The 128,070-nt window shown below is 36.1% G+C and overlaps 9 protein-coding genes across 18 annotated transcripts; 4 read left to right on the forward strand and 5 right to left on the reverse strand.

Annotated features, from left to right (window-relative positions):
• Positions 1-13,848: 13,848 nt before the first annotated feature.
• On the reverse strand, positions 13,849-27,032 carry LOC128867046 (ADP-ribosylation factor 6). 5 transcript variants are annotated; one of them, XM_054108139.1, is made up of 6 exons: positions 26,924-27,032; positions 26,745-26,866; positions 23,270-23,412; positions 21,139-21,294; positions 20,936-21,082; positions 13,849-14,231 (listed from the first exon to the last, which is right to left on the reverse strand). In XM_054108139.1, exons 3-6 carry the CDS (start codon positions 23,349-23,351, stop codon positions 14,089-14,091), a joined length of 528 nt encoding a protein of 175 aa, XP_053964114.1. In that variant the 5' UTR covers positions 23,352-23,412; positions 26,745-26,866; positions 26,924-27,032; the 3' UTR covers positions 13,849-14,088. The 5 variants fall into 5 exon arrangements, with proteins under 5 accessions (XP_053964114.1, XP_053964113.1, XP_053964112.1 ...); XM_054108138.1 differs by having other exon boundaries at positions 23,270-23,381; positions 26,745-27,032; XM_054108137.1 differs by having other exon boundaries at positions 26,745-27,032.
• Positions 27,033-30,964: 3,932 nt separating this feature from the next.
• Positions 30,965-44,616, forward strand: LOC128868390 (cyclic GMP-AMP synthase-like receptor). The gene is made up of 4 exons (XM_054110418.1): positions 30,965-31,412; positions 37,868-38,574; positions 41,491-41,695; positions 44,175-44,616. Exons 1-4 carry the CDS (start codon positions 31,253-31,255, stop codon positions 44,312-44,314), a joined length of 1,212 nt encoding a protein of 403 aa, XP_053966393.1. The 5' UTR covers positions 30,965-31,252; the 3' UTR covers positions 44,315-44,616.
• A 4,804-nt stretch (positions 44,617-49,420) lies between these two features.
• Positions 49,421-71,326, reverse strand: LOC128868389 (glycerol-3-phosphate dehydrogenase, mitochondrial). The gene is made up of 10 exons (XM_054110417.1): positions 71,114-71,326; positions 60,147-60,265; positions 59,800-60,066; positions 57,104-57,216; positions 54,705-54,868; positions 52,547-53,239; positions 52,072-52,484; positions 50,419-50,607; positions 50,138-50,239; positions 49,421-50,007 (listed from the first exon to the last, which is right to left on the reverse strand). Exons 2-10 carry the CDS (start codon positions 60,249-60,251, stop codon positions 49,873-49,875), a joined length of 2,181 nt encoding a protein of 726 aa, XP_053966392.1. The 5' UTR covers positions 60,252-60,265; positions 71,114-71,326; the 3' UTR covers positions 49,421-49,872.
• A 5,255-nt stretch (positions 71,327-76,581) lies between these two features.
• LOC128865683 (telomere-associated protein RIF1) lies at positions 76,582-83,484 on the reverse strand. The gene is made up of 6 exons (XM_054105949.1): positions 83,304-83,484; positions 80,839-83,250; positions 79,714-79,792; positions 78,116-78,306; positions 77,593-78,053; positions 76,582-77,516 (listed from the first exon to the last, which is right to left on the reverse strand). Exons 1-6 carry the CDS (start codon positions 83,391-83,393, stop codon positions 76,691-76,693), a joined length of 4,059 nt encoding a protein of 1,352 aa, XP_053961924.1. The 5' UTR covers positions 83,394-83,484; the 3' UTR covers positions 76,582-76,690.
• Positions 83,485-84,577: 1,093 nt separating this feature from the next.
• Positions 84,578-85,929, reverse strand: LOC128865684 (60S ribosomal protein L19). Of its 2 annotated transcripts, XM_054105951.1 has the most exons (4): positions 85,854-85,929; positions 85,639-85,745; positions 85,049-85,579; positions 84,578-84,978 (listed from the first exon to the last, which is right to left on the reverse strand). In XM_054105951.1, exons 1-3 carry the CDS (start codon positions 85,856-85,858, stop codon positions 85,074-85,076), a joined length of 618 nt encoding a protein of 205 aa, XP_053961926.1. In that variant the 5' UTR covers positions 85,859-85,929; the 3' UTR covers positions 84,578-84,978; positions 85,049-85,073. The 2 variants fall into 2 exon arrangements, with proteins under 2 accessions (XP_053961926.1, XP_053961925.1); XM_054105950.1 differs by lacking the exon at positions 84,578-84,978 and having other exon boundaries at positions 85,021-85,579.
• A 1,253-nt stretch (positions 85,930-87,182) lies between these two features.
• Positions 87,183-100,287, forward strand: LOC128867664 (m-AAA protease-interacting protein 1, mitochondrial). The gene is made up of 4 exons (XM_054109086.1): positions 87,183-87,319; positions 87,375-87,626; positions 98,978-99,273; positions 100,020-100,287. The coding sequence occupies exons 1-4, from the start codon at positions 87,266-87,268 to the stop codon at positions 100,156-100,158; spliced, it is 741 nt and encodes a 246-aa protein (XP_053965061.1). The 5' UTR covers positions 87,183-87,265; the 3' UTR covers positions 100,159-100,287.
• A 430-nt stretch (positions 100,288-100,717) lies between these two features.
• On the forward strand, positions 100,718-101,327 carry LOC128868236 (uncharacterized). The gene is made up of 2 exons (XM_054110081.1): positions 100,718-100,968; positions 101,029-101,327. Exons 1-2 carry the CDS (start codon positions 100,850-100,852, stop codon positions 101,312-101,314), a joined length of 405 nt encoding a protein of 134 aa, XP_053966056.1. The 5' UTR covers positions 100,718-100,849; the 3' UTR covers positions 101,315-101,327.
• Positions 101,328-102,203: 876 nt separating this feature from the next.
• Positions 102,204-107,352, reverse strand: LOC128868049 (ejaculatory bulb-specific protein 3). Of its 5 annotated transcripts, none has more exons than XM_054109773.1 (3): positions 107,059-107,250; positions 102,706-102,898; positions 102,204-102,642 (listed from the first exon to the last, which is right to left on the reverse strand). In XM_054109773.1, the coding sequence occupies exons 2-3, from the start codon at positions 102,890-102,892 to the stop codon at positions 102,467-102,469; spliced, it is 363 nt and encodes a 120-aa protein (XP_053965748.1). In that variant the 5' UTR covers positions 102,893-102,898; positions 107,059-107,250; the 3' UTR covers positions 102,204-102,466. The 5 variants fall into 5 exon arrangements, with proteins under 5 accessions (XP_053965748.1, XP_053965751.1, XP_053965749.1 ...); XM_054109776.1 differs by lacking the exon at positions 107,059-107,250 and adding an exon at positions 106,972-106,990; XM_054109774.1 differs by lacking the exon at positions 107,059-107,250 and adding an exon at positions 106,808-106,902.
• A 7,989-nt stretch (positions 107,353-115,341) lies between these two features.
• On the forward strand, positions 115,342-120,793 carry LOC128868048 (scavenger receptor class B member 1). The gene is made up of 5 exons (XM_054109770.1): positions 115,342-115,457; positions 115,520-116,115; positions 116,187-116,598; positions 118,340-118,590; positions 120,588-120,793. Exons 1-5 carry the CDS (start codon positions 115,433-115,435, stop codon positions 120,783-120,785), a joined length of 1,482 nt encoding a protein of 493 aa, XP_053965745.1. The 5' UTR covers positions 115,342-115,432; the 3' UTR covers positions 120,786-120,793.
• The last annotated feature ends 7,277 nt before the right edge of the window (positions 120,794-128,070 follow it).

Consider the following 128,070-nt stretch of genomic DNA (forward strand, 5'->3'; position numbering starts at 1 on the left):
TTATTTAGTCGCGCAATGCCTGCATAATACAAAAACGCATGCTAAAACTATAAACAATTCGAAGTAGTGCAGATTTTTAGTTATAACCCGTTATATGCTAAACAACAAATATTAGGAATCCTTAGGTCTGTTCATGAAGCAAATAGTTTGTAACAATTGTTGGTGTTCATGTACCAAAAAAACTTGCAAAGTAGGGGAAAGTGAGAGAGCGAAATGACATTTCATTTTGAGGAGAAGTTCCAAGTTATTACTGAATAAATTTTTACTTGTAAGAATTTGCAAGTGAGAAAAAGAGCTGATCGCAACGTAAAAATAAACACGAATTAAAATTTACAACTTTCAATTGCTAATGTAATGTTCTTCATCTGACAGCGATGATGAAATGAAACAAATTATTGAGGACAAAATGAAAACATATAATTCCGAAGCTCGTTATTTTGCATTTCATTTGCTACATTTTTTTTTAATTTAATACGACATTTTATGATTTTTCCTGCCAACAATTTAATCAGCTGTTCGTGGAACTTGCAAACTGTTACCGGTTTTGCGTTCATGTATTTTTTTTGATATTTTTCTCTTTGAGAGCGTGTTCTCGAAAGTTAAGACTGGCAAATTACTGAATAATTTGTACATCAACAGACTTCTTGGCTAGGGCAGCTTCAACGTAAACCAAGAAACGGAAGTGTACAAAATATAACTAAATCACAACAACATTCATACTTGCCTATGAACATTTGCAAAAGCATAGGGAGATATTAATACGTATTATATTTTTTAAATACCTCATCGAGCGTAATGAACTTTAAACAAAACTTTGTTCAACCAATCATCAATTGACGAAGCACCAAAATCAACATTTCATAATCACAGGCAAAACATGTCAAATGCACCACCAACAATGTGTTTGCCGTTGAGTTTAGCATGCACGGCTGAGTGAATTGAAGAAGTGCGGAGTAGCGAAACAAATGCACAATAGGCACAATACAATATAAACCCATACACACACAGGCGTACATTTGTATGTTAGGAGATAGGTACGGGATGAATTCATAGTCGAATGCATGCAGCTTCATGTCAGTGTTACCAAAGCTTTTGATTTGTTTTCACAACAGGTAACACAACGACACGTGTCTCACATTAAACCATGTTGGCCGCATACATACGTATGTGTGTATGTATAACAAGTCTTACATAAAAAGCCTTACATAATTCGGTTACAATTAAATATATGCATAAGGGTATACATATGTGCATACCTATGAACATACTTATGTAAGTATGTTTGTGTGTAGATTAACAACTCTTGTTAACCCATAAGTGGAGATGTGGTCCGTGGGGCACGCAAAAAAAGTTAAAGGCAAATATTTCTTTCTCTTTACACCAAAACCAAATCTTCAGTTCCATAGTCGTACGTGATCAGTCATTACGTGCGCAAGTGCTTGTCGCAGTACCAGGTAGTTATTGCATTGCATTGTATTTTGTAGTCAGCTAGACCAACGGTCCTATGTATGTGAACCAAATTACACATTTCAGTTTCTAAGAATTCACAAAGACACAATTTTTTTACTAAGTTTATCAAAAAATTATGTCAGCTTTAAGAAAAAAAGTTTCGTTTTTTTATTATTGTTATTTTAGGAAGCTATTGTACTGAATCTCAAATGTAGCTAAAGAAAGAGGTTTATAATTCATTTGAAATTTTTGGTGAGTATACAACTAAATTTTACTATGATCCCCTACACTTGGCTGCAGAATAATAATGTAGAATAATTTCTTATGAGTGCAATAATTTTGGAAAATGAATGCCTACGAAAACAAAATGAGCGTGCGACTATGGGCTTTACAAGGTTGAGCCATCCGAAGCAAAATTGTGAGAGTAATTCTGTGCCAATTTCACACGTATTTGTACACTCTTCCAATGAGTCGTAGTTCAGACGGCAACGAAGTCATAGGTAACATAAGTAGATGTGAAACTCTTTTCCTTGTGAGAGCGCTTTCAAAACGTGCATTTTTTATAACATTCGTCAATAACGCCACATGGGAAAAAACATTAATTGGGCATTTTTAAAACAAAAATTGGGAATTATCAGTTTCAAACTGAGGTTAGTATGAGTGCTCGGTTCCCCATAAGCACAATCTGTATAAAATGCATAAATAAACAAAAGACTAAAAATTAAGATTTAAATGAAATTATCCAAAATCGAAATTAATAGGTGGATAGGAAGGTGAAATGGTTGAAGTACCACTCTGGCACTCCTCAAGTGGAATGAAAGCGCCATTTTGATACCATTATGAGATCTCCAACAGTCAGATATCTACAACCAGCCAGAGCTGTTGATGTAATGGACAAGATTGCTCGGATTTAGATTGGCCTACTGCCCAAGGCTGTCGTAGAAAGTAACACCCAGTGACCTTAATGGTCTGGCTGCCAAACCCGATGTACAAAATGTATTCAAATTCAAATATCTTGGTGTCAAAATCGACAATAAAAATAGCAAACGACTGATATTGATGAAAGAATACTTGCCGTGAACCGATGCTAACAATTTATCAGACTCTTTTCGTACCAGTATTTATATGTTTATGCTAGTGAAACATGCGTAAAATCCTACGAAAAATATTTCGTGCTGTTTGCGAAAACGGCATTTGGAAAATACGATTTAATCACGAGCGTCAAAGACTGTATAACGACTTGGATATTGTGACGGCAATAAAGCTTAGCAGTCTACGATGGGCTAGTCGCAATATAAGGGCAGTCGAAGCATACCCACCGAACAAAATCCTACTGGGTATGTGCAGAAGGATTAGAGGCAAAGGAAGACCAAAACTCCGTAGTTGGATGGCCTACATCGGGACGCTGAGTGAATCGGTATACATTGCTGGAGAACTCACGCGAGGGATAAATCGAACTGGAGACAAATGTTACAGCTGGTTGTTGGGCTGGCAATGATGATAATTCCGCAAAGTGTGATTGAATTTGGCAGTGCTGTCATAAAAATCATACTTTAATGCATATATGTACACAACATGAATTAAAAGTGCAAGTCGCAAAGAAAATAAGAGACTGCGGGTAAATTCTAAAAACAAACTTTAATTTAAATTATTATTTTTCAATTGAATTTATTTTTAAACCAATAATTATAAATTTGTAAATCGCGACACTTTTCCATTAGAGTAAAAACGAACTATTTTCTTCAGTTATTTTTGGTGCCTTATTTCTGATAGCCCGCCACTTCGTTTATTAGTTGTTCATCAGCTCAAAGATTGGCAGTGTGAGTTCTTCGGTGTGTCCGCAGAAGAGAAAGTTTCGCATCTTATTGTCTATGACGAAGAGGCTACGTAATTTTTTTTTTTATTTCACTAACACAGTCTTAGTTTTTATCGACCTCTGTTGTAAACAAACCGCTGTCACATTCCATGTTACGTCAGCAAATCAGCTGATTCCTTCAAAGTCGCTGAGAGCTAGCTAACGGTCTGATGTTGACCACACCTTGTGAATTCTCTCCACCGTGCTTAAAAGTAATAAAGATACATATGTCTCGAAATATTTTAGTGGAACTTAGGTTTTTATTTTATTTTAAAAGTGCACACTTACTTATGTATACAAGTATACTATACTATTAATGAAAATCACAAGTACTTTAATTTTTCTTCCAGAGACAAACGTGCCCACTAATGTAACTTTTTGGAGGAACGCTACCTAAGGGTTAACACATAAATACATAGGTTGCACACTTCAAATTACCCGTAAATATGTATGTACTGCATAAATCGTTTTGCTATATGGCGTAAAAGAATTAAATACAAAATTGCATATACGCATAAATATCTCTGCTTTTGTGACGTCACCGTAGATCTTATGTTACGCTCCGATTGGTTAAAAGTAATTCAGGAAAAGTTAATTTGTATTTTATTTCTCATCTCCTATCATATCTCATCTCCGCATATCGGATAAATGGGTATTTCGCGAAATTGGCCAAGAGGTGAGCGAAAAGAAAATACATTTTTTTTAATTTCAATTCTTTTAAGAAATTGGAATTGTTCGGACCAAGACATTTCCCAAAGTAAAAAAAAAAAACTTAAAAAGTTACTAACTCAAAAAGTTACTTACTTCATTCATCTCTTTGTTTTAAATACATTCTGAGTAACTTATTAAGTTCGCAAATTCTCTAACGGTCTACCGGAATACTCACATGAAATGAAACAATTTTGAAAATTTAAAGTGATGAGTTTTTTATATATCTACATTTTTGAGTTTGTATTCAAAAAATCGATTTTTTGTTTTTTCGATATTTCGAAAGTATAGTATCTTGAGAATATACTGTGAAATTTTCATGCGGAAATTTCCAATATTATAGCTTTTACAGCCCATTAGCTAGGTAGAGAGCGATCCGCGCGCTCCCCTACCTCAAACTTTAAACTCGTTTATCTCGAAACGACTTTTTTCGGTCTGGTGTTGTCAAAAACTATTCAACCGAATTGGGCTATCCCCTGTACTAGAATCATATTATTATTTCGTTTTTTTTTTTATTAAAAAACTTAAAAAACCGATTTTAGAGTGTCAAATTCAAAACCACACCATTTTGAAATTTTTTTATTCTATTTAGTAGGGCGATATAGCTACAGTCATACTGATTAATAATTTTTTTGGTTTTTGTGTTTCAGATAAATAGAAGAGCCAAAATGTATGTAAAAGTAGTTAAATAAAAAGCCTAAAATTTAAATATCGTTTTTCATATTTATTTTGTAAAAAAAATTCCTGAAAACACCCTAAATTTTCGAGCTCTAGACCACCGGAACCCCTTAAAGAGGTTTTTCATAAATATAATACCCAACAACGACTTCTGCAGCCATAGTTATTTTCTTTAACAGAAATCTGGATGCTGTTTGTAGAAAAAACTTCAGCACCATAAACTTTGAGCGAATACTTAAATTTTTTTTAATAATATATGTAAAGAAGTTACAAAATATTTTCATTTTTTTAGATTTTACCATAAATTAATGCAATTATGCTCAAAATTAATCACCTAATCGGAAGATGCTATACTTTGTACAAAAAGGTGTCGTACCTGAATTATATTTGACACTTGTGAACTCGACAGCTGCAGTAAACAAACAGACAAGCAATGGAGCGTTATACTCCGTAAGAGCGTGGAATTGTGTAAATCTTTTTTAACCAATGATCCGTCGTGTTGGCGCAGTGTGAATATCGACGGCGATTTCTCAATCGTGTCGCGCCAACTGGGCAAATATTCCGACGCGTAGCTGCTCGACTCGAACAGACTGGAAGCACACGAAACCTTGCAGGGCATCACCGGCACAAGTATATCGCGGCAGTGGCTGCCGATGTCGCTGAGAACGAAGAAATATCAACCAGACGAGGTGCCACCGAATTGCACACCACCAGACAGATACTACAGCGATTTTGAAAGTCTTACAAATGTTCCCGCACAAATTGCAAACAGAGTATGAGTTAATGCCTGCTGACCCTCAGTCGCATGTGAATTATTATCAAGACATCCGCAATCTCAGCATCGAAAAAGACGATTTTTTTGTCCGAAAACCATCATGAGCGGCGAGGTTTAGTTGGGTTAAAGTCCCACACCACGTCTGCGGCCATAGTCTTTTGATGCTTCCCCTCCTCCACAAAAAAACAAAAAAAAAACATTTCTCACGTCGCGATAAACCATTTCTTACTGGCGGAATTGGATGAACGCGGCTTGATCAACGTATGGTTTCAACAAGACGCTGCAACCGCAAATACGGCTCGGGCCACAATGGAAATTGGGAAGGAAGAGTTTCCTGGTCGCGTAATCTCTCGTTTTGACAATTTGGCATGGCCAGAAACCATTCCAGACTTCTTTCTTTGGAGTTACTTGAAGTCGCGGGTTTATGCCAACAAGCAGACATTCGCAGGAGAATATTAAGGAGAATATTCACAGGGATGCCAACATATGCTATGGAAAACGTAAAAAAGTTATCCAAAACAAATTGATCATTAATTTTTTGTAGAATACTCAATAAATCGGAAATGAAGTTAAAATGATACTAATAAAATAGTAAAATTTAGTAATCCACCGGCTTCGCTCCATAAAAGAGTGTTGCTTTTTAAAATTAAAATGCATCAATACGAAATAAATCCATTTTTCACTAATTTGATCTTTGTTTTTCAAAGCAACACCAACGCCTAACACAGATTGATCTCTATGTGGAAAATTGTGCTGCAAACTCAGCTGTAAGGCTACAAACAACCGATCAGCTGGTCTCTAGAACCTTCGCGCATAGCTCTATTATTGAGAATACCACGGTCAAGTCCGACTATTTGGTTCCAGTTACGAGTTTTTCAAAATCGCTATAGACCGTTATCGAAGACGATGGATGGCGCAACGGCTTAGTTCCGAGAAGTCGCACCACCAATATATTTGCCGGTGGATCAAAAATGGAAGAGAGCGTTGGCGCTGCCATATAATGTGCGAAACTAAGCATCAAAAAGTATTTTAAACTCCCTAACTAACAACTTGAGATCTTTGCTGTAAAGAAAGCGCAGAGCTTGTAAGTAAAAAAGTAACTATTAACTGCTCAATAAACTTCTACGTGGATAGCCTAGGCGATCCTAGACGACTAAGCGATCAAATGATACCGCCAGGAAGCAATTAACAAACTCGCTCGTAATGTATATTAGGTTCAGGGGCATAAAGAAAGAGATAGTGGACAAAATAGCTAAAGAAGGCGCGAGACTTGCAGGGGATCGAAGAAATCAGGTACTTAAACCCCTGGGCAAAATTCAAAAAGAACGAGGAGCGCATGTTGAGAAAGGCGAAAAGCAGATGGCTTAGGAGTAATGCTAAAATAGGACTCTGATCTGGTATCGCTATGAACCAAAATGATCGCTGCGTGGCTTCGGGCAGCCAGTATAACCTAACCCTACCTTTTATTATAATTAAACTTTTCAAAACTATAGAAATATTTTTGCGTTTTCCCAAAAAAAAATATATATTTTGGAATACTTCTGTATATTATTAAACATGCGATGTCCATATGTATATACTTATATATTGAAGTTTTTTCATTTATTTTTATTTTATTTTTGCGCGTTCTGTCGTTTGCTGAAATTCGTATATTATATTATTCTATATAAGTTAGGTTTCCTTGCGCGGAAAACCTTAATAAAAAATAAAAACACGGTAATTTACTAGGTGCGGTGCGTGCGCCTTTATTAGCTGTCCGAATTAAACTCAAATTCTTTACAAAATTTACTTAACTCTACACCTACGAATAACTTAATTCTACCGGAAGACGTTGCTCAAGCCAGACGCTACGTAAGCATTATTTATTTTCTCAAGTTTGAATTGGTAAGAATTTTATTGCAAAAAGAATTGACAACGATATTGTGAAACGGTAAACGCTTCCGCTTAAGGGTTTGCGCTACCGCTGAGTGAGTTAATTGTAAAAAGGTGATTGTACGATTGTACGGTAGGCAAAATATATTGTGTGTTAACTTATATGTACTTTTTAAAACGTGTAGTCCTTACTACATAGTATTAGAGTTACTCTTGATTTAGTTGAAATTTTCTTCACCACTACTGGAAGCTGTAGTTAAAAATTGTATCACTACCAACTATAGAGGATGAAGAATGATAAAAAATAATGGAAAAAATGTTTACTACCACTACATTCAATTTGCGATAGCGGAATAGAATTCAAGTGTAATGGAGTGCTCGAAAGTTTCACTACTATAAAATTAGTAGAGCTTAAAATTTAGTGCACTACCTCCATCTTTGCGAACTTTTCCTTTAAAGAGAGCCATTAACCTGGACTTTAATTTCAGATAGCGATAAATCAAGTATGTTTGAACGAATATGTATCACTGCGGTGCCCCTGGGTAGCGTACGGAATTAGGGTCATGCAAAAACAGGGGAAGCTTTAATATTAGTTCTGCTCGATGCGTCTATTCCCAAGTAGATTGGCTTGCGATCGAGCATCTGTTATGTGGATCCCTGCATATGGCTTTCAATAAGTAAAAATAAACCTACCAATAAAAAAGTTAAGCCTTGAAAGAGATCATAGTTTGTTTACGTCTATCACCACAAATATTTAAAGACCTATGATTTCAGAGTATGCATCTAGAATGCCTGGCATGCTGATTGATGTTCTCGAAAAGCTAAAGGCTTATGTCGTCAGTAAAGGAGCTCAAATTCGATATCAGATTTGCGGCAGGAGAGACTTTCTAGCCAAATTTCGCCACAGTCAGCGTTAAAGCTAAACTCATTTAAAATCTTGCTCCTTAGCCATCTTGTATCGCCACAATTAGTTTATTCAGCAAATGTACGAGGGTGTGTTGATAAGTGACAATTGTGATGCCCCCCAAAAGGACATGATTTGTCGAGACCTTTCATGGATCCTGGCTTCATTCTACCCAGATCTCTTACCGCCGTGCCATTTTTCATATTTGGAAACATAGAATAATCGCAGGGGGCTAAATTTGAAGAATATGCTGAAAGAGGTCGCCCTTCATAACCTACGGTCGATTAAAATTTCTTTTCTTAAAATTTTTCTAGGTAATCGATATACGACATCGAGCGCTTTCCAAGAGTTGACAGACTCTTATTGGGCCGCAGACCTACCTTTTCTTTGATATCTGGTATGTTGTGATGAATTCATGTTTCGTCAAGGAAAACGGCCTCATTTGGGAAAGAAACGAGGGATACAGTACCCGCTCGTTTATATAGACGCCCGATTTTATGAATTAAACATTCAATGGAGTAAACAGAAAAAATATTTTTGTAATTGTGATATGGTAAGTGATTCAAACGTTTTGTGAAAAAGGCCGTTATGCAAGAAATGCATCTCGATGAGACACATTTTCACCTAAACGAATATGTTGACAGGCAAAACATTCACATTTGGAGTACTTTTCTTCGTTCACATACATATGCCTCGATAAATGGTTGAAGGGTAATTTTATAGTTATTTTTTCAGGCATCCAAGCGATAACCAAATAGCTTGTCAAATCGAACTTTACGTCCTAGCTTGTTAAAGAGTCTTGTGATAACCTTCAGCATTTGGCAACTAAAAACACCATAACTTTGTGTTGAGTACCTGCCCACTACGATATTAAAGACAAAGAAGTCATCGAGGAGTGGGCAAAGGAGGATCGGCAAATGCTATCTTGGGACCGGAACTATTCTGGGGCCTTATCTGACTATCTTCCAAATTTATTTATTAATTTGATAAACTCAGTATAAATACTGGAGGACATAAAGGAACATGGAAAGAAACAGGCAAGCGCGGCTTTTCGGTTACCCGTTCGGCAAGAATGGCATTAAGATGGCTACCTAACCTGCCATAATCGCCTGTGTTTTCACATGCACCGTTTAAATCTGTCTATTGAGACAAATTGCAGGCTCTGTCTTGAGTTCTTGTCTTAACCTTCGGTAGACACAGTGGGGTGTGAATCACGCTGCATAATTTGTGCTCGATCTGGACGATGAAAATATTGATTTTGATGACGCTGATAGTGTCCCAGATTGAGATTTTCTCGAAACGCATACCGATTCTGAAAGAGTCGCCCACAACTTCAAAGACACTGGCTGGATTGAAAGGTAAAAATGGATACCAATAGAGTTCTATATTACCTCAAAAGTGTGTAGACGCGAAATGCAAAATATAGTGGTACAATGATCCGGCCCAGGAGCCGCTAGAGCTGCTAGATAGATTAGATGAACGCTCTTTTTCTCAAGACATTTTAAAAACGATTGTGCATTTTAAGAACGTGAAGATCAAAATTCAAGCCGCTGCATTGGTGGAAAAGCATTTATGTCACTCGCATATACATTTGATTGAGTTTAGGGCTCTTGTTAGATTATTATATTTGAACTTGATGAAGTAAGTAAAGGTCTGTAAAGTTTGGCACGGCTCTCTTCAGAGTGACAATGGCGTTAAATCGGTTACAATTTTTATTGTCCATTTTGCGTTTTGATGATTAGTTAACAAGGTCGCAAAGGAAAGAAAATAACAAATTCACACCGATCCGGGTTTATGGGAGAAATTCTTAACAAATTGCAAAAATTCCAGTATGCTATTCGAATAAACCACGATCGACAACCAGATTTCGAGGATTTGATGGGATTTCGGGATTTCGCATCTATCTTCCATCTAAACAAGACAAGTATGGTATTAAATTCTCTGAGTTTTGTGAGTATTTTGACAAAAAAAAAACGAAATACGTCCAAGCCCTTTGTTAGAAGCAGAGCTATGATTCTTACCAATGCAGGGAATAAGATTAAATAAATTTTATAGTAAGTGCGCAACTAAGTTCCCGTTGTTTGTCAATAGATGGCGCCAGCAGTGTGTGCTAGTCAATTCTAACATAACCCGAACGTCATAAACCAAGCTTAGATATATGGTAAACAAACTGCTTCGGCACATTAGAGATACTTTTGGTTTAGTGAAAATGTCTGATTTTGTGCCGAATAATCGTCATTTGCGGGAAGTGTTGATTTTCCTCTTTCATTCGAAAATAAACGGCGGCTGAAGCGCATCAATAAATAGCTGCAAAAAGTTCATGGAGATACTGCTTTAAGTGAAACAACGTGCCGAGATTGGACCCGTGGCTTCAAAGACGGTGATTTTAATGTAGACGACTGTCCGCGTGAAGGAAGGCCAAAAACCCTCGAAGACGCTGAATTGGAGGTATTGCTCAATGAGGATCCATGCCAAACGCAAGAAGAGCTTACTTCTGTATTAGGAGTTACCCACCAATCCATTTCCAAACGATTCCATGCTTTGGGAATGATTCAGAAACCGGGGGCATGGGTTCCTTGTGATTTAAAACCAAGGGATGTTGAACGTCGTTTTTTGCCTGTGAACAACTTCTCCAGCGGCAAAAAAGGATAGGTTTTCTTCATCGCATCGTGGCGGGTGATGAAAAATGAATTCATTACAGCAATCCAAGGAAAAGAAAGTTACGGGGACTGCCCGGTCATGCTTCTACGTCGTCGCCTCGGCCGAATATTTACTCTGCGAAGGTTATGCTATGTATTTGGTGGGACCAAGTTGGTGTTATTTATTACGAACTGTTAAAACCAAGCGAAACCATCACTGGGGATCGGTATCAACTTCAATTGATGCGATTGAGCCGAGCACTGCGCGAGAAGCGGCCGCAAAACGCGGAGAGGCACGAAAAAGTGATTTTACAGCATGACAACGCTCGGCCTCACATTGCCAAACCCGTTAAAACCTGGGAACACTGAAACAGGAAATCCTACCCCACCCGCCATATTCTCCAGATATTGCGCCGTCCGATTAGCACCTGTTTCGATCGATGGCACATGGTCTAGCTGACCAGCAGTTCAATTCATATGAAGGCATCAAAAAATGGCTTGATCCGTGGATAGCTTCAAAAGATGAACAGTTTTACCGCGACGGTATACGAGATCTACCAGAAAGATGGGAAAAAGTAGTAGCCAGCGATGATTCACTTGTAACCATTTTTTTCAGAATAAAGTTTTATTTTCATAAAAAAACAGCGAGAACTTAGTTGCGCACCTAATAACTTCAAATTTTCTTACTTACTTACGTTCTCTGACTAATATTTATGAATTTTGCTCTTTTTCGTATTCTCACAACTTTATTTTTAGTTTATATAGTTCTTAAGTCCAAGATAGTTTTATGATATAACTTTTTTTGGAACGCAAAGCCTATTACTAATGACAAGTTTCTTTATGTAAATAAAATCCAAGGATGCTATTATATTATCTGATATCTTTGAATAAATTAAATTAAACAATTCATTTTAAATTTATTTCTTCTAAGTACTCACAAAAGAAAATATAAATAAAAACTTTAACTCTGGTTGTTGAAAAAGTTTATGAAGTGGAGTGAAACTTACCTCAGTGTGTCGTTTGCGCCAAAAAAAAAAGGTGTGTCGAACTTTAAACGTTAGAAATTCTGCTGTCAAAGAATTCTTAGCGTTAATTAGGGTGCTTGAGGATATCATAGCCAACAAGAGTTCCATTGTGAGCATGAAACAACAGTTGATAGAAAGTTTTCTAATAGCGGTCACACCACGCATGCAGTGGCTGGACTCCTCGGGTATTTTGGCCATGAAGAAAAGTTTAGTTTTAAAATTTATTCAATGGATTCAACTAAAGAGCTGTTATTTAATCATTAAAATTTTAGATGTTTATGGCTGATTTTCTAAACGATTCTGGTTTATTTTAACATTTCATTCACAATAGATATCAACTGTAATTTTTCGGCAAATTATGAGAATTAAAAGTACGTTCACATATGCAATATTTACTAATAAATCTACAAAATTAATCTGCCCGTTCACATGAGGCAGATCACCTGCAAAATTGACCAGCTGTCAATACTGTTGTGAAAGATTTTCCCTCATAGAAATTATTTTGGTGTTTTTGGTTCGTTTAATTATTTTTAACGATATGAAGAAAATGCAAGGATAAGATATAGCTAATTTAAATGCGCAATCGGCTGTTGATAATAAACAGTTGGAGGAAATCCGTAAACGACGTTTACCGAGGTTTCAAAAAATTATGGCAGCAATACGCATGCGAAAGTCGATATTTCTTTTTATAATAAGTAATGAGAGGACACACGTTTGTGAACACACCCTTTTTTCTGTTATATGAATGCATAATTAATAATATTTAACAAAAATTTTATTAGAATTATGTCTACAAACCTATTTTCTTCATCGGCATACATTTTATTTAGGTTTTACTTTGCCGTTTTTCTTTACACTCGTAAAAATAATGATCTATTCCACAGAAAACACAGGGTTGTATGTCAAAAAGTATGGTTATTATCTAGGATTATTTTATAATCTCAGATTTTGGGAGAGAAATTTTGTATGGGAAATCTCGCTTTTTAATTACGGATTGAGAGTTAAGCACGAAAAAGTAGAACATCTACTTATATGTGTACGTATTATAAGTCTAGTTGTCAATCCGCATGAGTTGCATTTAATTTCTGAGATAATTCCGAATCAAGTCGTTAATCCCGATTAGCCTCACCTTCTGTCTAGGCTATAAACCAAGGCGCATCCATACTAGGTGATAGCAGTATAACAGCTGATTACCAATTTGGTGGTTTCAATGTCAAAGTGATTTGCTTTTCTGTTGTTTCACTTGAATGTTTACATTTTGATTGAAATTTTGACACTCAAAAAGAGCTTTGTACTACTGTTATCTCTTTGTATGGATTTGTCTTGAATAATACGAAACGACCAACTGCTGAATACACAAATAAAACAAATCAAAATGTCGCAACTGTAAGTAAATGTAAAATATAACCAACTTCTGGTTTTCTTTTTGCGGCTCGAATGCAGCAAATGTATGTATTGAAAAAATCCCTGAACCGCATATTTTTATTTCTATTAAAATAAAATATTATTGCCTTACCTGGTGGTCGCCGCTTTACAAGCTACTAATTTCTTATTCCTTTCAGGTTATAAGATAATTGAGATAAGATAATCGAATAAAAGCAACAGATATAATCAGCATTTCCCGCTCAAAGTAAAAATATCCCAAAAATAGTTTTCGCCGTTTGGATTACATGACTGAATTTGTAGATATGAAAATTCAAACTTTCTGTAGTTAAAACGTTTGTGAACAGTTTTCAGCACTTAAATTCTCTATACAGTTATATAAAAAGTTTCATTGAGCAACAAGAGTATTTATTTAAGTTAAATTTATGCGAAAGCGCAATAAGTATTTATAATACATTTTAATGCAGCTACGGTTGTATATGAAATGAGGTTGGTTTTAAAACTAAACATTTTCAAACCTATTTCACTGAAACAATGATCAAAAAATATATGAAGGCTCGTTTACAACTTTTTCATTCATTTGTATTTTTCATATTTAAATTTATTTAAACATATATTTACAAATTATATGATTTATGTAACTTATCTCTTTAACGTATATATAATCAAACAAACTCCTTCTAATTTTTCTTTATTATAATTTACAAATTTCTCTTAATTACTACTGTTGTTCGTTTGCTAAAAAGCATGGTAAGCATGTGTATCTTATATTGAATTCTCTAATTTGTTTTTAATATTTTTCATAACTTATGATTGGAAGTTAGCCATGTTAAACCTTCATAAAGGCCATCTCCTGTGGTTGCACATGATGGTTGAACATACCAGTTACGATCTCTTATTCTAGTTAAACCTAGTTTCTCCTGAATTTCGTGTGGTTTCATTGCTGTAAAAGAAATAATTCACCAAGTATTAGCATAAACATGATTTAATGGCAAATATAATATTATATGAACTATGTAATTATATCTAACTTTGAATGTACGACACGTCGTATGAGACTAAATAAGTTTTTAAAATTTTTCTGTTGACGGTGGTATACATTTTCTCTATAAGGAGTGCTTGAAATTTTTTCGCATGGGGAAAGTTCCACCAACAAAAAAATTGTCAATAATCGACGCGACTTTGGAGCCAAGTTAAACTTGCACATTATTATACCAAAATATAAATATAAAAATTTGTGCTCGAAATGTTTTTAAAATTCTGATTAAAAAGGCTGATAATTTGATGAAAATTTGTTGAATTTTTTCATTTTATGCAGAGTTTAAAACTTTAAGTTACATGGTTTCTGTTGTAATATAAACTCTTTTCCTAAAAAATAAATATATAGTCAAAATTTGATGTACGAGTATATACAACTGTGAACCCTTAAAAAATTATTTTGATGTCTTTTAATGTTTTCCTATAAATCATAGAAAAAAAAAATTCCATACCAAATATCTACGATTTAAAGAATAAGAGATTTCAGGTGTATAGAGTTTATCTGAATGAATCTGGTAACGGGAGCTTGTCATTATTCTGTATTACAAAATTCTGGGTGACAAAATTCTGTAAATTGCAAAAAAATTCTGCTTTTTAAAATTCTGCTTTTTCAAAATTCTGCATGTTTAAGGCGAAAAATTCTGCTTTATTCAAATTTTGTGATTTTCGTCATACAAGAAGTAACAAATTAAACATTTATTCCATAAATATACATATGTATATGTTTAAGCGATAACAATATTTTAGTTTAGCCAATTACAATATTTTTTGGAATTCTTTTTAAATATGTAGTGTGACTTAATTCATTTCTTTTCTTAATAATTCTTCGCAGCTGTTCGTTTTTTTTAGAAGAGTTCTATGCAAAAATACTGTGGATTGCGTAGCCGGAGTTGGACTGATGAGGGTTATTTTTTTGAAGCGCGGCCGGAGGCCGGCCACGCGAAAAGAAGTTCTACGCAAAAATACTGTGGATTCTATCGAAACTGAAGAAAAAATTATTATTATTATTATTTTTTTTTATTTAATATCTCGAATAATAATAAAAAATAATAATAATAATAAATTAAATAATTACATTACCTCTTTAACATTGTTAACATTATATTTTAATACAGAATTTTGAAAGCAGAATTTTAGAAAGCAGAATTTTAAAAAAGCAGAATTTTGTTTTTAGAATTTGGTACATACAGAATTTCGACACCAACCCTCTGGCAACTACGCAAATAACGGTTATTTATTGGCATAGTTATGTTTTTAAGTGCAACATTGAAATAGCAATGCCTTCATATTTTTATGTTATATAAGGAATATTGATAAAATTTTGCAAAGATTTAGACGAAAATACATTTTTTATTATTTATTTATATATGTACAATATATATTTTTTTTAATTTTAGTACGACATTCTGAAATTGAGAGCAAATGGCAGATTTGACAGTCATACAAAATATTTTTTATGTTCAGCAAAAATGATTTCAAATGCAATCAAATCTATGAAAAAGCCGGAAAAAGAAGAGGAAAACGAAAAACTTTCCTGCAAGTCCATTGCAGAATTGTAAGATGCTCCAAAGAGAATCCCATGAAGTCAGCCATATAAATTAAAAAAAGAGGTGAACTTCAATTTTTCAGACATGCCTGTACGTAGATGAGTATGGGAAGCTGGATTAGTAGCACGAAGCCGCTCCAGATACAAAAGCATAAGGCAAAACGTTTGGAAATATGAACTGACGAGTCTTAAATAGTTTTGTAAGCCGCAATACACCCTAAAAACCATTAAACATAAGGGCTCAAAAATAATGGCAAAGAGATGTTTTTCATATTATGGCCCAGGCCCCATACACAAAATGGACAGGGGCATAATGAACACCAATATTTATATAGAAATAATGCCGAATGTTATGTTACCATATTGCAGAGAGGAAGTGCCAATAAAGGTGTCTACCAGCAGGATAATGACCCTAAACACACGAGCCGGAAAGCCAAGGATTGGTTTCGCGCAAACAAAATTTAGGTTATGGAATGGCCAGCTCAATCTGCCGACTTTAATCTTATAGAAAATCTGTGGGCGAACTTAAAAAAGCTGTACATAGGTAATACCAAACCGAGTAACAATCAACAACTTTGGGAAATTGTTAAAGATGCGTGGCTGAAGATTCCGAAGCAGCGATGTGAAGAATTGGTGGGCACAATGAATAAAATAAATTTTTTGTAAACTTGGGTACAATGCGTTACTTAAGGGGTTAGGGGTAGTCAAAAATTTCAAAAAAAAATGTTTTTTTGTTGCATTTTCTTAAAGTATAATTAACAAAGGGCGTTGCGGAGCTCGATAGCAAAACTTTAAGTCCCTCAGTCTCAAAACTATGGTTTTGAACTGGTGATCACTGTAACTTAAAAACCGCTTGGTAGATTTCAGTAAAATTCATACTGCTTTTGAAAAACATAAAAAACTCGTGCCTGATCGAAGGATTTTTTTTCCAAAATTTCCTTTTTTTAACAATTACCTGTCGGTTTTTTCTTGAAAATCTGAAAAATATTTCCTGAGGTCCTGATTATCAATTAAAATTTTGAAAAAAAAGCTTAGATCAGGGACAAGATTATCTATTAATAAAACTAATTTCTCTTCTCCGATGGGTTTTAGATGAATCTCCAAGGATTTGTGATGATCACCGCAAGGGACTTCTGGAGAAACGGGCTTCACACAAACAGCGGTAACTTTTACATTACATTATTAATTTTTGTTTTTTCTTTTTGAAATTTTGCTTAAGTCAAGTCGAAACATGATGTACCTATTAATGCTATGTTTTTATTTTCGTAAAATAAAGCAACTGACTAGCAAAAAAAAATTTTTTGAAAATCACAATTTTTTCGTGCCTCAGACTACCCCTAACCCCTTTAATGGCCACTCCTTTTTTAATGTTAACCCTGTATTTCTATATTTTATTATAAAAGGTTGTGGTTTTCGTTATATGTAGAAGTGATTTAAATATACTGGGCACATAAAAAATAGAATATATCAAAATGATAAAAAAAACTTTCAATCACATCATAGATTTGTTTTTTTACTCGTAATCTAATTTTTTTTTTGGTACTGCTATTTTCGTGTAAGCAACTGTATTTATATCTTCCCGACACATATGTATGTGCCTTCTATCATGTTACAAATGCCTTCTATCATGCCACAATATTATAATGTTACACACAGGTACAATTCCTTAGATAAAAATATATGCTTATGAACACCGTGTTGTAGGATGTAGCAGAAAGTGACAGCTTATTAAGCTCTGTTTAGGCCTACTAAACAGCTGAAGCTAAACCAGAGGAATGAGGGTGCCAGACGAGCATGTGAAGAGGTGCTGAGTGCGAGGTTTTAAATGCGAATGTCGGTCTGCATTCATTCGGATCCAGCGGTTGCTTTATTTAAATCTGAACCTCATCAGTAGTCTGAAATTTCTGAAGTGCCTAATAAGTGGCACTAGCCCATCAGCTGCTAGTAAGACTAGTTTGACCTCCTTCGCACATGTGGTAAATAGGGTAACCATGGATTTCGTAGAGCAGAGTGCAGTGAGAAATGCGTGAAAAATTGGAAAAATAACTGTTTACTTCCGGCTCCTGAACACAAGCCATATTATGATGATGGACCGATTGTTGAAATTTTGAGAAAACTATATCTATTTGAGACATTTTGAAATCCAAAACGATTTCGAAAAGTTTTCGAATTGCGCTAGCTATAGCATTGAATATAAAATGCGAGTTTTTTTTTTAATTTAATAACTCCCAAATTGTCGGACATATTTTAATACAAAATTCAGACAACACATTTTAATACTCATGTGAAATATGGCCGATAACCTTTGTTGCTACCAGCCTTAATTAGGTAATAGAGTCACGTATAATTATATTTCATATAAATAAATGGTTATATAATATGGTGTGCTAGCGTCATTTTGAAAAATTTTCAAAATCTTTTGCATTTCAAAGTGCGCCATATAATTTCTATTTCACTGCATTTCGTTTATATTTTGACGGGTATAATAAAAACAAGATTGCGCCCATCAGAGAGTACATGACGTCACACTAGCTTCATTGGCAGTGTTGCCAACCCTTTGCTCTTCATAATAAATTTAGTGTTTTTTATACCGAAAATGCGAAAATTTTTGAGTTTTTCAATTTGCAGCTACCAAAATTGTAAGTTAAAGAAGAAAATTTGTTTAATTAAAAAAACTGAGAAGATTTTATTGCTATTGAAAATTGTTTGATTCTTATGTATAAAATTTGATGCTTATAGGTGCTATAGAAGTGTAACTATATTAGAAAAACACACACAAAAAATACCATATAATACTGAAGAAACTATAACGAACTTTTTTTAAAAAGGAGTCTTGTTAAAAAAACCCACTCATTTAATACAATTCATCACGCATACAAAGTCCTTCAAGTAATTCAATAAAAATTTTGTATTTTCTTTTCTTAGAATTGGCATTTTAGTTACTTTTTATATCCGAAATTAGGCAACACTGCAGTTCCGGGAAAGATATTTTCCAGCTTCCAGCATGTGAAAGCAGCCCGCACGACACTAACCACCTTTTCAATGCCCTATTAAACCCCCTCATCTAACGACCCTCCCCTCTGGACCCAACCCGTCGAAACAGCTAGTTTCCTAGACCTACCGTTAGATGAGCTAGACGAAGACGACCGGTGATTACGCTAAACTGGCAGGGCAAAGGTACTGCTACAACAACAACAACATTTCCCTGCTCGAAGGAGAAGAAGAACAAACTTGGAAAACAAATTTAAATAAAGCGAAAACATTTCACACACAAATAACGCACGAATTACAACCAACACCAGCAATAATCTCGATCGCCGACAATGTGACCAGAAGATAAATAAAAAGTAAAGCTAAATAGAAATGAAAGAATTATTGAACTAACTTTTCAAAAATTATATTTCAAATAATTAAAAACATCAGATTTTAATTAAAGGATGCTAGAAAAATGTCAGAACGAAAAAACTAAAACTCTGAGGCTAGAGAAAAAAAGCTAAATCAAGTTACGAAAATAGTCGCACCAATTGCACAAGGGTGACGTCACTGAAATCAGCTGATATTGTCAAATTCGCTGCGAACAAAATAACGGTATAACGATAGGCGCCACCTCATTGTTCTCCCCAACGTAGTACATATAAAAAATGTTTCCAGCTCGTCACCGCCTCACTAGGTAGCTATGACTTAACTTTTTATCCCTGATGACAACAATGCGATCGATGCCTGCATCGATAAAGCGATATTACACGAAGGCTGTGCTATCGATACTTACTGTTGGGGTAATATACCTGCAAGATTTAAGCTTAATATTGCCCTAAGTGATTGCTGATTACATTTTGGCTGTGAGCCACTGTATAGTTTAAATCGACGTTTTTGTGTAAAGTACAACAAAATGCAACAACGCACAAGAAGCGGCATAACATGTCAGCATGGAAACAAGGTTCCATTCCGAACATTGAACATTTTTACAGGTAGTAAAATATCAGAGAATGTTAATGACCTACATGCACATGTTCAGAAGTCTTTTATATGGAAGAAACTACTCAACATTGTATTAAAAAAAAATATGGTCAAAAATCAACGCGATTTTTTTACTGCCTTAGAACTAAAACTTTATTGTTCTCAAATTGAATGGCGTATAAAACTGTATACCCAGAAGTTTTCGAAAGGTTTTGATTAAAAAAGTGAAAATTCAAATCACTTTTGAAGGAGTACGGCCGCCAAACCAGTCCTGAATTGGCGGAAAAAATTAACTGCGATCATACAACGAAGGAAAAAATTGGGATCCTGTGTGTCTCACGAATTCAACGAAAAAAACAAAGAAAGTCGCCTCCAAATTGCTTCTTAGCATATCGCCCGCCATCGAGCAACACGCGGTCTCAAACAGCGCTTTTTGTACCGAATCGTCACGGGAGATGAGAAATGGTGCCTATACATCAATATGAAGCAAAGAAAAAAGTGGGTAGCTCCAGGAAATACATCAGCCGTACATTGCCCAACTACACCGTGTGAATGAGGCTATTCGGCTGAAAAGACCTGATCGACACGGTCAAACCATACTTCTACACGACAACGCCAGGTCCCAAGTTGCACATGTCGTCAAAGCCGCACTCCAATAGCGTATTCTCCGGACATTGCACCGACCGATTACCATCTTTTTCGCTCCCTCTCAAACTATATGAAGGGCGTTACCTTCGATAACAAAGAGGTCCTTAAAAACTAACTCAACAACTTCTTTGACACCAGACCGGCATCAACATATTGGTCGAGAGGTAGGAAGAGGTTGTAAACAGCAACAGCGAATATATAATTAAATCAATGGTAAAAAAAGTATCGTGAAGAAGCATGCGCGAAAGTGCATGATTAAAAAACAAAACTGTGCGAGCGTGCGGGAACATGAGTCAAACTGACTTCACGCGCATCTCTAATTGATACCTCCCTAGGTGTTAGACACTATATCTGTCATAAAATTCCGATGCCAAACGACATGATTTAATTAATCTATAAGCTCTGTCTTCATTAACAGTTTTAATGAGAAAGAGAAGAAAGTAAGCAAGAAATCTTACCATCTGCAAGGTCCTGCTTGTTAGCAAATATCAGAATAATGGCGTCTCTCATTTCTCTATCATTAATTATTCTATGAAGTTCCGTTCGCGCTTCATCTATCCGGTCGCGATCAGCGCAATCAACTACAAATATTAGGCCTTGCGTACCTACAAGCAAATACGTTGATTATTTGTGTAAAACAAAGTGTAGGATTATAACATACCTGTGTAGTAATGCCGCCATAGGGGTCGAATTTTATCTTGGCCGCCAACATCCCACACGTTGAATTTTACATTTTTGTAGGTTACAGTCTCGACGTTAAACCCTACCGTTGGAATTGTCGTAACAGACTGTCCCAATTTAAGCTTATACAGAATTGCTTTATGTACAATAATTATTAAGGAAAACGTCGAAAATTTAGGTTTTGAATGGAATTTTTACTATAATCACAACCTTCGCAATTAAGGAATTTAAAAAAAAAAAATGTTTCTCTGGTACATTTTGTACCCCACTAATGAATTCAACTTGTAAGGTAAACTCGATATCGTAGATACATCAATATTTTCCAACCAAGTTCTTAGTTTTTGCTGTGTTATCATAGCTCTAAAAATGTTCTGATTTCTTTCGGCTTCTGAAGATTTTCACAGATGGGAATTTGGTATATTAAATTTTTACCCTTAATTGCACAGTGCAGTAAAATAAAAAATTATTTCTGGGGTTTCATAGTATTTGTCCGATAGGTGATGTTCGACCGCCATAGCCGAATGGGTTGGTGCGTGACTACCATTCGGAATTCAGAGAGAACATAGATTCGAATCTCGGTAAAAGACCAAAATGAAGAAAAAGTTTTTTCTAATAGCGGTCGCCCCTCGGCAGGCAATGGCAAACCTCCGCGTACATTTTTGCCATGAAAAAAATATCTGCCGTTCGAAGTCGACTTGAAACTGTAGGTCCCTCCATTTGCAAACACCCAGAAAGGGTATACGCGCCAATTATATATATAATCATATAAAGAGTCCGCCATCTATTGTTACGGAGTTGAACTAGGTATTATTTGAAGAATGGTAACACTTAGTTGTCATCTGATTTGACAGAAAATTAGTTTTATTCTTCCGCTGCACGAAAATGGTTGTGTATACGCTCAAAGAACGCTGGGAAATATTGCGACATTACTTTGAAAATCATGGTAATGTTGCAGAATGTGTACGAAAATTACGTACGGCAATGGGAAGAAGAAAAGCACCGAATGAAGCGTATGTGCGTTACTTTGCGAAAAAAGTAAGAGAAACTGGGTTGCTATTGACAAACCAATGCGTGACCGACCAAAAACCGCAACCAGCCAAACCAGCAACAATTGATGCACTGAAAACCAACATACTCGATGTCATAGCTGAAATACAGCCGCATACAATCGAAAATGTGTTGAAAGATTGGACCGATCGTATGGGATGGTGCATGGCTAGCCGAGGCAGCCATATGAATGAAGTTGTGTTCCATCATTAACCGGAAGGATTGTGCTTCAAAATAAAAAAACACTTTGGAAAAATATTGAGTATTTTCTTTTTTATAGCATTTTTAATTCCGTAAAGTTATAAGAAGACACGTATTTTACCAAATATTTGTAACAGTATTTTATTCTTTCATTTTCTGCCACCTCAAAGTTAAGTTCTCATAAATAAAAGTCGGAAAAAGTGCGGAAAGTTAGTCAATAGCGAGCAGAGAAGTGGCAAATAGAAGAGGCCTAATATAATCAAATTTCGTCTTAATGTTGGACCATTTTTGAAGAATTAAAAACTTGCACAGTTTTTTCATAGAACAATCGGAATTTGGAACTTGAAATCTTGACTTAAAGTCAGTATCAAATTTCCGCGGAACGTAATGGATCGTTTTAAGCTTGAACAGTGCGAAATTTATATGACTTGTTTCTAAAGTCAATGTTATGAACCCCAAAGAGTGCGTTTATTGAAAATAAGTCAAAATCATATTTTCTGACGAAGCGGATTTTCATACCGACTGCTATGTTAACAAGCAAAACTGACGCCAGACAATGGTGGGTGCTACATAGGTATGATAAACGGTTCTTTCCTGCCGGAAATTGAGTTTCGCGAGTTTATATTTTATGCGCGAGGTTCGATAATCGAGTTGTCAGCCGTCGAGGGTGATGTTAATTGACCACGTCGAAGCTGCGATCTGACACCGTTAAACTTTTTTGTGGGCTGTACAATACATTCTAACTCAAAATATGCTTACCTAGGAAGTATACTATCTATATTTTAATGTTTTAGGTACTTCCATACAATTATTTGTAATTTCAACCAATATGGGTTGAATAGAAATTTATGCAAAAAGGATACTTGTTTTGCCTGCGGCATCTAGACCAAGCATTAAAATCCGCATTTCCTTGTTGCCAAATATTTTAGAAAGTAGTTTCCCCATTGTGGAGCGTCATCAACTGCTGCAATATATCTGCGAATAAATATGGAGAAAAAAACATCCCCTGTGTGAAAAAATATATTATTATTACTGCAGAAGCTGAAATTAAGCCTAATTGACATTATGAAATTAGTTGCATAAAATTAATTTCATGGGTGAAAGTAAACATTTCAAAGCAAGCTGATGCCAAAACAGTTTTATGTCGGGCGCTATTCCGTAATAGAACAAATGCACGCAACTAATTCCACGGTGCAAAATGCGTTGAAACTAGTGTCGCGAAAGCGCGTGCGCGGAGTGGGCAAATGGTTATCACAGTGCAGTGGTTATCTTACGGTCTTATACTTAAAAAACGAAAAAAAAATACAAATCAGCTGATTTACCGACACCACCTTTAATAGATTCGCCTTGATAGAACAGCTGATATGACTTTTATATTTGTCTTGTATTCGGGGTTGTCAAATTGAGATGTTGATTTACATTTTATTCCTTTAAATTTTAATTTGATTTACATTTAATTATTCCTTTAGCTTTGAATTATGTTGGCATATTTTTATGAAAATTAATTTTAAAAACTTGTATTAAAAAATATCGTTTTGATATGGGAATGAACCATTTTTCCTAGTTCTGTTGGTCCAGCATATATTAAATTATAACGGAAGAAACGCCTGTCAACAATTTTGTGAATAGTTTATGAACCAGCCATACAAATTACTCGTTTATTTGGTAATGTATCCCTGTACCTCATCCAATTCCTCAGTCGTTTACAAATAACCGCGGCATGCTTAATGGGTTGCGTCATATCTTCCAGTATTTATAAAAAATTTTATTTGCATTTTTGAATCCAATCATCAGTAATCAAGGCGCGTTCATTGAAGGTGGTGGCACTAGACCAACAACAATGTTCTGTACTTTTGATTGTCAAAGCAAAGTATTGAGAAACTAGAAAACAAATAATGAATTCGCCAAAAAAAAACAACTCAGCTGATTTACCAACACCACCTTTAATAGATTCGCCTTGTCAGCTTTGCTATGAAAATAAATCAATTCTGCCGAAACGAATTCATCCGCCTTAGACATAATCAGCTTGCTTTGACAATCTGAATACCAAAAGCAAAAACAAAATACATGTAAATTTTGGTAGTTGGTAAATTTTGTTTTGGTACTACTGTTATCACCTTGAATATATTCGGCTTGCTTTCTTGATACTTATTTGTATTCAATCGTAAAACTATTAATACCGTAGAAATATCTTTATACACTTTCTGCCAAGATTTGCAGAGGAAGATAGTAGTCAGATGTGACTAAAAAAAGAACACTATATGGACCATCCTGTATGTAATTTATTCCTGTTATTGTGGTAGCATAAACATTCCCCATACATATACGGGAAATGCTGCTGAAGTGACAGTCCTTGGTCGGATATAAATCCGGAACGTTGCTTTTGTTGTTGTTGAATCAGTTTTGAAAAGCTCTCTAATCCTACGGAGTATCACTATTCCTCGGGAATGGGCGCTGCATTATTTAAAATGAACCAAACGGTTGCCCAAACGGTTGTTTTATCTTTGTGCCAGAGCTACTGGCTAGCGACTTGCGGACCTTCTTGCAGCCGGAATTGGCATGTCGGCGACTTTCCCTTCCAGTCAGTGTTTGACCTTGTTCTTCCAGGTCGTAAATAAGTTTCCCATGGATTTATTGAGAAAATTTTTACGATACTCTCTTTTAAAAAAAAAGTGAGAAAGATTGGAGATAGCTGGTTTCTTTTGATCACAAGTAAATCAATATCATTGCCGAACGCCAATGTCAAGCAACCATTAGCGTATGGGATCAAGCAAATTCAGTTCAGTCATTGAAGGAGCTTCGAGATGTATAAGTTGAAAAACAATGGATTAAGGACGGCACCTCTTGATTTATTTTTCTGTGTTTGGAAATTTGATTTCGAAATATTACAGACGAGTGATGACCACAAGAAGACTTTGGAGATATAATCTTTCGCGGTGGAACTTAGGTTTTCAAATTGATTACCTAATTAGCTCTCTTAAACTTCATCGCTGGTGAAAGCAAGAATTGCACTGTAATTTGACAAATAGTGCAGTTTTCAGGTGGCACAACACTTTCTCCTTCCCACCTACACAATCACCGAATGGGTTTGGTAATGGTAAGCGGCCTGATGCCAGGGATAGGAACTTGTTAGGTCAAATGAAAGCTGCGATTAACAAAACTCTCCTAAACGCATTGAAGTCATTGACAATTGTCGTCGTCTATCGCATCAATGGTAGACCCAAGAAATGAAAGCGTGGGGCCAGAGGGAAGAGCCTCAGATGAGCAGGTATAAGTGGGCATGCGAAGAGGTGGTTAATGTTATGCTGTGTGCATTAAAACCTGAAGTGGTCTTAAAATACCTTTGGTTGCATCTAACCGAAGTTTGGATTCACTTCGCATTTCCCGGACGCGCGATTTAAAATTTTGTTTTAACAGATTTAGTAACAGTCCGTGAAATTGGAACTGTTAGAGCGGCCTTAATGAAAATTAGTAAACTACTGACACGCCCAAAAAGGGTGCACCCGCCAATTATACATATATATGTAGAAACCTTCGAAATGGCTGACAAAGTATCAAATGGCATAGTTGTAAATAGGCTGAAAACCTCAGGAGCCACGATAACGGTAACTAAATTACCTTGCAGGTGATACGGTATTTTACAACTGCTGATAACATAACAAAAAGGACGAACACGTATTGACAAGGAAAACTTGGTTTGACAACAACAAAGAGTGGGCAGATACAGCGGAACTCAAATTAAATTATATCATTAATTACATGACTTGGCAACCGTACGGCCAAGATCAATTTAAGAGCTGGCTCTAATCGAAAAAACCGATTCTAACTCGCCTATGACTTATACGCTACTCACTTATACGCTACCTTCGCTGTGATTAAGCGTCTCTGTTTTAGGCTTATATTTGGTGTTCTTTTTAAAGTTGTTAAAAGGGGCAGTTACGGCCTACTTTTGTATCAAAGTGTGGATATCTTTTAACAAAGCAAAAACATATTCAGAAATATGCGAATATGTTTTTTTACATGGCAATTTCGCTTTGTATATCTAACACATATTTGCAAATTGAAGATATGTAACAAATACACAACCAAGTAAAGATAAATCCGTTTTTCATATATTAATTGAACTTCCGGAAGCGCGCTCAGTTTTATCATTGAGCTCTTACATATATACAATTGTGAATTATTGCATGATTTGCTTATACTTCTTGGAAATGAGTTTTAATAATGATTTACATGAAACCTTCACAAATTATATGGAGTAAAAGACATTTCATGTCTTGCGTCAGCATGACTCTATATACATATTCGCGTTGTTTTTAGTAAATATCTACCACACACCTGATAAACAATTTTCAACCTTAATACTCCAATATAATGTTTAATGCCACCGATGCCTTTACACGTCACTTCAAATTCCAAAAAGTGATCGCCAACTTTAACAATATCTGCTCTGGCCCATACTTTTAAGGTAATAAATACATTAAAACTTTAATTTCTTTCATTAAATATTAATTTACATTTTCAATACTATCAGATCTCTTTTTTTTCTATTAACATTCACTCATTTTCGACACACGCCTTTATTAAACTTCATAAAATACCACATTAATGAAATCGAGAACTGCACAGTGAACGAAATTGGAAATGGAATGAAACGGGTGAAGCTATAAACCCAAATAAATACGCTATCACAAATCCTAATAAGAGGTTCACACACAGCGCCTATGCCAATCAGTGGAAAAGTTCTGTGGTGAATAAAACTTTTTACTTTGATGAGAAAATTCAACATTTTTGCTACACCATTTCCAAACGTTTCACTGTTGGATATTACTGACAGCTGCTTTGTTTCCAAAGAGCAGTAGCGAGTTAAACGATTCAAAAATGAAGAAATAAATGAATAAAATGAAGAAAATATGTATTTGACTTTGCTGATTTTAATTCTTCTGCCTTCTTCGTGATTATGCTTAAACTCAAATTTTTCACTAAAGGAGTTGCTTAGCTGAAGGAAGTAAAAACTTCCAATCTTACAGAGTACTTTTCTTATCAATTGGAATAGGCCCAGGCATGAAATATGTAGGGTATTCGTTTAAATGGCTTGTATGTTGAGTATACGTCCAGAGAGGTAGACGAGGAAAGGGTAGGAGCATTAAGTTGCTCATGTAACTCGCTTTATGTTTGTATTCATCTCAATGTTGTTCTTGGCTGTAGACTGAAAACTAAAGCAATTATAAGCAACGGAGTTTCCCTATATGAACGACACGGACAACATCAAAAGAGAATTCGCAAAATTAAAGCAACAAAAATTTCTCTGCATAAATATGATCTTAGCAAAATTTAAATATGTGAATGTAGTGTTTCGGCCTGGTCTGATGTAAACAGCCAATCACCCACACTATTGTCAAATTGCTTTGCTTTGAGCATATAGTCCACGTATACAAATGTATGTTTAAATATATCTTTAGGCGCCTTCGCTTCGCTACTTCTCTGCTCGCTCCTATTGTTTGACGAAATATTTGCACGTGAAAACAACAAGAAAATTACCGAGCAAGATACGCGCTAGCGAGTATGGTTATGCCTCATAAAACTGGTATAGCTAACTATTTTCAATGTGGCTAACTCTGTTTTCTGATATTAGGCAAGTTTCATAAGAACTTTGCAAACTCTCTTTTAGTTCAGGTTCACACACGGCAACTCCTTTGCTTGCAATTCTTCAGTTTTTGTTCAGTCAAAAACAACAACCACATTGAGAAGAACAAGAACACAAAGGGTGTTGACAAAGCACGAACATCGCATATAACGAGTTGAAGCAACAAATGCATAGATAATAAGATGGGAAACTTTTTCATTTTGAGAGAGAGTGCGCCCATGAGGACGTTTCAAAACTTGGCAGCACTCACACATTATGGGATTTTGAACAGCTGATAGGCGAAATAGCAGGCTGCCAGAAGATACGCGCCAAAAATAACTGTCGAAAACAGTTCGTTTTTGCTTAATGGAGAAATAACGTGTTGAAATACTTATAATTATTTGTCTTAAAACTAATTCAATTGAAATGTAATATAATAATTTGAATTGAAGTGAGTTTGTAGAATCCAAAGCTCGGTGTATCCTTTTCGACTTCTACTTTTAATTAGTCTTATGTACATAATGTAATTTTATTGAAAACTGTGTGTTGGTTTATGTAAATTTGTATATACGTAAATATTCTATGGTTGAAAAACGTAGGTAAGGGAATTGAATTTGTGTTTGAGATATTTCACAAAAATTAAAGGTAATCTGTTTTAACTTATTCTGTTCGTTGTTTGAGAGTTTTTTTGTTTTGTTACCCACTTTCTGTGTTATATTAAAAAATCGCAATAAGTCATGTTTTTAATTATAACTTATGTTTTTCGGGTTCATAACTTTATTATTGTTAAATTACTTATGTATATCAGTTTTGAATAATTTCATGTACATATACATTTTTTAAATTTTTTGCTTATTTATGTACATATATCATACGGATTGTGCTTATTTTTAATATGTGTAGGTGTTTACGAGTGATATAAGGCTATTGGGCAACCCCACACTAAATACTAACCTCAATGGTGTTGTGGAAATTAAAATTCCCAATTTTTGTTTAAAAAATACCCAATTCATGCCTTTCATACCCAAGCACATTTTTCAGCGCTCTCACGAGAAAAAGAGTTTCCCATCTAGTCATCTATGACAAATGTATGCCTGTATGAACGCGCTTCTACTAATACTCATTGGGTGCTTCCAAACAAATGTAATTTATGGCCGCTCTTTTCCAGTGCATACTTATTTATATAAGTTTGAAGCAATACTACTATTCAACATTTGCCACTTGCTAATAGTGTCGACGCTCACCGACCTATACGTATGCCGTGTCTGCTTGGCGTGAGATACACAAAATTGAGGACAACTTATGCTCGTATGGCTACGTAAATAACAGCTGATTTCGTTTGCTTACATATTAATAAACTACATCGGAGTTTGCTTGTATTGACACAATTTTGCTGCATTCATATATTTTACGTGTGTGGCATTATCAATTACAATCTTTCATTCATTTCAACAGTACTGGATGGTGAGAGAGCACTCAGCTGATATGGCTATTGTACAGATCCATAAGTAAAAACATTCTCAGTTGGTTGTCAAAAAATATCCAGAGCTGAGATCACCTGATTCCAAAACGCGATTTTTTGTAACATGGTTGCATAATTCAATTTCATAGAAAATCGTATCAAAAAGCCTTAAAAATTACGTAAAAATGCATAGATTTCTCAATAAAATACATTATTATAGTATAACTAAAAAATATATTAAAAATATTTATAATTGTAAATTTTCCAAGCCAAAGATAATATTTTAGTTTTTTTTGTCGATATTCTATAGTTTTTAATGTTTAAAAATTCTAATTTGACCTAGTAACCCCGCCAATACGCTCAGCAAACTTAGGCCTGTCAAAAAAATAGGAAGCAGAAGAGCGCGTTTACTTGTACTTTTGTACAATGGTCATGGCTTCACAGTAAAAATCAAAATTTCTCGGATTTCATATGTACTTCATATAAATTTCAATCACATACATGTAAATGAAAATCGCTCGTTATCTTAACATTTTATAAATATTGATATTTTTCATATTGTAAGGGTGTCAAATGCCTACATCAATTTCAAAAGTTTAGGTACGCGTGCGCCTTTAAGCTTCACAAAACGCACGGTGGGCTTGAACGAGAGATGCATAGGTTTGACAAAAATGCCATACAAAACGGCCAGCGAGGATTTTTTTACTGGCTACTAATATACATATGTGAAATCAGATAAATTTGAAATTAAATTTGGGTAAATTACAGCTCCCGATAATACATAATATTGTAAATTCGAAATAAGGGATATGATACAAATCGGTACATTCACTTATTTACTATACTCGTCATAATATACCACTGAAAACTCACAGTAAGTTTGGTCACTTTATTTTTATTTAAGAAATTAAAACTTAAAGGATAACATGAATTATGTAACAATAATTTTTAATCATAAAAAATAAATGATTTAATCAATAAGAAACGAAAACATTTGAATGCCTTTTTTTCAGAAGTTCTCAATAAAAAAAATGTATGCAATAACAATTGACTCAATAAATAATACAATATACTATATATTACCTAACAAACATTGAAAATAGTCAAGCACTATAATAAAATAATTATTGATAAGCCACATTATTATTATTTTCAAATTCTGTCAATATAAACTATTTTTAATTTTCGGCTTTTCGACAAAAATTTAGACATTTTGAGTTTAGATGCGCGTAGAATTTCAAACTAAACTGATTTCACATACATATTGTATGTATATGACTAGCCGGTAACGAATTCCCGTTGACCGTTTTGTATGACTATCTCATTCTCAACGGGAGCAATTATCTATTTTGTGTTCTTGTATTTTTTAATGTAGAAAAAGATGTTCTCTTTTGCAAATATTGAGTATGTATTAGTTTCCATTCAATTCTTGCAGAGACGTGACAAAACACTTGCATATGGAAATCGATCTTATTTGTATTGTCTCTTCTTTTGCACATGAATGTAGGTATATTAGAAATTTAAGAAAACTAATCAAACATTCGAATTTCTCTATATTTTTCCTCCAACCGCCGCCACTGTGATTTGTTTTGAATTCATGTGTCAATTTCTACTTACGACTACTTGATTTTGCCTTTCTTTATCTGATACATCCGCACTGTAATGTTTGTTGATACTACCAATATATACATACATTAACTTTCCAGCAGGCAATTCAGTGTAATAGTGCATCAAAGCAACAAGTTTATTTATAAGAAAATGCACGAAATATTTGCTAACATAAATTCATATTCAATAAACATCAAGGAGTACAAGAAAGAGTACATGTGCCATTTAGAGCATTTACGTGATAACATTTTTAAAAGCTTAAAGAAAGATGCAGTTTTTTCAAGACTATATAATGGCGTGTATCTGAAAGGTAATATTCTCATCGGTAGAAATTTCCACGTATGTATGTACTTATATAATGTCTGATAGAATGTGAAGCAAGTTCATTGCCTTTGGTCAGGCATTTGAAGATTCTAAACAATGGCCGGCATTTCATAACACAAATGTACATATAATACAAGGTGGAGCAAAATTAATCATCAATTTGGTTTTTGATCATTTTTTTTACTAAATAAAGAAAATATTTTTGGTAATCTTTATTTTGATCTTCGCGCACTCCATTGCTTGTATATTTGTATATAGCAGCTGTGTAGTTCAAAAGTGTCAAATATGATTGACGTACGACGCCATTTACAGAAATTATAAATCGTCCGATGTCCGAAATTATAAATCGTCCGAATCAGAATCAAATCGCTGAGCGAATTTTGTTGGGCGGAGCGATGACGTCGAGTGATATTCGCCGCAGCATTTCGCCCAGTTGAACAGAACCAAAGCGAAATTCGTATCAAAAACAAGAAGATTAACCCCAAAATTCTTAATTAATATTCAATAAAATATATTAATTCAAATTATCAAAGACCTTAAGGGGTATTCTGGTCTAGATGCCTTAATTTTAGGTATTTTTAAAACTAAGGTACAAAATGGAAAACATTTTTACTATCCATTTTTTTATGGTTTTTATTAATATTGGAAAAGTATAAAAAAAATTTATAAAAAAAAAGAGGTTGTCTGTAAAGTCGGTTTACTGACGATAGTTTAACGTGACAACGTCATAAGAAAATATTGATGGAATGGTTGCAATTTTCAAAACAAAATTTTAATTTTATTTGTTTGATAGATATTTTGTATGGATATAGAGGAGGAGGTAAATGGAATTGCAATGGAATAGGTCAAGAGACATTTACACAAACGTGAAAAATGACGAAACATTTATCAAATTCATGAAAGATATCTTCAATTTCGATTGTGCATCAGACGTTAATAAGTCAACAACACTTAGAGGCATCATCATCGATTTGACTTTCTCAAGACACATTACACTCTAAACACTCCCTCTCATTTCCTATTTTTGCTATCATCGTTTATTCTCAGCAGAGAATTGGTTCATTACCATGCACACAGGAAGAAGGCATATGTGAATTTATATACAAATGCGCATATACATACATATATATGCTCACTCAAGTAGGACAGAGCCAGATGTCGAACGTTGCCGAACGCGGGGACCGATTGTGCTCTTTGTCGTTCGTTCCGCGCTCTCGCTTGCAGTTCAAGCACATTAGCTTACATTTGCTTGCGTACGGAATATATTCGTATATTTGATATGTCCATATGATTTGTATCTTTACATATAGATTTATTCTTTTTGAAAATTGCGCGAAATTGTATATGTATATGCATGTTTATATACATATATTAGTATACAACATATCTTATAAGGTATGTGGTAAATATTACCATACATTTTTTCCTTCATATATAATAAAAAAATTAATAATAATAACATTAAAACAACAGGTATTATTAACAAACTTGGTTTTATTTTAAATTCTTCAAGTAAATCAAATTTATAATAATCAATAAGAAGGCATATGCAAATACAAATACGTGAATTTATATATGTACATTTGCGCATATACATACATATATACGCTCACTTAAATAGGAGAGAGCAAGATGTCGAACGTTGCCTTTCGTTTGCTTTGTCGTTCATTCCGCGCTTTCGCTTGCAGTTCATTCAAGGTAACGACAATAAGGAAGGTAACGACAAATGAGCAAGGTAACGGCAATGAGCAAGGTAACGACAAATGAGCAAGGTAACGACAAATGAGCAAGGTAACGATAAATAAGCAAGGTAACACTAATGAGCAAGTTAACGACACATTTTTTCGTGCGTGCAGCCTGTTAAATCGAATTATAAGACGTTATCACGTCAAAAATAAAAACAATGTTCAATTGTAGGCCGGCGGAGTGGGGGGATACATAAAAAACAGTGCTCCATGGTTGACATGATTCCAACAAAATTCTAAAAGAAACAAATTAAAAACATTCTTCATTAGTTAGGATGTTACTATCGGATTACGCCAAATCAAAGAAAAAAAATCACAAAATGGCGTCAACCTGAAAAAAAAATTTTTTTGGCCTTATTTTTTACCTTTTCAATTTTTTTAAAAATACTTCAAACTTAAATTTTTCAGAATCCGAGGCAGGCGCGATAGACAGATGTATAATAAAAAAAATCTTATCAAACTTTAAAGCGATCGGTCAAGTAGAACTTGAGATATCATGACGACTATCTCAAAAAAATAGTTTTCGGAAAATCGCGTTTGAAGTTTGAGCAACAATTCCAATAAAATAACTTAGATCATAATATTTACTACTCACGATATATTTCCAGGTATATATTATAGAAGTATAAAGTATATATTATATATAGTAGTACCTCGATTCTGGCACATAATGAGATCAGGGCTCGGGGCAAGAATTGAGGTTGTCGCGCGAGTATTTTTTTTTTGTATGAAATAAAAGGCAATTTTTTGAAAGAATTTTGTTGGAAAATAAGTTTATTATTTTCAATACGTATTTTAATTCAATACGCTTAAGTTTAATTCGTTCATATACATAAATATAGAAAGACTCACATACTTTATGGTGAACTAAAAAAATTTGAAATTTTTCTTTGTTTTGTGCAAGCTCGGTTGTTCAGTACTACGCTGCTTCTAAGTCTCTGGAGCGTCATAATATCGTCTAAAGAGGCATTATTTTGATCAGCCCATTCTAAGCAAATATTGTATGCTGATATAGTCTCCTCCTGTGTAACTTTCTTCGTATTTACTACCACGTTGTTTGTTTCTTCACCATCAGTAAGGTCACAATTGATACAGGGATCTTCGTTTTGTTCAAAAGACTCCAAAATAGGTTCAGCAATCCATTGCTCAATTCCAGAATCGGATATTTGCTGCAATGGTTCTATTTCTTGAAGCAAATTTGAAATTGCTTGAATATTGGATGTATCTTCAACAAGCTGTGAGCGTGACTCTGAAAGAGGGATGACATCTTCACTATCGCATTCGGATGTTACCTCAAACAGTTTTTGAAATGATGACTGAATGGAGGTCACATTAACAGCATTCCAGGCATTAGCTAAAAAGCATATTGCGTGTTTTAAGTTGATGTTTCGCAGAGATTCGTCTATTGTTTTTCCACGGCGAACGATGTCACTTAAAAGGCTTGTTTTGTAGTTCAATTTCGTAAGTCTTATAACATTCTGGTCCATGGGCTGTATAAGTGCAGTACAGTTTGGAGGAAGACACATTACAGATATTTGACCATCTCTACTCATTAACTCGGCGTCTTTGGGATGGCATGGAGCATTATCAATAAGCAATAGAGCCTTTTCGGGAAGATTTTCGGCACGAAGGTACCCTTTTACCTGCAATTTTAGGAAATTTAAATTAATAAACGAAATTTTTTACAAACAAAGAGGACCAGATGTACCTCTGGAACAAATGTTTTGTGAAACCATTCCTCAAACAAAGCCAAGGCCATCAAAGCACTTTTATTTCCTTTGTAGACAACTGGAATATCCGTAAAATTGTTAAGTGATCGTGGGTTTAATGATTTCCCAATAACCATTAGTTTTACCCTGTGATTTCCAGATGCATTCGTGCAAGCCAGAAAAGTTATTCTTTCCTTACTGATTTTATGTCCTGGAGCGGAAGTTTCTTTTGACCGCACAAGAGTTCTATCAGGCAAAAGCTTCCAAAAGAGACCAGATTCATCGGCATTGTATATCTAGTCCTTGGTCAAACCTAAATCAGCAATTTTTTTGTTCAGTTTTTGTAAAAATGGATTAGCTGAATGAGTCTTATTCGAAAGTTTTTCTCCACATATTTTGAGTCTTCTTACTCCATATCTTTTTTTAAAGTTTGTAATCCAACTATTGCTAGCATGGAAGTCCCCCGATTTTTCCTGAATTTTGGCATGGAGAAACTTGGCCTTTTGTTTAAGCATATCAGAAGTGATTGGTAAATTCTTGTCTCGTTGATTTGCAAACCATTTCATCAATGTTCTTTCCATTTTAGGAAGCTCTGCAGGTTTAAACGTTTTTCTCTTCCCAGGACCAGATTCAGCATGCGCCAGGAACTTCCTTATGGTGTTCTTCTTATTCTTAATGCGGCTTATTGTTGACCTGTGCACGTGAAAACTTTTGGCTAAGGCATCAATAGAAAATCCTTCACTTAGCTTCCTTAAAATTTCAGCTTTTTGCTTTATTGTAAGCAACGTACATTTTTTCCTTGCCATTGTGAGACCGCACTCAATGAAAGGTCCGTTAAAACTGATTCAAATGTCCCAAAATACACGTGCGTAAGAGAATTAGCCAATCACAGTAATTCATTTCCGAAATAAATCGGGACTTCCCCGAATTTTATTGAATCTAAGGAACCGTTACCAAAAGCAACAAGACAATGTCGCAAGTATCGAGTTCAAATTTTTTGGATGTCGCAAGTACTGAGTACGTAATGGAAAAAGTTTTTATGTTGCAAGAATCGAGGTCTCGGTACTTGCACACCAAATTTTTTGGATGTCGCAAGTACTGAGTAGGTAATGGAGACCTCGATTCTTGCAACATAAAAAATTTTTCCATTACGTACTCAGTACTTGCGACATCCAAAAAATTTGAACTCGATACTTGCGACATTGCCTTGTTGGTTGGTTATGGTTAACTAATTTTTTGTCAAAATGGACTTACACCACTTTCAAAGAAAACGGTTCATATATACCCGCTTCACATGAACGAATCAACATCCTACATAAAACGAAATGACGGAAAGTTGTTGTTGTGTTGTGAATGTGCGACAAACTAATTTTATTTAATTGTCATAAATTCTCTTCTTGTATGCTCTTTCCCTTGACAGTTCTAATTAGAAAATGTTGTTGCTCGAATGCCACCACTTTGAATAGATTCACCTTGGCAGCACTGCTTTTTATTTCGAATGCAAAGATGCCAGTGAGAAATTGTTTATGATTCAAAATGCTTTTGGTGACGATTTAAAGTCTCTAGCAAGTAGAAGATTCATGAAATACTCTCTGTTACGGGGCATTTACTTTTATTTTACCTAAAATTACTTAATGCTTCTGCTCCTATTACCTGCACACTTAAAGAATTTAATGAGATCTCGATTTTAATTCGCTTGATTTTTCGATGTCAGAGAAGAATTTCATGAATTTTTGAACTTTGTTTTTTAATTTATTTAATTATTTTTATTAATATAAGCTCATATTAGCGTTAAGAGATCTGTAAAAATTAGTATTATGCTTTAGACTTAAATTAAATGAGAATAATTTCTTTTTGTAATAAGAGAAAGTAGCCAGGAAATTGCCATAGGCAAGACGTTTCAATGCAATTTTGGAAACTTTTTCATTCACTTGTGTATTATTAAAATATTTATCATGAATATGCATTTCCACTAATACCTTCTAAGCTATCATATTTTCATCTACATCACCTCTATAAGAATGCACTCTTCCATTCGGTGAAGAAACCTCTATGTTTTCAAAATTTACTTTCTTTTGTTTCCCAAAATCAGTTGTTTTCTTGTGCAGCCATGAAACTTGCTGCAGATATTGAAATAGTTTAGTTAAGTGCGGGAAAGTGTAAGTTAGTGATTACTCAAAAAAAAATACTGTTCAGCATATTTTAGTACAAAACAAAGTTTAGCACTTTCTTTTTCTTTGGATAGTTTCCTTTTCCTCCATTTGAGTACAACTATGGCAGTACATATTGTATGGGATACCCATTTTGGCTGCCTACTCTCCCATAAATCAGAAGCCATGACGGCTTTTTCATCTCTTTCAATGTTCCGATGTCCCGAGACCCAGATTTGAATGATCCCACTATTCGTATTAGGATACAGTCCTAATGCTATTACCACCACATCATCAGCATACGTCACCGCTTTTACCCCACCTCTACTAAGTTCAATCAAGATTTTGCTTACCCCACATAACAAAAGAAGTGGAGATATTACCCCTCGTTGTGAAGTTCCTCTATTTATCCTCTTAGTTATGTTGATATTTCCCATATTAGCTTTGATAATCTTGGTTTCTAGCATAGAGATTACCCAACTACTAATGCAGTTTTCCACCCTAAATATAGCCTTAGTTTAAACACGTTTTGAAAATTTCCACTAGCCGTGAGAGAAAACAGTCCAGGGTTTCTTGGAAGTATCCCATCAAGGTCCGGAGGTTTAAAAGATGAAAGAGAATGCTCTTACAAAGTATTAAACAGTTTCGAATATCATTACTAGTTTTAGAAAATATTCGTTTGTCTTTTTCTATAGCCGACGTGTTTTAGTACTACTAACCGAGTTGAACTTATGTATAAAAGTTATTAAAACGATTTTTACTTTTGAGGAAATTTGTTTATCTTTATTTTTTATATGAAGTGTGCCATATGTATTTGATTAATTTTGTATATTCTAGGAAGTTACGGCGACAACTTGAAAGTAAAGTACCCTGACGAGTACGATCTGGTTTTCCGCCTTAAGCTACCAGAAAGTCATCGAATTATTGTTGTAAAGGATCGAAACGTACCAGGAAATGTTATACTAGATTTGACAGAAGTGTTTCGAACTATTGCAAACCAAAAGCAACATGCTGATATCTTGAAATATTTGAAAAAATGGGTAACGGACAACAATCTACTTTCAATAAAACTACTTCAAAGTTGGCTAGAGCGCTGTTTTACAAAAGCCTTAGACGATCTAAACAAGCAAATTATCTACAAAAATATCGTATCAACTATAATCTATAGAAAGCAAGGTCCAGCACATACGATCTTTATCTATACCCCCTACAAATATTCTGTAGATTTCGTGCCAGCGATTGTTTTGAACTCTTCGCAAGCTGTGTTAAAGAATATCCCGGGCAATTGGGACGCTGTGCCCAAACCGCTAAAGGATACACTAAGCATAACGTCATTTCGAGCTTCGTATGACTCGCTCGAGAATGAAATTATAAAAGATAAAAAAAATTTAAAAAATGCGCTGAGGATTATGAAAAAATTTCGCGATAGACATCAAAATATGAGCAACTTAAAGAGTTACTATATAAAAACGATATTTCTATGGAGAGCATCAACAGAGTCTACTTGTTTTTGGAATAAGTCCATAAATTTCGTTATAATGGAAGTAAGTATAAACATGTAATGCATACTCCTGTATTTGAACATATCACTCATTTATTTTGCAGAAATAACTATTAACTTTTGTTTTATCTTGTACCAAAATTGTATTATATTTTCTCTTCATCCTCATTTTATTTCGCTTATCCTACAAGGATATTTTTAAACCAATTTATACTCGCATGCACGCACATGTAAATCCCGACTGATAGTTTACAAGATTTGACCCTCCGAAGCGAAATTGTGAGAGTAACTTTAGCAGCTACGTCATAGGGGACTTGACAGCAGGATTATCTGCTTATTTCACAAGGATTCTTACGAACTTCCAATAACTCGTTGTTCAGAACATAGACCACAATCAGACGGCAACGAAGTAACATGACTAGTAGCTACGTTAATTTTGCCGTTCTCAGTGTTTGAGGATCTCTGTTGTAAATAAGTAGCTGCCCTCTCCCTTATTACGTCAGCAAATTAGCTGATTCGTTCAAATTCGCTGAGACCCGATTAACGGTTTGATATTGTCCACACCTTCTGTACGTCGTAGGTCGGTAATTCTGCTTCGTACTGTAAGCCCGCTTAGTTTATGCAACGGCTAAAGTTTGGTCGTGAAAAGGTTCACCGGTAATGTTAATCCCGTGATCCCTAAAATATGTGAAATTTCGAATTGACAGAAGTATAAACTTATTTAGTACAACATTTGATTGCAATAAAAGCGTTTCACTATCCAAGAAGCTTGTTTTAATTTACTTAGTGAAGCTTTATGCACAAAGATTTGAATTTATACAAACATTATATGTTTACGATTAACTATATTTGTTTTATGGAATAAACACCCTTTTTGGGTGTTTGGCCGAGCTCCTCTTCTATTTGTGGTGTGCGTCTTGATGTTGTTCCACAAATGGAGGGACCTACAGTTTCAAGCCGACTCCGAACGGCAGATATTTTTATGAGGAGCTGAGCGCCGATTTTGCCGCCAGTAGTTTGCTGTGGGCCTCAATCGGTAATAGATTCAATATGAAATTCATCGCTGCCGTGGGCGTAGTCTTTAGTGTCCTGCCTATGCAGAGACTCGCACCGCTTTACATACTTTCCATACGTTTATCACAGTCTTTTTCTCAAGTGCCGACCACCAGACCAAGGCACCGTTTGTCCTTTTTTGTAACGTATTAAATCACATGGTTTTTATAGTAAGTAGCATTTGAAATATGCAATACATTACGATTTGTAAATATGTGAATTTAAGATCAGTTTATCTTAAACTTCAAATGGTTTATTTCATAGTACGGTTAAATGCTTTCAGTTATTGCATTTTTACCCGTATTTAAAAACTTATGTCCCAATGTGAATCCCAGAATGAATACCGGGATAGTCCGAAATCCCGGAATCAAAATTTCTCTTCCCTTCTTAATTGGCGCGATAACCGCTTACGCGATTTTGGCCGAGTTTCACATAGTGCGCCAGTCGTTTCTTTCTCATGCTAATCGGCGCCAATTGGGCACACCAAGTGAATCCAAGTCCTTCTCCACCTGATCTTTGCAATGCAGAAGGGGCCTTCTTCTTTCTCTGCTACCACCAGCTGGTACCGCATCGAATACTTTCAGAGCCAGAGCGTTTGTATCCATTCGGTCGACATGACCCAGCCAGCGTAGCCGCTGGATCTTTATTCGCTGCGCTATGTCTATGTCGTCCTAAGGCTCATGCAGCTCATCGTTCCATCGCCTGCGATATTCGCCTTTGCCAAACGAATAAAGGTCCAAAAATCTTGCGCAGAATCTTCTCTCAAACACTCAAAGCGTCGCTTCATCGGATGTTGTCATTGTCCACGCTTCTGCGCCATACGTTAGGACGGGCATGATGAGAGTCTTGTAGAATGTTAGTTTTGTTCGTCGAGAGAGTACTTTACTGCTCAATTGCCTACTTAGTCCAAAGTAGCACTTGTTGGCAAGATTTTACGTTGGATTTCAAGGCTGACATTGTTATCGGTGTTAAGGCTGGTTCCTAAATATACGAAGTCTTTTACAACCTCGATCTTAGCTGTCAACCAATGGTACCATCAGTCACACATATCCCGTTGAAACGACTTCAATCTCTAATTTCAATCAATAAATCCCAAGTGCAGGCAACATAAATTTATGAGCTGGACGTACAAAACCCGTGTTTCTTTTGTTTCCAATTGTACGTTGCCTGCTCACGTATGGATGAATCATCAACTCTCATCATATTGGCAAAAGATGGAGTAACCTAAAACACTGTTCACCAAATTACACTTCATTAAATAAAAATTTGATACTGCAACTCAAAATAACAATATAATTTAGACTTTAAAATCAACCTCTAATTAAGGAATTTAATTTTAATAATTACACCTGAATATTATTAGAATAAATTAAAATGTATTAAATATTAAAACATTTTTCTTTGTATTGCAATCATACGGTAACCTCCCACACTCTTCCGCAACTTTAAGGAATTCTCAAATGTTTCCCTGACTCCACATTGAGGAATCGCGGTTGATTCTCTACATATTCAACTGTACCTTCACGGTAAAGCGCCTTCAACAGAAATGTGATCAATTGGACACCATCCAATGTTACCCATTTAACCGAAACTAGAAATAGTTGTTTTCTATCGTAACGAACAATAAGCACAATCTTTTGTAAAATTCTACAATATATAAAATGAAACATCACAAGGATATCTCCAATACATGTGACCTGTCTATGTATTGTACCCGACTAAAACGAGATATGGTAAAAGGTGATCAACATACAAAATATGCAATCTACCATATACAGAAGGTGGCGTGCAGCAGGACAACGTTTGCCCAGCCTACTAGTACATACATATACTCGTATAATAAATATAAATACTTATATCTACTAAGGTGTAAACAAATTAAATGTTTCCGGTTCGTTTATTGCAGATGTTTAACGACTTAAAAACGAGCCTTGTGAAATGTAAGCTTCCTTACTTCTGGGATGCTGGCTTAAACTTGTACGACAAAATTGGTGCGCCCGGATTATTAGAGATGAGAAAATGTGTGGAGAGTAAAGTAGTTACTCTCGAAAGGTATCAAAGATTGCAAGTGAAAACAGAGAATGATGCTTACAAGGTGTATGAAATATTCCGTAAGTAAATCTGAATTATTAATACTTAAAATTAAACTTCTTCTTAAGCGAAAATTGTTTAATATAAATGTTTTATGTGATTAGCTATAAATATTAATGGTATACAGTATGGTGTACAACTTAATTTGATTATTTTCTGAACCAAAGGCTTGCTTTTATCTTTGTTTTAATTAATACCATATATTTGTATTGTTTTTTCACCAACAATATTGAGAGAGGTTTTGCAAATTTACTAAACCTTAAATATTAAAAAATGATTGCGCAAAAGGTATGTATGACTTGTTGCTGCTTTAGTGTGAGATCATGCGCCTTTTAGATCTTGTTAGGCTTAACTTTGAGATCATTTTTCAGTATGCGGCGGATGCTACGTTCAGATATTTTCAGTTCTTTCGTCATTTGATTGACGCTTCGTCGGGGATTTCGCTCAAGTCGCTTCTTCACTTTTTGAACCATTTCACGTGACGTTGCAGTCTTTTGATGACCACCTCCATGACGTTTCGCGATGCTACCAGTATCATTGTAATGAGTAATGATGTGGTAAACCAAAAATTTATTTACTTTAAGGAACTCGAACTCACAAGCAATCTCTGGTAGTGATTTTCCAACCAAATATAATGCAATCACACTATTACGTTGGAAATCCATCACTGATTTTCTTGTTTTGCGTTTACTCTCGGCAAAATCCTTCCGCGCGCTTGTAAACAATAGTCTGGACTGTCATTTAGCCAACTAGCCCGTGCATCAGCTGCGCGAGCGGTCTGAAGTTGGTTACACTTCGTCCGGCACTTGAATTCCATTAATTCCATTTAATACTCATCTAAGTCATATTCAGTGCTTCCTCGCTTCCTACATCCCAATTCTTTTCTCCTGATTACTCCTTTAGGCAGCATAGGGCCTCTGCATGCTTCTCCAACAGACGCCGTTAGATGCTATCGTCTTAGCATTGTCCCAGCTTGTGGGCTGCTTCTGCTTCCCTAAGGATTCCAATTTAGGGCCATTATTGTGATGCCGTTGGACGGTTTTCTAAGAGCGTAGCTCATCGAACTCTATTTTCTGCGTGTTAGCTGGCGTAAGATGGACTCCTCGTTCGTTTGTCTCCAGAGTTCTTCATTATATATTATTTTGGGCTAGAATATTCTGCATATTATACTCAAGCATTTGTTGGTGAATCATTGAAGTTTCTGCGTGATCGTTTTCGAAACAAGCCACGTTTCACTTCGATACAGCAGCATCGACTTGTCATATGCGTTGAATATCCTCAGTTTGGTGTTTCGGGAAATTTGCGAGTTTGCTCAAATTTTCAAATTTTCCACAAGCGCCCGGATGTAGCCTTCGTCTTGCTCAATCTGGTGTTGACATCTTCCTCTACTCCGCCGTCCGCTACTATAGTGCAGTCCAGGTAGCAGAAGCTATCAACAAACTCCATTTCTTTGCCATCTATCATTGGTTATTGTTAGTGTAGTTGATTCTCATTCCCATTGTGCAGTACTGCCAGTTCAGAACCCTCATACAGCGTTTTGATCAGGCGAATTATTTATAGATTCCTATACTCTTGAGCTATTATTTACATATGTCGCTCGTATGCTCCAAGCTGGAATATGCTTTTTTATCTTGAGACCTTATCACGAATGTCGAGCATCTTAATCGAGCAAGTTTGAAAAAAGTTCGTTCTGCACTTCGCTCATTAAATTTTTTCATTCCAATTTCCTGAATATCCCCCCTGGAACCATAGGAAATAATAATAAACTACCTCATGCATACTAGATGCACTAATTAACTTTAAATCTCTGCAAAGCAGAAAAACTGTTTTCTCGCTCACTTTTATTTTTGGTATTATTAAGGGTGAATAACACCAATTCACAGAAGATATGGTGCATTTGTTGCTCTTTAATAGGGATATTTTTTGAACAGAGTGTGTCCGAACTCTCTATGCCTCTAACGCTCTTATTTCTAGAGCCTTGAATGAGTTTAATATTCTCTGAGATTGTTTAGCCATAGATTTTTCTTTGCCTAAGTCAGAAATGAAATGTTGTTGAGTGTAAGTTTATAATGTGTAACTCCTTTCGCTAAGTAGTCTGTAAAAGTATGTTCACATAAGCAGCGATTAGCAATAAATCCCACGGTGGTGATATCAGTTATCCTTTCTTCATTTGAGGCTATTTGATGGATCGGCCTGTTCGACATCAATTGCAATTGCATGCATCAGAACTTGTTCGAGTTTGCTTCCCTAAAACAATTTGTTTGTAATTTGGCATTGTCTGTATTCTATTCTATGTCTATTAAATGTTTTATTTTCTCGGTCGCGAAGAGCTACTCGATAACATTCGCATATACCCAATGGAATTTGGGAATTTGTAGTACAACAATTTTATTGATAAACTTACAAAGAGTTTCTTTCACGAGTAACTTTAGTATGAATCTTTTCTAAATACTAAAATTATATTTATTAAATGTGTTTTATTTTATTTTTATTTTGCAGTGACCGAAACGGAACGAAGGAAAATGGGTATACAAAAAATCAAATCACCAACTGTAGAAGACACAAGAAACGATTCCACACAACCTAACGAAATAAAAAGCCAAAATGACTCAATTCTGTCTAAATGCACAATAAGTTAAAATGTAATCGTACTTTAAAAATCATGTATCCTTCATTTGGACCGGACCGAACTTTATATACACGCGCACATCATGGTAAAATTTTATTTCGGCTGGCTGTTCATTTTTGGAATCGAACAAACTCAAAAACAATAAGAGTTATAGCTCGTAACATCAGATGGATGGACGCAAATTTAGTCTTAACCTATAAAAAGTGGGATTGGTTTCTATTCGGTATCAATGCAATTCATGACGCATATAAATGAGGAGGGAATCAAAACATGTACCAAATTTAACCGAGTTTTATCAAGTCGTTATCGAGATACATGCATTTATCCAAAAGTGGTGTCTAGGACACTTCATTTGAGTAGTTTCACTTCAGTTAACTATAGCAATAAGACAGTTCCGTAAGAGAATAGAAAAAATATTTACCTAAAATAAAATATTTAAAGGCTAAGCAGTTCCTATGTACTTTTCCTATTTATCTGCGACCATAGTAGCCTAGCTGTTTCGCATAATAATAATAATTTTCGACCTGAAAGATATTTTGTGTTCTGTTACATATTTGAGGCGTTGTTATTACTTATATTATTGGCTAGAACTACTACCATAAAATGTGTTACATCAGGTTCTACTTAATCTACTTATAGATGTGCCCTGCCTCAAACTTTTGACCCATACTATTGTCTCCTTATATATTTTACATTCCTTTTTTTAACATCCCGTACTGGAGATTATATCGTCCTAAATCGAGAAATTCGTCTGTACCTAAGCACATTGAGCAGCTAGTAGGAGTAGAGCAAAAACAACAAGACCAATGTGTTTTGTTTTTGCTTTTGGTCTGTAGGAAGTCCAAATATATAAACAAAGATTGACAGTTTAGAGTAATTTAAAAGGAATTTTGTAATGCTCTACTGTTATTATCTTTTCAATGTGCCTTGGCTTGTACTGATTACTGACATGCATATATAGCTTTTATTTTTATTTTCAATATTGCTATTAAATGGCAAATGGAGATGACTATTGACCAATTTCACTTATTTTTGCGTAAGTGACTTTATTTGCTCTTAGCCAAGAGTAATACTCGTATATTCTTTGTACTTTCTGTGCGTGTTGTTTGTATAGTCCTAGAAAGCTATGCACTTGTAAAGAGTGATCAATTTAGAGGTATCGGATTAAAATTGTTGGACAATCTTTATTATTTTTGTGTGGAACCATTCATGACATTTATTTTTTAAAGATAATCCCTTTCAAAAGATGGCTGCAATTGCACCGTAATTCGGCCATCCACAAACAGCGATTTCGAATGACTCGCTGGAGGACTTCGGTCGGTATCTCGTGAATAAGTTTAGTAATCTTGGCTTCCAATGCCTCATTCCAAGTTGGTTGATCCACAAAGCATTTCGACTTTATATATCCCCACAAATAAAAGTCCAAAGGTGTCATATTACACGATCTCGGTGGCCAATCCACCGGTCCGATAGGAGAGATAAATTGCTCACCGAAATGACGCCGCAGTAAATCCATTGTTTCATGGACTGTACGGCAAGTAGCGCAGTCTTGTTAGAACCAACCCCTTCCGTGTTTTGGAGATCACTGGTGTCAATTTCCGGCATCAAAATGTCATTTATCACGGCGCGATAGCGTTCGCCATTCACTGTTACATTAGCGCCAACCTCGTCTTTGAAGAAATATGGCCCAATGATTCCTCCAGCCCATAGGTCGCACCAAACGGTTGTTTTCAATGGATGTAATGGCTATTCTTGAATGGCTCGGGTTGCTTTTTAGCTCAAATATGGCAATTTTGCTCATTGACGTAGCCATTAAAGCAAAAATGGGCTTTAAAGCTGAACGAAATTCGGGTCCCAAAATGCAGATCTTCGACGAGCTTTTCAAGAACCCAATGACTGAAATTATGACGCTTTGGAAGATCGGCCGGCTTCAAATTTTGACTAGCTGTACTTTATACGCTTTCAAACCAAGATCTTTGCGAGTAATCGCCATAAGATGGGTCAAATTGTTGAGATCGGCTTCGAATCGATTCTTCCGGGTCTTCGGCAAAACTCTCATAGTGCATAACCGAATAGTGCGTTCGATAGAACGGCTATGTACACCATTAGTTGGCCAATTGGTCGATTTGTAAACGTTGTTAAGACGTAAATCTTTCCATGATGAAATGCCAATGAATGAAAAAGTACCTCCAATCTGATCTATATTTCTATCGTTCAAACCCTCCCTCTTACAAAATTTAAGCAATTTTGAAAATTACCGTTATATGGTCATGACATAATTATTTGCCTTAGTCTAAGTATAACTTTGGTATTACTAAACTTGGTGGGTAGCTCAATTTTAAGCTTGGTTGGCACGCAGACGGACAGCAGATAATAATACATTTGGTGGCCAGTTGTAAGAGCCTAGTGGGTATAAATATAAGAATAATATTGCCAAATACATATATTTGTAATAGTATTAAGTTGTTTCGCAAAAGTTTATTGGGAGCTTTTGAAATCTGAAAAAAAATATTTTGTGATGAGGCTAATTAACTCCCCTACCCACACATGCAAATGCGAATCCGTGCCAAAATATGAGGGCGTTGGTAAAAAATTGCACCTATTTGCACTTGCAAAGCTACTGACCACGATATTATATATATAATATATATATATACCCACTATAGGTATATACAAATGGCACACACAAGAAAATATTGTTTACTTTATCAAAAGATAGCCGAGTGCACTTATGTTAGAAGATAAATCTAAAGGCCTCTTCTATTCGCCATTTCCCCCCTCGCTATCTTTATGCTCGATTAACATAACGAAAAATTTGTTTGTAAAAGCAAAAACAAAGTTATCGAGCAAGATTCGCCGCTAGCAAGTATGGCTATAGCTCATTAGACTGGTATAACTCACTGTCGTACAAACAAATGTAATTTAAGGGAGCTCAATGACCGCGTTACTTCATCTATTTGCACTTGCTAACTCTTGGCGGAAAGAAGAGGCCTTAAGACTAAAACTTAAAGACAATTACAACGAAGTTTTTTCTTATAATTAAAGCTTACTTAATTATAATGAATTTTTTACTGAAAATTAGATCTCATTTAAGTTACCCGTGTAATGGCACCCAATTTCAGTAGAAAATACATGTGGATGGCGCAAAATTAATCACCCTGCCGGAAGATTTACTATAGATTTGCAACTAGCGTCATACGTCAATTATTTATTTATTAGCATGAAATTTCTCTATAAATAATTACATTACATGAATAAGGCAACTGGAACTATCGGCCTTACGTCAAACATGTTTGACATTTGTGAACTGACAGATGCAGTATACACAGTAGAGACAAGCAATGGAGTGCGTAAAGTGAAAATAAAGGTTTCCTTCACTAAAAATCATTTTTTTATATAGTAAAAAAGTTATTCCAAAACAAAATTGGATGATTAATTTTGCGCCACCTTATTATTTAACTTACAAACTTTGTGATGTATTTCGGCGACCTTTCTGCCGATTTGTGTTGTGTGCCTTAACCTTGTTCCACAAATAGAGGAACAGTTTTGTACAGCGCCACACAGATTACAAGATCTTCACGCCATTTGGAGCTGCCAAAAGCCCGAGATCATGCTCGATTATTAATGTAATAAAAATATATGTAAAATAAAGTAAATTTCAGGGATACAACAATTTATGTATTTACATTTTATTTTCAATCAAGTTTCTCCACCTTAAAAAAACACGTTCTGCAAAATATCAACAGGCTTGGATGTGTTAGCAATTTTAGTGAGTACTTTTCTTTGCCGTTTTTTGCTTCAGTCTTAACCATAGATACTTCCAGAACTCTGTGAATATTTTCATTACAAATATTCCACGATACTCCTGTCAGTGTTTTAAGCATTTTGGAATAAAACATTTGTATTAAATCAATTTTTGTTAGCACATGCCATACCCCTGAGCTTAGTGGCATACATCCAGATTGTCTTTGTGAAGATATAGCAGTTTCGCAAACAACAACGAACCAGAAGGCATCGAATACATAAATAAAATTAGTTTTTGAATCGCGAGGCGCATTTATACAAGGTGATTGCGATTTAGTATTTTTAATATCAAAATCATCTGTGTCCTTAGCTGTTACTTTGCTTGCTTTTTTGCAAAAACAAAAGGGCAAGTTGTTGTTGTTGCTTTAGCGCCAACACCTGGTTTGAAGTCGCCTTGTTTTATATGTTATCAATGAGTTAGAAACGGAGCATCGTTTAAGAATATAAAAAAGTAGCTTAAATTTTGACAACGAGAGGCCTTTACCACCTTCGTGAACTCTCATTCCGCGAATGTCGTTTTCTGTATTCATCGCATATGAAGAGCTTCAGTTCCCCAGTGAGATCTGCCGTGTGAACAATTACGTTATGGATATTGTGGTAGGGTAATACATACATACCTAACATATATCCGACATGTGAAGATGCTCCGTATGGCACTAACCACCTCATCACAAACTCACTCATCTAACACACAACTCACCCTTGTCGAAACTAAATAAGATAGACCACGAGCGATGACCTTATCGCGCTGGGCAGAGTTTAGTGAATTGCTGCAACAACAAGGACATGTCATGCTATTTCAATTCTTACCCCAAGCACTTCAGGTCAATGTAGCTGCCTGCACTGAGTTTTTACAAATACTTGTTTAGCGTACGTTATGAGAGGTCATGCGTGTTCCAACCAAGCTTCTAAATAGTTGGGAATATTACGTGTGGAGCTTTATTGAAAGGAATACTAAAAAACATCGATACAATACAATAACATCATTAACTGCAACTACAACCTCACAAATGATAAACATGGACGAATACAGCTTCATTTAGGGAACCCATACGTTTTCGGCTAAGAATTGGAGAAGAAGATGGTGATTTTATTGAATACATCTTTAATTTACAAATTACGTTATTAACCAAAAATTTTCGGCCCTTCACTTTTTTGATGACCTGTTGCTGATACTCTGCTGACATGCCACCGCATGATTGCATAAGTTATTTCACCCCAAAAACATGTTGTTTGAAAATATGTAAACTTGGACCAATAACTGCGTTTCATTTGAACTTAATTTTACGCTAAACCCAATACATAAACAATATTAAACTTGAAAGTAGTATTTATTAAATAAAAACTAACTTTTCCTCTTCCATTTCAACTCCGCAGTTTCACTAGGTTCTTCTCCAGAACAATTCAAGTGCTCAGCGTGGAAACTAAACCATGTGAAATGTCAAAAACTTTTATTTCTGACAATTTTTAAAAGGTGCAACTCATTTTTCCTTTTTTACATATGTATGTACATTCAGCCCATTACGACACAATCCAATTTTCTTGACAGTTCAGTTTTGAGATTTTTTGGTTGTAGACTACAAAAATACCAATTAGTAGAAACTTCACCCTAAGTTATAACGAGTTTGATTAAGTATTATCGTCTTTTCTTTAAGAAACATATACATACATATGTATATTTACAAGTAAATATTTCTTTCGATTAACAATTAAATAATAAATATATGTAATTTTTCAAAAAAGTTCAACCAAAGTAAATATCGCTTATAATCCACCTCCTGAGCGATCAACACTGATTTTATGCTTAAGTTGAGCAGCCTCATGTTTTTGTTCTTCCAATTCCGCCATTCTAGCAAAGCGAGAGTATGCCACATCTCCAGTCTTTATGGCCGACATCATCTGCAATAAAAATTTATATAAAATTATAATTTATAATTTTTGAATGAAGAACATGGGGGCTTAGCGGAAAGAATACCGCGGGTTGAGGTATTAAACAAAAACGCAATTTTTATTCCAATTATAAATTTACCTGCAAATATTCATCAAGTTCAACTTGTCCATTCATATTAGTATCGATTTCTCTAAGTATCTCGTGAAGTTGTTCTCCAGAAACATCGCCATCTCCGAAAGTCTGGCAAAATAATAAAAAGTACGTATTTATTTATAAAAATAATTATAATAAATATTTTGTACGCCTATTGTGAAAAGTTGTAAATATCTTCAAAACAAATATTTATGTGTGCGAGTATACATATACACATACATATATACATACATAGTTCGAGGTGAATTTTATCACTTAATTCTTACCTTAAGAGCTCGGCGAATATCATTGATTGACACGTAGCCTTTTTTATCTTTATCAATAAGTTGAAATCGTTTAACGTAGGTTTGAATTTCGTCTTTGGATAGTTTTATTGGTATTCTTTCCTTTGATGTTCTATTTACCATCTGACCCATTTCATGAGCTAAGAATTCGTTGGCTTGTTTCAATTGTTTCTAAAATTAGATAAGAGAAATCATGTAAAAATAATATTTTCTTTAAGGCGCAGGTATACTTTTTAATCTTTAAAAATATTAAAACGCAAGATTGCTTCCCTCTATCGGAAGATGAAATACAACAAAAAACAAAAATGAAATAAAACTTTTTTAAGTTGCCTCCAAGGTTCGGGTACATAAACATATACAAGGTGGTGCAAAATTAATCACCAGATCCTAAGACTTCTATAATAATTTTTGAAAATGTTTTTGTACGTCAATTATATTATATATGTATGGCATTTGTAAATTAGACAGCTGCATCATACAAACAGACATGCAACGGAGCGCATAAAGGTCGAAATAAAGATTTCTATGACTCAAAATCATTTGATTTATTTGGTAAAAAAAGTCATTGAAAAACAAAATTGGGTGATTAGTTATGGGCCACCTTGTATTCGAGTACACCTTTCGCTGAGTATTATTGTTGTTGTACAAATGAGAAGATCTATAATTTAATTTTGTCTTCGAAGTGCAGAAGCTTTTTTTATAAAATGCTACCGACTAAGGACCGCTGTTAGAAAATGGCTTTTTCTATAATTTCATTTATTATGTACAGTGGGTTTTTAACCCCGGCCCTGTCGAGTGGTAGTCACACACGTGCCACACTTCTATTTTTTGAATAACCAAAAATTCGGCTTTTAGTTTATCAAAATTACTTATGACAGCTTATATTGGCGATTACATTCTTTTTGAATGTTTGGCCGAGCTCTTTCTCCTAATTGTGGCGTGCGTCCTGACGAGAAAGAAACAACTGGTGCGCTTTGTTAGACTCGGCCAAAATAGCTTAAGCGACTATCGCACCAATCAAAAAGAAGATTTGGAAATATACCAAATAGGCAGCAATTTTGTGGTTTACTATTTTACTATCAATATTCTTTTTATATAAAAACAAAGCATTTACAAATTTCTTCGTTCTCTGTTTGGATCAAACAATACGACCATGGAGAAGGCAAGTACAATCCTATCTTGATCAAGAAACCGACCTTAAAACAAACAACTACATAGTTCAAGTGCCTTTTTTGTTAATGAAGAGTAATTTTTACCACCAAGAGGTGTATGTTTATTATACCAAAGGTCAAGTATTTTATTAAAAGAACAAACAGGACAATATTGACTAATTTTCTTTCTCACCTGTATAATATAATATATTAGTCATACTTTATTCGTTAGTATTTATAATTTTCATAGTTTTATTCTCTAACTTTTTCATATTTTTTGGCAGGAATTTTATTAAAGATTTTGTATTGTGGAAAACAACTTACAAATAAAAATCTTAGCAGTGCCCCCAATCTGCAATTTAGCTACTACTTTCAATGAGAGGGAAAGTAAACTCAATGCACGGCTAGTGAAGTGGCGGGTTTATCAAATAAAATGTATATTTTGAACTATTTCGCTAAATACTGAAATACTAGCTTTACTTACCTCTTTCTCGTCCTTAGACCAATGCAGTTCCTCACCCATTAAGTCAACAATAACCGGCAGGGCTTCTGACGCTGCTTGCACATTTAAAAATGCCAAACGTAGTCGCCGAGCAATCATATCCACTGCCGTGCAAGCGTACTCACGAACGCCATATCGTATTTCAGCATCAATGTAGGGAAACTCTGGATGTACGCGGTTTCCGATGATGGGCCAACGCTTGCCTGTCAGTGACGCCATTTTCGAAACAGCAAACGCCCTGTCACCATACGATTTTGCCAAATGTTGTGCGACTTCACATTCTAGACCAAAATCTTGTACTAAACGAATATACATTGTAGGTGTCCAACCTTGTCCGCCTTCGATTTTCAAGTAAGATGTTACGGCTTCCGGACGTTCAGGCTTTAAGTTGCAAGCTATTAAAAATTATATTAGTTAACTTTAAACATTATGTATATGCACTTGCATTCTTTCTAACCTTTGATCGCCGCATCAATTGTGTGTTCTGCCATAGCTCTATATGTAGTCCACTTTCCACCAGCGATTGTAACCAAATTCGAAGGACTCACATGCACAATGTGATTTCTAGCCAAAGATTGCGTGTCTTCTTTATTTGGGTCCGATACAAGCGGTCTAATACCACTCCAAGCCGACAACACATCACCACGTCGAACCTCAACGTCCGTATTTAAGTAATTTTTAATTTCATTTAAGATAAACTGAATTTCGTCTTCAGTCGGGCTTGGATTGTGAGTAATGTCACAAGGCAGATCTGTGGTACCAGCGATAGTTTGCCTCTGCCAAGGCAAGAAGAAAATGACACGCCCATCTGATGTGGAAGGATCTAGGAGCCCCATTTGATCTGGACTATAATAACCAGGAAGCACAATATGCACACCTGAGCTCGGACAGCAAATAGTCTTTACGTTAGGATCATCCATTTTACGTATAAAATCGGTAAATGGTCCAGTTGCGTTAATAATACATTTAGCTTTTACTGTGAATTCTTTTCCTGAAATGTTATCTTTGACTTTTGCTCCACACAACACTTGTTTTCCATTTTCGTCTTTTTTTAACAATTCTTTAACTTCCACATGATTGCAAACAGTCGCTCCATGTCTTGCTGCAGTAAGAGCCACCGCTAAACACATTCTCGCATCATCTTGCTGGCCTAAAAGTATAGGCAATCAAATTTTCAATAAAATTATAAGACACACAAGACTAATAATCCGTCATTTTAAGTGGCTAGTGACCAGTTTTTAAGTGCAAGTTAACTCTGTTTGATATTTAAACCCATAATACTGTTTTTCAGTTAACCAAGTTTAGTCAGCTGTTCGACTTTGGCTGAGAAATATTCTCTTACATCAAAATATCAAATCAATTTGTTACATCATTTAATTCGCTAATACAATATAATCGTATTCTTTTTAATCAAGTTGTATTTTAGTTTTAGATCGCTTTTTGTCATTCTATTAATATATTGCTTATATTAGTACTTAGGCAGTAGTCAGTAAGAACATTTGCGTTTTGGACTAAATTTAAATCAATAAATAAATGATTCGCGCATCACTGTAAATGTGTCATACAAGCGCAAGACACATAGCCACTATAGGTTGGAATATTACAGTTTTTTACTGCAACTCTGAATCGATAAATATTTCAAAAATTCAAATTTTAGATCGTTGTAAATATCCTTAAAACTTGATCAAATTCGAAAATTATTCGCACATACATACATATAAAAAATAAGAAACACGCATATGCATCTGCATATACATATGTATATGTATTATGTTATTATGAGTATAAATGCATAAGGTGACTTATGGCCAAAGTGATACAGCTAAATTTCTAGACAAAAACACATTTTTTTATGCTTTTGTTTAATTTATCTATGTATGTATGTATGTCCATCTATTTATGCATTTCGGAAAAATAATTCGATTTTGTGTACGTGACCACAACAAGCGCGAAAAATGCACACGTTGGATGCGCAAGCTCTTATGTATCATAGTTATTGTTGGTCGCGACAAAGCGGTGCCAAATTTTTAATGCGCGGCAATTGATTTTAGGCAGAAATCAACGAACGAATTGCCAAAATTGTCCAATTAAGTCCCGCCACTTTTTACGAGTATTGAGGGTCATCTGCGCGAAAACAGAGTGTAAAATAACGCAAACATTGGCATAGCAACATTTCCAATGACTATTTACTGACGGATTGATTATAGATGCGCCACTTCGGCTGCCAGATGCCTTCTTAATTTAGGTTATGATTTTATATATGTACTGTATATTATTTAGTAAATATTCGAAAATATATTTTTTCATGTTTTAAATAAAAACATATTTCACTTCCAAGTGGTATTTTGATTTTCCCAAAATAATATTTTATTTTCCAGTAATCTCAATATTTGATTAAACAAATTATCTACACTCTTTTGGTTATTAGCCACAAGGTGGCGCAAAATTAATCACCCTATCCAAAGATTTAAAATTTTTGCAAATGGCCCCGTACTTCTTGTGACAAACAGACAAGCAATGGAGCGCGTGAAGGCCACGGTAAAGATTTCCATTCAAAAACCAAAAATTGGATGATTAACTTGGTGCCACCTTGTATTAATGTTTTTTGTACGTACCATCATAGTACACTAAAGCGCCGCAAAGTTTATCTTTTTTTAGCATAGGAAATAGTTCCAACGCATCATTCTTTGTGAGATAGTACGAGCTTTTCACATTTCTATCACCAGCAACGACATCATAACACTTGATACCTACCCAATAGTAGGGCACTTGCCACCACCTGAAAAAATGGTATTTTGTTAATTTTAGTAAAAGCCGTAAGGGTAACTAATTTCATTTCAATTCAATAAATTCATTAATTTTGGACAATCAATTCAATAAATTATGTGTAATACAACAAAATCAGTTGTATATTCAAATTAATTAGCCAAACTTCAAGCCATACCAACTTTCATACTTTCAATAAACATAAATGGATTAAATGCAGTGCGGGTTGGTTAAAAGTAGCTTAGCATATTTTCATGATATTACATACATACATAATGTTAAATTGGATGGTCGGGTTATGTTTTATGCTGTGATAGAATTCCAGAATTCCACGTACTTATAAATACATACATATGGAATGAATTGAAAATTAACGTATCTAAGCAAAATGTTGATGATTACTGACTTTTTGTGTACTGAAATGTGTGACAGATATTAATTTGCGCCCAAATTACGGCAAATAGACGTTTTGGAGATTTCCATTTGCCCCCTTATGGGTGCGATTTGACCGTAATACATTGGTTCGTTAACGATCGATATTATGCGAATATCCTAAGAATAATCTAAGCTTGGGATTGGTCATTGCAAAGTCTTAGGCGTGAAAATTTTCATATTACTAATGCAATTTATAAAGACTGAAGTTGATTATTTTCAATTTTTTTAATGGCCTCGTACATTTTTTTCCACAAGAAATTCATTTATATTTTAAAGAAAGTGCATAAGCTGCCAGAAAAAAAATTATTAAAAATCCAATCGATTTTTAGACGCTTCAAACGCTTTGTTCGACAAAAATCCTCTCAATGGAGCGTAAACAGTCCAGATGCATTGGATCACAAAAAGTCCATTTCTTGGACTAAACAAAACGACGAAGTGAGAAAGTAACACAAAATGGGCAGTTTCGGAGCGACTACGGGCGAGCAAAGCAATAGAAGGAATAATACGGAAATATTATACTACAGGCATTAATAATACTACATACAATAACAGCTTTTCTGAGTTTGTTTATTTTTTATCATCTCTTGTTTTTAATAAAGCCTGTTCCAAAGGAATCTGCAAATTTAATAGATAAGTTGCTGCGTGACGGTCAAAAAGGCGAGCCAAGATGCATCGAGAGAATGGTAGCTACTAAAACACTCAAGCTAAACAGGGCATTGTACTCAAAGCTGTGGAAAGTAAAAGGGTAGATAGTCAAGGTAGGAAAGGAGAGAAGTAACAGGTAGAAAGAGAAAGATGGCATAGAGACCAAGTAGTAGATAGCTAGTTCTGTCAGAATTTCAGATTATTTGGCAAAATGTCCTCCAGTTTGAGAGAACAAATGTTACTCATTCTCATGACATCGGAGCCCTTGCCTAGTTTTGCTCTAGCAAAGACAGAACACTCACAGAGAAAATGCTTAGTGCTATCCGGTTGAGCTAAAGATAACCTCAGTAGCAAGCGAGAATGCTTCTCACACCCTGCTTGTATGACAACCAATGGGAACAAAATAGTAAATATTTTTTTAAGAGCGAAATGTATTCTTATTTTATTTTTATCAGTTAAACGGAAACTTGCTGAACATTTCTTTCTTTCCACTTCTTATAAACATTTATGACTGCGATATGATGAGCGAAAATGTATGTATGTCAAAATAACACAAACAATTATTGACTTTTTTATAGCTTCAATATGAACATGAATGAGCACCACTGACCCCTAGTGTGATATAGTCAAATGTAAACACTGCAGGGTCTTCATGCAGAATTCGGTAATAGTACTATTCGATAACTGAGTAGACTTTCTAAACTCGAACACACTCTTTTCTCTGTTTCTCGGTATCCTAACAAATTAGTTGATTTACTATAATTTCTTCAAAGCAAACAAAAACCAACAATTATGTACATACATACATACATATGTTAAAATAAACTAAATGTAATACTTATTATTTTAAAGATCTTGCAGAGGTTCACGGAACAAATAAGTTAATAAAATAAATGTCAAAACAAAACAGCTGATGCAATACCTAGTTGGTTTGCCACTTTATCAGGTTTGCCACCTCGGTAACTCGGTATTAGTTTATCCGATATACGGCACACAAACAAAATACGAACTCGACCTGAATACCCTTAGTGCCTTCCAAACATGCATACGAGAATGAATATGCGAAATTACATTAGTGCACACGCATGTGTATGTAAGTATACTTGCACATGTTTATTTGTTAAAATGATACATAAGTATGGGTAGCATATAACCTAATATTACTTACTGATATACAGGCAACATTATTGGTAAAGGATGAGCAAGATGTGGTGCTGATTCAAGCATAGATGCTCGTTCTTGAAGCGCTTCTTTTACCATTCTATACTGCTCAAAGTCTAGCTAAAAATAAGATATTCAAAAGTTCTAGTTAAATATTTATAAATTTAATGGAGTTTAGTACTAAATAATCACACACATTCGAATGGGAACTAAAATAGCATTTTCAGGCGTTTCCAAAAAAAACGACAATGAATATACAAGATAGCTTATAAAATAAAATACTTTTAAACACTTCGAGCTCTCACTAGCAAAAAATTATACTTGTTTATAGTATGCATATGGAAAAATTATATTTGGAATTTTTAATATTCCCAGAAAATATTTTGGTTGTTTCATATCGGTGATTACATTACCGATATTAGTAAGCCTCGATATAATATAATTTAATTTGCAAATTGTCAAGCTTTATCGTTAATGAATATCCATGAAATCAAAGTGGTAAGAAAAAACACAAGGGTATTGAAATGGAGGGGGAGTGGCTCATTGAAAATAAAGTGGTTGCATTATGAAAAATCTTATAAACGTGATATGATGTTTATTTCAAGTAACATTTTCAAAAATATGCCCAAATACAAAATAAATAATTATACTTTATGAAAATGTGAAAACAACAAATAGCAAATCTTGTTTTTTTAGAGATAAATTTACATATGTCCATATTGTTACGAACCAAGACTATTCGCGAACAGACTAACGACTGGCAACAATAGCGAGTGAATGAAATATCAAAAAACAAAAAATTAATTCGCCGTGATGGCGACAGCAGATGGCGAGTACAACAGGCCAGAAGATACGTGTTGCTACATCTAGAAATTACGGTAATTATTAAGCGGATTAAGTACATGCAGAGGTGCATGCGCAAAGGGCATCCAGTCGTAAGATAAAAGTGTAAGCGAGTAGACAAAATAGGAGGAGGAGCTCGGTCAAACACCCAAAAAGGGTGTACGCGCCAATTATATATATTTATATATAATACATGCAACAAGCTCAATGAAGCATTCCTTTACCTGTGCTTAGTATTATAAAAAATATGTAACGATTTATGCCTCGTAAGATTATGAATCTGGCAGACAATTTGGTGGAAAAAAATATTATTGCCATTGAACAAGCTTGGAACGAGATAATGCTGTACTAATTGACCAAGTTGTATGATTCAGTACCAAGCAGACTATGCACATCTAAGTATTCAAGTATACATAAATTATTGTGTGTCATGCACTAAATATCAAATAAACTAAATAAAAAATGCTTTTATTTGCTTATAATCTTTTTCGAAATTTTTGTTAGTTTCGCTGTTAATAGTTTTTTTTTATTCAAACGAAATATTCATTTCAAACGAAATGAAACGAACTCTCTGTTTTGCCATGGTACACTTATCACTTGCAAAAACCGTTAGAAGAAGACATGCTTAAACATTTTTGTGTTGCCCAAAACAATTACCATAAAAATAGTCTAATACACAAGTTTTTTGTTGATAAATTTTCAATTTTAGCGTTTCTAACTAAATTTTAACTTCAAAATTCACCCCCGGAGAAGGACAACAGAGCACAAAATATGAGTCTTCACAAAAAATGTATTTATTTGTTTGTTTACAAAAGTTTCAATCATATGTTTTTAAATTATATGTTTTCGTTATGGAAAATGTTTGCTGGTTCAAATTTCTTTAGCACAAAATTAGCGTCTCTCTTGCATCGAACTTAACTTGTAACTTTGCTCTCTCAATTTTTGAGTGATGGTTAATTGAAAATAACTATTACAAATTTTATTATTATAGAACGCGACTAATATTGATATTTTGTAGAAAATTACCGAACTTCAGCGGGGTTCAAGTTCAGTTAACATTGGCCGAACATTTCTTAATTTATATTCCTTCAGAAAAACTTCAAAGAATGTATTCCGAATTCATATGATAGCGATCTAGTTTACCGTTATAATGTTGAAAAAAGTATATTTCATTAAATAATGAATTATACATGTACATATCTGGTCCATTGAGTGCGGCTGGTGGTAATTGTTCAGTGATGTAGGTCGACTCTATACCGATCGACAGTACTATGCAATAGTTAATTTAACTCTGAATTAAATTTAAATTTTTATCTGAGCATGTATGTACATACATACATTCTACTTTTAAGCTAGTGTTGTCGAGCATATAAATATATGCACATTTGCATACATATTACCTACCCTACAAGACACTGCTGAGCACTTTAATGACACTGAGGAATTTGTGATGGCAACAATGAGCAGTTATTTAGATTTCTTAATTTTAGATATAAATATATATAATTAGTTGAATTGCCTATTTGGAGAAATGTAGATATATTTTTCGCTTGGATTGCTATATCAGGAATATACTTATACACATGTATATGTACATAATATCACAAAGGGAAAATAAGTACTCAGTTTTTTCCGAGGCTAGAACGAAAATTATTAGTTTGCTAAGTATTTTTGCAATGACTTATAATGATACTCAGCCGTCTTTCATGGTATATTCATTGAAATACGCACATATGAATATATTCAAAAGTTAAATTGATTATACTTGCACTTGTGCTAATATGTACATATGCATTTTTATACAATGAATGTGTTGAAAAGTTTTTCTAATTAATTTTTTTTTCAACAATCGATTCTTACCCCAAGTATAGCCTTTTGCAAATAACGAACACCTCCATGAATAAGTTTCGTAGACCGAGAAGAAGTTCCGCTAGCAAAGTCGTCCGCTTCCACCAGAGCGGTTTTCAAACCTCTGGTAACAGCGTCCAGTGCACAACCAGCCCCTGTTGCACCTCCACCAATAATTAAAACATCGTATTCTTCACCGCTTTGAATACTCTTCATTTGCTCAGAGCGTGGAGGTAGAGTACGCTTTCTCTTCGGCGCCCGTACAGTATCATTATGAACCTTTGATATAGAAACAAATAAAGTATGTAACTTAGTAAAATGTTTTATGTTCTACTCGTATGTTTATTGCATTTTCTTACCACATATGGAGAGTTCTTTCTGTCTGTACAAACCCAAGTGGCAGCAAGTGAGCCCACACAAGCACTCAAGGCAGTCACACCGAATTTATAAAAGCGTGATGTCATTTTTCCGGCAACTCCTGTAAAATAATAAAAACTTGCACTTACTATAGTTAAAAAAGTGTTGTTGGTGTTATGGAATTTATCTAAACATTATATACATATGTATTGCAAAGGCTGCAGACAGAGTCAACTAAACTTAATTTATCTCTAAAAATGTGTGTTCACATTATGTTGATTTTTATCAAGCAACATTGCTCATGCGCATGTAGAAAACTTGGATACACAAACGCCATAAAGCATAAAGCAATTCACTGATAGATGTCTCTAGTTTTGAATGTTGTGTACGCAATCCCACAACGACTTGGCAGCATTGGTGTGCTGCGGAAATTTGAACTTAAAACGTTTAATTCGTAAAACCAATACAAATTTTGATATTTTCAAAGGCGACGCCATAAAGATGACTTCGGTAGAGTAACAAAAATATTTACATATACATATGTATGTCTACTGTTTTTGCAATACCGAAACTTTAATGAGAATGTAAACAAACGAACAAGGCAGTAACAAAGAAGCAGGGGACTTTTGCATTCCAACCAGCAAATCGCAAGGAAATAAATAAATCAATGCCGTTTTCACGACAATCGGTTCTAAGTTACCGGAACGGCCTGGATTTGTAACCGGTCAGGGACTGGCACTCCAGCACCATTCCCCAAACATTTATGGAAAATGTTATAAACATTACAGCGTCATACAATGTCATAAACATATAAACTTTACAACAACAACGCAACAACAAAATAAATAAATAAATCAGTTGATATACCGAAATCACCTTGCGTGGATTTGGCTTTGGTATAATTAGAAGGTGGCATAAGAAGAGCAATACAGACTATTTTACACTGCCTTAGACAAAATGTGTTTCCCTTGTTTGGTTTTGTATAGAGAACGGAGCAGAAGTTCACACAAATGTTTCGCTTTTTAAGTAAGAATAGAATAATTTTAATTTTAATCAAAAATAACATCTTTACGGATAAATTTAATTAATGTGAAACAATTTTAAACTACAATATAGCCTGTTATAGTACATATTTCTCGTTGCGGCTTACTTCAGGCGTGTAAGTTGAATTTTGAGCTTTGATATATTAAGAGACTTATAATAATTGTATGGCAAAAATTGTGAGGTATTTTTTTACCTTTCCCCAAAAAAAGAGGAAAAAAGTTCCATGTGTTGAGGAATTTAATGTAGACAGGCCTTTACTGTTGTAAGTTGCTTACTTACGGCTGTAAGTTATGTTAGCTTAACAAAGCTCTGAAGATGACGATACCTAAAACGTTGGACATATATTTTCAGCTCATATTGTATTCGATAACAATCTGAAAAATTTTGATTTCGTTTTCTCCACTTAAATATTTATTTAAATATTTCACACACGTATTTATTATAAAATAAAAAATTAAATATTTATTTAACAAAAGTCTGTTGTTCAAAAGTAAACATATTCTTAAAATATTAAAATGTACGGTCTGTTTAATGGAAGCGTAACTGCCAAAATTCAAACTTAGAGTTCCGTTATAAAAAAATGTTAATGCTGCTGCATAGGTGTATTCCTTTGCAATAGGCTTTGGACAATTTGTTAGTTTTGTGAGAAATTTAGAAAGAGTACGTTGTTTTTACAAAATTAGTTCCGCGTATGAAAAACGATTTAAAGAAGTGCTCCATGTACACACCCAAAAACGGTTCGAAAATGTCACGTGCATCTGCAGCAAAATATTTGAAGAAGTCGAAAATATTCATAAATAAATTGGTGCTACGATATAGATATTAAAAACGGTGACGACTTCCCCGGACGAGGTCAAAATACGTCTCCAAAGCAAGATCAGAAGATCACTGATTTGTTTGTGACAAACTCATCGAACTCATCGTTGCGTGAAGCTGAAGCAGTTTTAAGGAAAAGTGGTGCTAATGTATCCAAAGACACGATTCGAAGACGTTTACATGCAGAAGACCTCAAATTCCGGAGCACATTGAAAAAACAATGCTCTCATTATAATTGTCACACATTTAAAAAATACTTGCATGGGCTAAAGCAAATTCTGAAGAACTGATTTGGGAAAATGTAATGTTCACGGATGAATCCTCTTTTTGGGCGAATATTTGCATACGTTGGTCTTGGTGTACTGCTGATAATCAGTAGCTGAAACGAACTATTAAGCATCCAGTGAAGGTTCATGCTTGAGGCTGCTTCTCCGAAAAAGGATTTTGTCGTTTATTTAAGTGCACCGCCAATTTGAAAGCAGTTTGATAAATAAAATTTACCAAAAAGCATTAGTACCGTCAGTTGCGAAGATATTTGGAAGAACTAACCAAAATTAGATTTTACAAAAAAACAACGATCTCAAGCATCGAGGTCGAAGGTGTATAGAGTGGAAACAGCAAAATGGGACTGAGATGTTCTAAACAAAAACTCAAAGGAACACAAATATGGGCGCTCAAAAAGTTATCAAGGCGAATTCGACTGATTTGAAGCCGATCACCTCCAAAATTGAAGCCATTATAGCTAAAGGTGGCGGCTATACATTTTATTGAATATATTGTGTATAAATATCATAAGCCCATACAATGCAGTTTGTTATATTTGAATTGATGAAATAGTTTCTAGGTTATGGCGGTCACTCTTTATTAGACAAACTGTAACTGCAAAAAAGGGTGTATTATTGTAGATTTAGTTGAAAAGCAGAAGTTCCATCACGAATCGTATTCAAATATCGGATCGGAAAAATCTACGTTTGTCAAAAACGTAAAATAAGCAATACTTATTATGTAATATTTATTATCATATTATAAAATTTATGTATTATATTAAATCATTAAATCTAACAAAATACAAGATCGCGCAAAATTAGTCATCCAATTTTGTTTTTGAACAACTTTTTTATTAAATAAATAAATTATGTTGAGTGATGGAAATATTTATTTAGACCTTTACTCTCTCCATTGCTTGTCTGTTTGTATATTGAGGCTGTCGAATTCGCAAGTGTTAAATATCAACTTTATATATTTATCACTTTAATAATACCTCTGTGGTAATAAAAATAATTCATTATAGAAACGAATAACGTTTGTTTGATAGTGGAACAGACATCACAACACAGCGAAATGCAGGCATAAAATTTTCCATAATTCCAAAACAAATCGCCGTCTTAACACATATAATAATTATGTTATTAAATATATGGCTTTCAATTCAATTATTTTTGTTTTTTGAGACATGTGAGAAAGTTATTTAAAATCGAAGCCTTTAATGCTGGCCTTGCCGAACTTTCGATTTTCGTTCAGTAATCAGATCTCCCCGCATGCATAAATTTTAGAACGCATGCAACAAAACATTTCTTATGCAAACATTTCTTAAAAAAAAGGTTGTATAATTTAAGTTCACTGTTTTGTAACTGCTAATTATTTAATGCGAAATTGAACAAATGCAGGCAAACACCCAAAAAACACGAATAGATCACGCTTGCAATTTTACCTAAGCAGGTAAATCCAGATACGTACAAAATTATGCATCGCGAAGTGTATAGATCTTAAGATAGACAATTATTAATTAATACATTTCGATAACGGAGGAAAATTACAAAATGTTAGGCACGTGTTAACAGTTGAAATTCACGCATCCGCATGCTATGACTAAGTAAGTTTTATAGAAGATCCGAAATATTACCAAACGATAAGATTATTAAATTGATGCTACCAACGATTCAAACTACAAAACACTCCAATGAAATAAAATTGCGTTCAGTAATTACATATGTGTATTAGGGTGGTCCAAAAAGGCATGGGAAAAAATTTATATTAAAATTTTTATGCTGCCGCCCCCCATAATGGTAAAGAATGAAAAATAAAAAGACCCGTATTTTTTTTTTTTTAATCAGACCATATTTAATGGTGCCGCCGGGGCTTTGAAATATCCCATGTATTTTGCATGGGAAAAAAATACTTTTTCGTAGATTTCATGTAAAAACCTGGAAAATGAATATATTTTAACCGGATAACTCAGTTTCTCTTCATAATTGGTCAGGGAATAACAACCAATCTCACAAAAAAATATCATAAAAGTAATATAAAATATTGTTTTTCGATTTTTTCTTAGATTTTCGTTTTATGGGGGCTTTTAGGGGTTCTATAAAAAATAGTTAATACAAAAAAAATTAATTATTTCATAATTGGTTGTTATTCCCTGACCAATTATGAAGAGAAACTGAGTTATCCGGTTAAAATATATTCATTTTCCAGGTTTTTACATGAAATCTACGAAAAAGTATTTTTTTCCCATGCAAAATACATGGGATATTTCAAAGCCCCGGCGGCACCATTAAATATGGTCTGATTAAAAAAAAAAAAAATACGGGTCTTTTTATTTTTCATTCTTTACCATTATGGGGGGCGGCAGCATACAAATTTTTTTTGGACCACCCTAATGTGTATGTATGTGCATGCTGTCGTTTACGTAAATGCGCTGATTCTTGTGTTTTGCGGCTTCGGAAATGAATTTCATGACCTTGGAAAAAATTCAGTTAGTTATCAATTGAATTGAGCTCGAATTTTTCTGAACCGCTGAATTTCAAGAGCAGGATTCTATCAATGTGAACTGACTAGTTCTACTCTTCATAATTAGGTTAAGTGATGGGTTAATTAATAATATCAATGATAACAATCACCTTAAAGTTTGCTCTAAAAATTCCAATTAAGAAGACAATTGAGCACTAGATGAGTGGAAGTGAATTTCAACAATTCTCAATTCCTTGTTTTCTCGACTCAAAGACAAAACGATAGAACTATTGGATTCCATTATATGAGAGGATAATATAAATTTATTCCCTCAAAAGCTTCAATGACTGGCGGTTGGAATTTTATACATAATGCTAATTCTTCATCAAACTAAGCCCATCTCGGAGAACACATAATCTTTTCCCGTCATTTCAATTTTTTCATTCAAAACGTTTTAACCTTTCTTCTTAATTGGTGGGATAACGCTTACGCGATTTTGGCCGAGTTTAACAAAGCGCGCCATTCGTTTATCTGCCATGCTAACCAGCGCCAGTTGGACACACCAAGTGAAGGCAAGTCCTATAGCAGGCCTTCCTCTATCTCTGCTACCACCAGCTGGTACCGCATCGAATACTTTTAGAGCCGGAGCGTTTGTATCCATTCAGATGACATGACCGAGCCAACGAAGACGCTGAATCTTTATTCGCTGCGCTATGTCTCTGTTGTCGTAAAGCTCATACAGTTCATTGTTCTTCCGCAGAATCTTTCTCTCAAACACCCCAAGGGACGCCTCATCGGATGTTGTCATCGTCCAAGCTTCTGTGCCATACGATAGGACGGGCATGATGAGAGCCTAACTAACACTCTAGAGTCTGAAAACCAATGCTCTATAGCAGGGGTGTTCAAACTTTGAAGCCTTAAGGCCAAGGGTCTTGCAACTTTGAAACCCTAGGACCATAATAATTTTTTCGGAATGTTCCAACGGCCAAAACAGTTTTAATTTTTCTGCATACCTAAGCAAACAGGCATCTAGTGGCAAGTAGTGCTACTATGTACTATACTACGTCATATCTATTTCAGCTATCCAGAACAGATGGCGTATTTAGGAATATTTTTATTGTTTTTTTCTCTTCTTCTTTCTTCTTTTAATATGCTTAGGTACTTCATATTTCCGTTGTAAAGTTTTACCGTGCAAGTAAATAAAATCGAGTAATTATCGTTTTCTTTCATTCTCCTCCACTAAAATTATAACAGCAATAGTAACAATAGTAAAACATTAGCTGTCGTGGGCCATATTGATGACACTAGTCTTAAGCTGTTGCGGGCCGTATGGATGCCACTAGCGGGCCGTAGTTTGGAGACACCTGCTCTATAGTTTTGTTCGTCGAGAAAGGACGATACTGCTCAATTGCCTCGAAATCATAACTGTCAACAGTGACGTAGGTATACAAATAATAAGGATGACGTGCCCCCAACACTTCGACAATTACCATTAAATTCCCAATAGGGAAAATGCCCTTTTCTGTAAATGTGCGATAAAACGTTTACAAATCGATATTATTTAATGGTCGTCTAATGTATTGTACCCTGTGGGTCATTAAAAAAAATTTATGTAAACTGTTTTTATAGAGAAGTTCTTTAATTTCTAAAACTTTTTTTAAGTTTTAGGGGGTTTTGGAAGAAATGCCTCATTAAATTTTTTATTTCCAATCGCAGCCAATCTCATTTTTTATTTCCAATCTCGGCAATGCTTCAGAAGCTCAACAAGTGCCACTTCGTGATATATGTATGTATGTATTTGTACAGATAGTCTTTAAACGGAACACTCCGCTGCTCTGTTATAGTGAATTTGCTGACTGTAGAATTGATCTCCCTATTATAGATAAGCGATTCGTGACAAGTACTATAATTCGTCGACGCAGACAAGTTGAAAATGTATTATTATCATAGATGCATATGACATTAAAGATTAATAAGGTTGCACGTTTCTATGGTCGATATACTTTTGTTGTTGCCCCCGAAAAAGGAAGGACCTGTAGTTTTATTCCACCTACGAGTGGCGAGCCCAAGATTTGCTGCTTCTTGTATTTGTATATGACGGTAAAGTACACTACGGTACCGTGAAAATATTAGAGCAATTCGCAATTAGGTGCCTGGTATCTCGACATTTGTAAATTATGACGGCAAATGTAGGTATGTATATAATATATATATATACATATGTATGTATGTATACATGTATATATAATGGCTCACAGCCAAAACCGATGCAGCAATCACTTATGGCAATATTAAGTTAAAATATTGAAAATTACCTCAACAATTTTTTTTGCTATTTTTATTTAGTTTCATACATTTATGTATTTTGGAAATCAAGCACGAAAAATATACATTTGTACGTTCATTGACACGCAAATGTGTAGTCACAGCCAAAATTATGCACACTCATTTGCTGCCAGTTGTGTCAAAGCGATGACAAATTTTAAACGCGCATGTATCTAAACGCGTGAATTAGTATCTAAGAGCAAACCAAAAGATTGCAGTCGCGTGCGGGAAATTAAAATGTATCGTCAAATATCTGTTGACATGCGTGAAATAGTATTGAATTATAGTAAAGACGACAAAAGCCAACGAAAAATCTCGAAAATGATTAAATTAAGTCCCAACACTGTTCAACACATTATTGCACATTATGTGAACAAAACCGTGCGCAAAATAAGACTTAAACGGCGCATAACAACATTTTCAATGAAAATGATTCTGGATGGATCTTGCGAGAGTGCATGAAAATCCACATGAAAGGGTTCCAACAATTACAAATGAAGGTGGAAAATATTCTTAAAAGCAACACACAGCGTGCCAAACGCGTAATGCCAGGTTGAAGTTTGCAAGAGACATTTAATTAAGAATGAGAACTTCAGGAACACCTTTTCAGATAAGACGGCCAAAGTTGTGTTTAGAGAAAATCAAATGCAGAGCTACAACCACAAAACCTACAGTCAAACATGGTGGAAGCATGTAATGATATGAGGATGCATGTCATCTGAAGAAACCGAACATTCTACTCTTATTCATAGTAATATGGATAGGTGTATATATTTGGGTATCTTAAAGGTAAATTGGCCACAAAGTTCCACAAAATTACACTTTCGGAAAAATGTTCGCTCCCATCAGGATAATGACGCGAAACGATTGTACAGAATTGTCTCTTTTGGAGTTCCCCGCATATCGTCCACATACCAGCGCAATACCCAGATTTCAATGCTATTGATAACCTGAGGTCGGTTCTGTATAAAAAGATTCAAAAATATGAAATTCCAAACGAATTTGAGCTTAAAAAGGTGTTAAAAGAGGAATGTCAAAAAATTTCTTCGAATATACTAAAAAGTAATCGATTTCAGAGGGGATCCAAGCTGTTATTGGCCAAAGGGAATACTCTACAAAATACTAATTTGCTACCATATTAAGGTGTTTATTACTATAATAGTTAGAAGTAATTTTTTTTTTTGGAATGCATCATTTTAGCTGTAGGTTGACTTTTTATTCTGTGTTATGTTTTTGTACTATATATATCGTGAATATTCAAAATAATGATTTTCTTTATATTTTAAATAAAAACATATTTAACCCTTTGCACTCGTATGTCACACTGGAGGTGACAATACTAATTTACTCTACAACTCGTATGTCACACTGGAGGTGACAATACTAATGTATGCCTGTAACCAATAGCACTAAATAACTGTAAAATACATACGGTATTCGAGATCTTACACAGTTATAATTTGTCAAGTTTTGTTAATCGAGTGCAAGTCGTGCACGGAATCAACATCAGATGTAGAGAATCGACTTGATGGAAAACTCCACATTTTAGTACCTCATCCGGGAAAAAAACATAATGATTGTATGGTATGTTCTAACAGAAAAGCTAAGGGCGAAAGGAAGACAACTGTTTATTTCTGCGAAACATGCGAAAGACATCCTTTTCTTCACGTTGGAAATTGTTTTAAAAAGTATCACACTGTAAAAGATTACAAAAAATAAAACATTTTATATTAATAATTAATGAAATAAATATAATACGTTGAATTCTACGACTGTAAATTACTTTAATTCATTTAGCTAAAAATAATAACAAGTTGACACGCAACAACTTTGAAAATAAATCGAGTGCAAAGGGTTAAGTACTAACTGGCATATCAAATTTGTCAAAAATGTGTTTTATTTTTCGTTAATCTTCTTGGGTTTAAAAATTTGCAAAAACTGTATCACTTTGAGGAGAATACTTATGTACATACATATGTCTAGCAGTATTGCACAACAGCATGAAATGCAAAAAAATAGTCAAGAGTACGAGAGTACAAACATTGCACGCTTTACAATAAAAGAATAAAACAAACAACTGACAGAGGATCACATTTGATATACTGCAATTCACAGCGTGAAAATATACATAAGTACATGGGACTCGTTGTACCACACTTTGCAGCTATTGCAAAAATTATATCTTTTAGCATGCTTTGTTGTTGTGTGTTTGTGTGAGACATAATTCGTACAATCGGTGTACAGTTCAAGGGTTTTGTAAGACTGAGAGAACCCTCGAACAAAAAAATCTAATATTTTTGTTGTTATATTTATTTGCAAATGTCATGATGTCTGGCTATTTTGCGCACATTTTTTAAATCTCTCAAGCAATTTGTAAATAAGCGGCATGTGGCTGTGCTGTGTTGTGTGTCATTCTGTGCTGTGTCACTCTGTGTTGCCTTATCAATTTAATTCGATTAATTGTTGTCGGTGGCGTAACAGTTTCACCTGGCTTTAGAAGTACATACCGAATTACAAAAACACAAAACTCGAAGTTATTAGTACAGGAAAACTGTGATGTGAAGAGAAATTTATGTTGAATCACTTTGCAAATTCATGCATATATTTGTATCTAGCGCCATCTATACACGATTCCCGGTTTTATAGATAGTACATTGCCATTTTATTTGCATTTCGGCATTCTAACCACAAGACTCCAACGAACATTTTTGAAACTTTTTAATCCGTTATGGGTTGAAAGTCGGAACATATGCGGCAGTGGAGTTTACTCAGATTAAAATCTTTCTGTTAGGTTTAATTAATTATTCAAATGCAAACCATAATCGGGATGCTATTATTTATTATTTCATCCACACTTTCGGTCACCACTTGACGCAGCCAATTCACATGTAGGTACACACTTACAGTTATATTTACATACTATTAGTTATATTTACCAACAGACCTACCGCAATAGTAGATGTGAGACACTGCACACTGCTTTCAAAATATTTCAAATACACAATATACTCTACATTATATTATATTCGCACTAAGCTTTCTGCTGTGATAAAGCTCACATAATTTCCGGGCAAGTACACTGACGAGCTCACAGAGAGCATACATGTTTCAGTACTATACTACACTTTAAAGATTTGCCATCCTTTGGGAATATCTATTTTTTATCTTGTAACTAAACAAAAAAATTCAACGTAGCTTATAAAACTTTGAGAGCTTTTGCTTAGTAAAGTTTCACACGTTGTGTTTTTTTATCACTGACTTGAAAATTTAATTATTTTTTTTAAATCGAGCGGTAATGAATTTGTTAATTGAAAATACTTACACATGTAATACCACTGCGTTTATTTATGTACATATTTTAATTGTTTTAAATTTATGTTCAACAAATTATTGTCCCATTATTCATTGCAAGTAGCGGGTTTATGAAAGAACTCAAAGTATAATACATTCATGTGTTTTCACGTAATATGTGGTAAGTCTAGTCTGTAAATATGTACATATGTACATACAAATATATAGTATGTGATATATTCTCCGCCAACACATACATATGTATGTATTATAGTAGTTTCTCTCAGAACATTTGCCGACATTTACGCATGATTATTCGCGGCAATCACTTCACGCATGAGAGTAATGTACAATTCACTCCCATATATGTACTTACATATGTACTTATGTATGGCAAATATTTAAATGTGTATGTAGCAAGTCTGAGTTTATAGTAACCTGTGCATACAACTTTCTTATACACTATGGTCATAGATGCATATGTACACAGTGTATGTTTGCTCAACATGAATGATACATGACAATTTTTAACTGTTTATCTGACCTCTAAGGTGTTAAATTCTAACACATTTATTAGAAAATAAAAAATCATTACATAGCTGTTGCTACCAATAGCTTTTTTTATCGAGAATCACAAACCTAAAATTATTACATAAAACCGCGCACAAGTACATTTTATAAAAGTTCAGGTAGCACCGATTACATCAGAGCAAGCTACAGAATCAAAGCGGGGTATTGGAATAAGTATATTTAAGGCACTCACTTTTTAACTGTTATTATGCGATTGACTATACTTTAAAGGCAAACTAATAATTGCCTTAATATAATATATTTCTTGCTTTTGTAGGTACCGTTTCACTTGGTCGGAGAATGCAAGTCGTTGCAATTTGTGCACCTTCTCACTCACTAGCGGTTGTGCAACTAAAAAAGTAGCGAAATGGATTCACCAACAGTGGCTAATATTGCTGTTGTTAGCTTCGTGCGAAGCGAGTTGATACAGAAAAACGCCATTTGAACACAAAAGAGAGCTAATCAAATAACACTTACAATAAACATCATTATCTAAGATCATTCTAACAAATTTATATGCCTTTCATTCACAATTATAAAAGCTTTAGAATTCCGCCTATTTAGCCTATTTGCAAAGCTTTAAAGTAATTATTTATAAGCCATTGAATCAAAACTTACTTTTATTTAAATTTAGAAGATAAAAAGTTATATGACCTTGGCAGAAGGGTCACTCTCACCAATTTCGCTAATATTGAGAGTTATAAGCGTCTGTAGTGAGTTTTTAATTCGAAAAAAGTAGAGTTTTTAATATGACAGCAAAAATCTTAAGTGACTCAAGGTGCAAGGGGGAACGAAGAAATGTACCACATGTTTGTACCAATGTTTCAACTTTACGTGATAACACAATGGGCTAGCCAGTTACAGTACACCTCTATAGATAAAGTATACAACAGTCACCTCAATTAATATATGCGGCCGCCGTAGCCGAATTGTTGATGCGTGACTACCATTCGAGAGTGTGTGGGTGCGAATTTCCGTGTATGAAGCAGCAAAATGATAGAAAAAGATTTTTCTATTAGCGGTCGCCCCTCGGCAGGCAATGGCCAACCTCCGAGTGTATTTCTGCCATGAAAAAGCTCCTCCTAAAAACCGTTTGCCATTAGGAGGAGGAGCTCAGCCAAACACTCAAAAAAAGTGTAAGCGCTAATTATATTTATATAAATATATAATATACCTATGTAACCATTAATGTAGGAAAAAAATTCTCTTTGTGAAAAAAAAAAAAATTCAAAAATCACTACGATCAACACTACAAAATCTTGACGATAATTTTTTGGAATTTGTAAAATTTTTGTGAGTTTTGCACAAAGTTCCCACAATTCCCGAAATTTGGGAATTTTCAAAATTTCTGCGTTGATAATTCAATGCCTCATTGTTGATAACATCGAGATATCGATGTTGAAGGTTGTTCAGCAACACTTTGCGCTACAGCAGCAATATTAATCGATCGATCATTTTCATAATTTCAGAGTTTCAATAATTGTAAGGCGTTGTAAAATTGTACACCTGCCTACTTGACAAATGTCAATGTACGATCGGGGAGTTATTCACTACTGGTATCTAGACGTCACTTTTGAAAGACCCTTTATAAGAGACTGTATAAACCTTAAAGGAGATCTTAATAGTGAACGCTGAATCACCTACATTTGAACACTGACAAACACTATTTGATCACATACAAGAAAAACCATAAACATGTTTTTCCGATTAATATTTAAATAATCTTAAATTAACTTAGGACTTAGGCATAATATACACAATATTGACATTAAACCCGGTTCCATCATATGGTATAAGAAATTGTGAATCACCCATATCTTCGGAACAATTAGTCATCTGACTTTGAAATTTGGTGTGACGTCATATCGATGGGAGATGCGTATAATAAGGCATATAAAGGGTGGCGCAAAATTAACCATTCAACTTTTTACTAAAAAAAAAAAATTATTTTGAATGACGGAAATCTTCATTTTGACCCTTACGTACTCCATTGCTTGTCTGTTTGTATGCTGCACAAGTGTCAAATATGATTGCCGTAGGACGATATTTGCAAATATTATAAATCTTTCCATAATTGATTAATTTTGCGCCACCTGTTATAAATGAGTTTATAAGAGAGGGAGTAGCCAATAGGCGTGAAATTCTTCTAATCAGCATGACAAGGACGCAAGACTTTCCTGCAGTTAGAAAAAAGTAGCAAACTCCACTCATTGTAGCATCTTTTGTTATTGCAGCAACTCTTCTGCCAGGAGGATGAGAAGAGCCCATGCTACATTCAAGCTCCCTTTAAACTACAATAATTACCGACATGCATAATTAGCAAAGGAACAGGCTTTGCAGAAGGGATATAACGATGACGGACTATCATCTGAGATGAATGCACTATGGCTCATAAAGTCATTAGACCGATATCCGAAGAATACTTGCAGCAACAATTTGGTGAAACTTGGCAACAGTGAGCTAGAAATCGACTCTGAAGTCGTACTTGATCTTGACCACTAAGGTCCCCATTGTTGAGAAACTTTGATAATCTTGGAAATTTAAAATAATGCGCACTATCAATGGTTCCCTTAGTAAATGTTCTAGCTCAGAAAAATTTCACGATGAAAAACATCAACTTTTAGGTTCTCTAACAGGGCCATTGTACTGCGCGAATGCACAAATCTATGAATACTATACCAAACCAAGTGGAATGTGTACATTGCCCAGTGGAGTTTTTGAACTCACTCGAGCCCTCAGGATTTTCCCCTCCCATAATTTAAATTTATTAATTGGAACGCCTGCCATTCTTCCGCGTAAACCAGATCCATCTAAACATTGTAATGGAACAAAACTGCTAGTAAACAGTAAATGATGATCAATATAATTGAAACAATAATTATTTCTGGATGCTGCCAGGGAGAAAACATTTTTCTGCTCTGCCAAGAATGAAAATATTTCTCACTGATCTTCCATCTAAATTTAAAAGGCTTCAGATTCCTCTGAAAACTTTGCTTAGCTATGTCGACAACCCAGAGGTAAGGCCAAATGTTTAAGGTTGCCGGCCTTCCGTTGGAATAACCCTGCTTTACCCACGGTCAATTGCATGTCGGATGCACACGAGTAATAGACCGAGTACTATTTATGATTATGCCCCATACAATAAAACTAAAAATATTATTTATAAGGCCTTCAATTAAATAAAAAGAGAAATTTACCTCATTTCTTAATAATTTACCCTATGATCAATAATTGACTGCTTTCTTCGACTGCAAAGGAGTAGTGCACCATGAGTGCCTTCCATCGGGCGAGACAGTCAATAAAGAATATTATTTATCGGTTTCGAAGCGTTTGAAAGAGGCTGTTCGTCGCAAACGGCCGTAAATATGGGCAAACAATTCTTGGATTTTGCATGATGATCACGCGCCATAGCACCGAGCCCAAATTGTGCTGGATTATTTGACCAAACACCAAGAAAATGCCATCGTACAAGCACCGTATTTATCTGATATGGCCCCGTTGGACTTACTTTTGTTTCCCAAGTTGAAGTTACCACTTCGTGGAAAGAAATTGCAGTCTATAGAGGAGATCAAAGAGAATGCGACGAAGGGGCTGAAGGCCATCCTTTCGTCAACCTACATGGAGGTCTGGGTTAAATGTTAGCACATATGTGTTGCTTCAGGCGGGTCATATTTTGAAGGAGATAAAATAAATTTGCCTGAAATTTAACTCTGTTTTGTTTTATTTAAACATTCCCGGTACTTCTTGTGGGTATACCACTTTTTAATTAATGCTAAAGGTAAGGTTTGCATTATTGTCCCCCCGAGCTTTGCTAATATACACACAGTGGAATCGCGATAATTCATAACAAAGTTCGGTAACTCGGATAATTCGTACAAAATTGATGTAATTTGCTCCCCATCGTATTTTTTTCTCAGCCCAACTTCGTTAATTTTTCTCTAATCGCTCTCTATCACTCGCTCTCGTTAGTCGTGTGGGTTATTTCATCGTGTGCACGCAATTGAAGCATATTTAAAGGCCAATGATCGGTGCGCAAGTGCCCGACGTATATTTTATTCACCTTGCAATATTCGACGTTTTACGTGATGCCTCGAGTGAATATTTGATTCGTTCATAGATGGGAAGATTCCGGAAAACAAGATCGGTGGCAAACATCCCATAACCGCGGCCCAGCCGAACATCAAGAACAAAAGAAATTATTGAACTCGGTGCTACGACTTAGTCCCTGTCAGTCCAAGAGGAAGAGAGCCGCTGCCCAGGGACTTCCAAAAACTATAGTGCATTAAATATGGTGAAAGGATCTTAAACTTCACGCCTTCAAAATTCAAATAGGGCAACCGTTTAAGCCTGATTACAATTAGCTTCAAAATTTCTGCAAGACAATCTTGGCGCGATTTCATACGGTAGTACGAGTATGAAGTGGACTTCCTTACTTTTTTCATTTAAAAGCAAATATAAATAAGCAAATTACCGTTATTGGTCACCTAAAGGACAGAACCCACACAGCAATTGCACAGCTCTAAAGTGTTGGTTTGGTGTGCGTTGTCAAGCAGTGGAATAATTGAACCATATTTTTTGTTTTTTGAAAATCATTGAGGCCACGCAATTTCTGTTGACTGTGCATTTTATATCGGCGCATGCTGATGGATTATTTTCTGCCAATAATGAGAGAACATCCTTCCTTCAGTACACTCTGATGGTTTTCGCAAGATGGCACCACCCCGCACACGGCCGGAGGGACCTTGGTGAACCCGCGATTTCTTCCCTAACAAATTGATAAGTCGCTTCGATGACATATTCTGGCCACCCAGATCGGTCGATCTTACCTATATGGATTTTTTTTTTCGGTGAGGGTACCTCAAAAGTAAAAAGTCTATGAAACAAACCATGCGACGATCTCAGCACTAAAAGAAAATATCGTTCGCGAGGTTAATGCCATCCCGACATCACTTCTCCAGCGAGTGGTACCGAGTGTGGAGGCCTGATCCCAAGGGCGTTTCCGCCCAACAACATTTAGAGGAAATAATTTTAAAAAATAAAACCGCACTTGCCTTCTTTGAAATAGTTATTGAAACGAGATTTTATCATTAGTTTTACTTTTTTAATTTAGCTTTAATTCCTAATTCTGCCACTGGATACACTGTATAAAAAAGTAACTCAAAAATTAAGTTTTATTCCACCATGGGAAAAATAATAATTGGATTCCAACTCAATAACTATATTTATAATTAAGATGATCTTCATGCGTACCACTACAGCTCGCTGTGAGCCTTAGCTTCCCCCACAATTTTTCTCCATGCATCTCGGTCCATAGTCGCACCACTCATCGTCCTCAACGTGGCGTTCCCACGACAGTCGGTTCTACGTTACCGGAACGACCCGGATTTATATCCAGCCAAGGACTGTCACTTCAGCAGCATTCTCCATATATGTATGGGAAATGTTTTTGCTGCTACAACATGATGATACTACTGTGTTAAGTGTATAAATAATGTTTCTTTAGTTTTTAGCTTTAGTACATATATTTCCAAAACCAATCGTATTTCATTATTAAAAAATAATCTGAATGAATTAATTAGGACAAGTGTTTTTTAGGTTAGGGAAAATTTTGCTAAATTTATACAACTCATATTACGCTTCCCTGATAACAAAATAAAATAATTTTATTGGCCAAATTAAGAAACTTTATTTTTCTTATATTATATGTACATAGCATGTATGAATATTCTTTCGCCATAGACAAGTTTACATGGTCATTTAAAGCTAGGCATTATAGGTTAGATGAAGAATCTATGGCGGCTTCTGAAACTGTTGCAGAACTTGTTTTATCCATGGATCGCATGCGCAACAAAGTATTAATCACATCCAGAATATCGGCATCTTTTAAGCTGATGCTACTCAATATTGCTTGAACAAACTTTAAGCGCTCCGCGTCTTGTTTGCAATGCTTTAAGATATCCGGAACTTGTAGCAATACATTTGCTCTACAAGTCGTATTAATTTTTGACTTTTCACATACGTATTCAATAACTGAGGGTAAATTCAGCCGATCGCATACCACCGATGCAAGATTTTCTCTTATTGCATGATCTAGAAAATCTTTTGAATGGTTTTCGGAAAGCGCTTCGAGAACGCTACCTTTTATCTTAGAATCGCCACTCATACCTTTCGATATCATTTTCGACATTGTATTATAGCACTTTAATTTTGAATCAGTACCAGAATCTAAGTATTTTTCCAAGAGTTCTTCTAGGGAATACTTTTGTATCGCCATTTCAAGTAAATTATTTGAATTTCCTAAGCCGATGTTATTTTCCCCAGCTATTTGATTATAACTGTTATGTGCAATTTCTCCAGCAGTTTTCTCACTAGGTCTGTTCTCTTCACCCAAAGGATCCAAGCAACAAACATTGTCATCTTCCAACACTTCTGATCGAACACCGGAATTCGTGGGCTGATCTTGTGCTTTGCTAGATTGGTGAAATCCAAACTTTTCAATCTCAATAATGCTGTCCAGTTTACTTCGCCGCTTCAGTGCATATTTATTTTCTGAAATTTTCTCAGCACTCGATTGAACTTTATCCATCATAAGGCATCTATAACGGTTAAACAATCGAATGGACATTTTAATAAATAGTAGACATTTATTTTATAATAGTGGACTAAACTTACCGCTTAGGTTTACTTTTGTTTTCATCATTGAATTTTATATATTCCTTGGTCACTGAAACCGGAGGATCATGAAAACTAACTCTCTTCTTCTTACATGCTGGCGAATCCATAGCTATTTCTTCCAGGCTATCCCTGCGAAGACTTCGTTTCAAAATACTTGTTGACGGGCTGGCAGAAGGCGAAGGAAGTCGTTTAGTGAATGTTAAAATATCTTTGTTGTGCAGCGGGGTTGACGTATGCTCAATCCCTGCCATGTCCGCATCAGACACAATACGCTCCATACTATCATTTCTAGCCAAAGATAATCTGGGCATCGCCGTTTGAGGTGATTGTGCGTCTATTTTCCTATTACGTATCATGTTAATGAGCTGCGCACCTCGTCCGGTGAGGTGTGCTGGTGGCTTCGGTCGTAATTTTGGGCTACTGTTGTTATTTGTTAGTTTGCGATCTGGTGGTGATAGCTATAAGAAAGAAAGATTTCAAATAAGGCAGACGTTCACTATACCACTTAGTTTAATTATACCAAGAGAGAATTCTTTGTTGAAGTCCTTTTAGGTGACATTTCCTTTGGCATTTCTGGCCCATAAGAAGAGCTTGGCAAGTCCGCACCACCGCCATCAATACAATCCAGGTGCCGATCTTGACGAATATCATTGGATTGCCCCCTCGTTACATCATCTAGTGTACATTTGGCCGGTTCGTGAGCTATTGGCGCTAATAAAGAGAAGTAAAGTAATCAATGTATAAACGTACGATAGGAGGTAATTAAAATTATGATAGACCTGTAAAGTCTTAGTGAATTGGTCGTACAGGCCGAATACCACCATAACCCAACCTAAACTTTACTTAAATTTTGTGAATGCAAGAATTAGTATTTTTATTCTCATACGAATCACTTTTATATCTGTAGAAGACTTTTTTCAATTATTGTTTAAATTTTTCTAGATACTTAAGAATGATGCGTTAGCTTGAATACTCTCATTGATTTTTTACGTTTTAGTAGGAGCACTGAATTTTTTTGTGCGAAATATACTTAAGAACGATTCGGTCTTCGTCAAAAATTTTATGAACGGTTTTTTTGTTTTATATTGTAACTGGTAAAAAAAAGTAAAAAATTAAAGGGCAAAATAGCACCCTAGCTCTTCGAAAAGCAATCGTCGAGTTGAAAAAGACAGTATTACGCCACAGTGATTTTTCAACAAAATTAAACGGTGCAAAAGCGATGGTTTTTAATGCTATAAAATAGTTTTCTGAGTATAAAACCGCAGAAAACGTTTCCAGAAAAAATAAAGCACGAAATACTACTACTAGCCAAATTCATAGGATGATCATTAGAATGTTAAAACAGGATCCCAGGAAGAGTGTTGCTGACATTCATCGAGAAATTTTTGTTCACCTGGAAAAGCCAATAATGAAAAGAACACCGCGTTTCGATTGGCAAAAGCAGATCTTCACGGTCGATTAGCATTGGTACCAGCATCGCAACGACCTACCCGAATTGAGTTTGCTCGAGAGCACATATCCTGGTCTCAAAATCAGTGGCGTTATATTTTATGCAGCGATGACACGAAAGCAAATAGAGTTGGTCCAGATGGATGGAACCCCGTTCGTCTCACCAATCATGAAGTACAGGGAGGCTCAATAATGGTATGAAGCTGCTTTTCGTGGAACGGTGTCGAGCCAATTCATCGTATTGAAGGTAATATAGATGCGGTCCATTACGTTCAGATACTTCAAAAAGTAATGCTACCTCATGCGGAAGAGAATTTACCGGTGATGTGGAAATTTCAACAAGGCAATGATCCGAAGCACACTTCTCGTGTGGCAAAACAATTTTTCGAAGACAATTTGACCACTGTTCTGAAACGATCAGCCGACGCTGTGGGTAAATGACCCAAAATTACGAGTAATGATTGGAAACGGTCTGAAAGGACGCCTAAAAGGTTGAAGCCAGTTATCAAAAAGAAAAAGCCGGTCTATGATGTATTAAAAATAAATAAATTTGTGAAGATACACAAAATAACTGGACGAATATTAATTTTTGTTAACTACTTTCTAATGCGTTGGCGGTGAACTAAATATGCACACATACATACGCGCATACATGGTTCAAATACTTACATAATTCACGACTTAATGCCTGCGCGCTTTTTGGATCTGTTATATTTGCTTTTAAGAGTTCATCATCGCATTCGTTAGTCTGGAAAAAATATTGTTTGTTAAAAATGTATTACTGCGTTTGCGTATCAGAGCTAATATTTTTTGCGTTTTCTGCTATGAGTAAAAAATATTTTTTTCCTTCCTGTCATGTATTAATATCGCAATTTTATGTCTGTGATAATAACATCCATTAATTCGATTATCGCAGCTTTATCGTTCTCAAGAAACTATTTTTGGTACTTTTCTGTGGGATATTTGGATTCTTATATCAATATTCAATGTGTTTTACGATAAGATATTTTATGTCGAACACTCAATATGTGTCCCGTTTGAGTAAAGGAAATCAATCTTTGAATCCGCATCTCAGCATTCAACAAAAATGTATATGGAGTGTTTTGCGCTTCGAAATATTACTTTTTGATTTTATCGTTTTGTATTTGTATGGCGGCCGCCGTAGCCGAATGGGTTGGTGCGTGATTACCATTCGGAATTCACAGAGAGGTCGTTGATTCGAATCTCGGTGAAAGCAAAATTAATAAAAACATTTTTCTAATAGCGGTCGCCCCTCGGCAGGCAATGGAAAACCTCCGAGTTTATTTCTGCCATGAAAAAGCTCCTCAGTAGGCTTGAAACTGTAGGTCCCTCTATTTGTGGAACAACATCAAGACGCACACCATAAATAGGAGGAGGAGCTCGGCCAAACACCTAACAGAAGTGTACGCCCCAATTATTTATTTTTTTTTTTTTTTATTTGTATGTCACCAAAGCGACCATATCCGAACCAGAACTGGCTTTATCCGAAAACAACCCCACGCCGCCTATCGGAATCATTATTGTTTTATAACCATACCGCCATCGAAATATGATGAAATAGGATGGGACTAACGCATAGAAAAGTTAATTTAAAATATATTACAAAAGCGACCTAATAAAAACACAACCTCTACACGAAGTGTAACACAACAAATTCATGCGGCATTAGGTCTAGCAGTGCAACGCTAAAAATATATAGTCTATAAATATTTATTGTAATTAAACTATGTTTTTTAAAATATAGATTTAAATAGTTACAAAATAACCACTTACCTGTTTTGAACATTCTGATTGGTTCTTTTCGGGAATTTTTATGTCTTTTAATTTGTCCGTTGTACCGTTAGGCAAGTCTTGCACATTTTCTTTGTTAATAGTCGACGACAACAAAAGGCTTACTTCTATATTCCGTTGACTTGCAGAATTATCCAACTTAGCCTTTGGTATACTGAATGAAGTGCTGCTTTGGAAAGCTTCCATTTTACTCGTATTAGTTTCTTTTTGACGCATATTCGAACCCTCTATAACTATTTCATTTTGATCTTCCTTCGCAATAACTATTTTTTTCGGCGTCCAAGGTTTTATTAGCGAATCCTGCGACTGACTCATGTCGTTATATAGAGCAGGAATATTAGTTTTCTCGGCTAAACGCTCCTTTTGCCTATCGGTTAATTTTTCAGGCTTAAGACTCCACACTGAGGGTATTATAACATACACATCATCTTTGAACAATTCCGTCACCTGACTTATATAATTTTTGTCCATAGAAGCACGAGCTATGTTTAAAATAGAATTTTTCCACTCCCCGAAAAATTTAGGATCCATGCCTTCTTTTGTTGAATTACGTATGGCATGTTTAAGGGTGGATTTAATTATCTCCATCAAAGAGCTACGCTCTGAGGATTTTAAACTATGCAGCACACATCTTAATATTGTGAGTAATTTTTCCTTTTCTTTCTGCTGCACATTTTTTTGTATTACTTCGCTTAGAATTGAAAATAATTGCTCGTACTGTTTTAAGAAGCTACTACAATCGTGTTTTATTACTTCCTCAGCGTAGGCGTTAAAAAGATTAATAAAAATTCCCCACTCGTAACCAGACTTTGAAATTGCATTTAAAACTTCGCCGACTTCTGTCAAATGTTTCGATCTGTGCATGGTATTATCAGTAAGTTGCAACAAGTTATGCCAGAGTGAATAGAAATGCTCATCAAAAATAGAACTGTTACGACGTCCAGTAAATTCCATAATCATACGCAATGGCCACAAGCTCCAAGATATTAAAATATGAGCAAACTCCTCAGCAGATCGACCGAATGTATTACTCCTTATATGATGTACCATTTCAGATGAGATATAGCGCCATATTAAAAATTTTACTTCAAAATGTACAAAACCTTCATCATTTGGCATGCTTAAAAGATAATCAGCTATGACTTCCACAGCGCGATAGCAATTTCCTTTGGCCAAAAAAGCATCCAAATTGAAAATTTGAGTAATGCAACGCTCAATAATACCAAGGTCTACAGCCTCAAACCCTGATGCCAAAAATTTTATTAGACATTGCAATACTTTAGCATAATTATCTAAATCTAGTAATGATCGTGAAAAACGAAGACCTTCAGTTGCAATCACATTGGGGACTATTGTCAGCGGCCGGCAACTCTTTATGGCTATTTGCGTTAAGCCACAAAAAAAATACTCATATAACGGGGCCATATCACTCCTAATCATTAACTGAGTTGCACTTTTTATGAGCACATTTAAAAGCCGATGTTCAAGATCACTCTGCTTTTCACTTTCGACTAGCGAGCTAGTAGCCTCCAACACCGAGTATAATATTGGCTTCCAATGCTTCTCTACAATATTAAAACTTATTATTGGTGAGCGTTGACACGTTTCCAACTCATATTCGCGTATCAATCGTTGTAAAAACTCGTCCTGTTCTGTGGTTACAATTGAAGCTAAACAAGTTAGTGCCATTTCCCTTACGGAAACGTACTGCTGAGCCACGCCAGGTGTACTTTTCGATTCTGATCCAAAGCAAAATATAAGAAATGCCTCAACGACATTTTCAAAATGATCTTCTATGTGTGGACCCAAGCATGTTATCAAATACCACCATATACGTAACTTTACGGCTGCAACATATGGGGTTTTTGACTGCGACGATTTAAGAGGAATGCAAACCAGCTTTAGCCTTTTGGAGGAAGACAACTGATTATGATTAGCAAATATTTGAATTAGAAGATGCCAGCATGTAAAAGCTTCTGCACGCACATTATTATCCGGGCTACGAAATCCAAGCTCAACAATCGACAGAAACAAATTTATTGTGCTGGCGCTTTTCAAAATTTCACGATCCAGCAATCGAATAAGTATACACCAAACTCGATGCCAGTATTGGCTGCGGTCGTCTCTCAAGCGATGTAAACGAGAAGCATATTCTTTCACAATTATGTTCTTAACACTATTCCACTCACTACAGCCTTGAATGTGCCCAATATCTAGTGTCGATAAACCTTGTTCCAAAGCTGATACAGCACATCCCTGTATCGACGGATCTTCGTCGAAAGCTAATGGTAGTACATCTTCTATCCAAAATCGAACCAAATCGTCAGCAGGCATTATCTTAGCAACCACTGCAGCTGGAGTACTCTTACTAGTGTTGGACAAAAGATCCAACATCTGCAAACATATAATTCGGTAATTAAATTCTCTCAAGTCATATGCATACTTACATTACAAAACAAATGCCTTTGTTTATTCTTTAGTATTTCTTTAGAGGAACAATAAACCTCATAAAATCCACGTCCTAAGTTAGAATCCATTTTCAAAGATTATATTATTGGGAATATAGCTTTTTATATGTAAGCTAAATTTAAGCGCGCCAAACACACAGAATGTATGTTTAATAGTTTGACACATGCAAGTGGTGCCAAGAGCAGAAAAACCAGAGCTGCCAAGTTTTGTGCGTTTTCTCAGAAGGAGGAAGAGGGTTTTAAAAATATCTTTATGCGGGAAATTTATTTAAGACCGGATCTTCAAAATTTATGATAGGTTTCTAAATGAGCTCTAAGCGACTCCCAAGTTAAATCCCAGTTACATTTAAAACTAGAGCCATACTGACAAAACGATGGAGTTCAAAATACCACAATTAAGTTAGATCAACTATCAAAACCTTTCCACTCCCCCAAAAAAAAAAAAATTCTTAGTCCGAATGTTATTAACATATAATTTAGTTTTTTTTTTATTGTAGCTATACGATTTAGAATGACATTCACATATGTACAATAATATTATTTTTCTGAAAATTTTATAAATACAATTTGGGTTAAATATTTTAAATTACTTACACTGCTTTAAAATTAAAATAACAGTGTTTGTAGATGCCATCTGGTTGTAACGATGTGGAAATAAGTAAATAAAAGAAGTGCCCGAAAAACTAAAACATTCAATTTTCTAAAAACAACCTCGTTTTGCCAAATGAGCTAAGATAAAAAAACATCTTATATACACACTCGAAGGTGGGAGTCCCAACGGGATCAAGATTTTTAACATAATTCCATAATTTCAGAACAATAAATTCTTATTTTTTAAACTTTTTTTCGCACGGTTTTGTTTATGGCTTCTGTTTTTATTTTACCAATATAATTAGCAGTAGTCCGGGAAATCATGAAAAAATGTGCCGGGTTCTCTTCACAAACTTTCTGCTAGAAAAGGCCCTAATTTAATCAGTGAAACCTTTTGCAATAACTTCGCTTTTTGGTGGCAATTCAAAAAACTGGATGAAGATGACTTTCACAAGTATATTTCATCAACACATACCAATCAGCCCATTGAAATAGAAGAAATAATAAATCTAGAAATCATCTAAAAAGCTAGTTTCGAAACGGATTTTCCATACTTGTTGCACCGAGCACAATTTTTTCTTAAATTCGAGACAATTTTGCATAAAAGCTCTAATATAGCAGGTCTTGAATATTCCTCCCCCAGAGCAAAGAATTTGCTTCAATCGTGTTGTAAACAAGAGTTGGTTATTCTTTATTTTGTTGCAGTTAAATCCCAACATTATAAATCACTACTAGCCACGCAGCAAGAAAAGCTCGTATATAAAAAGTAAGGGTCACAATATGCAAAGTTATAATTTGGAATATATCAGCTTGCCCTACATTTATTTTAATCAACCGTTTAATAAAAATAAATTATAGAAACAAGTTTTTTCCACAACTTCGCTAAAAATTATTCTTTCTTCTTCTATTCGTTCAAAGATTGAATGTCTCTCAAAGCCCCTAATTTAATAAAATTGATGTACTCGAGCAGATGAAATTTTTCTCCATGGCCCCGCCTACACACATTATTTCTATCATCCAACAATATATCCCAATTAAGCTTAACTCCTCAAATTGGAATGCACTATTAAGACAGATTGTTAAATTTAAAAAACAAAAGCAAGCCTTCTATTAATAAAAATATTTAATCTTACACTTCTTCAGCATAATTTATAATTTTTATTTTTTTGGACCTGTTGTCGCCGCTTGTGCAGCTACTTCATCTTCCTTAGCATGTAGTTTGGAGAGTTCCTGCTTTTTGGCAGCAATTCTCTCTTCACGGCGTTTTCTAGCTTCGCGAACTTTGTGTCTTCTGGCCTCCGCTTGGTCAGCAAGCATTTTACTGCGTTGTTTCTCCGCCTTCTTCTTGTGAATGTATTCCATCAACACACGCTTGTTTTTGAAAACATTACCCTTGCACTTCATGTACAAGTCATGGTACAAGTGACGATCAATCTTCTTGTTGTCTCTATACTTCTTAAGTAAGCGCCTCAAAACACGTTGACGTTGCATCCACAAGAACTTTGTAGGCATACGAGCATTTGCAGTACCCTTGCGCTTACCAAATCCGCAATGACGTCCTTTGCGACGAGCCTCTGTGTTCTTGCGTACCCGATAACGGGAGTGCACGACGACAGGTTTCTTGATAATAAGACCATCTTTGATCAACTTGCGGATGTTTTGACCTAAAATTACATTCGAAAATAATAAATCATATTCCTTACAATAATATTCAGTTACTTACGAGAATTCGTGTTGGCGATTTCGTTAATTTCATTAGGATCCAACCAAACCTTTTTCTTACCGCATCGCATAACAGAGGCGGCAAGCCTTTTTTGCAACTTAAGGGAACTGAAAATAATGCATTGCTATAATTCACGCAGGTAATTCAGAAAATGGTACATAAAAATAACACAGAACACAATAAACTACAATATATGAATATTTTTCGAGCCATACCTCATGTCGACTTGCTCTCGATGAATTTCGTAAAGGAAAGAAAGACAGCGAAACGGAAACGATAACCATGCTTGTTGGCGACCATGCAAACACACTTTATATTAGTTTCACTTATTTGCACAACACTCACAAAATTTCCGCGTTCATACAGGGCAACTTTTGTAGCGTCAGTTTGTGACAGGCGAAGTACATCACATAGATGATCTGCGTATCGCAAGTAATTTCACCGCAAAGCGCAGACAGGGGAAAAAGAAGAAATGTCAAAATAAACTTAAACTTTTGACTTTAATACTTTTTTTCGTGCATTTGCTGTCACAATTTAATTGCTCTTTATGTAAGTTATGCACCTTTCAGATATCAGTAGCCAATAATTAGTAGCCAATTCCTAGACGGTACCTCGTTTTTATGTCATTTTTAATATTCGTCAGTAGAGAGTTGTACAATTTTACACGACAGAACAACGCATTAAAATTATTGAAACTTTGAAATTATGAAAATGGTCGATCGTTAGGAAAAAAATATCGCAAAATTTGGGGGAAAATTTGAAGCTTGGTGGAAATAACCATCCGAATAAGTCGAAAATTCAAGGGTGAAAAAATTTCAAGAGCATACATTTCTGTCGGGGATGGAAAAAGGTCTGGCAGACCAAAAACTAGACGTTCTGTTGATAATATTGCTGCTACAGCCGTAGTTTTGCTGAAAAACCTTCAACATCAATATGTCGACGTTCTTAACTAATAGATATTCATGGTGTACATAAAATATAATTCATATGATTCATTTTCAAAATTAAAATAACCATTTATCATTATTCTCGAATGTATCCGTTTTGTGCTGAAGGAATTATACTCATAAAAATTAAACAAGACACCAAAATAACGAACCAATTCTGTTATTGATGTGATTAAGATTTATTATAAAAATTTAAAGTATTAAAACAATAAGAATCAAATTGAAATAAATATGTACGTAAGAATTGTTATCAAAACAACTCAGATTTTTTATACAAATAGAAATACATTATTAAAATAATATTCAATCTTCTTACGTTGTTCCCCCCCTACGTTCGACCATTATATTGCTAAATAAAAATCGCAAACTATTGGCAACATAACGTGTTCGCTTTATTAAATTTCAATGCTTAATAACTTTATTTTACGTTTACACTTCATGACTTAAGGCACATAAAAAAAATTGCAGTGTATGAAAGACACACTGCCTTAGTTTGGTTTGCGCAAACTCGTAATTAGCGTCAAGTTATCTGTAGTGTGCACAAAATGAAATCCTAAATTTTATGAAAAAGGGCTTTGGAACCGCCGCCGAAGTAAATAGTTTCCGGCGTAAATTTGGCAGTGTTTATGAAATATACATAAGACATATTGATAAGTGTAAAGAGTTTATTTAAGTCAATTATGTTGCGTTTGGTACATTTTCGCCAAACTTTAATTACTGCCAGCAAATTAAAGGTTCTGTAAAGAAAAATTATTTAATATTTCATATAAAAGCAATTTATATTTTTAGACCTCGAATCAATGCAATAGTTTGGTGGCTAGTACTCGACTCTATTCTCAAACACCTAATCCGGATCATGGTGATTTTCATATGGATGGATCACGGAGTCTACCTCGACTAATGGATTTCCCAGAAATATTATGGCCATCTACAATTAACACTTTAAAAAATTGGATCTTAATACAATTTATAATACGGCCTTACTTCGACAGAGATTTCACCATTAGAGATTTTGTATTTGGTGCTAAACATGCTCTTCAGGTGATCTAGATGGTACTTCTGAGATAAATAGTTATAACTTGAATTTTTTCCAAATATTCCGATTTACGTACTTGGCACCAGGAGATCTATCGAAAATGTGTTTATTTAGGAAAAGCTTGTTTGCATTATTGTTGATTTAGCACTATCAATAATGGTCTGTCTTAATGGCTACAGAGTTAAGTAATCTTCATCTCCAGACGCTCATCTATTTGCTGGATTTTCGCAATTACGGGTATACATTATGTGGATTCAAATATATTTGTCAACTCAAATTATTATTATATAGAATTTGGTGCTGCGTCTAACAAGTTCGCCGATTGTCTAAACGTATTCTGTGCAGACACTTCATTTGTCTTCAGCCAATTCCTCTAAGATAACCAAAATTATATCAAGAAATATTGCTGATGATATTCTCTTTTTTACGTATACTCGTAGACATCTTTTAATACACTTTTTTCGCACTAGACTATGTTGTTGTTGTAGCAGCGTAAACATTCTCATACTTACATACGGTGAATGCTGTTGGAGTGACAGTCCTTGGCCGGATATAAATCGGGGGCATTTCGGTAACGTAGAACCGACTGTCGTGGAAACACTAGACTATCTTATTGGGCGGTGCGTACGATTGTGCTACTAGAAAGAAGAAAATTATGGAAATTTAACGTATATTCATTAAAAACATTTATTTTTAATAACAACGCGTCGACAGATGAAGCGCAGCATGAATTTGAGTCTTATAGCGAAAAACAGGAAAATCGGCCGCGGTGTGAACGTGTTACGTACACTTATTTATAGAAGGTTCGTTGCAGGCAGTTTTATGTTTAAAATAGCATTTGGACATATCTGTGCTTAAATTGAGAAACACGCTAATCGACAATTGACCATAACCGATGAAAAAGTTGATTTTATCCACAACTATTTCATAAGTGCATATAAAACTGTGCACTTATCGCTCTATACAATTAATTAAAAAACAGTTGGCCAAATTTGACTATTTTTAGCCCATAGTTAGGTTAGGTTAGGTTATGGTGGTAGTCGGTCTGCACGACCAACTCACTTAGACCTTACAGGTCCGTTGTGATACCACTGTGCTACACGGGAACCTCATTTATCTTCCTTCGTGGAACCATTTCGTGGCTCTTATGAAGCGTAGTATTGATGCCAACCCCACGCCAGACAGTTCTGTAAGAGAATTAAAAAAATATTTACCTAGACAACCTGCTCTGATTTTAGCTAGGGCTGGACAATTGCAGAGGAAGTGCTCAACTGTTTCTTCCTCTTCCTCATCTCTGCAACTTCTGCAATATTCATGGGAGAAGACTCCTAGTCTCGAGGAATGCCTGCCAAATAGCCAGTGACCGGTTAAGCAAGCCCCGACCTTCGAGATATTGTCTCTTGAGAGACTAAGCAATTCCTTTGTTCTTTTCTTGTTTATTTGCGGCCATAGTAGCCTACCTGTTAGACACGTATCTTCATTTCTCCATGACCTATTGGCCTCTTGGATAAAGTGGTTTTTTATTTTTAGTTTACTCGTGGCCATGGGTATTTATCACTCAGCAGTTGGAGAGCGGTACCCTTTCTGGCTAGCTCATCTGCTTTACAGTTTCCCTCAATATCTCTATGTCCCGGAACCCAAATAAGGCTGACCTTGAATACGTCACTAATATAATTTAGAGCTGCCCGGCATTCCTGTGCAACCTTCGATCTTAGTAATGCCGCATTCATTGATTTGATGGCCGCCTGGCTATCCGAGAATATATTTATAATCGTTTTTGTTAGGGCGTGCGTATTTAGGTATGTAGCCACTTCTTTTATAGCTAATACCTCTGCCTGATAGACGCTGCAGTAGTCTGGTAGTCGGACGGATAGTTCCAGTCCTAATTCCTTCGAGAAAACTCCGTAGCCAACCTTATCGTCTAGCTTGGAGCCATCTGTATAAAAGTTTAATTCCCCCCTTCTCCATGGCCTTCTTGTATGCCACTCCCTTCTTGACGGTATACTCGTCTTGAAGAGTCTTTCAAAGGTGAGTCTAGGGATAGAGTAGTCTATTTCTTGTTTATGACTATTCAGAGAGTGCAAAATGGAAGCGTGGCCAAAGCACCGGTCTTTCCATAGCGCCATACTTTTTAGTCTGAGCGCCGAGGCGGCGGCCACGTGTTTTCCTACCAGATTTAGGGCAGGTAAGTTGATTAGCACTTCCAGCGCTTTGTTTGGAGTAGTCCTTAAGGCGCCAGAGATGCACAAAAAAGCTGTTCTTTGGACCTTACTCATGGTTTTAGCGTAAGTCGCCTTTTGAGCAGATGGCCACCATACAAGTATTCCGTACATTAAGATTGGCCTAACTACCGAAATATAGAGCCAGTGCGTAATACGGGGTGTTAGTCCCCATTTGATACCGACCGCTTTTTTGCAAGTGTATAATGCAACGTTGGCCTTCTTTACTCTTTCCTCAATATTAGATTTCCACGTGAGTTTCCTGTCTAATATGAGTCCTAGGTACTTGACGTTCTCTTTCAAAGGAATCTCCACACCCTTAAAAGTTAGCGGGGAGATTATAGGGAGCCTATGTTTCTTTGTAAAGAGAATTATTTGAGTTTTTGAGGGGTTTATATCGAGCCCCCTGCTCTCAGTCCAGCTTCTAAGCGTGGCCATGTTAGAGCGCAGAATATCCATAAGGGTGTTAGGATATTTGCCTTTAACGGCGATTGATACGTCATCTGCGTAAGCTGTGACGTGGCAACCCCCTCTTTCCAGGGTCAGCAACAGGGAGTTTACTGCCAAAATCCAAAGAAGAGGGGAGAGGACTCCACCTTGCGGTGTGCCCCTGCAGACCTTTCTGCTTAGAGTATTGCTTCCTAGTTTAGCCGTTACCTTTCTTTTGATGAGTATATCTTCTATCAGGGCTACGACATGTGGTTCAACTCCAAAATCTTCTAATGAATCTACTATAGCGTTTGCATTTATATTGTTGAAGGCGCCTTCTATGTCTACGAAAGCAACCAATGCAAACTCTTTGTCTAAGCTTTTTTCCACCAACCCGACTAGTGAGTGTAAGGCGGTTTCTGTGGACTTCCCTTTAGTATAGGCATGTTGCGCCGAAGAGAGCCTATTTAAAGGCACGACACCCCGTATGTATTCATCTATTATTCTCTCCAGGATCTTGAGAAGAAAAGACGTTAGACTAATGGGTCTGAAGTCATTAGGGTTAGTGTGTGAGGACCTACCTGCCTTGGGTATGAAGGAGACTTTTGCCTCCCTCCATCCTAGCGGAATGTAGCCCATGTTAAGACAACTTCTAATGACAATTTTGATATACGGTAGTACAATGCCCCGTGATTGCTGCAGCTCAGCGGGGTAGATACCGTCCGTTCCTGGCGATTTATAAGGACCAAAAGTATTAATAGCCCATTCGATTTTTGAGTGTGTAACTAAGAGATTTCATAGGTCGGATTGCCTTTCATTATTGGCGGAATGGTTTTGTTCCACCGGCTTATTTCCTGGAAAGTGTGTGTCTAGGAGAAGACCTAATGATTCCTCACTTGACGTAGTCAATGTATTCCCTTGCAAAAATAAAGTACTGGAAAAGTGGGAACAGTGTCGAAGCTATCATAGTTTCGGCCTACCTACCCTATGACTCTGTACAGCCACCTCCTTCGAGGTAGCTAAGAGAAGTGGCCAAGTACGCAGAATCCAATAATCTGGGGCTAATAGTGGGCTGTGACGCAAATTCACAGAACATTGTGTGGGGAAGCAGCAAATGCAACCCCAGAGGTCTCAAGTTACTGGATTTTATCCTGTCATCCGATTTGGTCATCCAAAACACTGGTAACAAACCAACTTTTGTGACCAGAAGGAGACAAGAGGTGATTGATTTAACACTTACCAATAGGTCAGTTGGAAATCAAATCAACCGATGGCGAGTTTTGGAAGAGGACTCTCTTTCTGATCATCGTCTTATCGAATTCCGACTGGGAATTGACACAATATCAATACCTTCCGGTAGGAATCCTCGAAATGTGGACTGGGACAGGTATGGTGAGCTTGTAACAGAGCGATTACCAAACCTGAAAAAACTCAAATCAGCAGAAATGATTGAAGATGCTACTAAGAAATTAGAAGGTACTTTAATCAACTGCTTTGAGGAACTGTGTCCACTCAGGCAAAGCAGACAGGGGAAAGCGGTTCCTTGGTGGAACCCTGAACTGTCGAAGCTTCGTGTACGGTCCAGGAAACTTTTTAATAAGGCCTTGAAGACCAAAACAGAAGAGGACTGGGCCAATCATCGACTTACACAGAGAGAATATAAGAAAAAAGTACGGCAAGCCAAACTTTAATCCTATAGAAATTTCTGCAGTAACGTCGAAGAAATGAGGGAAACAGCGAGACTTTGTAAGGTCCTTCATTTAGACCGCTCAGTAAGGCTGGATTCCATTCGAAAACCTGATGGTTCATACACCATTTCCAAATCGGAAACGTTTAATGCTCTACTCGAAACCCATTTTCCGGGTAGTAGAACTCTCTCTGAAGCTGAGAGTGGCATGAACAATGACGGTGGCAACGGTGGAACCTCTAGGTACAGCTGGTATATTGCTAGTCGGATAGTGACAAGGGAATCGATAAGGTTTTCCTTATCTTCCTTTGACAACTTTAAGTCCCCTGGACCTGACGGAATATATCCAGTAATGCTTAAAAAAGGAGGAGACAGGCTGATTGAGGCCCTGAAAAGGATCTTCACAGCCTGTCTTGCATTTGGTTATATACCATCCCAATGGCGACGCGTAAGAGTAGTATTTATTCCAAAACCAGGAAAAGATGACTATTCCCTAGCAAAAAGTTTCAGACCAATCAGTTTGACATCGTTCATGTTGAAAAGTCTGGAACGAGTGGTGGAGAAACATATTCGAGTGGGGGTATTGCCGAGAAGTCCACTTAGTAGAAATCAACACGCTTACCAGAGCGGAAAATCATGTGAATCAGCCTTACACGATCTTGTTAGCAAGATTGAAGCTGGGCTGGAAGCTGACGAATACACAATGGGTGTGTTCGTGGACATTGAGGGGGCTTTTGATAATGCCACTTTCGGCTCGATATGTTCTTCTGCCGAACGACACGGAGTTAATCAAGCCATTATAAAATGGATATACTCCATGCTCTCTGAGAGGCTGTTAACCGCTGGTGGGAGCGACGACGAGCAAATCACAGTCAGGGCCAAGCAAGGATGTCCCCAAGGGGGTGTTCTTTCTCCGCTGCTGTGGTGCTTCGTCGTAGACTCCCTATTAGCGGAGATGCAGGAACTCGGCTTTCACGTCCAAGCATATGCGGACGACGTCTGTGCGCTAACATCGGATAAATCCTTAAGGAAGCTTTGCACGAAAGTGCAGAGTATCCTTGACAAAATCGATGATTGGTGCATGAGACAAGGTCTTTCCGTTAACACGAACAAAACAACCATAGTCTTGTTTACGAGAAAACGGAAATTGGATGGACTCAGTCTTCCAACACTGAAAGGTGTGACACTTGGTCTTTCCAACGAAGTTAAATATCTAGGAGTAATCCTGGATAAGAAGCTGACCTGGGAGACACACGTTTCACTGAAGGTGAATGGTGCATTGAAGATTTTTCAGCAATGCCGTAGAGCCTTTGGCAAAACTTGGGGTCTGAAACCTGCTGTGGTCCTATGGATATACATGGCACTTATCAGACCAATCATCACTTACGCTTCTGTGGTCTGGTGGCGACGGATCATGGTTAAGTCCACAATCCGGGAACTATACAGGCTGCAAAGAAGTGTATGTTTATGCATCACGGGTGCCATGAGTACAACCTCTGGTGATGCCCTAAATGCTATGCTTAATTTGCTCCCCCTGGATCTTAAGATACAACAGGAAGCAATAAAAGCAATGTGTAGACTCCATAAATATGGTTTCTGGCACGAAGATGGAACTTCGGGACACAGAGAAATCTTTAAGTTGCTGTCGGAGCAGTATCCACTGTTTTTGGCACCTAAAGATGACCTGATACCCACAGTTTCGTTCGGAAGGAAATTTGATGTCAGATTTCCATTGCGTGAGCAATGGAGCAATCCAGAATGCATGCAGGGAGGTTTGACGGATATTTTCTTTACCGATGGGTCCAAGACTGAAATAGGGTCTGGAGCCGGATGGTACTTAAACGATAGTAATAAGTATCACTATGCTATGGGGGGAATGGCAACTGTTTTTCAAACAGAAGTTTTTGCCATCCTAAAAGTAGCCGAATGGATAATCGAGAGGAGATGGAGCGGGAAACAGATTGGAGTCTTCAGTGACAGTCAGGCTGCATTGAAGGCCCTGGAGAACGCGAAGCAAACCTCGAAGATTGTTCAAGAATGTAAGAAGAAGCTTAATTCTGTCGCAAGACAAAACAGGCTTGTACTTATATGGGTTCCGGGACACTCCGGTGTTCAAGGAAACGAAATTGCCGACGAATTGGCCAACCGTGGATCAGCGGTGCCCCCACAGGGGCCAGAGCCAATAATCGGAATCAGTCCCGCAGGAATCAAGAACTGGATCAACAATTATGTAGGCAATCTACATAAAGAGCGATGGTCCGGTCTAGAACGCTGCAGAACTGCAAAGTGTTTTGTGACAAGTCCGAACAGAAAACTGTCAAACTTTCTACTAAAACTTAGAAGGAAAGACATTCGGTTGATGGTCGGCATCATTACAGGACACAACCCATGGGGTCAGCATATGACCACCATTGGAATCATCGAGGACCCGGTATGCCTGTCCTGCTTGGAGGAGGCGGATATCACTGAGCACTTTCTCTGTGAGTGTCCTGCCTTTGCTAGAGCGCGACTACGGGTATTGGGTTCCGATGTCATGGGAATGAGTAATATTCGTTCTCTAAAACTGGAGGATATTTACAGATTCGCCAAAGAATCTGGAAAATTCTCACAGGACTAACTATCTCTATCTCTGTCTCTATTCTTTCCTATCTCTTTCTCTGATACTTTTCTCCCTCCCTCCTTAACTATCTACCCCCTTTCCAGAGCTTTAAATACAATGGGCTTTTTAGCCTGAGTGTTTTAGGAGCCACCAAATCTCCTGGTGCTCCTTGGCTCGACCTCTTCAAATTCAAATTCAATGTATTCCCTTGACCTTGTAGGTAGCCTAGGTTGCATGGCGTCTTTGAGAGATTTTTTCTTAATCTGGCCGCTTCTGAAGTCTCCTCAATTTCTTTGCAATAATTTTGCCATGATTCACGCTGCGCAGTTCTAACTGCTTTTTTGTAGTTTTTCAATTCAGCCTTATAGGCTTGCCAGTCCTCTGACCTTCTCGTGGCCTTGGCCAGATTAAATAGTGTTCTATGGGATTGTCGTAGCGAGGTTAGCTGCTTGGACCACCAAGGTGGTTTAGACTTCCCTCTGGGTCGGACAACCGGACAGCTGGCTGCTAACGAGCTATTCATTGCTTTAGTTACCTGATTAACCAGTTTATCCAACTCCCCACAAGTAGTGGGGTTTTTGGGGACTTTCTTTGGCAGTAGAGCTCTTAATTTTTTATTGTAAACTCCCCAGTCAGTTTTCCGTATATTCCTGAACTGACTAACTTGGGGAGACCTAGTGTCGATTTCGAATTCAATATACCGATGGTCTGAGAACGAATTTTCGTTTGAAACTCGCCATCTTTTAATGTGATTAGAGAACATGTCGGAAGCCAGGGTGATGTCCAAAACTTCCTCTCTGTTCATAGTAACAAAAGTCGGCTCTGAGCCTATATTCAAAACACTAATTCTATTTTCTAAGATAAAGTCCAGTAGTGACTCACCTCTAGCGTTAGTGTCGCTGCTTCCCCACAGGATGTTGTGAGCATTTGCGTCGCAGGAGACAACCAAATGTTTGTTCTTCCGGGCTGCCTCTTGCACCAGAGTACGGACTTCGTCCGGCGGAGCGTCCCTGTCATAGGCCATATAGGCGGAGGCTAGCCAAAAACCGGTTTTCCCGAGCTCGATGCTTGCCGCTACCATGTCGCCGCTACTAAGCTGTGGGAGCAAGAAGATATTTATATTGTTTTTAGCGAGGATGCAGCTACGGATCTTACCTCTGTGCCCATAGTTAGGCCGAACAAACATTACTGCCATCAATACTCTTTTACAATTTTCCTTAAGTTGCCTGTGGGATTAATGTTTGGGACATTGTAGAGGTTATTCCGTTACGTCCACTTTACTGCTCTGGAACCACGATCTTAGTGCCTGTTGTAGTGCTGTATGCTTCGAGTTATTACCTTGTTGGAAAACGCATTCTAGTGGCTAAGACGATACTTTTCTGACGTTATTTTGCTTAGCTAGGGGAAGGTGAATACGTAAATAAAAAATGGAGTTTTCTGTAAATCGATTCTTGATCATTTCGAGCCCCTAATTGTCCATTGTATCATTAATACCATGAAGCGGTCCCAACCAAAAACATCCAAAGACCATAACATGGCTCCTATGTTTGACTGACTTAACACAGCACGGTTTTTGAAAATCTTTGTATCCTGGTCGTCGGACCTTGCATATGCGATGTTGGTTGGTTGGTTGATTTAAGTAGTGATTCTCCAAGAATACAATTAGCTCTTTGTTGTTGTTGTTGTAGCAGTATCTTCGCCCTGTCAGTGTAGTGTAATTACCGGTTGTCTTCGTCTAGCTCATCTAACGGTAGGCCCAGGAAACTAGCTGTTTCGACGGGTTGGGTCCACAACAAACATTTAGCGCTTTCTACAAGCGCTGCTACAACAACTATTAGCGCTTTCTCACCAATTTGTTGCCACATCCTTGCTACCAACAAGTTATACTGGTTATTACTTCACGACTACAGGGTCCGACACTCGAAGTGTAACCAATTAAAAAGGACATAAATTTAGTTTGGAAAATTACTTTTATTCAATTCAAAGTAAAAAATGTGTGAAAATAATACAAAATTAAGATTCAGTTTACTTTTGCTCGATATGACCACCTTTTACCTTGAATATGGTCTTGAGGCAGTCCAAAAACGAATTGCAAGCCGCCCGAATGTGGTTTGCAGGTATTTTAGTCCACTCACGGACAATGGCTTTTTTCAGCGCCTCGGATTCGCGTCTGAACGTTTTGAAGTTCGGCCCGTTTTTCTTTAGCCATTCAATCGAACTTTGCGAGACGGTGCCCAGTCCTGTTGGAACGTCCACGCTCTGCCACCGAAATGTCTGTCTGGCCACGGCTTCAAATCAACCTCCAGAATACTTTCCCGATAATATTTCGCATTTACGTTGACGCCAGGCTCGATGAAAACGATTGGAGAGCGCCCATTTGCGGTTACAGCGGCCTAAACCATTACCTGTGGCGGATGCTGCCTCCTGGTAGTCAATCGATGACTCAAATTCTCGTATGAACCATCGGTCAAATAAACCCTATCGTTTTAGGACTTTCGAATTGCTTACTTAAAAAATTTTCTCGTCAGAAAACACAATGTTCGGAAATTCACCGCTTTCGACCAAGCGAAGCAACGCCTTCACTTTCTCAAATCTGACTTGTTGCTGCTTTGTTGTTAGATCAAGCGCCTTTTGGATCTTGTAAGCTTGACTTTGATATCATTTTTCAGTATTCGACGGATGTTACGGTTAGATATTTTCAATTCTTTCGTCATTTGATTGGCACTTCGTCGGGGATTTCGCTCAAGTCGCTTCTTTACTTTTTTAACCATTTCACGTGACGTTGCAGTCTTTTGATGACCAGCTCCATGACGTTTCCCGATGCTACCAGTATCATTGTAACGAGTAATGGTGCGATAAACAAAAACTTTATTTACTTTAAGGAGCTCGAGTTCACGAACAATCGTTGGTTGTGATTTTCCAGCCAAATATAATGCAATCACACTATTACATTTGAAATCAATTACTGATTTTCTTTTTTAGACAACTAACAGACAGCTGATGCCCGTGATGAGTAATTTGAGCTCTTTTACAAATTGTGGAACATGTTTAAAGTGATATTTCTTTATATTTCTTAAAATCGTGCTTCAAATTTGTTGGCCAGTTTTGTGGTCGGCCTCCACGATGTACTATTGTGCAGTTAGAGAATTTAATAATCATCATCATCAATAGCACTACAGTCTTGTGCCGACCATTGCTTCCACAACTACGGTTCTCCACTCCGATCGATCCTCTGCTACTCGTTTCCAGTTTCCGCAAGTCGGCTGTGACCTCATCAATCTAGCGGTTTTTTGGTCTCCCTCGACCTTTCCGTCCAACCACTTGCCTACGGAACGCTCTACTGGCAGCTCTTCATTTGGGCATTCTTTTTATAAGGCGTATTGCATATTTCGTCGATGTCTGTTGTTTTAACTACTCACACCTCGCTGCTGTATCGAACAAGCGCTTTATAAATTGCCATCTTGCCATGCAATATAGCAAACCAAACAAAATTGGAAATGTTTTAACGCGCAGTAATGCTTATTTTAAGTTGTCTTTAAATAAAACCGAAAAAAAGGAAAATATAATTAAAGCTTTGCGGTCGTATGCCTACTCTCAGCCACTGCAGTAAGAAACCATTTTAATTTTATAGTGTATTTTTAGAATTAACCAATCTTGTTTATCCTTCATAATCTCACATGTTAGGTGTCACTGCACTTTCAACGATTAACAACCAGTACGCCACCCATGTCCAAATATAATACGACCGGAAAGTGCTAAAAAGACATTTGGAAGTATGTTAACGAAAATCTCTAGTTTCTAAATCATGCAATAAGAAGAATTTCAAGCGGAAAAATATTTGTTGGAGAAAAACTGCCTAACGATGTGTTCTAGTAGCAAATGTTTTGTCCGAAATTGTACATTTTATATATATTATAGTACAATTGATGTACGTTTTTTAATAAAAGTCGTTATATGCAAACGGCGCTTTTATGAAAAATCATGCTTTTGCTTTTTATAATGGAAGATTTTATGCTAGAGGTTAGGATCATGCAAACAAATTTTAAGTACCACATTTTAAGCATACTTGACACGAAAAATGAACTGATTTATTTATTTACTTTGCGCTTCTTTAGACCTTAGGTGTGAAGTTCATAGAGGTTTGAAAAAATATTCAAAATATACTTCATAATAACTTGTTAAAAAGGCCAATTAGAATTAAATCTCTGCCCTTTGAACCAGCTTCGCATTGTTGGAATCATGCCATACGACTGCTGACACATACATACATGTGTACATTCGTACAATGTGTTAGCTGCGGTTATAGTTCCCAATTCTTGTTATTCGCTTATCAAAATGCTTCCTTGTTTTATGAGACTTTTAGGCTATATTTTACATTCTTTGGTGCCAATATTAAAAAAAACTCGATGTTTTCCTTTGCAGATTATTTCATCTAAATTAGTAAATGGAGAATTTGGTACGTTAAAGAATTTCGTCGCTAACGAAGCCATCAATGAATTGAAGCCCACAATACAGAAATTATCAGTGGCTCAGAGAAAACAGTTAGAAATTAATAAAGCGGATATATACTTTGCATTTCCTTATCAAGTGGGAATAATTTTGGATGAAGAGCAAGAGAAAGTTCAAAAACGCTGGGTTGAAATTACTATGGTTTTCCACGTACTTCGAGGACTAACAGAAATGCGAGATCGCGGTGAAGAAATTCCTTGGAATATGGGGTAAGTATTTCATAATCCTTTTTAAAAATTAATTTTCATTTTGCAGGAAACAAATTTGTTGAGCTCAGATTTAGGCAGGTTTCTTTCTAAATTGATCTCCGTACGATACTAACCATCTATTCACGTGCCTTCTCAAACGCACTCATCTAACACACCCAATCTATCGAAACGGCACATTTCCTGGGTCTACTGTTAAATGAGTCAGACGATGACGATCGGTGACTACTTCGCACTCGCAGGACTTAGTGAACTGCTACAATAACAATTTCAGCTATTTAACCCGTTTTAGATCTAGTCGGATCCTATTCTGCCTAGGAGTTGAGGTAGGCAGCTTTTCCGATTTTCGCTGCTGCATTTGAATAGCACAATTGGTAATCCGTCGGTTCCTTGAAACCTTTTAAAGCAGTCGAACTGCCTGATGCTTTTCAATGTGGCAGTGTGGTGTTCCTCGACGTATCAGTTGTTTTTGGGGTTCGCCCACTTAGCTTTGTCTGAGAGCAAGGCTGAGTGTCACAACTTTTAAGTAACTAAATTAAACAATTTGAACAGCTCGGAGGGTAAAACAACTAATGCATGCAGAAGGGAATATCAATATGGTTACGCTTTTTTTCACCATTAAAACTTAGGGTTTGGATAATGTTTTATAATAGGATTAGGTGTACAAACCGATTTAAGTAATCTCACAGATAAATTTGAGATTTGCAATCATATTATTTTTTAACTATACTTTAATGATCTATTTTCAGGACACTTCCAGAATATCAGGATAAAGTGTTTGTGTGCAATTACCGCTTCAAAAAAGAGTTTACTAGCGAAAATGAATCAGACTGGACAGTTAATGCCTTGAATCATTTTAAGCCAATAGATTTGGTGAGAGAAAAGTAAGACTTTGGTATATTTTAACAGCTAAATATTTTAACAGCTAACAGCACACATTTTGTCACAACTGTTAGTTAAAAACTGTAAACTGTTTGCGTTAGTATGAGTTAATAAAATTTGTAATGCTTATTATAATTGTTGATCCTTTTACTTATTAAAAACATTATTGGCAATGTAGCCCACGAGTTTGGCTTATTCAAGTATACCTTGAATAAAATAAAAAAATAAAATATTGTACTACGATTAAATGAAATTACAATTTTACAGCTTTTCAGTAAAATACGTCTTCCGGGAAACAATTTTTTGAAAAGAATTCATAAGGCGTGGCCGAGATCAGACCGTTGATTGGTTCTCAGCGAGTTGAGCGAGTGTGTGAAAAGAGCGGACAAATTTTGCTGCCGGGTAGGTACTCGGTGACGTGGCAGCCGAAGTTGTTCGCTCAATTTTGGCCCCTATTATGAGCAACATTCGATCTTCGACTGTAGTCGAAAGTGCTGATCGAACGAATTTTCATTTGGTATTATGGTGCTCATTCGTTGATGAATAGGACTATTGGGAATTTCGATCGCTCGACGCATTTACAATAGATAATTTTTTCTCAGCTGATACAGCAAATCAAAATAAAAGAAAAACCGATTGTGTTGAAATTCTTTGCTAACATTATTTTTAAAAGGTAAAAAAAGTATTTTTTGTGAAAATGAGTACAACGGAGTTGTGGTTCGACGATTCATCGGACGATGAAAGATTAGTGGAACTAGCTAGAAGTAGAAAACAGTTGAGGGACGCATCCAACCACCTAGAAATGGCTTCCACTGAGTAAATTTAGAATTTTCAAAATGTGTTGACGTACTTAATATTACAGAAATTTCCTTACAGATTTTTAAAGAACTTTAGATTATCTAAAGAGCCGTTTGTGAACCTACTGTCCAGTACAGAAAACCAGTTGCAGCAGTGCACCCGAGCAGAATTGATTCCAAATATTTTAAAGCTAGCCACAGTTCTGCGAGTTTGTGCTCAGGGATCGTACCAATTGAGTATTGGTAATGAAGGTATGCTAGGACTTGCTCAACCCAATGTGTACGATGATGCTGAAGATATTGAAGTGGAGTCAAATAACGGAGAATTAGAAAACATAAGAAATGAAATTTTGAGAATATTTTAGAAAAATCTAAAAAGTATTAAATAGAAACCTTTACACCACACTTTCTGTTTTATTTTTGTTATAAATTTTCTTTATTCAATTATTCGTCATTCGAAAAAAATATGAAAAGGTATTTCTATAAACATCACAAAAAAAAACCATTATTAAGCTTAATCCATTTTGCTGCCGTTCTTACTGGTGGTCCCAAGCAATTCAGCTCCGTTGTAAATTCCTCCCATTTTTTTGCTGCTTGAAGTTTGGTGCAAATCCCTTTTGCGAATTGTGGATTCGCCTTTCTAATTGTTGTTTGGTACTCACGACTTTCGCCCTGCATAATATTAACAAAATTAGTATATATTTATTATTTGGTTACTATAAAACCATAAATAATCGCAAACAACTTACACTTTAACAAGTTTTCCCACTATACGCTACACGATCGAAAGCAAAATTGCATTCGACTCTAAATTCGGTAAACAACGAAAATTTCGATAGGGTTGCACCGCTCATAATACCAAATTGACATTCGATTTTCGATCTTCGACAACCAGCGAATATCGAAGATCGAATACAACTCATAATAGGGGCCTTTGTTTTTCACCATAGCAGATTGGCCAAACCTGGTAATCTAACAACCGTGTTGAAAAACACTCTATCAATGATTTAATGAACATTTCATGACGTATTTTATACGTGCCAAATCTTCGGATAAATTTTAGTGACTTAAATGCAAAAAAATATTGCGGCATCTTACAAAGAAAAAAGGTAGGATGCAATTGTTTGCATGCAACCTCTTTTTTTTACGAACTAATTACTGAGTATGTAAATTTTCGTCTATAGTCTATAAGCGGAAATATTTGCGAATGTAATCGGAAATAAACGAAATTAAAAAAAATTTAATATAAGTGTGCATGTATGTACATATGCGTGTATATTTTTTTACCCAAATGTCCGTTGGCCAATCATAATAGGCGCTGAATGATAAAAACAGGTTAAAAGCAACGCATGAGTTCAGTAACCCGACTAATTAATACTTGTATATTAGGGTACTATTTATTTGCTGATATTATTTTCAATTTGAATTTTTCGTTGAACATAAACATATATGTAGGTATTTATATTTAAAAATTATTATTTAAACTTAAACCAGCTGAAAATTCATGAAAATGAAGTTTAACCTTGTTTTTCATATTTAGATCTATAAACTCCTTTCGAATCATATTTGTCCAGTAGTAATTTCCATTCTCCGGGTCGATTTGCTCGAAGAAAGTTAATAACTTTTTGAGAATTTTTCCTTTGAGTTTCGGTGCATTTCGAGCACTCACTCTGCAAGGCATCAGGTAACAGTTCTAGAAGAAAAAGTTTTCTTAGTTCACCATAAAAGGTAGATATGGATTAAAAACAAGTTTTACTTTTTAGTTCACGTCCCTCAGGAGTGCACGGTCCTTTATCCATAAGGCATTTTATGTAGTTGGTTAGAATACGATTATTTGACAAAACTCCGTCCACGTCCACGTTATCAAATTTATTTGTGTACTGCTTTTGCGCTGATACCAGTTGAACGGCGATGATTGCCAATAATACTAAGATTGCCTTCATGTTGTCCTAAAAGAGTCGAGAAATAGCTATATCTATGGTGTACTAAAAAATCTTGAAAATTTTGTGCAGAAAAAAATTTTAAAAGATATGTACTTTTTATATGTACATATGTATGTAGAGAAAATAATTGTTTCTCCTAGCAAAGCAGGTGATACAACTTTCTACTAACAATCGCTTGTTTGCGATTTGAAAAAAAACTGGAAAATTAATGAAAAAATCTGTTACCATATCGTACACATATATGAATGGTGTATATGCTTGTATGTTTATGTATGTATGTATGTTTATTTCTTGATATTGCTAAACACTAACATAATTCATTCTCACCTACCACCAAAGCTTCAAAAAGTTCAACACTGTTTGAAGTAGAACATTTTTTTGCGGTATACTCGTATATCTTTCTTGGTTATATTATTTAACAACTGCTCATACCATTGGGTGGAGAAATTAATGGTCATGGATTATTATAAAAGAAACTCCCTCTCCCTGCTTTGTGCCTTGGCTTATGCGTATTTTCTGGGAAGATCAGTTGCTCCACTTGCCATTTTCGTCAGACTTACAGTGGCATAGGAACGGTAGTTCTTCCTTTTAAAGGCGTATTTATGTTTCAGATACCTACATACATACTCGTATGTATAAGCGTAAGCATGACAATTTTATTTTCACATAAAGAGTGTTGAAATTCCAGTTTGCGCCGGGTGAGTCGATTAGTTTTCAAATAGCATATTTTAATTATATTCATTATGGCTTGTTTAAAACGGAATATATCAGAATTTTGAAACTTTTTTTCACATCTTGCAACATATTAAGTTGTGTATTTTGCAAACCAGTACCTAATTGGTGAAGTGTTTGAGTTAATATCAATTGATGGGATGGAAATGATGTCTGTAAAATTGGTTGATTGAATGGAAAAGGTGTATAATAACACCTAAATAAATAAAAAATAAATAAATAAGACTAAGTTTTTTTTATGCAAATAAACGTTGTAAAAATCTAAACATTTTAATACATAATTTTTTTAATTTGAGTTTTGTTGTATGTAAGAAAAAGATCCGTCCTCCATAAACACAAGCTGAGGCAACACTAAGACGATAAACATCTAACCGCGTACGTTGGAGAAGTCTTGTAGAGGCTCTATGATCCTCTAAGGAGTAATCAGGAGAAAAAAAAAAGGTATTCTCACCATAGGTTCGTCTGAATTGAAAAAAACTATTATGTCCCGTTATATAAGCGTACTTTCTCAAATGATTTATTTCACTTATTCTTATAAATTTGTTGCTGATTTCGAAGGGAGCATCGCTTATTATTTAGCAACTGCATTTGAGGCACTCGTTCCTTTATAATTTTGTTTTCTTATATGTATTGCAAATTGTTACGAATTTCGAAGTAAATAGTTAACCAGATTATTTTCTGTTTCATTTGTGATGCGTATAGTATGTCTTTTATTGACGCCACGTGAATGTACCTGACCTTGTTAAGCCAGTATGCAAGAACTGCTTTGGGAACACATTTGAAATATGCAAATGTCATTGAATTCTAAATTTGGTGCACCAAAGATATGTTGAACCTTTGGAATAGAAAATCCAATTAGAAAATACCAGTTTTGAAGCACAATAATCTAATGTGAACAGTCAAACCAAGGCGAATCTATTCAAGGCGGTAGCATTCGAGCAACAAAAACATTTTTTAAATTAGAACAGTTAAGGGAAAGAGAATAAATGAATAGACGAATGGAATGAATGTCAAATAGATAAAATTAATTTGTCGCGCATTCACAACACAACAACAACTTTTCGTCATTCCGTTTTACTGACATTTCAAAATTTAAGGCGAGTTCAAGAACAAGAAATCAAGTACGCTAATCACACCACCTTCTATTCTTATAGATACGCCTTGAGTCAAATCATCTAAATCTAAATATGTGTATGAATACGCCTTGAGTCAAATCATCTAAATCTAAATAAAAAACAAAAAAATAATGCTCTTTTAAACATGTTTTGATTTTTTAAGATCTGTTTGTGCTGAATTCTTCACTAATGCAAAATACCGAATAACATTTAGTACTAGAAAAATTAGTACTGTTGTTTTTTATGTTTTTTTTGGAAATTAATTGTTAGTTATTATGTTTTTTTTACTTCAAAAATTTTATAATTATTTATGTAGAAACAAGTTCGAAAATAAAAAACTATATATGTATTTCAATGCATTAAAAAAGTGTTTTTACAATGTATTTTTACTAGTTTACTTAATCGTGATCTACCGTAACTACCGGCGCATTTAATTCTGATTAAAATTGTGTGTGACAGACCGCTGTTATGCGGATTAATGCACAGCTGATTTGTTTATTGGATAGTTTTGTCAGTAAAAGGTGGATCGCAAGCGACGATTAGTTGTCCTGATACTAAAAAATAATTATTAAAAATAAAATGTATATTGCAATTTCACAAACTGCTCCGAAATATCGAAACAATTAATGTAATTTCGAATGTGTTAGTGCAAACTAGCATTGCATCCAGTTTTTCTTGTTCTTCACTTAAAAAGGTTCATTATTTTTCACTCACAATAGATGTTAACTGAAATTTTGCGGTTATGTTGCCATCGAAAATTTCCCTAATCCGCTTAAATTATGAAAACTAAGTCTAGTTGTCAATCCGCATTAGTTGCACTTAATTCCTGAGCTAATTCCGAATTAAGTATTTAATGCCCATTATCGCAACCGTCCGTCTTCGCTATAAAACTCTCGATGCCGTAATTGACTAGAGTTTTCTGCCATTTTACCAATATTTTAGTTGACAACTCTGCCCGATTTAAGCACTTTTTCTTTAAATAGCGCGGGTTCTGTGTTGCTATCTCTCTAACTTTTCAGCAGTCGTATTGTAGCTTTATGCACCTTAGTTTTAGTATCCATCATCTTGATAGATGTTGCTTGGGCAAAGTCGTAACTTTTAACACAATCTTTTTCATTTAAAAACTCAACTCTTCAACCCCTTTATAAGTGGAAATTATTTTACGATTTTCTCATGCTTTAAGTGTCTGTGCAGCAGCATTAATTGCGTAATGCGTTGAGAGTAGTTAGCCGACTTTGTTCCCCAAAAAATTTCACTATTCCAATGAATTCATTCCACGCGTATTTGTCAACAGCTGTTATGTACTCGTAGATGTGAAATTTGTATATAAAGTTTGTAAGTTAAGTATTTTTACAAGGTTTATTTTGAGTTGGTTTACGAAAATTTAATTTTGCTTGAATTCATTATACATATGTAATTACGGCGATACTAGAATTACATGACTACCAAAAACATTACATATGTATTTATGTATCTAAGTGGATAGTAAAACTGCTATGAATATAGGAAATGTTCCGAATAATTTTCAGAGAAAGAAAATCTTTAACGCAATGAGTTCGTTGCATAAGTTAAATTTATATGATAATATGTTTTTACATGTGTGTATGTAAATATAGAGATAAATACACATTAACTGAAAACAGATATTGTTTTGCCACCTTCAATTAGTTTTCTGATAGGCATATCCAAAACTCTGAGTCACATTCAGCAAAAACTACTTTTTATTTGAAAAATGTAAGCGTATATAAACAAATAGCTTTACATATACATACATATGTATGGTAGATATATTTACTTGGTACTCTACCATTTCGTACACTCTGCACTAAGTGCAAGCGCAAACATAATTTTGTATTTAACAGTCACAATTGCTTCATACATTTGGACTCGCATCCAATATATGTACATCCATATTACATACATAAATACATGTGAATATTGAAACATGCTGTATGTAATACATGATGCACTATGTAGATGTATGTATGTATATGCCCATATGTATAGTGCTCATTTTATATAACCGGTAAGTTTTTTAGCAGTCGTTATTGAAGCAGTCAACACGCACCAGTATATCTCTATGGATAAATTGCTTAGAAGATGGGACGTGACAATTTTACTAATTTTTATCACTCATTTAAATTTCTGCACACATGTATAGCTACATAAGCACTATCTATGTACACGTGTACATATATATGTGTATTCACTTTGTAGTGCATATGTACATACGCATGTATTTATATAGTATAATATTCGAAAATTTCAACACATTCGTATGGCAATAAGATGTACTATCTAAAATATCTTTAAACTGACTTGAAAGGCGTAAAACTCTGACTAAAAAAGATCGCGTCGAATGATGCTTTATTCTACTTATTGACACTACCACTTTACTTCACTTTTGCAGAGCAGAAAACTTTAAATAAATACAAAAATTAACTTGAATCTCTTAAAATTTTGTTGTGCACAAACGATTTAACTGGTTACGACAGCTTTTCACTCACTTTTAAAATACGTACTCAAGGGCTTTGAATTTCACACTGGACAACTGGACAGCTGGTCTATAATTACATGAAGGCGGCATTTTACCACTTTATATAGCCCAAAAATTGGCAGTATGCATTACACGTAAAACAATGCCTACGAAATGTTAACGCAATCTGTTTATGCTACTAACTTGGAGGGGATTTTTTTTGTTTTTTAGCAATTGGTACATAGGTAGTATATATTTATGCGTATATATAAAAATGTATATATGTGTATATAGTAAATGTATATAATTATATACATACATATATGTACATGTATATGTAGTATAAGCAAGAATTCGGTTAGAGGTTAGGTTAGGTTGGAGGGAGGGGTTGTCCACTGTGGGCCACACTCAAGTTCATAGCGCATTGTAATGTCGCATGGGGAGCATGCCCTTAAAGGTTACAGCTTCAGGAGCTGTTTCTAATTGAGATTTGATTTTTTTGAGGTAATACACATATGTATAGAGCACAAAATAATTAAAAAAAAATTATTTACATAAATTTTACTAAAAATGACAATAATATGAGGGCGCACAAATATATATATTGCAGCCTATAAGGTTTACATATATATGAGACTTGTAGCTACAGAAATTAACAGTAGGTACAAAACTGAAATGTTGTTAAATGTACTTTGAAAATATTCACAGTGTATAATGCTCACAGCCATAACCGGATTTCAAAATAAATAAAAAAGTTTTTTTTTTTTCTTTTTTCTTCCTTATGTAATTAAAATATTGTTTTCTTTACTTTTATTGTTTTATCTGTCTGTGCTAAAATGACTTGCCATTGAAATTTCGAAGAAAACATATAAAAGGGACTTTGACATGGAAGTAAAATAAAAGTAAAAAAACCTATTGAAATTTTACGAGTAGTATTGCATATAATAAAATCGTATAAACCAACGCTTATACTCGTACAAACAGTATATGTAAGTCTATATGTAGACATACATATGTATGTATGTATAAATGGTAATTTTTAAATGAAAGAACCGAATTTTTGAACTGAAGCTCGTCGCAAGTAAGCCAGTGGAATTTTCCAAATTGCTTAAAATAAATTAATAATTAAATAATAATAAATATTAAACCAAATATGTAAATCGAGCTACATTCTTAATTTTGATCAATAAAGGTTGACACTCTGGTTACGTTGGTGGCAGCATCTTGGTCGAAAGACCTTGGGGATATCTTTACATATAAAGTATTTACATACACATATGAAACTGCAAAAGACTACAAATATACACAAATCATGTAACCCATGAAAACAAAAAACAAACAAAACCGTAAAAATACATGTACCTCTTACCTTTCGCTAAAAACATTTCATACAAATTTTTAATTCAAAGCGATTAATAAAAAAATTTGTTTTTTAGTTCGAAACTTTAGTTAATTATACGCTGATGACTTGAAAATTTAATCGCTAATGAAAGCCGCAGATGATATGTTGAATCCTCAAACTGAGATTGACAGTCTTTATTCGTGGTACGCTGAATCTCATGTTTGCTTAAATATAAAAAAATGCTTCCAAGCCACTTACTCAAAATTGCGTTTTATTTATGAAAGCTCCTATATAGTATAAGATATTGCTAGCCATGTCCTGCAGACTTTCAATCAAATAAAAGACCTCGGTGTTATTTTTTATACGAAATTTACTTTCATTAATCACATTAAGTTTATCATTTCAAAATCTTATGCGAGAACTGGTTTCATTCGGCGGAATAGTACGGATTTCTCGGGCACATTAAAATTGTTTAATTATACTCTTTCACTATTATTTGGTGGCCTTATCATCAATTCTCAATCAATAGTATTGAGAAATTTCAAAAGGTTTTCCTAAAGTAGGCTTTGTGGTTTTAACAATTTGCTGAACCTCTTCCATCATAAAATGCTTGTTTACTTCTTTTAAATCCAAATCTCTAGAAAGTAGAAAATCTGTATCTGTCTTAACTTTTGTATATGACATTATAAAAGGAAATTTTGACTTTTCCGCCCTTCTGGAAAAAATAAACTTTAATGTTCCAAGAAGACAACTTCGCTATTCCTACTCCTTTTATGGAAGTAATAACAAAACAAATTATACCCTAAACGGGCCAATTAATGCAAAGTGTACCGCAATTGATTCGTAGAACTCGCCTTTGGCCAATGAAAATCATTTTTAGAATAGTGGAAAATTATTGTGTAAAATAGCTATAAAGACCGTCAATACCTAATCTTGCTGAGGACTGGGATGGATACCGTCATGTTCAGAGGAACTACAACTAGCTAATTCGGGGCTTCTTTTAGGGAATTATGCGGCAGTATTAAATCTCTAAGTGACACGGCGAAATTGGTTAGGATCCTGAAAATGAATCCAAGCGCAAAGCTGGGGTCCCTTAGGAAATCTGATGGCTCCTTCACGGAGAAGCAAAGTGAGACACTCAGCTTGCTGATGGACTTTCCAGGTAATCAGATAAGCATTGGCTGGCAACAGTGCTTAGCGATCTGTGGTGAATGAAGCCGCCATTAGATTTGCCATCGAATCTTTTGGCGGCTACATGCCCCCTAAAGGCAATAGAGTCCGTGATTGCAGCCCTGAATAAAATGTTCACTGCATGCCCGGCACTGGCTTGTATACCACGATCTTGGAGGATGGTGAGGGTTGCCTTCATCCCTAAGGTTGGGAGAGATGACTATACCAGCCCCATAAGCTTTAGACCCATCATCCTGCGAGTCGGCACTGCAAAACCTTGCTGCTAGGGTACAGCAGCCCATCGACAGTAGGGATACAGAAGGGGTCTACCAGTAGGCATGGGTACTATTGAGTTGGATTCGTTCAATGCTAGCCCGAAGAATCGTCACGGTGCGGGTGGAGGAGGATCTGCTGGTGTCATCGGGAGGTAATGGTTAATGGTTGTAAAGGGTTAAGGTATGGCCCTTTAGCACTGCGACCATATTGATCTATTGTGCACCCTATGCTGTCTATTGACTGTTAAGTTTGCTTATGAATTGTACCAGCTCCTTCTGAGGGAGTGATTGGAGGTCTTCATCTGTAAGCATGAACTTGTTTAAAAACCTTTTCCTTCTATGCGTCAACCCCGGACATTCGATAATGAGATGTTCTATAGACTCCTCATCTTCGCAGCAAAATCTGCAGGTGCTGGTGTTAGTTATGCCTAATTTATGTAAGTGTTTGTTGCAGGTGAAGTGACCCGTGAGGGCGCCTGTGAGAGTGCGAATGCTCTTTTTGTTTAACGTGAGGGCCATGTTAGCTCTTTTAGCATTGAAACTTAGGAACTTTTTGGAGTGTCTAAGACCCTCTACGTTGTTCCAATGCTGATTTAATAGAGCTAAAAGGAGTCACAATCCAGCAAGAAATCAAATATTTTGGAGTAATCCTCGATAGTGAACTTCTTTGGAAGTCATACGTTGAAACAAAGACATCCAAAGCACTGACAGCTTTTTGCCGGTGCAAGTGTGTCTTTGGGAAAGCGTGGGGTCTTTCTCCTAGCAAGATCGTATAGATCTACACGGCTATGATAAGATCTATTATGGACGCGCAGACTCTTTCTCGTGGCAGTCAGGAGGATCTGATCAAGACTACAATGCACTGTGGCCATTTGTTGCATCGGAGCTTTTCCGACTACTTCAGGCCCGACATTAGATGCTCTGGTTGGTCTACCACCACTTGATTCTTTCATCCAAGGAGAGGCCTTGGAGGCCATCTGCAGGCTGAAACACAATGGGGACTGGTACAGCTCCTGTCCGACATTATAACACAGAGAAGGCATGGACTTCGATCTTACGATTCTTTCTCTACCACTTGACTCTATGTGGTCTATTTGTGGTCAAACTCTGAAAATGCGCCCGGCAAACACTGTTTTCGCATTTTCACGGATGGCTCCAGGACCGAGCACGGCTCCGACTCTGGGGTCTATGTGGAATCCAGCGGGACAAAACTGCACTTTGCTATTGGAATGCATGCATCTGTGTTTCAAACGGAGGTGTATGCTGTTCAAGAGGTGATGAACTTTGTTGGGGAAAACAGATGGAGAGGCAGATCTTTCTATCTGCAGTCACAGCCAAGCTGCGCGCATGGCCTTAGACAGCCCCCCAACCACATCAAAGGTAGTCGAGTCATGTAAATCAAGGCTGAACTATGTCGGTAGACATAATAGCCTAATGCTAACATGGGTCCCGGGACACGTGGGTATCGTGGGTAACGATACCTCTGACTCCTTAGCTAGGATGGGCTCTGAGGACAACTTCTTTGGCCCGGAGTCCGTTCGGCACTCCCTTCTGCAGCCATCAAAGCCACGGTTAGCAAATGGGTTACTACAACCCACAAGTGAGCTTGGCAGGCTGAGAGAGGCTGCATATGGACTAAACTGATGTTACCTGTCATGTTAAATCGACTGTCGCAAATTCTCCTGTGATTAAGCAGAAGGGACTGCAGGCAACTGGTTGGACTGATCACGGGCCACTTTCTGTGGGCGATGCACATGGAAAAGGTAGGCATCTCAGACAGTCTACTCTGCCCAGCTTGTGAATAGGAGGATGAGACGGCGGACCAATTTCTGTGCGTTTGCCTTCGCTCGAATCAGGCTTGAGGTCTTTGGTACTAATGTGTTAAGAAGCGACCACCTGGCTCATTGGCACCACAAGATCTACTTAGATTTCTTCGGAAGTCAGGTAGATTTAAAAAAAATTAAAAGGGAATCCGCAGTACAATCGACATAATTGCGTCTGAATGCTGTACTTGCTACTTGTTCTGACAAAAAAAATGTTTTGTGGGAATACCAAATGTAGACATGGGGACAGTGAGGCAACTTCTTTCCGTGCTGTTAAATGGAGCTTTTTAACCGTCGAAGAGATGGTGTGTGTCGATTTTGCTTTCATGGATATTTTCCAAGGCTTTGCATATTGTGAATATCTGGTCAATTGTGGATTTTTCAGGCCTAAAGCCACACTGATATAATGTTGTTGTTTTTTTAGCAGTCTCTAAACCTTGTCAGTGAAATGTAAATCACCGGTCGCTTTCGTCTATCACATCTAACGGTAGGCCCAGAACACTTGCTGTCTCGACAGGTTGAGTCCAGAGGGAGAGAGGTGTGAGATGAGTGGGTTTGGTGGAGCATGTGAAAAAGTGGTTAGTATCATGCGGGGTGCCTTCACATGCTGGCACACTGATATGATTCAATTAGTTGGTTGATAGTGGGCTTCAGCCTTTCGCACAACACGATCGATAGAACCTTGTACACGATGTTTGAAGGGCATACGCACTGTTGGCAGTGATTGCAGGATCTTACTTCTTAAATCGAAAGGTGTGCATTAATCCGACCATATTTTGTTTAGGAGCTGATGGATGATCCACGCATCTTATCAGCTTCTCGCCGCCATGTTTAAATAGCTCAGTTGGCAGTTCGCCGGCTTCCGTTGATTTGTTGTTCTTTATTTATCACTATTGGCACTTCGTCATGCTCGGTTAGCGGACTGACGGTCCCTCGTCAACGTTTGGGGGTTGGGATCTTCACATTAGGATCTATCTTTAGGTAGTTAGTGCGGAAGTGATGTCAAGAAACAATGAATGAAGAATATGAAGAATAAAGAGAAATTTTTAAAGCACAGTTGGCTAGATTTGAAGCATCTTTAGTTGCGGAAGGGGTTTAATTTAGTTTATGCCAAAAAATATTGCCTTTTCACTGTCCTTCTCTTTTTTCATGCTCGATTCTAAAACAATTTTAATTCAGCAAAAAAATATGTGTTTGACTCTAAAAATGCCACACTGAACGAAGGCGAAGGTGCCAAATTTTCTCCATTGAGAAGCTTTGCCAGGGGAGTTTGTTGCCCTTAAAATATACACCGTTAATCGGCGCTAAGCGAATTTGAAACTACCAGCTGATTGGCTGACTTAAATAAATGCGAATTCGCGGTAAATAATGCAACTGATGCGGCAAACATTCAAACAGAGATGCAAAGGTAAACTGATTATTTGGTGCCAAAAGTCTCGCCTATAACTAAATGTTATATTAAAAAATGCTTTCGTAATAGTTGCGTTAAGATCATAACTTCGAGATCGAGACCCACATTCATTTTTCAGGACAACTTGGTTGGCTTTCAAGCCTTTATAGTGCATTTGAATTGTCTCAATTAATTTAAATTCCATTTATGCATTTATTTTGATATAATAAAAAACACCATCGATTAAAATTTGCGCAACTGTTCTTTTTTAAGCAGTTGTCATTTTCGTCACACTTGCCGTACGGCAAAGCTAGAAAGTTGCATATTCCGTGATGGCCCTATAAGAACTCACGAAATGTGGCATTCTATTATCTGAACGTTAATACGGACATTTCTTCCTGTGATGTAACAATTGAATAAACAAGAATGAATCCTCTCGTGAATAACAATAAAAATGAAAAACAATACAGCAATAAAAAGAATACAAATCTTATATTAATATGGCAGCAAATCAGCTGATTCCATCAAATACGCTGAAAGCAGGTTAACGTTCGAGGATGTCTCCACCTCTGAATTCTTGCCACCGTGGTCAGTTTTTGCTCTATTGAATTGTTTCCTACAAGATTTTCGGATGTCGGCTGTATTTCGCTTACACTTCTGTTAGGTGTTTGGTCGAGCTCCTCCTCCTATTTCTGGTGTGCGTCTTGATGTTGTTCCACAAATGGAGTCTTTAGCCGACTCCGAACTTCAGATATTTTTTATGCCTAGCCTTTTCATGGCAGAAATACACTCGGAGGTTTGTCATTGGGATTCAAACCTAGTACATACGTACTCTGAATAGTAGTTCTCGAGACGAAGGAATGATGCTAAACGAACGCAGCAGCAAGAACCGTATTGCCGTATTGATAAAACGCAGCAATACGGACAGCAGATGAATGTAACTGACGATTGAGTTTATAGCTCACGACGGCCTCCAGACGTAATTACCAAATTGGTATCTCTGTAGGATGACTATTACACAGACTAAGACTTTCGAATACTTTTACACCTCGTAAAAAAAATATAGGTATTAGTACGATGGTTATGGGCTCAGACCCCAAATATATTTATAGAAATAATATAATATATAGTATGTGTAATAAGTGGGGGCCGTGGCCGAATTGTTTGGTGCCATTCGGTAGATTCCGGGGTCGAGACTCAGGGCATGAGACCCGGTCGGCCCTCGGCACGTAATAGTAAATCTCCGTGTTGGCTTAAGGTTAGAGTTGGCACCTCCATTTGTACAAAAACATCATGACACGCACCTTAAATAAGAGGAGTAACTCGGCCCAACTCTAAGCAACGGGTATTTAATATGCAATAATAATTATAAGCAAAACTGATCGCATGAAGATATACATATGTAGATATAGAATCAGTATGCATTCGATTATTGGGAGAGAGAGAGCACATCCTATGCATACTTCGTTTAAAGCAGATTGCTACGTTTAATTTGAAATATTCGTGTTGTACTAAGTATAACAAACTACAAGTAAGCTGGCATAGAGCATGAACTCGACTCTAATCTTTTCATCTAACCTTATGATACCACTTGTACAGGGTGTTAAATAAATAATAGCGTGGCGTTTCAGAGTGGCACTTTAAAGATTGCCGGCATATGTATAACTGTAAGCAAATGCGAATATTAGGCCTTTTATATTCGCCACTTCTCTGTTCGCTATCTCTCTTTGAAAGCAACAACGATGTTATCGAGCAAAATTCGCCGCTAGCGTACTCGTAAAACTGGTATAACTCACTATTTTTAGGCAGCTCTATTTCAGCGCTGTCAGATATGTTATTTATACCAGTTGCTTCATCTACTCGCCACTTGCTAACGCTTGGCGAAAAGAAGAGGCCTAAAATTATATAAATTTAATAAAAAAAATTAATAGCACTGTTTCTATATCCGTTCTATGAATAAAGTGAAAATCTGTAAGTAGTGTGCGCTTATGACAAATATTTGGTTTTATTAATTTTTCCTAAAATATTGTTTCATTATTAAAGCACCCTGTTCAATAATGTCTAGCTGAGATAAGAATAATTCGTGATTTCTTGTAAAACATTTACGAACATCTCATTCATTTGATTTTGAAGCCATTAGGCAATTAAATGCACTACCAATTATCGAATTTATAAGCATTTTGTGTATAAAAGTAGATTTTTTCCATAGCGCATATTATGCCAGTGAATACGTGTTTTTGGTGTAAGGAAATATTTTTTCTAACTTTTATTAGCAATTGAATTCATAAGTTTTTAAATACGCAGGTAAAATTTTAACAGTGACTTTGTTGGGCGCAATCAGCTCCATCCTATTTGTTGTTTCGCTCAAAGCTAACTATCAATGGGCTCTATCGCAAGAGCACATACGTTTTCGCAAGGGCTTTCCTTCGCAAAAAAATTGGATAGATTCGCCGTATGGGACGCTTAAAAGTTACTTGTTTAACGTTACAAACGGCGAAGCATTTCTTAACGGTACCGATGCTAAACTTAAACTAGAAGAGATAGGACCGATCGTGTATCGCATCAAGGGGAGGAATGAAATTTTGAATCAAACCGACGATACTCTTACATATCAAAAATTACCTTATGAGGATATACAGTTTGATCCGATTGCCAGTTGTGCCCCCGATATACTTAATCAAACCATTGTTTTGCCGAATTTCATTTTATTTGGCACTGCTGCGAAATTCCATGACTGGGTTTTTCTAGTCAGACACGCCTTCAACGCTATCACTATTAATGAGCCAGTTTTAATAAAGCAATCAATTTATTACTTCTTGTGGAATTTTACAACGCCTGCCTTGAGTTCGCTTTCTAGCTATGTACCAAATATCGTTTCCAATTGTGGAATGCTGCATAATGTAAATATGGCGAAATTTAAAAACTACTTTTTTCCATATATTGTATTATATTATTTTTAATGCCATTTTAGGCGCTCAGGAAGAAAGAGGAAATATACAATGTGAAGATAGGAGACAAAAATGGAGTGGACAACTTTTTTCAAGTGAATACCTTAAATAATAAAACTTACTTTCCCGAGCAAAGTAATCGACTGAGGTTTGTGAAGCAGAAAAAATATTACACGTATTGCCCGATCGAGGTGCCGGGTACCTTTGATAATTCATTGTTCACACCATTTTTGGATCCTGAACGCGAATTAACAATTATCGCTAGCGAAGCGTGCAGGACACACCGGCTAACATACTCTGATATAGCATATCATTTAGGCTTCAGAGGTTATCGCTACACCATTGCTGACAACGCTGAAGAGTCGAGTTGCTTAGATAATGCCATGGGTATAAAGCTGCACAAAGGAATGTTTGATGTTTCGAAATGTCTTTTCAGTAAGTAAAATTTTACATCCTTTTCATCCATTGAGCAACTTCTCATATTTGTGGTGTGCATCATGTTGTGATTTTATAAATTTTTCGTGGCAATAGGTATGTATTACGAGTATAGTTTCGAAATAAGATGTGTAACCAATGCTTTGGTTAGCTATCAATCCAATTACTTCGATATGTGCATGTGTTCTCAATTGAAATGTGTATACAAATCCAACGAAAATATCGGCTGATCTGATTTTCGTTATCAGGATGTACTGAGGCGAAATGCTGATTTTAAATGAAGGTTGAAAAAATGAGATCTTAGCAATCATTTCCGTTGAAACCGCCACGTAATCTCCGATTTGAAATCGCTCTAGATCATTTTTATATCGCAGACACCAGTATGTGGCAGCGGAAAATGCAAGTGCATGTGTGTGTGTGCAATTTCTGCGAATAAGTTGGGTATACGTGTGCAGTAGACGCAAAGCAGAACCGATTGCAAGCATTGTACGACAGCTTTCTGGTATGGCACCATCTGTAGTGTATATATGAATGTGTAAGAGCTCATGAGCAGTTTTCGCTCGTGAGCTTAAGCGCTGGGCATACCTGACGTACAGTAATGTGCATACTTCTTCCTACAGTTTCTATCTTTATTTTTTTATTTATGCTTTGGGTTTATTTTCTCGTTTAAAACCTTCAACTCTCTGGTCAACCATTGTTTTCTGTTATTTAAAGTATCAAGTTTTATTCCGAGTCTTGAAGGGCTTTATTGCGACAGCGAGTATGAGCTTTACGAACTCATAGGCTTTGTTTGCTGGGTCATGTCGTCCGAATGGATATAAACGCTCCGTCTCTGAAAGCACTCGATGCGGTACCGGCTGGTGGTAGCAATGGAAGTGGAAAACCTCCGTTGCGTTTGAAATAGCAGATGGAGAAGGACTTGGCTTTACTTGATGTGTCCAACTGGCGGCGGTTAGCACGAGAAAGAAACAACTGGTGCGCTTGGCTAAACTCGGTCAAAATCGCGTAAGCGTTTATCGCAACAACAAAGAACAATAAGATTTGTTCATTGTAATTTCAAATAACAAAAACAACGAACGAGCAACGCTGTCGTTGTCAACAAACAATTGTCAAATTGGCATAAAAAGTCGGAAAAATCTACAATGAAAATGAAGAAGTGAAAGCTGTTATCTTCCATTAGGTTCCTTTCATTACAACCAGCGACATAGTTTTATTTTCATATTTTAATAAAATATATATAAATGATTTTTACACCCTTTATTGAGTGTTTGGCCGCGCTCCTCCTCCTATTTGTGGCATGCGTCTTGATGTTGTTCCATAAATGAAGGGACCTACAGTTTTAAGTCGACTTCAAACGGCAAATAGTTTTTCGTGAGGAGCCTTTCATGGCAGAAATACACTCGATAGTTTGCCATTGCTTGCTGAGGGGTAACCGCTATTAGAAAAAACTGTGATATATAATTTGGTGTTTCATGAACGGAGATTCGAACCAGTGCACTAATCCATTTCGCTACGACGGTCGCCTCGACAGTGCCATTAATCATATTAAAAGCGAAAGAAAGCGAAACTATTTCTCCTCGTTTCAAGAGGCTGGAGACTAATTAGAATCAAACGCGAATTGTAAGAAGGCTGCCGTAGTTTTATTTACTTTTAGATGCATTGTTATTACTTAACATTATTTTAAATACGTATACATATATACATATATGATATTTAGTGCTAAACATATTTATGGTTGCAGATGATGTGCCCTCTGCTTTTTCTTCACCACATTTCTATGGCTCAACATACAATTGGAGTGAACATTTTGAAGGATTATCTCCAAATCAGAAGGACCACGAAGCTACAGTAATAATTGAACCAATAACTGGTATACCTATTGAAGAAAAATACAGGTTCCAATCAAACATTCCTCTACCGGATATGTCTGGTTACAGCAAGGAGTTGCAGCGCTTTAGTAAAATGGTTATACCAACCTTTTGGTATGAATATGTAAGTAAAGCATGGTGTTATTAATGATGGAATAATAATCAGTTTAAAAGCCTATGAGTAAGATTTCTTCTTCATCAAATTGATGTCAGGAAATTGAAATAGTAAAAACATCTAAAATATATTGGAACCGGTACTTTGGGTTACGTCAAGATGTGAAGTGGTGTTAAATGCTCTGTTTTTTTTTTTTAATTTAAAAAATGTATATGCCTCTACCTAAATACAACAGCCTCATTCTCTATTAGGAACGAAATCGTCTCCCGTCTCCCGACGATTTCGTTTACCTTGGCATTCCGTAGCAGAATGTGAGACGTAAGCACTTCTCATAAGCGTAGTTACCGTATGTAATTAATTTAAGTATTAAAAAAAATCAGTATTCTTTTCAAAGTATGTATCTTTTTTAAGCTAACTTTTGAATTTATGGCAGGGCTCGTCTGCATTGTTTACATGTGGCCTCTTCTTTTCGCAAGGCGTTAGCAAGTGGGGAATAGATGAAGCAACTGGTATAAATGAACATACATTGGCAACGCGGGAATAGAGCCGCCTTAAATTACATGTGTAAGACAGTGAGTTATATCAATCTAAAGAGTCATAACCACACTCGCTAGCGCCGAATCTTACTCGATAACTTTGTTGTTGCTTTCGCATGCAAATTTTTCGTCAAGTTAATCGAGCATAGAGAAAGCGAGCGAGGAAATGGCGAATAGAAGGGGCTTATACTTATTTCTTTATACATATAATCGTTTGTTTACATACGCTTTTGCTTGTTTTCATTATTGGCGGTACTATGCCTGTAGAAGCTATTGTCCACAGTTGTTGGTTATAAATGGTGTTGGACTCCATTTCAAATATGATATGTATAGCACAACGATAGCAAAATTGCTTTCGTTTGAATTTGACATTACTCTTCGTTGTTTTGCCCACTATTGTCATAGGGAATGTTACGCTATAGCCTCAACTAAGGCGGATCTATTCCAGGTGGTAGCGTTCAAGTAACAACAACATTTGAAGAGAATAGAAGAATGGAATGAATGACAAATATACAAAATTAGTTTGTTACGCATTTACAACACAACAACAACTTACTGTCATTCCAGTTTACTGACATTTCTAAAGGCGAGTTGAAGAACAAGTAATCAACTACTTTAATCACACCACCTTCTATAGATACGCCTTGACCCCGCCTTTTTTTGTGTTTGAATTGCGGAGTACAAACAGAAGAACGATGGGACTCTGACACGAAACGAACGTTCGCTTCGCAATAGAAAATAATGGCATAATTATGATTAAATGTAGTGAACAACGATTTGGACCCATTCAAACCTAAGATGGATCTTATATACTGACCATCGAACTGGTGGAAACATGAATAAAACGAATCAAAATGAATAAACTAAGAAAATCGCGCATTAATTTCGAATAAAATAGGATTTATATTTCGGAATTTATTTACCAAATATTTTAATCGGAATTAAAAAAATTTATTTTAAAAACAGGTTCTTAAGAAGCTCTCATTTCGTTTCGTTTTCGTTTTACAAATTTTACAAACAGACCAAGTTCTTTGACAGCTGACACCATAGTTGAAACCTTGTTGTTTTTTGTTATGTTAAAGGTTTGATAAATATTGACAGCTAAGTTTTGACACTCCCTTACAAAAAGTTGCATTTGCGAAGGGAAATTGGAGTTTACTAACGCTTTTGAATATTTCTAATTTTTTGCGTTTTGCTCCAACGCTGGTGATCTTTATTAGGTTCTCTTGCTGGGCACATGGGATGCTAAATGTTCTGCGATTCGTCCCTTTCTTCCTTACCGGTGGTACTTTAATTCCACGACAGTACTTAGAGTAGGTAAAATAAATAAGCGAAACAGTTGAAGTTAGGATCACTTGTATCGTCTGTCAATTCCAAATTTCTGCAACCTTTCAGCGAACGATTGTAAATTTTTGTTAATTCCTTTCTTCTATTAAATTTGATTTATTATATATATTTCTTTGATTACAGGATCTGGATGACTTGCCTGCGATTGTTCTATTTTTGATGAAATTCAACATTTATGTAGTGCCAATAGCACAGCCAATTTGTATCGGCGTTTTCTTTATTTCGACGCTGTGGTGTTTTATTTATGTATGCCTTACTCTCAAAGGTATTAAAATATCTCATTTACTTTTTAGAATTATAAGTGAAAAAAATATAAAATAAAATAACATGCCAACTCAAAAATGTGTTAGTAAATCCTTTTTCTTGCTGAGACGGAGCCCTACATCTTCGGTGTGGTGATTATTTGGGTCTTGACCGGAAAAAAGGAGAGTAGGTGATGTGCGCCAGAGCCGTTCCATCTTACTTCAGCGAATCCCAAGATCTCTAAGTTTAGTCGCTTAAGTTCAGCTGCGTCCTGTTGTAGGTTGTCGCATTGGAAAAGAGTTCTGACGTTCCACGTTGCGATGTTTGCTCGAAATTTGAAAGATACCGTGTATTTTGGGGTTTCAGTTATATTTGAATTTTCGTTGAGTATACCGCCGCGGTCGCTGTAGCCAAATGGGTTGGTGGGTGATTACCATTTGGAATTCAGAGAGAACGTAGGTTCAAATCTCGGTGAAACACCAAAATGAAGAAAAAGGTTTTTCTAATAGCGGTCGCTCCTCAGCAAGCAATGGCAAACCCCGAATGTTTTTCTGCCATGAAAAAGCTCCTCATAAAAAATATCTGCCGTTCCGAGTCGGTTTGAAACTGTAGGTCACTCCATTTGTGAAACAACATCAAGACGCACGTCACAAATAGGAGGGGGAGCTCGGCCAAACTCCCAAAAAGGGTGTACGCGCCAATAATATATGTATACATGAATTTCGCACCTCCAAATCCGTTGTGCTTGCTACCGAAACAGGGGGACTCCTCACAACTTGAGTACCCCTTGGAGACAATTTTTCCGTAACTTTTTAATTCATGTTTGCTAAACTAGATTACAAGGCTTAGACGAGCCTCTTGCTGAAAGACCGACGCCCGTTTGCAGCCGCACCTAACATGGTAAGCCGCGCTGCAGTCCTGATAAGCCCTTAAACCGGATATGTCGGAGTGGTCTCATCAGGATTACCTTCTTCCGCCTTCTCACATTAGCTCGCTCTCGAACGGATGTTCGGAAGCTACCCAGCGGATACTTGGGAGAAGCCCGGAAGTTGTGAGCTGCTTGGCCCATATGCAGAAAAAATGTCCTGGCCACTCTCAAGTGAATGGCGATCAGGGACTTTCTCCACTTGCGGGGACTTCTACACCTAGGCTCCAGTGGGAGAAACAGAGGCAACTGGTAAAAATGAACATATATTGGCAATGCTGGAATGCCTTAAATTACACGTGTCTGTACGACAGTCTACACAGCCATACTCGCTAGTAGCGAATCTTGCTCGATAACTTTGTTCGTGCTTCAACATAGAAAATTTTCGTTAAGTTAGCAGAGCCCGGAGATAGCGAGCAGAGAAGTGGCGAATCGAAAGCACTTAATGTCGTAGAGTAAAAAAAACAATTGTGAATGGCCCTCTGGAAAGTACTTAAGAAGTTTCAGTTAAACAAGCCAACAAATTACAAAAACAAAATATGTGCAAAAAGACTTCTAAATTTTAGATTTTGTACTACTGGTATCGATGAACTTTACGGGTCCAAGAAGAACTGCGGCATCGGCGCTGGTGTATAAGTATATTCGGAAGACCCCGAAACTTCCAAGTCTTTTCGCTGGGGAATTGGAGTAGTATTTTTCATGCAAAAGTTCTCTGGGTAAGGGGAGCTTGCAGGATAATTAGAAACCATCCACAACAACTATAAAAAGTATATATTGTTTCAGATAGTCAAGCAGCCCTCTTAGCTTTAAAGTCACCTATAGACAATTCAAAAATCGTCAGACAATGCAAAGAAGAACTTCATGCTTCAGCATTCACGACAGATATCATTCTCATCTGGGTACCTGGCCATAGAAACACAGAAGGATATGAGAAAGCTTATAAACTGGCAAGACAGGGGGCGTCCTATAACGATTCCAAAGCGGTAGAAATAGGCTGTCCCCAAGGCGTGCGGAAATGGGTGATCTTCTCGCTATTTCAGAAGAGGGCCGTTGACAGATGGGCTAACGCGGATACCTGCAATATAACTAAACATAATGACGAGTTGTTAAGAAGGCCACGAGCAAACATATTCAGAATTACGTAATAACTACCGACTGACCTTTGGGAGACCTTCCTGGAAGACGAGGTAGCCGTACAACGATAGATGTAGAAGCTGGAAAGAGTATTTCACTATCTGTGAGAGTGCCCAAATCTGGGTGGTTTACGACGTGCAATGATGGGAGAATTCTCGATGGTTTACTTGAACAAAATTGCAGAAAAGAAAATAGACGACATAGACAGATAAAAATAATAATAAAAAGAAGTGGTTCTACAAGTAGCGTATCCAAATGACACCTTTTAATTACATTTTCATTAATTATATAAAATTATATATGCTTTACTCGCGGGAGTTTAGATATGGGCCTTCGGCATCATTCACAATTATTTCTGAAACAAAATCTTCTTTCTTGCTAATCCGTTTTATCACCAATTACAATAAAGTCCATAGCTGACTGCTTTAACATTTTTTTGGGTATCAATTTATTTTTTGCGCAACTAACTATCTATCCAAGTTCATTTTGGAGACGTTCGACTATACATCCATACATAAATTTCTGCGGGTCAAATGGCGTTTTCTGGGTGTTTCTGTGGTATAGTAGGTTTACGCGAGACGATAACAAGCCCGCGTGGAGCCATATGTTCACCAAGAGGTGCCGCCGGCATCGAACGTCTGTGTTGTAACTATATAAAAGGTTACCTGAAATTTGGATCTCCCAGAGTTTGGGACTCGTCACGTAAACCAACTTTCCATTGAAAATGAAAACAAAGCGGCGGATGATAACCCAAAAAAGCCGGTTCGACCAAATACAGCTTCTATGAGCGCCTGGAACTCACCTATGAGCGCTTACACCCATTTTTCCAAAACCTTCCATAGAGTTCCTCAAAACACTTTGATCGAAAACTTAGCTTGAAGGGGGTTTCTTGGCGATTTCCGGCGTTTCTCAAGGTACCACTTTCATCTTATTCAATGCATTTTTCTTTTGTTGACCACCTGCTTTATTCGGATGACCTTAGAATATTATCGGTAATCAAGAATACATCCTATACCATTTTGCTGCAATTTAGATTTTAATTTTAGTGTTCAAAATCGTCCTTCTTAAATTATTAATACATTTTTTAGTACAGGGATGCACATCCAGAAGCTTAGTTGGCTCCCATTGGTACACACATAATCTGATCGCCAGCCAATTTCTGCACAATCATTTCACATCTATTCACACACTTGTCCAATCAATCATTGTTCAGACATCAACGAAGAGACATTGTGTTGATTTTTTTCGTATATCACCAACACAATCTCAGTTTTTTTGAAAACACATCCCGGGTGACGTCAGTCCATCAGCTGTTTCTCTCAAATTCGCTCAGAGCCGAATATTGGTCTAATAATCTTTTCACCATGAAGGAATGCGAAAACATGCAAGCGGGATGCAAGAATCCGACGGGAAACTGCTACGTTTGCTGGGAGAGAGGATAAAAGGGCATGATGGAAGTACAGAGGCATATCAATGAGAGATAGCTTCAGAGAACACTGACCAAGCGAGCAGAGCAACACTACCCGCTGTGTACACCAATGAAAGCATACAAACCAAATTAGCTGAGAACGACCTCAACAAGAGGCTAAAGAGAGCCCGCATGGCTCTCGATAATGGACGTCATGCAATTCGCCACAGCAATCCTTAAGAATCGCCAAAAGATGAATAGACGTGCAACCCAGGCAGCAACAACGGCGACCTAACCAATCAAAAGACGAGGAGGAGGTTGCTGTAAGGGAACAAAGAGTGGCGACTACATGCATGAATGCACATATAAAAGTTGTAAGGTCAAAAGTAAGAAAAGCCAACTAATAACGCCAGATACCTTAATGTTGGAGAAAGTCAGTGAATATTCATATGCGGAGATATTGAAAAATATCAAAACTAACCAGAGTTAAAGAAGCGTAAGGAATATCAGAGACATGCAAAGGACGAAATCTTATTTTAATTGAAACGGCTACTGAAAAACCCAAGGAAGCAATAGAAATTTTCTTCGCACTTTGGTTAACTCCGTAGCTCAAGAAACTGCCATTGAAATTCAGTACATCAATGAAGTCACTTCTAAGGGGAAATTCGTTAGAAAAAGTCACGGTTTCGGCAATTTGCTCAATGCGCACAGCATACGGTGTAACGCAGGCACGGACAATTAGTATGTCATCACTTTTCGCACAAAAATTGCATAACCTGTCCAAATTCATATTGGCTGGATTTACTGCTGTACAAAAGTAAACCAGTTATAACAAGGAGCTAAAAATATCACGATTATGCATATCGAAGAAGATCGTGCAACTCACAATGCATCCAGCTTCGTGGAGATTAGGCTGAACTATAAGCACTTTTCCAAATTTATCTACTTTCCCTATTTCTAAAAAACAGTGATAGCGCAGACACGCGGTAATAGCGAAGCCCTTAAATTTAGCAAAGTCCTCAACCATCTGTGCGATCCTTCTGCCAGAAAAATTTGAAACACAGATGGCACTCCAAGCAGTAAGAAGGCGTTGTTCTTAAGCAACAACAGGTGAGCATTTCCACTACTTAGGTAGCAGGCTACCCTGTCAGAAATCAAATAGATTAACGAAACCAACGCTAGACAAGTTTTGTCGAGGAATGAACAAGGAAAAAATAATAAAAAGGAGAAAATGTTTAAACTGGATATCGGCGTATGTGGTGCAACCAACATGTCCAGCTCTCTTGGTCCAAATTGTGCGTTAGAAACCCGAGTAATGAATCAGGGTACATTCCAACGGAAAATGCGTACTCAAGGCAAGTTACTTATTGCCTTGAAAACCTCCAGGACCTGACGGTGTTCAAATATTGAGCTGAAAGCGGTGTCACAACAATCCGTCCATGCATATAGAGTCCTGTCAAGCAACCAGTTCGGCTTTAGAAAAAAGAGATACGATTCCGGTCGTAAAAGCAATTGCCGAAAAGGCGATTCTTAGGTGGCAGTGATGAATACTGTCTGGTGTTCACGTTAGGTGTTAAAAATGTATTCAACAGAGCTAGTCGGATGGAAATATTCCACGCTTTCCCATGCCGCAAGTGCTTAGCTATGTGCTGCATAAAATCTCTATTTGTTAAACTCGGAAAAAATTAAGCGTTAAATTCAACAACCAGAATAGATAAGACATATCGCTTTGCAAAAAATTTAAACAAAGCTTGGTTGAGAGAAGCACGGAAATCAAACTCCCAGAGCAAGTGAGATTTTTTCTTTTTCAAGTGTACGACTCATTCGCGTATGAAATGAAGGCAAATCCTTAAAAATCCCGAAAGCCAAGCAATGTGTTATAAGAAATTAATAAAAACTAACCTTTGAATATACTTACACACTTTGATTCTTTTAACTTTGTTATATAATATATTCACATATATACATAAAACAACGTCTCTGAAACACGACTTGTATGTTGATGGTAATTTGTTGGAGGTGCTTGGTAAAAATACCTGAATTCTAAATTCGGAACTAAAAAGAGTCATCTGCAAGATAAATATTATTATGAGTTTTTATTGCAGAACTAAGCGCTATTAGCGACCCATTCTGGTGTTTTCCTTGTTCACTCCGTGCGGGAGCAGAGAGGCTCGACAAGGGTCTTCCATCGCACACGGTTCTGGGCTGTTGGTTTTGTGCCGTCCTATGTGATCGACCTTCTCTAAGTATTCTTTGGCCGACCGGGATCTCTGCTCCCTTGCGGGTTCCAGTCCAGTGCCAATCTCGTGATACTATCTGGTGGTTCTCTAAGTGCGTGACCTATCCATAACCACTTTCTGCGTTTGATTTGCCATTTCTCATTCGTTAACATACACAGCGCGTTGTTGCTGACGGCGTTCGGCCAGAATATTCTACAAATGATGCGGAAGCAATTGTTGACAAAAAATTGTAGACTCAGTGTGATGGTGTTTGAGACCAGCCATGTCTCACTTCCGTACAACAACACTGACTTCATACAAGAGCTATATATTCGCAGTTTCGAGCGCCTGGACTGCCCTTGCTTTGTTTAGCCTGTAGTTGACATCTTCATCGGCTCTACCGTTTGCCGTGATATTGCTGTCGAGGTAGCAGAAGCTTTCCATCGGGCTACCGTCATATGTATTGCTTTATTATAAAGGGAGATTTTTTAGCTTTTATCTTTTTAAACAGTTGGTTTAAACAGCTGACGCACGTTTCGTGTTTTGTTTCACTGTCAAAGATCTTCAGTTTGGTCTATAATTTAACCCTGAATCGTCTTACAAACGAACAACGCTTGCAAATCATTGAATTTTATTATAAAAATGCGTGTTCTGTTAAGAAAGTTTAAAGTCGAAAAATTGTGTTCAGCGAAGAAGCTCATTTTTGAATCAATGGGTACGTAAATAAGCAGAATTGTCGATTTTGGAGGGAAGATCAGCCAGAAGAATTTCAAGAACTACCAATGTATCCAGAAAAGGTCACAGTTTGATGCGGTTTATGGGCTGGAGGTATCATTGGACCGTATTTCTTCAAAGATGCTGCAAATCGTAACGTAACTATGAATGGTGAGTGCTACCGTGAAATAATATCCAACTTTTTTTTGCCCAAAATTCAAGAGCTTGACTTGCTTGACATGTGGATTCAGCAAGACGGTGCCACATGCCACACACACGTAACAATGGACTTGTTGGGAGGTGAGTTCGAGATTGAGCCACTAATAAAAAGCTGAAACGTCTGGCACACATCAATTAGCCTGCTGCCGTTGCTGTTGCGTGCCATGCACGCCCATACTTTAGACCAAAGTTATTGTTGCCTATTTTCGCATTGAAGTCACGCATCAGGAAGGTTATACCGTTTCTGCGGCATCCAGTGTAGGCATCCATAGACCGAGCTTATTCTTGTGATGAGCCTTATCTTCGGAGCCACCGCATTGGTGGTGCATTTGGAACAGTATTCAGCTAAATATTGTTTAGCGCAGGTTTCGACTTTCCTCCTTGTCGTAGTGGTATTGGAACTCTGGAGAACAACAAGCTTCATTAAGCATAAGAGTTTTTTTGAAATATTAGTTTGAGGAAAAAAAATCCATTATTTTTACGCTAATGGTTTAAAACTGTTTTATGGTCGATTTTTAGCTCCTGGGTGATGCTACGACCACTAACATGCCGATCAAATTCGATTATTTCTGTGAGTTTATCGACATTATCGATATTTTCTTTAGCATCATAAATACCTGACGGAATTGACGAAACCGAAATTGCTCGTAATTAGCTATTACAGTATCGGCACCATACACACACTTTCAGCGGCCTGGCTTGCATTTTCGCCTTTATCAAAGAAAAACTGTAAAATGTATCAAA

The sequence above is a fragment of the Anastrepha ludens genome, chromosome 6, assembly GCF_028408465.1.
Source record: "Anastrepha ludens isolate Willacy chromosome 6, idAnaLude1.1, whole genome shotgun sequence".
Classification (NCBI taxonomy): Eukaryota; Metazoa; Arthropoda; class Insecta; order Diptera; family Tephritidae; genus Anastrepha; species Anastrepha ludens.

What these genes read in the sequence shown, in the direction of transcription:
- LOC128867664 (XM_054109086.1), top strand. Translation starts at nt 87,266, where the DNA reads ATGTTGCGTTTGGTACATTTTCGCCAAACTTTAATTACTGCCAGCAAA. An exon ending in TTACTGCCAGCAAATTAAAG is followed by an intron (nt 87,320 to 87,374) that starts GTTCTGTAAAGA and finishes TTATATTTTTAG; the next exon opens with ACCTCGAATCAATGCAATAG. An exon ending in GAAATTCCTTGGAATATGGG is followed by an intron (nt 99,274 to 100,019) that starts GTAAGTATTTCA and finishes ATCTATTTTCAG; the next exon opens with GACACTTCCAGAATATCAGG.
- LOC128865684 (XM_054105951.1), bottom strand. An exon ending in AATCGCCAACACGAATTCTC is followed by an intron (nt 85,580 to 85,638) that starts GTAAGTAACTGA and finishes ATGTAATTTTAG; the next exon opens with GTCAAAACATCCGCAAGTTG.
- LOC128868390 (XM_054110418.1), top strand. Translation starts at nt 31,253, where the DNA reads ATGCACGAAATATTTGCTAACATAAATTCATATTCAATAAACATCAAG. An exon ending in TAATGGCGTGTATCTGAAAG is followed by an intron (nt 31,413 to 37,867) that starts GTAATATTCTCA and finishes TGTATATTCTAG; the next exon opens with GAAGTTACGGCGACAACTTG. An exon ending in TAAATTTCGTTATAATGGAA is followed by an intron (nt 38,575 to 41,490) that starts GTAAGTATAAAC and finishes CGTTTATTGCAG; the next exon opens with ATGTTTAACGACTTAAAAAC.
- LOC128868236 (XM_054110081.1), top strand. Translation starts at nt 100,850, where the DNA reads ATGAGTACAACGGAGTTGTGGTTCGACGATTCATCGGACGATGAAAGA. An exon ending in CTAGAAATGGCTTCCACTGA is followed by an intron (nt 100,969 to 101,028) that starts GTAAATTTAGAA and finishes ATTTCCTTACAG; the next exon opens with ATTTTTAAAGAACTTTAGAT.
- LOC128868048 (XM_054109770.1), top strand. Translation starts at nt 115,433, where the DNA reads ATGCCAGTGAATACGTGTTTTTGGT. An exon ending in AGTGAATACGTGTTTTTGGT is followed by an intron (nt 115,458 to 115,519) that starts GTAAGGAAATAT and finishes TTAAATACGCAG; the next exon opens with GTAAAATTTTAACAGTGACT. An exon ending in CAACCTTTTGGTATGAATAT is followed by an intron (nt 118,591 to 120,587) that starts GTAAGTAAAGCA and finishes CTTTGATTACAG; the next exon opens with GATCTGGATGACTTGCCTGC.
- LOC128865683 (XM_054105949.1), bottom strand. Translation starts at nt 83,393, where the DNA reads ATGGATTCTAACTTAGGACGTGGATTTTATGAGGTTTATTGTTCCTCT. An exon ending in GGCATTAAGTCGTGAATTAT is followed by an intron (nt 78,307 to 79,713) that starts GTAAGTATTTGA and finishes TCTCTTTATTAG; the next exon opens with CGCCAATAGCTCACGAACCG. An exon ending in AACAAAAGTAAACCTAAGCG is followed by an intron (nt 77,517 to 77,592) that starts GTAAGTTTAGTC and finishes TAACCGTTATAG; the next exon opens with ATGCCTTATGATGGATAAAG.
- LOC128868049 (XM_054109773.1), bottom strand. Translation starts at nt 102,892, where the DNA reads ATGAAGGCAATCTTAGTATTATTGGCAATCATCGCCGTTCAACTGGTA. An exon ending in TGAGGGACGTGAACTAAAAA is followed by an intron (nt 102,643 to 102,705) that starts GTAAAACTTGTT and finishes TTTTTCTTCTAG; the next exon opens with AACTGTTACCTGATGCCTTG.
- LOC128867046 (XM_054108139.1), bottom strand. Translation starts at nt 23,351, where the DNA reads ATGGGGAAACTACTTTCTAAAATATTTGGCAACAAGGAAATGCGGATT. An exon ending in AGATGCCGCAGGCAAAACAA is followed by an intron (nt 21,295 to 23,269) that starts GTATCCTTTTTG and finishes TTGTACATAAAG; the next exon opens with CAATTCTGTATAAGCTTAAA. An exon ending in CAAGCAGGACCTTGCAGATG is followed by an intron (nt 14,232 to 20,935) that starts GTAAGATTTCTT and finishes TTTCTTTTACAG; the next exon opens with CAATGAAACCACACGAAATT.
- LOC128868389 (XM_054110417.1), bottom strand. Translation starts at nt 60,251, where the DNA reads ATGACATCACGCTTTTATAAATTCGGTGTGACTGCCTTGAGTGCTTGT. An exon ending in TGCAAAAGGCTATACTTGGG is followed by an intron (nt 57,217 to 59,799) that starts GTAAGAATCGAT and finishes TCTTATTTTTAG; the next exon opens with CTAGACTTTGAGCAGTATAG. An exon ending in AACTTGATGAATATTTGCAG is followed by an intron (nt 50,008 to 50,137) that starts GTAAATTTATAA and finishes TTTTTATTGCAG; the next exon opens with ATGATGTCGGCCATAAAGAC.